This window comes from Corvus kubaryi, unplaced genomic scaffold (assembly GCF_017639235.1).
Source record: "Corvus kubaryi isolate FWS band 111438036 unplaced genomic scaffold, C.kubaryi_AGA036_p1.0 65381, whole genome shotgun sequence".
Classification (NCBI taxonomy): domain Eukaryota; kingdom Metazoa; phylum Chordata; class Aves; order Passeriformes; family Corvidae; genus Corvus; species Corvus kubaryi.
Genome location: NW_024581962.1, coordinates 147,567 through 258,970, shown reverse-complemented (window position 1 = coordinate 258,970; position 111,404 = coordinate 147,567). Strand labels below are relative to the sequence as shown.

Genomic DNA, 111,404 nt, shown 5'->3' with positions numbered 1-111,404 from the left:
AAAATAAAAATAAAAATAAAAATAAAAATAAAAATAAAAATAAAAATAAAATAAATTTTAAAATAAAAATAACAAGAGAAAAATAATAGCAGGAGAAAATTTTATTTAACTACTTTTATAAAAGTTATATAAAATTCTGATTTAAAACAACCACAAATTCTGATTTAAAAAATCCCCCAGGCAATAAATTTTAAATAATATCTATAATTCACAACTGTCCTAAGTCTACTCTAGTTTGTCACAACAGACCTGAACTTTTTGCTTCCCTGTTTTATTTCTTCTCACCAATGATGTCAAATTTTGTGCTAGAATAAGGACAATGGTAGAAGAAATTAACAGAAAAGAACTTCAAATCATGCCTCCCCACAGTCCCACATTTTGATGTAGAATGTTTTAGTAAATTTTCCTGCACTGTAAAGTTAATTAATTAATTTATTAGAGAAAATAACACTTGTAGTCATTACAAGTTGACACACAAAAAAATCACTGAGATAACACTGAGATACATTTAATACTTTTAGATTATGAGACTTTGTTTCCTGTGTGTCATCTCCAGCTGGATTTATTAAAGTGAAAAAGAGTCCAGGGCAATGAAATAGATGTCATGGATGAACAGAACATTTCTTTGAAAATTCATCAAATTCAGACATGCCATTTAGTGACACATTGAAGATCGGGAAGGAAAAATTAAAGGTGATCTGCTCACCAGCCTGTGTATTCAAGATCCACTGAAAGGTTTTCTGTAGCTTTATGATCAGTATTACCTGCATATTTCAGGACTAATACAATCTTGTCCTCTGTAACTTATTTGACTTTTCTTCACACGTGATAATTTTGGCACTTCTCTTTTTAATTTCCAACTATGTACAAATGGAGAAAGGCTCCATTTAAGAAACAGATGATCAAATGTTTAATTTCTTATTTCACTTCTGTGGTATCAGGGAAGATCAAGTCTGGTCAGAAGGACAGAGGTAGAAAGCTAAAAGGGGAGTATGGGATTTTATTTCAGAGGAAAGATACCTGGCTTCCTTATAAATCTCAGACTTATCAGTAGTACCAGGTCAGAGATGAGGTTCTCAAATATTCACAACAAGGTACCTTTTGTAAAGTCTGTACTTGGAAGTGTAACTCCCACAGAAAGTGCAAATTACTGGGAGGTATTGGTGGGAATTTTTGCAAGGGCCTTTGAAATCAGCTGCCAATTATTTATCTCATTCTCAGTGAAGCTCTAAACAGTTTGACACTCTTTGACATGATCAGATCTGTAGCAATAGAAAAAACATTTTTCTCCCAAAGTGTACACCTTCTTAGTTCAGGCAGTTTCAGCCAAAGAAAGGCAAAAATTTCAATTTTTCAATTTCAGTTGTAATTTTTGGGTCTCCTTTTACTTACAACTGCAAGACCTCTCTGGCTCAAAAATTGGTCTGTTGCATTAAAGCTGTTTTCTTTTCATACACCATTTAGGCGTAATAACCATAAAAATGAACAGCTTCTAAGTGAATAATACAAATTTCACATTTGTCTGTGACCTCAGAAATATTTAATGCAGAAAATGAGGAAAGAGGACATATTTGTTCTCAAAGCACAGATCTCACCCAATACACTTCTCTAATTGTCTGTTACAAGAGTCAGAACTTGCCATTTTTTAGTAAATGAAGTTCAAATGTTATAACAAGAAATCTAATGACCCAAAAATATTAATCTACTTTTCCTGGATCTTATGGACTTAATCCTATGCTCCTAGAGCTACATATTTTAAAGAATTTTTTTTTTTCTCCAGTCTCCCCTGTCCTTATACCCAGGAAAATACATATACCATAGAACATTTAATCTGCACTAAGTTTCCACTCTAGCTTACCTCCCAGTAATTTGGATGCCTTCCATGCACTTTGATATTTTTTTCTCCTTCACTTCACTTCTCTGTTTCCTTAATCACTAAAAATCAAGTTTTCATCAAATAAAAAGAAAAATTTTCATTTTATCTTATGCATATAGAATTACTGGTATTTCTGCAAGCTCTGAAAAAGCTGTGGGTGATAATAGTGTTTTTTCCTCAACCTGCCTGCCATTTGCTTATGACGAAGCAAATACTTTGTTTTCTTTTCAGAGATTACAACTCCTGTTTATTAAACAAGCAAAACCAGAATAACTAAAAACACATGTACTTCTCATAGTTACAGGGTTTATTACAAATAAAAATTGAATATCATGAACAGCTAACCATCCAAATGCAGCACCATGTAAGAAAGGGACAAAAAGCATTTTGAAGTCACTCATCATAATTAAGCTTTCAGAGCTATACTAACTTACAGAAAGATTGGGTTTTTGGGTTTTCTTTGACTTATAAGTTGCAGTATTCTTCAACCATTGTTCTTTATCTTTCTATTTGCCAAATTCATTCTTTTGGATACTTGACAGACAGCATTTTATAATGCCAAGTGTATTAAGACTTGGATATTGGTTTTAAAAAGAATTATGTACACATTTTTAGACCCACAGGAGCATACAATATCAAATTTTCATCATTTATATAGTTGCACAAACCTATTGTACAAAAAACTTATTCCAAAGCTGAGGGGAGCAAAGTATAAATGTTATATAAGTTATATATTTTAATATACTTACATTGATCAAATCATATATTAACTACATGGGACCAGAAGGAGAGGGTGAAAAATTGTTATCTTTACCAGAAAATTCTCAGAATTTCTACTGAAAGATTATTGGACTTTATGAAAGTGGAAAGCATTTTTTAGATGCTGACTTTCGCTTTAAGATACTCAGCTCTTTGGAAAACCCCCAAGGCCATGAAAAGAGATGGGCATCCCTAGAGAAAGGTTCAGGAGCTTCTGACTGAGGAGCCCGCCATTTCCTGGAGAACTCACTCTCCATGACAGGAGCTTGAGAAGATTGGCCTCATAAATCTAAAGCAAGGGCTTAACAACACTCCATCAGTATGTTATTCTGCCATAATAAAACGTATCTACTCCAAGTTCCCAAGCACTGAATTCAAACATCTCTAACATTTTAGAGTGTCAAGATTTTGGTAGTTGCTTTTGAAAAGAGTACTTTTTCACTCAAGAAAAACTTGGTTCCAATTTCAACCCATTCTGAAAGTGTAATATAAGATACCCAAACGTATTACCATAACCAAAGTGTACTGCAGCAAAGATTTCAGGCAAAAATTATGGTTTGGTACAAGTTAAACCTGTGGTTCAAAGACTACAGATACTTCTTCAAGAGGCCTATTGTATTTTCCATTGCTGTCTTAAATAATCCTTTCCTGAAGGCATTGATTGTATAAAAAAATCAAGCAAACAATGTTGTTGTTGTTGTTGCACATGAAAATGCATAGAAAATAAAAGAAATATCTTCTTTAATAGTAAAGTGATTTCAAGGAATAAAATTTCCCCCTCTAGGAGGTGACCCCTTTGTGTTATACAGAATTTTGTTAAGCTGTTATGTTCTCTAAAAAGAAATAGTGTTATTTGACATTACTCTATTCATTACTCTTTGTGGTCAGATTAATGATCTAGGACATGAAGTGAAAATGATGAAGCTTTTCTTTGTGTCATTAGTAAGTACTCTTTCTGAAATTTCTCTATTCTCCTGGTTTTTTGAGGAAAAGAGATCTTATTCATAGAGATGAAAACTACAGAGGCACTAGGTAGAGACCAGTCACAGATCATAGACAATTCTGAGTTGGAAGGGACCCACAAGGATCATCAAGTCAAACTCTTAAGCGAAAGGCCCATACGGGGATTGAGCCCGCTACCTAGGTGTTTTTAGCACCATGCTCTAACCAAATGAGGAAATCTCAGGGTCAGTGTCTAGCCTTACTAAGCATTACAGACACACAAATTACAATTTCTACTGAGAGAAATTTGTAACGTAAAACTGTTCCTCCACAGGGTCCACTTGGTTTCACTTCTATCCTACATAAAATATCAACAGATGACATAGTCCAAGTTTCTTTGGATTGGTGCTGTAATACAACAAGAAATATCTTCCAAGTCTGGCTTCTTCTTCAAGCCCTTTATTATTTTGACTGCAGAGGAGTGATTGCAAGTTCAAACATGTTTGCAGCAGCAGAAACAGCAAGCTTTGCTCGTATTTCTGCAGAAGCATTCTGCTTCACAATCACTAAACAGTACTTCTCTGTTATATATTGCTGTGCTAGGTATGACATATCACTACCAGAGATGAATTAACCTGCACTGATGTCTCTTTTGGTGATGCAAATCTCTCATAAAGTTGGTTCAGAGCAGAAATATATTATTTAGGAATCTGGATACTTTTTTTGGCTAATAACAGAAAGCAATATTGATCTGGGAGCACATTTTGCTGGACCATCGGTTTATGTTCACTTGCCTTGGCCTAGATTTTTCTCTTCCATAAGTAAGCCTCAGAACTGAGATCTATTTCAGATTTCTAAAGAATTGTAAGTTGTAGAAAGAATGGTGTATTTGGTGCTGCTGGCAAGGTTTGCAGGGCGGCTGCAGGGGTGGCTTCTGTGAGATGAAACCAGGAATATCCAACGCTGACCCCTGTGTTGGATAAAGTCAGTTCCAGCTGGCTCTAAGACAGACTGACTACTGGCCAAAGCTCAGTCTATCAGTCTCATAGTCCGGGATAACAGCTTTTAAAAAGGTCAAAAAACTCTGCACAGCAACTGTGAGAGAGAAGAGTGAGAAAACATGAAAGAAACTATCCAAATACCAAGTTCAGTAAAGAAGGAGGACCAAAGGGAGAAAGTTGCTTGGTGAGCACCTGATAGCAAACCAAGGCTAACCCACCACAAGCCAAATGCAGAGTAGTCTCCCTGATACTGAATTGTACATTGTAGAGTGTAATCTTCTGCCACAGGACTCAGTGGCAGTGCCCTTTATGTTCCACTGTTCTCAGTCATGCAGATAAAGGTTGTTATGCCAGGCCAATCCCAACCTATTTGTACCAGCCTAGGTATCATACTGTGGGGGTGTAGAGCACCATTGTTTCTTCACTTTAAAACTTCAATTATCCACTCAACATACATTAAAAAAATAAAAGTAATGTTTTCTTTACCTGGGTATTTTAGGAATCACTACTCAGTTACCTCCCTAAAAATTCCTTTCTTACTCAGATATTACTTTTCAATCAAGAGATTCTACAAATGTTCTGCTCTCCATACCCTGCGACTTCAATAATTTCTTTAATATGTCTCATCTCTTAAAATATTTCTAGTCATAGTCTTCCATATTTCATGGAAGACCAAACAGATTTACTGTTATAAAAGATTGACATATATATAATCTATCTCAGCTGTCCTCTTACACAAAAATATCTGGAGCATGCATTTACAACACAGCTTCTCCTCCCGATTAGTATTCAAGTTGAAAATCATACATATGTGCCTAAAAAACAAATAAATCTCTAAAACCTCACTCTGTTATTTATCTGACAATTCCAGTAATTGGGTTCTGTTCACTTACACTGAATTCCATTAAAAAGACATGAAATCTTTCATTTCAGGAAACTAAGGCCACAGCTTCTTTCTTTATTTGAGCATATTGACAAACAATTTTAGTGATAGCTTGTTATGCAGAAGAATTCCCTTGTTTTTTTCTTTTTGAAAAAGATTTTCTCTGAGAACTGTATCAGGCCTCCTATTACACAAATCTGTAGACAGTGCTTTACTTTACTTTCCACCTATTTCTGAAATGGTGCCTTTAGTTCTCTATGTGCTTTATTAATATTCTGAGGTGTATCAGATACTTCTGTATCAGAGCACTCTCGAATTACTAGCGGCCAAATTGGGCACACATCATCCTCCCTAGTCCACTGCTCCAAAGAAAACTTTGCTTGCCACTCCTGTGTTTGAGAGCAATCATCTTTGAGAGCTCCCTCCTGTAGTGACCTGGCTACAGTCTTTGCTGTGCTAACTTTGCCAGGTATATTGTTTCTATTAAATAGATTTTAAAATTTTTAATTCTATAGTCTTTGCCTATGCTCTGAATATTTCTAAGGTTGCTCATTCTTTCTTGTTACACTTTGAACTGTTTTCCCATGGTGTAAAGTACTATCAGATTTAATAGCTGTTGTGACATCAAACTTTCTTACAACACATTTTGGTGACGCACCTCAGGAGTAAAGCATAAACAAACAGTCTGGAAAATAACATCTCTTTTAAGCAAGGGTTGAACAGGAAAAGATGCAAACTTAATTTTTCTGATGATACATACCAAAACTCTCTGAACAAGCAAGTTCAGTGAAAGACTAAATTAAATACCTTTTCCAGCCTTTTTCCAATTGTAAGTGGTGGAAAATTTTCCCTTCCAATACAGTTATTTACTTCTGTCGGGTCTCTCTGTATGCAAAGGGACTAACAAGTGTGCACACTTGCTCTTACCTTCACTGAACCTTGCCAGCGACTCTCCTTAACCTTTGTCTGCAGGTGAACAGAGTGCTTTATTGGTATCACTCATGGACAAGTGGGGTTTTTTAGCTCTGTTCTCTAGTTTATTGAGAATATCCCTATCCTTAGTAAATAACTTCAATTCTTCTTCATGTCTTCTCTTGAAAGTCTGACACCTTTTTAAGCTATTATACATAGCTTCTGAAGAAACATGCTATTTTTGATCAAACTGTTTCAAACAGTTTATTTGCCAGACAGTTATTTGCTTATAGAGTTAATCCCCACACCAAGTCCATTTAGTTCACAATGAAATCCTGGAGTTTACCAAGTGTTTTCTCCTGTCTAAGAGTTAAAGATTTTAGTCTTAAAAAGGTGGGGGGGTTATCACTTGAATTTTGTTTAAAACAGGTACACTTTTTCTGGGGAATGAGAAGCCAACTTGCTTTCTGAGATGACACAAGGGTTCCTGAGCCACAAGTGCATCAACCTGTGGACTGTTTCTGCTGCACCTATAGTTTGCAGGCAGGAAATTAACAGTTTTCACCCCCTCTAGTCATGGTCCAGAGATTCTAAGTGATTTCAGCTTCTTAGATTATGCCTGTATTTCACTTTATTCCAAATTACTTGTACTTTTAAGGTATTGGTCTATTTGTCTATTTCCCAGGTTGACCAATTTGCACTAAGCAGTGGCAGCCTCAGTACCTTACCAAATTCTAATGTCTCATCACATATCTCAGTGCTTCTACTCTCATTTTTTACAAGCTAGTCCAAGGAATGTATTAGTCTTGTAATGTTTCTTAAAGACTTAATTATGCTGATAAATCAATCATAAAATTGTTACAACATCCTTTTTTGTCTATGGTGTTGGATTTTAGAAACTGAGGAATCTTTTCAGCTGATGCCAAAAATTATTGACATAACCAAGCTTGATTTGTCTGGTGTCACTTTGAAAATTGTCTGGTTATCCATATAAAATATTCTTCTGATATTCCAACAAAAATACAGTGTGTATCAGTACTTATGATCCATAATAAAATTCATAAAATTTTCACTTCAAAATTTTGAAATGAATACAGCAAAGTTTCTTATTGTGCTAGAGAAATCCACAGCTCAATTCCATGCTTAGGGTAACTCTTTTCGCATACCATATATAAAAAAACCTCAGTATATCAGCTCTATTGTCTTAATTTTGTATTTAAATTCTAAACTTAAGTTATCCATATTGAGGCCAAATATTTTTTTCTTGAATTGTTTTATTTCTGCATTTCCTAAACACAACATTAAGCTAAGAATAATTTTTCAAATATCAGAATCACAGGATGGATGATGCTGGAAGGAAACTCTCAAGATCATCAAATCCAACCCCCCTGCTTAAGCAAGATACTCTAGAGCAGTTTTCCCAGGACCGTGTCCACACAGGTTTGCAGTATCTCCAAGAATGGAAACTCTGCAATATCTCTGGGAAACCTTTTAGCCACGTTCAGCCAACCTCATAGTAAAAGAAGTCTTTCTTTATGGTCCAGAATATTTTTGTGTGTTTCAATGTTGTGCCTATTGCCTTCTGTACTTGGGCCCACTGGGAAGAGTCTGACTCAGTCTTCTTCACCCTCTCTGGCAGGTATTTATGTACACTGATGAGATTCCTCCAAGCCTTCTCCTCTCCAGGCGGAACACTCCCAGCCTTCTTCTTCTTCTTCCTAGAAGAGATCACAGGATCACAGTATCACAGAATGCCAGTGGGGTTGGAAGGGACCTCTGGAAATCATCTAGTCCAACTCCCCTGCTAAAGCAGCTTTACCTAGAGCAGGTTGCACAGAGCCACATCTGGGTGGGTTTTGAGTATCATCAGAGTGGGAAGCTCCACAGGCTCCCAGAGCAGCCTGTTCCAGTGCTCTGTCACCCTGACAGTATGTTTTCCATAGTTCAGTGTTGAAGTTTTCCCATTGCCTCTTGTCCTGTCACTGGGCACCACTGGAAAGAGTCTGGCCCCCTCCTCTCGACACCCTCCCTTCAGATACTGACAGACATTGATAAAGGTCTCTCGGTTGTCTCTTCCAGAGGCTAAACAGGCCCAGCTCCCTCACCCTTTCCTCATAACAGACATGCTCCTCTCTCCTGATCACCTTCATAGCCCTTTGCTGGATCGTCTCCAGCGGCTCCTTGTCTCTTGTACTGGGAAGGCCAGAATTGGACACAGCACTCCACTTGAGGCCTCACCACTGGTGAATAGAGGCAGAAGATCACCTCCCTCAATCTGCTGGCAATGCTCTGGTTAAGGCAGGTCAGAACACTGTTGTCTGAAGGGCATGTTGCTGGCTCATGCTCAACCTGTTGTCCACCAAAGACCCCAAGTTCTTCTCTGCAGAACTTCTTTCCAGACTATCACTTCCCAGTTCATACTGGTACATGGGGCTGGTAATGCCTTCCAAGAGGAACGACTCTTTATTTTCTATAGTTGGACTCCATGAGGTTCCTTTGATCCAATTTTCCAGCCTGTAAAGATGCATCTGAAAGGCCTAACAACCCTCTGATATATCACCCACCTCTCCCAGCTTTGTATCAACTGCAAGCACAAAGAAAGAATTAGCCTGACTAAGGTAGATCAAATAGGACCAACAGGAGTTTGAGAAAGTGAATACAAAGTACTTCAGCAATAAGGCAAGGGAGACTCTCCCTTGAATAGCTGTCTGCCACAGAATGGAGAGATATGTTGTACCTCTTACAGACTTTAGCTTGTCCAGGGCAAATGAAAAGGTTGCTCTGGGACAAAATAGTCCCCCTCATAAAGCCTCATTATCCCAGTAGTCTCAGCCCAGCCTCCCCACATTCCTACTTCATTTTGAAACATAAGGATGTCATTGTTCTCTTGCAAATGTACTCAAGGTCCTCTATGAGTCTATTTCTTTCTCTTACACTTTGCTCAGCTGCTTTCATTAAAGATCCCTTTAACGATCCTTAAAAAATATCAGAGTTCTACATCACGCTCAGTTGATTTTCTTCCTTTTGAGCATGGTGTCTTCCTTGAAATCTTTGTCAAAGAATAAAATTGAAACATCTTCCTGCCAGGTGGAACAGCATGTGTGCATCATAATAGGTTAATGATTTCTTTATAGCTAGATGAGCAACAGGTCAGTTGTTAAGAGATTCTGTTTTTCTCATAGAGGATAATTTGACACACAGATAGAGATGAGGATAGGATGTGTATGTCAGTGCTTTGTTTCCCAGTTCATCTGATTCTAAAATGTCTGCAATAATACTGTCTATATTTAGCGCTTTTCTGTTTCCTCCTTTGTTTTTTGTCACAGGATGTTTTGTGTTAAGGATAACTACACAGTAAGTGTACCCAAAGCCTTAGGACCTGCAACACAGATGCTCAGCATCTTCTTATAATTCTCAAGCGCAGCAAAATGAATACCCAATAAAATCTGAGAGGCACCACAGGAACTTGTGGGATTGGACATTTCTGTGAAAGAAACATTTATTTAGTAAGCAATGCTAGCTGAGAAAGTTCTTTAACATGTGTGCTGCCAGCCAGCAGAAACACAACAAATTCTGAGGGTCTGGCTGACTTTGTAGCCTGTGCAGAGAACAGTTGCACTAAATTTTTTTCATAGCATCTGTCATACAGTGAAACAACTATCTGCTAAGGAAACATAGTAATATTCTATTGATAGCGCTGGACAGTTTCCTTAAGGAAGGAATTTGACCTATCATGTTTTCTAACATTGCCTCTAGGCTGACATTTTCAGTCCCTGTTACAGGATGTGAATGCTAGGTCTCCTTGCATCTCCAAAGCCCATGGAACAGCCTTAAAAACATCTCATTTTGAATGTCAGAAAAGTTACATATCCCCATATTTTAAAATGTGATTTTCCATAGGAATATGTTCAATTTTTATATTGTTTTTAAAAACAAAATGCTTGAAGAATAATAATCACAAGCGGGATCCAAAATAATATGCTATGCAATAATGGCATTTTATAGTTGTAGTTTTATAATACTATCACTGTTAAATCTTTTTTTACAGGTTTTGAATATCAACCATTTGTGAATTTGGGATATTAGCTACCACATTCTTTACTCACCTTAGTTAAAAGTGAGAAGTAATTTGCATTATTGATGGAACCTCCAAAAACCCCTTTCCCTTTTTTAGGAAGTACAGTTCCTTCAACAAGTATCCTGAAGTCAGTGAGATCTGACTGCTCAGGGTTTGAGGGAGGGACAGGTATCAAACCAATTCTTTTATTGCTTTGTTCCTCTTTCAAGAAAATCTCAGACTCTTCCATTGTCCAATACCAAGAGCCTTCACAGTAATACTGCTCTTGCCTGTGCTGAGAAGAATGCCTCACCAAGCATTATACCATTTTAATCACAGAATCTTTACCACGTTTCTTAACACCACATGTAAAATCTGCCAGAAGCACGGGCAGTAGATGAAAATCAAGCCTATGGAAAGAGCTAAACTGAAGCTTACACAACATGCAAATTCCATCTAAACTGCAGCACAGTACAAAAATTATGTATGGGTGGATGGGATTACTCTACACACTGCTCTATTCAATTCAGTTTCTCTTTCTTCTGTTACTTGTGGAAAACATTGAACCACAACATTTTTTTCCCAGATTTATTAGGAGGTAACAAATTCTCTTGAATCTTTTAAACACAAATAGATTCACCATGTCGCTGATATTTTCTTCTAGCAATGTTAGCCTCCTTCCACCAGCACTTCCTAATAAATTTTACCTAAGACACTTCCCTAAACCCAGTCACTTATCTTCCTCCCTCAGAACAGCAAGGCCTGCTTCTTATTTTGTGTCTTTTCCTCATAAGTCATGAGAGCTCTCAACATTCACTGTAAGGAGCTGTGATACTTTCTGGCCACAAAAGTTAGCATTTTAGTAACAGTGCAGAAATGATGTCTTAGCAAGTTGTCACACCATCTTTATTGCCTTCATCTTCTAAAAGTAAGGTAAGAAGTTTTGAAACCTGTCCCTTGGAAATGAACATATAGATTCATTCCTGCTTCATCACAGTGGCTGTTAAAGGCTGTCACCAATTTGCAGTGATTAATTGGGAAATTATTGTAGACTCAGAACACTGAGGTTAAAGAATTTGAAGATGACATATGAAAGTGCAGCTAAGTAATTAGGCCCACAAATTTGGTGTTTAATATGAAAGGCACACATGACAGCTTCTGATTCATGCAGTTATGAGATTAAGAAAGGACCGCTTGCTCTTACCTGACCCTTTTCAGTGTCTTTTAGTCCCAGACTTTCTGCTGTTGGATTACAAGTGTCTGTTTGTTCCTTCCACAAAACAAACTTTACCCATTTGTATCCTTTATTTCAGATTGCTTTTCCCTGATAATTTATTCCATATGTTTATTGCTAAGTACACACAAAAGTCCGTATTGTAATCCCCTCTATAGAGCATGTAACTCCAGTAAGTATTGAATGCAGTGAATTACATAACTGAATTCCCCCATGAAAAATTAGCATGCCAAGATGATGCATGTTAGACAATGCAGTTAACCCTCCTGAAGTGGTACAGTAAGTAATAGTTTCAAATAAAGAGTGTCATTTTCTTTTCCCTTTAGGATAAGGCTATTTTTCAGATCTCGCAGACTCTTCTTAATAACTATAATAAAAAGCATTCAATATGCTAGGGTTCAAATGTATTGCATATAGATGTTTTTATAGCTGGATTTGATTGCCTGTTTATGCTTCTCTGCAGCCTGCATTCAAAGTTCAGATACTCTGTTTCACTTTGTGTGCTTCCTATAGGGAAGGACATTGCAAACAGGGGTAGCTGTAATCTTCACAGACAGTGCTAATATCTGCTTTAGGGGAGAGAACAGTTCCTCAGACATCCTGTCAGCACAACTGGTTTCACCCCTCCCAACTTCCCTTTCTTTCCATTGTGTGTTACTGGATGCATTTAATCCCCTTTTTCCTCTAAGAATGTACTTCAACCCATAACTAATCATAAGGGCTTTTCAGAGTACAATTTATTTATGCCAAACATAAGGGAAATTGAACCAAAACCAGTCATTAAAAAAAAAAAAAAAAAGACATGCTAAAAATAGAAGCTAAAATTATAGACACTATTTTAAATGTAAGACCTTTATATGGTTTAAGAAAAAGCATTTGAAGGAACTTACAAAGAAAGAGAAAAAGAGAGAATAAGGTCTGGAAAATGACGTTTTGAAAGCCAGAAGAGAAGGAGGAAGAAGTGAAGAAGTTGATGACTACTAAGGAAAGGGAAAGAGGAAGACAGTGTGCACAAAAAGGAAGGACAATAAAGGGAAAGGTGAAAGAAGGAAACAAAAAAAAGGTGTAAGAGTATGGCAAGAAAAGGATAAATTACTGTCCTAATGGCAATTCATTTCATACTTATAGGTCCTGTAGGAGGGCTTTAGGAGCAATGACTTGGTGACTTGCTGCTCTTGCCCCAGCCAGAAGGAGAGCAGGCCCAGGCTTGGTGTTGCACAGACGGCCATAGGCTGAGGAGCCACCCCTTTGCCCCATCATTTTCTATGTCGCCCATCACAAGAAAACTGATGGATATGGATATTCACTGCTGCTGTGAGGGTCCCTGAAGAGAGCCATTATCATGGCTTTTCTGTAGAAAACACCACCCAGCACAGGAAAAAGTTTCACTGTACCTCTACACTGCTCTGGCCTGTCTATCCACTGTAATGTAAAGCAAGGAGAGAAATGCAACCCTTGTGGAAATTTATCCCTGGGAAAAAGCCAGAGCCATGTAGTACTTATGTACTAATTGAAGATATACAGGGTCCCTAGGTCTGCTGCTGACCCCCATATGTTTAGGTTAATTTAATTCATACCAAATATATAAGCAAATCTTTAATCTCACTTAATTCTGCAGTGAGGAGACTGAATCCAAGTTCAGACCCTGTGGATCAGCAAGCAGATGGACTTACTTATTTTACGATTGCAGTTATTTTAAATATCCATATTTTCTGAGGTCTCTCATTTCACTAAAATATTCAGATTTTATTTAGAAGCAATTGGAAGAGTCCTTCCTTATTAGAAAATCTCATTTTCTTCCCCCTAGATGGAAGCAGTTGTTTCCTTAGTCAGACAATAAAAATTCAATTTTTGCTTTAACAGCATAAGCACTCTATATAAACTTCAGCTTTTTCACAACTCTATTAGTGAAACTAAAACATCTTGCAGAAGGAAAGGGAAAACTTACTAGGCATTCATTTTCCCTCCAGAGAAAAAGGTGCTTCATTCTATAGGATTTGCATCTTTCTGAATGTTAAACATTTTAACAATGCAAACAACACTATCACCATCTTCACTAAGCAGTCTGATGATGCTGGAGTTTTATCAATAGCCCACCAGGAAAATCACCTTTTCTTTTGTGTCAACATTAACAGAAATTTTAAAAAAATCAAAACCAAAACCAAAAAATATTTTCTGTATACTTTTTATTCTGAAAATGTTCCAAAAGATAAGTTCACACCGAAGAAGGTCACCATTTGTGCACTTTTTGGTAATTTAGAAAACCATAAAATGATTTGGCTTCCTTAGATGGTGATTTTGACATTATGCAAGGAAGGAATATTCTCATGCTAATTGATAAACCTAAGCTATTCACAAAAGAAAGCTCCCTGAATAGTGCAAAAGTTGAGTTGCTAGTGGATTGAAGCGGGGGAGGGACAAAAGCTAGTTTAAAACTAGTTTTGCTATTCCAAGGTTTTATGAGTCTTTGTCTTGATTTTTACCTTCTTTATAAGTAAAAATATTTATTTTAGACTAAAACATGCTAAATGTCAGATTACGCAAGAAGGCACCTTGTGGTAAGCATAACAATCAAGTATAAATATTTGGAGAAATAATAATTAGTTGAGTCATGGGACAGCTTGAAACCAACTTTCATTGTGTAGAGGTCTCATTTAATATGACAGCTGTTTTTTAAGTGCATTTGTGAGTTATGTTTTGCCTTCATAGAGAAGAAGGCATTTTTTATTGAGGGGGTTAGAAATAGTTATAATGTCTTATAACAGTAAATCAGAAAACTAAAGAAATATTTTTGAGGTACAAGTTTGGTTTAATATAAGAATCCACTACCACATGCTGTTCATTATCATAATAATTTTTGCTATTAGGATTACAGTACAGAAGTTCCAGCATATGAAAGGTAAAATGCATTTATCTTGATACAGTGGAGGAAAAGTATTCTATTTTTTAATTAATAAAATGATAATGCTATCAAGTTGTAGACAAACTATGGGAAGATAGGGCAAATTAGATAAAAGGTCATCCTCACAATCATTCAGTCTACATGCTGGTGCAACAAAAGGCCTCTGCAGCATTTTCTTCCCATTTAAGATCTAATCTGATGGCTTTAATCATTATTTGTCTTTTGTAGACACTGTTGCCCCTCTGTACATGGTAAATTTCAAACCTTGGTAATAATTGGGGAAATAAAGGATTGCTAATGCAATCAACTTTATATTCATAATGCATGAAAAAATTCCAACAGACTTGAATAAGCCCTGGATCAGGTCTATATTAAGGAACTCAGTATGATCAGGCCCCAGTCTTACTCACTGACTTCACTGCAGTCATTCATGATCCATGGAGTAATTTTTCAAAGTGCGAATAACTGCACTTAAATATAAGACAAAATATTACATTTTATTTTAGTACTTTCCCCTTACCTTCTCCCACATAGAATCATTGAATCATTAAGGTTGGAGAAGACCTCCAAGATCATCGAATTCAACACCACTATGTCAACTAAACCATGGCACTAAGTGCCATGTCCCGTTGCTTCTTGAACACCTCCATGGATAGTGACTCCACCACTTCCCTGGGCAGCCCATTCCAGTGCTTGACCACCAGTGACAAAATTCTTCCTGATGTCCAGCTGTAACCTCCCCTGGAGCAGCTTGAGGCAGTTTCCTCTTGTCCTGTTGCTGGTTGCTTGGGGGGAAACACCAACCCCCACCTGCCTACAACCTCCTTTCTGGTGTTTGTAGAAAGTGATAAGGTCTCCTCTGAGCCTCCTTTTCTCCAGGCTAAACAACCCCAGCTCCCTCAGCCACTCTGCTATATTTTTTATCTGAAATAAATGTGATTTCTCATTTGCAGCTGTGACTGATACACATTCAGTGGCCATTAGGTCCAGCAAGAGTGACTTCACAATCAAGTCATGAAATTATAATACTTCTCCCATTGAAATAAATGACAAGACTATATGTTAAATAAATGAAAGCAGGTTCTCAACCTGTATCTTTCACAAAGGAAGTATCTTTAAAAGTAACAGACACACGTGTACCTTAGCTTTTAAAACACAGTTTATGGTTACTTTTCATTATGCACAATTTTTGAAGTTAGAAAGCTGACAATAGCAACTGCTATACAGATGGCACATCTGATTCCTGGTATAACTGATTTTCAAACAAAAAGAGACGCTTTCAAAAAATAATACAGAGGATAAGAGATGATACCTATATATCGTATACAATACCTAGTGCATACATACACAATCAAATCCAGCTCACCCACTACTTCAGTAGTGGCGCTGAAGTTAATAGCATTAATCATGTAAAGAAGAGAGCAAATTCATGCTATACATAAACAGGCATAAAAGTTTATAACTGATTTGACATTTATCCTTGGCAGGGAGGATGAGGGAAGGAAGGATACCTCTTATCAGAACAGGCCAAGCTTTAATTCCTGAAGAGAAACACTATGGAATCCATCAAAAACTTAATTTTTCTGGGCCTAATTATCACTGGAGTTTCTGTAATTCATAATCAGTAACATTGGAAAACCCTGAATTCAATAAACTCCATGTTTCTCTACAGTACTTCAATCAATTTATGGCCAAAGCCAAAAAGATCCAAGACCACAACAGGTGCCATGAATGCTAACTCTACCTGATCCCACTCAAAAATCTTTGGATCCAATGCATTGTAAAATAATGACAATTCTTGAACATACCTATCCAAGTTATTAAAAGTAACATTAAGAAACTCTCAAACACTTGAAAACAGAGCTACAGGACACATTTTCTCCTTGTCCTGAGAAGAAAATTACTTGACTGGAATAGTGCATGTCTAGTATGTATCTCGGAGTATTTTGTATGTGAAAGAATTGGGCATGTTGGTTTTGTGCAAAGAAGATCTAAGCTTACATAGACTCCATATTGTAATTTATTTTCTGCATCAACATGCAGGAATTCTGTGCTACTATTTTATGGGGAAATTACTAAAACAGGAAATTATTTTTTTACATAGGATTTATAATCTGTTTGAATATTTAGTGGGTAGCTCAGAGAATATTTATATGTATATATATATATATATATAAATACATGTATGCACACACATACCAAGGCTTTTAGGTCAGGTTGAAGCAATGCATAAATGAGAAACCTCTAAGTGAAACATCTAGTTCGTGGTTTCTCATACTGCAGTATACATGAACTTTGGGTGAACAGTTATATGCCCTCAACTGCTCTTGTACATAGATGTGAGGAACTGCTGCTGCTGTTGCCACTTTTTCACCACGGAGTCAACAGAGTCCTGACCCAAATTTTGCACCATATTTAATTCATGCCAGCCCAGACATTTTCCTTAACCGGTCCAGTGTTTTTGGCATTGCTATGTTTATGCCAGCCCAAACATCTTCAGTAGACTTTTAAAAAACAAATAAGAAAATAAAACCTGAAGCAGGTTTGCATAGTTTTCTGGGGAGTGAGGGTGAAATCTTGGCCGTATTCTGCTAACAACAAAACTCACAGAGGTTGTTAATGATGCCAGAACACAACCATATAAGGCGTATTCTGATTGGTACAGAGGGGTAGTGTTCAAAGGAAAGCCTGAGTAGCTGAGTGCCAAAATAAGACTTAGAAGTTGAAAGATATTTTTGCTCACAGGCTCAAAACCCCAGTACAGTCAGCTAAAGGAAAGAACAAACAGGCTATCCATGGGCAAAATTAACCGAGACCTGTGACATTTTATTCTAGATGAGAGCTAAAACTTACTCTGCACTTTCCATTAATAACCTCTGCCTCTTTGAGCTTACAGAAAAAGAAAACCAGACAGCATACACTGGTGAGACAAAAAATTATTTACTGTTATAAACAGACGTTACTGCCAGTATAACGTTTCCCATTGAAGAAAAGATTCTCTTTTTCTCACTAATTTTTGCAATACTGGGCAAATATTTAACGTCAATACCTAGGTAGGTATCCACTGTTTCTTTTCTAAGTACCATGGAAGAAGAGAATATCACAATTTAGCATCCAAACCCGGAGCTCTGTCACTGGGGAAGAGGCCTGAAAATTGATAGAAAGCTGGCACCAGCACAGAAAGCTGGTCACGGGAAATCTCTACGTAGTCACTTGCGCACTATTTCTGCCCATGGGTCCAAATCCAGCAGAAAGAACACCAGCTCCAGACTCAGAGCTCTTTGGGCAACCGGATCCCCAATTTTAATGTAAGTCCTGATTTATTACCTTAATTCTACCTGAGCTTCTTACATAACTACATGGCTTCAGGATGCAAACTGGCTCATCCCTTTCTGGTTTACCAGAAACAACAGATGAAAGTAGAGCGTAGCTGAATACATAAATATGCCCAGAGTGCATCTTCAGGATCCTTTCTATGGCATTTTTTTCATGGAAAATGAGCATTCTTTTGAAGAAGTGCTGAACTAGCAAAGATAATAGCTGCAGGCTGGAAAGCCACAGAGGCCAACAGCAGCACAACCGCCCAACCAGTTAAACTATTCTCCTATAACAAGAGCACAGTATAGATTTGATGGAATGGGGTAAATGCATGACTAGGAATAAGAAGTTTCTTGGCTATTATGGATCTCTTCAGATAAGAAAGTATGTATTGACTGTTTGACTGGGGAAGCTTCATGGGACACTTTTTTCTCAAAGACACCAATTGCCATTTTTGCTGTTCGAATTGTTATGATTTAGTAGAAACTGTCAAACAGCTCAGCAAGACACAAAACCCAGACAGAACATGCACTTTGCCCTAAAAACCTTGAAATCTAAATGAGACAAGCAATGCTGTCCAGACCTATAATGTACTAGATCCCCCACCAAAAGACATTAAGGTCAAACATTACAGTGCTTTTTGTTTGTTTGTTTCTAAAACAGCATTTAGGTGGTTGATTAGCATTGTAGAGCAGTTACTCCATCACTTATGTCATTTGTACTTCACATACTCAGTATACAATGAAGGTATAAACTGCTTTAGAAAGAAAAGTATGTGTAGCAAGCAACAAAATACCTCCTTCATTTTAATTGTATGACCACAGCAAGGTTTCATTTCCTAACATTCAGCCTTCACATCTATACTGGTTTTAAGCTATGTTTTAGAAATACAGAAAGCACAAACACTAGTCAGAAAAATAAAATCTGAACAAGTGTACACAAAAAGAATGATTTTTATTGGGATCTTCTTTTTTTTAATATTCCCCCACACACACTATTTTTGAAATTAATTTGGTTTGGGGTTTGTTTTGGATAATTTTAGACCAAAATAAATATTTATACATTTTTAATCATTTCTGCATACATTTCACAGTAAATCCAGAAAATATGCCATTTTAATGGACACACTGAACAGCTAACTACCAGGAGAAATCAAGCCTGTCCAACCTATACACGTGCAATTTCTTAATGCAAACATAGCAAGAGCTATAGGCTAAGCGTGTGCAACAGTAACAGCAAAGTTAAGGACACTAAACTCCCTTACATGATAAGGCAAGCTTGAGGTTTGCTTTGATCCATAAGAGATGAGTTGTAAAAAGCACTTCTGTTCACTTCTGTTCCCCTGCTCAGAAATGAAGAATTCCTTTTGCTGCATTATGCATAACATCATTACAGACAAGGTACAAGTCAAGAGCAAGTGGTTCAGATATCCTACCAGCATACTAAAATAGCAGTGGGACTATAAAATTATTTAGGTACTATATTACACAGCTCTTCTTTAAATACCACTTACGCTGCCACATTTGCCAGGAATCTTTCTTTTTAAGTGTTCTAAATGTAAAGTTTCTGGTATCTGTTCCCTGGGGGCAACTTCAACTAGAATAGGCAGGTTGGTACAGCAGATGACTATCTGCTCCATACAAACTAGGTCTGATGTACTCTGTAGTGATAAAAAGCTCCTTATCTGTTTGGATTCCAACCTAAAGGCAATTGCCATCCAAATCTTACAGTGAAAGATAATGTGGTGTAATTAAAACTCACAACCTACAGATACAGCGTGCCAAACATCACTTGCTTTAGTCAGTACTGGACATTTTGGTTGCAAATTTACTGTGAAGATTTTTGTAAAAAAAGAATAAATCCTGTTTAGGCCTTTCCCTTTCCTTTTAACATTCACAGCCTCTCTCTCTCTCCCTCTCTCTCTCTCCCTTTCCCCCCGCCTCCTTTTCTCTTCTCAGATACACTAGCGAGACACATTTAAAACACTTCATGAACATGGTCTATATATAACAGCCGTGGTTTTTGCATCCACTTGCAAACTTTCCCAAATTTATTCTAGGCACTTGAAGAATGACAGTTCAAACATTCAATGGAGATTTACTCAATTTTAGCAATAAAATTTAAAATCCAATTTCCACTTAGCATGCCAAAGCCTCGCACAATTTTTATGTGCTATTGAACTGGGTGAACTGGTAAATTAAACTGTGATTGAGAATGTTCTCAAACAGTGGGACGCAGTTGCCTCTGGGTGTATGTGTGGTAACATTTTAGTTCAGATCAGGATGCGCTACTAAAGCAAATCTCCCAGTAGTTCCCACTTCCTGCACTTTGGTTCACATCATGTTTGGAATGTGCAAAATGAATTCCTTTCAGATAAAAATAAACCTGGAGGAGCAGTCTCAGTCTCAGAGGGTATCTAATGCACTTTGACTGCTAATGGGCCTTCTGTCTGCAGAAGTAAGCTAGAGCTAGGCAACAGTAAAACTGAAATGCAAAGACTGTAAATGCCAGTGTGGATGTGATCCTCAGCAGCAGATGTTTTCTGCCATAGATCTGTTCTTATTGGGCCTTCTCCTAATATAGGCATTTCCTAAATTGTCAAACCATTTCCTGGCACACTTTTGGCACTCCACACACATGCCATCCAGCACTCATACAAAAATTTCCCAAACCAGCTTGGGAGTATAAATATTCCCAGGACCATTTTCAACAGGCACTTTTTCATGCAGTCATCTAATTTCAGAGAACGATGGAATTTATTAGAAGCAACATGGTTTGTTTTCTAGTCCAGCAGCAGAGCCTGGGAACATTTTCAGGCACTTCTAATTCATTGGTATAGTGGTCCCTCACTACCATGCAGTTGTTAGTCTCTCATGCAGAAACCAAAGAGTGGACACTTTGCTCTCCACCTCCTTCCTCAGGTCCTTCAGGCAAAGGTAAGAATGACTGCTGCAATAAAGAAAAAAGGAGCCATGTGTAGAGCACCTCATGTCATATTCAGCTATTTTTTTCAGTGTTTCTATTATTCTTTCTCAAATCAACACTCTCTGACAAACTTATAGCTGTTAAGTCACTCTGTTAGTTGCTGTGAGGGAGGTCAGTTCAGTCCATTCAAATATTTTGACTTCACCGTACAGAATTACAGAATGAAAAACATAACCAACCATACTTAAGAACTCGGGGATTTTCAAATGGGACTTGGAGTTATCTGTGTCCTCAGAGTCCTGTATGGACTAATCATCCTGCTCACGTCAGAAACAATACTGAGTTTTCAGTACACAGGCTTGCAAGACTAGCAAACTTCTACTAATTCTCAGTGGTCCTTCCGTGGTAATCAGGAGCTTCCCATTTGCATAGGCCTTTTTTGAAAGGTCTGAGCCACACAGATGTTAACACCCAATGAAAACCTCCCCAACTGGTAATACTCATTTATATTCACACTTTAAACTGTCTCCACACTGCCAAGGTTTGGTCTCATTATGACTCTCCTGGTGCCATCATGTACCACATCCATCCCACAGTCCTTCATAGTGCCCTATTTAACACTTCCTCAGCCTTTTGCCCAAAAGTGAGAAGCCTGACCCATCTCAGCCTTGCCACAGAGCGCTGTATCCCCCATGACAGCCTGCTGCTACTCACCCTGCAGTCACCATAGTGGGCTCTCCAGGCCCTTGGTTAAGTGCCTCAGATGTGATGCCTTTGAGATGGCACTGCAGACCTCTTCGTTTTGACAGACATTTGAGATGGACAGAAAGAAGAATGGTCTAGAGAGCTGAAACATATACTACATATCACGAGTCCCTGAGATCGTTATTTAGTTTTGTAACTTTGAATAACTAGTAGAGTTCTAGGAAGCATGGGATGGGATTTGGTATGCTTTTTGAATCACATAAATGACATTTGTCAGCTTGACGTAGGGGCGCACTTTCAGCAATGCCTGAGGGACTTGGGAGCACAAGTCCCACTGACTTAATTAACGAAGCACATTAAAAAAAATAATGAAGGTGCTCATTTCCAAATATTTAAACCCAGGTTGAAACATAGGTGGTTTTCATTTAATTATATAGCTGACATTTGTTCATCCTGTGAAAGATAATGTCAGCATTTAACTATCTGTTAGCTGTTTTTATAACTCTCTTAATAAATTATCTTGTTCCAATTTTTTCCTTTATCTGTACTACCACTGTTACTGAGAATTGATTGCCATAGAGGCAGCTTATTTTTTGTATAAAGTACTTGATTTAGTAGCAGTAGTTATTTAACAACTAGTAATTATTTTCATTATGTGCTGGCTGCTTCTCATATTTATATTTTGATGCTGCTGCAGGAAACCCTTTTCTATTTAGACGGGGGAACCTATATATTTATACAGCCAGGAGATTCTGACCCATAAGCAGGTCTTTTCTATTCAGCTCCTAACCATTCATGAAGGAATTCATTAAATTTCAAAAGAGAATAGGAAAACAAACTGGCTTCTCCGGAGTAGCAAACGGTACAATTACAAGAACTCTATTTCAAGACAGACATAAAAAGCAATCATAAAGAATAGTAAAAATCATACTCCAGATGATTGTTTCCCATCCAGATGATGGGAAACAATAGGCTCTGTATTGTGTATATACTCACTTCTTCATCTTGTAGACTGATGACAGTACAGGACGTGAGGCTGGAATTTAATCTGGAAGTTGTCATACATGACTTCAAGGTCATTATTATCTGTTTAATCTACTGAAGTACTAAAACACATTTATGCAAAACTACGTAATTCGTTAAGAAATGCAGGATAGTGAGACCACCCCTCATGTTACTTATATACTTGGGCAGAAACACAGGTATCCCTGGGTTTGCCATATCATTATAGGACATTGCCACATTCCTCCAGAGGACAGTTCAGAGCAGAAGCAAAAAAACCCCTATGTCAACCTGCAAAACATTGGAAGCGTTTTTCAGGAGGCCCAGATGCAATTCCATGTGAGGACAGGAGGGGGCTGGAACAAAAGAGGAAAGAGGAATGCTGTTCTTCCTCCCCTTCCTGTGGAGCACAGCCCAAGTTGCTTTGTACTGCCCCTTTATGAAGGCTCAGCCTTTCTGCTGCCTCTGTATGGGAGAAACTTTACAGAGGCCACAGGAGAGACACAGGTTTATATGAGAGATGCAAGGCTAGCAAAACCAGCACAATGCGGCATCTCTCGGTGCATCTGTGTGGCCACGCAGACACTCTGCCTGCCTCCACGTGCCTTGGCCAAGCCCAAAGCAAGCATGGAGTTACACCAAAACCCAGAGGGGACACAAACTGTCAGCTGACACCAGAGGGCCTGGGCCTGCTGCACATTACAGTTGTAGACCTGTGTTTTGTTTGCTGCAGTAGTCAAGCTTAGACAGGATGTAAGCATGTCCTAGATACGCTGTTTCCATTTTCTGTTTCAAGGATGTACCATGTCCTGAGTTTTCCTACAGAACTGTGCCATGGGAAATTAGGAAGCAACTTAGCTCACTACATGATGTAGAGCATATACAGCTATTTTGCATCTCCTCTTGACAAACTGGATTTGTTTGCTTGTTCTGCCTTTCTCAAAGTTCAATCATTCTGCTCAGCTAAAACTCCCTTAAATACACCTCAGTTTTATTCTCAATGTAGACTGCAAGATTGCAAAAGGGATGAACAGGAGGCTTTGCTGCATCCAGACCTATTTGAAACTCAGCAGTTTCCATCCTCAGATTTTTATCAGTGTCCTCGGGTTTAGTTTCTAGGGGGTTGTCTCTCATGAAACTCAGTTTGAACTCCAGGCTTAAATAAACCAAAATAGCTCCAAGTGTAGCACAGTAAGAAAAAACCCTGAACCTTGGCATGTTAGATATATGTGGCCATAAATCAGTCAATATTCACTCAAAATTAGCCAGAAGTTTATTTGAAAGGTTCACAACTTTAGCTAACCTTTATGACAAAGCTGGCAGAGTTTTCAGAATGTGTGGGTGCAGGTTTTATAATACAAGCTTTCACACCTCAAGTCATCACCTGCACTGTGCACTCTGTACATGCATTATAAAGCAAGCTCTGGTTCTGGGCTCTTTTACTATGAGATAAGACAGATACTCCAGCCCCTTGGAGTTGAGTTACATCTCTGAAAAAACATCCTGCTTAGAGCATTTATATGCTCTTCTTAAAAGAATGACTTGAATTTGCAATGAAATTCAAGCCTATTCAGTGGATCATAATTCTCAGAACTTCAGACTTGCTTGTTAGACCATAATTCTCAGGAGCAGAGTGTGTATTTGGACTGGCTTTTTTATATAAATATGCCAACTCCAGGAAAAGGAAATAGAAAGTTTTAAAACTAAAACCAACATCACAGATTTAATTTGACTGCAAATACTCTTAGATATAAAGAATATTCTCTAAAAGCATGATGATTTCAGTTAAGTCCTTACTTTAACTTTCACGTTCATTTTTCTAGAGAAAATTGTTTCATTTTCAGAATGAACTTGCCTTTGCAGCTGCTTTTATGCCTGCAGCTTTGTGTAATCTGGAGTTCCACTTATTGAAGGCGGATGTTCTCTTGAGATTGGTCTCTCTCAGTTCCACACAACACCCACTTGACATTTGCTGAGGACAAGAAATAAGGCAAAGGATATAATATGGTTAAAAGTCAAAAGCTATAAATACTTTCAGCCTTTGAAACATTCAGCATCTTAATATGGTTACATACAAAGTTCAAGTAAAAAGCACTCAAGGTTCATTTTTCATGTGCTTAGTTTGTGCTCTGAACTAAAATAATATTCAGAGTTTGATTTGCTGATCATTTAATATATTTATGAATAGATATCAACACTGAAATGTGAAATCAGATTAATGTCTCTGCATTAATGTTAGGATTTTCACTGCTCTTGTAGCAGTTTCTCACATTGGCCAAAAACTACTCTAATAAATCTTTTATTTTTTCACAAACTGAGATGGCTGTTAACCATTCACCAACACTCAGATCTACAAATAGTCAAATATCCATCTTTTATTCCTCTTAAAATCAAAATAATTTAGGCATCTTTAAATTTAAGTCCCTTAATATCTTTCTGGATGCAAACTCTCAGTTCCTGAATAAAGGTAAGGAGAAAAATAGTGAGGTTGGTAGAGTCAAGCACAGAGAGGGAACCAAGGCTAAGTGCAAGAAAGTTGTGGAGCACTGACGAATGGATTACATTATCACTGTTTGCATAACATGAACATTCCCCTTGCACACATGCACAATATGCAAAAAAGAATGTGAAAGATGGTCAGCGGTGCCTATTTAACCTTGGTCCCAATTTGATACCAATTTACCCTGCACCCACAGTGAAAGGGTCTTAGAGAAAGTGGCTAGACCGCAGATGTTTAAAGGCAGAGCTACACAAGGCAAATAGCCAGGGAAATTCTCTTGGGCCCTAAGGGGAAAAAAAGACAGCACTCATCTAAATTAGGTGGAGGTGTAAGTCATCCAGCAGGTGGGTGTGAGGAGGGAGTGGCTCATGCCTAAGTCTCTCCCTAAGAACCCAGCTGTCTACTGCCAGCACACTGCAAAGGTATTTAGGTGTCTACCACCCCTTCCAAGAAATTCAATTTAGGGTCTATAATGCATCTAAGGTACCTACCTGAACTTTCGGTGTCATGGCCATCTTTCAAAATATTCTGGGAAAAAGAAATATCTTTTGTCCCTACATATTGTCAGAATCAATTCTTGAATTCTGGTACAATGTGGGAAATGATGGGCATTGTTTGAAGGGTAAATAGAAGCATTATATTCTTTGTGGTGTTAAGTAAGTTGTGCAACTTTGCTGGACTTGTGCCAGAGCTGAGCTCCAGTAGTTTATGGAGGAGCTCTTTTAGTTCTTGTAATGATAAAGCAGGCTAAATGAAGGAAGCATTCCTGTTTCTGGCAGGTACATTCCAAAACTGGCTGCATGAAATCCACTTCTGTGCAGATTCACCCTTGATAATATCTGAAAAAATATTTTTTTGTCAGCTACTGTATGTGTCTTTTCACTGGGTGAGGGTCTCTCAAAGATTCCTGGAATGTCTGGTCATGAAGTGACAGACCAAAGCTATTTGATCCCTCCATTCTCCTGTTTAAGATTGTACGTGCCATATTTAATACCAGTGATAAGATCGTACTTTCAGTTAAGCCGTGGCCATTGTACTTGAGAGTTAAGCATTTAACCACATAGTTTGTCTGGAGTGTTTGACAGCAACACTGCTCTTGGAAAGAGATTTCTGACAGAGATATCTTAGCCATCATTTTTATTATGAAACCAGGCTAGTGTCTCTCACTGAAAGCCATGCTAGGAAAAAAAAAAAAAATTATAATGAAGACGGTGAAAGGAAGTACACATCCAGTAGATGGCTGAGCAGCAAAAACCCACAAAGCTGAATCCCTGAGCAGCTGTTTTAGGAAGAAAATTCCTGGGTTTACTAATAGTGACTCAGTTCCAGTTCCTGTAAACGTGGAGAGCCCTACTTCAGTTAGTCTGTCAGTGTTGTAAATTCAATAGCATGCTCACAGCAGGTCAAATTGACATAATGTTAAAACACGGGTCACTCTACTATGCTAAGACTCCCAGTGCTACTGACACTAGCTGAGATGACCTGGTACTTGCATACCAGCAAGTGACACATTTTTAGAATAAGTCTCCAATATAAAGGGCTTTTGTGAGGGGAAAAAAAAGCTAATTAGTTACCTCAGCAGAGCAGTAGGAGGAATAGAATTCATTGTTTCTGTGAGACCACAAAAGTGCCTGTAAGGCTTTTTTTTTGTTTGTTTTTAATATATCTATATTGAAGCAATTTTTTCCTCAGTCTGGGTATGTGCAGTCTAAATCATTTTCTCCATATAGTAATTTTACTCTGCTGAGAGGCAGCATCACCTGGGGAGGGCTAAAGAACTGTATAAAAGCGAAGTCATTTTCTATGTCCAGTTTTCTTAAAAGCTTGATAGTGCCCCTTTTTATCAGACTTTGTTTATTTGTTTGCTTTTGATTTCAAAGACTTTTTAACATATTTGGACAGAAAAATGAAAACAGCAAGGGTTTGATAATTGCAATCTTTTGCAATCAAATTTATGACATTTATAAATATAGATGCATGGATTAAAATTCCTAGACAATGGAATATTGTTATTGGCCAACATCCTAGGCTGCATACCTGGTATGCTGAGGTATAATCAAGCATTGGGTAGGGTTTTATGTGTGAAAGCAATGCTTGACTGGATTTAAATGGTTTTGATTGGAGCCGATATGATGCATAGTTGGACATAATGTTCATAATTGCCTATTTTTCTTGGCAAACAACAAGGTGCTTGATGATTGCTCTCTGAAATGTTCACATCTATTTCTTTGTGAAGTGTACCACAATTTAACAGGAATTCTAAACAAGTGTGTGTTGTAGTCCTCTGACTTTGAGAGAATGCACTCCTTATTGACTTAATGTCCTCATAACAGCAGAAGTGAATGTCTCCTACGTCAAAGTTGAATCTTGATCTGGTTTGAATGGCAATTTCCACAAATACCTTTGCTCTTTGTATTGTACTCATCTTTTTTCTACACACGCCCTAATAACCATCACCAAAATTCAGTCAAAACTGCAAGCACTCTCACGTGTGTTTCTCAGGCAGACTATTTTATCTTTTTTCATTGGTGTTTGACACAATCCAGAGGAGGTGTTTAGAGATAGGCATCACAGAACTATAATGACTCCAGCCAATTTTACACAAATGTGCACATACACACACATTTTTGCTCCCCAAGACACAGCTCTGCTTCAGAAAGGCTAATGTACGCTACCTTCCTTGCAAAACGTCTTTCCAGGTTTAATGCAGAAACATTTTCCAGACAGGAATTAAGAGAAAGACAACTGTAGTCCTCTTCAAGCAAGGCTCCTACCATTGCAGCGACCCTGTAGAAGTACTTACAGGCCCTCTACAAATGTTGAGGATTCAGGAAGTCTTGCCTGTTCTGTTTTATTTTAGGTTTCTTTCAGAATGATCTGAGGTCTCTATTGTGTTTATTCACATTTGCCTCCTTGGATGTACCTCACAATGCTGTGATAAGAGGATTCCTCATTCACATAAATCTGCCACCTGTAAGATAGTGAAATGACTGCAATCAGGATACATGATCATTTTTTCCCCCCAATCCTCTCTGATAGCAGCTCTCAGTACTATTTGTTTCATCTCTCTTTTACATGCCCTTTATTTCACTTACATTGATGTCCTTAGTCCATGCCAGCCTGCTTTCTTGATCCCCTGCTCCAGCTTCTTCTCCCAGAACTGAAAAAACAGCTTACCAACTGTCCTACCCAGTTTAGTACAATTCACACATTTTTCCCTGAGTTTGGACAAATCGCAGGTGTTTCCAGAGAGACAATATTTCACAGACCTTTGAGTTGGCTTGTGCACGTAGTCGTATCAGTCAATCTTTGATATAAATGCGAGAGCCCCAGTAGACACAGATGTCAGAAAGGATTCAACACCATAAGAGATTGCTCATGTGCAAAGTTGCTTGAGGAGAAAAGTTCCACTCAGGATTTGGTGGGACCTTGGCACTGAATAATCAGATATTACACATCTATTATGCTTCTCATAATATGTAGGCAGAAACTCAGCATCTCTCCCCTACCTTCATAACTTAGAAGTTGCCACTTCCAGGGCAATGTGTCACAGGGTTTTGATAATTTTCTCATTTTTCATACAAGAGAGGCTATGGGGAGAGCTGACATGTAAAACTGCCCCTTGAGCAGAAGAGAAAAACCTGCCCGGCTGGAAAACCAGATCTCCTATTCTTATGAGAGAGCATAAGACATCACACAGTCCATCTCTTAATGAGACAATCAGTCTGAGCATCAGAGAAAGCCAAACATTCCTCAAAAAAAAGTCATTAAATTTCTACTGCTCTAATGCAAGGACTTCCTGAAGACTCTACCCTAATGAAGAGAAAGCAAGCAGACTGTGAATTTTACAGCATAAAAAGCATCGGTCTAAAATGATGGAGGAGACACCATTAGGCTCCTGAAAAGATGGCAGTCAAAAGCAGTATTTCTGGACCATTGCCGGTTCACGAAGAACTGGGAGGCATTGCTGGCTGGGGTGCAAGAGCCATAGACTGAATGTCCCTCTGTGTTTCCCAACAAACAAACTTGCTTCCACACAACCCAAAATGATGAGCTGACAGAGGGAAATGTCTTTTTTGTCTCCATAATATTCCTGTTTTTAGGCCACCTGTAGGGAAAGACGAAAGTCCCTGTTGTGTGGGGAGGAATTATTTCTTCAGCTAGCAGTGTGCTGGTGCCCCCACACCATTTAGAGTATTTAGAGTGTGCATTTAGCTTTGCTAGAGTTGCTGCATTTATGGTACATTCCTCAGTAGAGCTGGGGAGAAGGAACGAGTTCCTAAAACCATCTAGTAATATAATTTCTAATCATATAGCCAGAGAAACTTCATGAAATTTACTTATGGTAAAGCTGAAATTCAAACTATAATCTAAAATTCAGCAAATTTACCCTTTAAAAGACATGGACTTCACAGCCTTTCCATACTGGGATTTGGGTGATCTGAGATAGCTCTGTTCCAGTAGACCCTAAAAGCAATCAAATATTCCCCCACTCATTTGTCATATTTTTAGTGTGTGATAAATTAACACACTGAGAAAATTGAGCAAACCACGTTTGCTAGTGGTTTTAGACCTGCTTTCTTAAAGAGGAGTAAGAAGCTGTGCAAATACACTTGCTCCAGTGTGGTAAAGATGGTTGCAAATCAGATGGTTCAAAGCTAAGAGTGTCTACATGAGTTTACCACTGATTTAAGTTAATTAGTTTAATGAAAAGGTACAGATTTGCATAAAGATGAGCTTTCACCTTTCCTGCTCCCAAACAGCTGTGCTTAGTTCTGTGTTATGGATAAAAGGCAAAGGAGGAGAAGGAGAGAAGTGTCTTTGAGATAATCTTATTGGAAAGAAAGAAAACAAATGTATGCTGTGCTTACTCCAGCTAGTCTCCACCCCAGGAGTAATAGTTTGAAGTGAGCTTTTATATAAACAATAAACAAGTTATTCCTGGAGCATTTGCTTTGAGCTAAGACTGTGTGTAAGGGATTGGCTTTGAAATTGCTGTCAAAGTATCTACCTTTCAAAATTAGACTTTGCATCTCAGGTTCATTAAGATAGCCTTGAGCAAGAGTCTTTTATTCAACCTTTCTTTAAAGGTATGAAGCGTGAATTTGATAAGCAAAAATAACTTGAGTGCAGAATGTCTAAAAATGGAGGAATTAACCACAGTGATGTTTATGCAGCCTAGGAATGGATTTCAACACATCTCTTTAACACCTATCTTCTTGCGGTAATCTCTCCTTCCTGTTTGTATACTCTGTTCAAAAGATTAAAATTAAGGCTTCAAAATGGGGAAAAGATAAAATGGGATCTCTAGTACTGGTGCACATCTCTTGTGAATCATTTGCCAATTTTTCTCCACAGAGAAGACAAACCTACCATCTTGTCCAAAGTTCGAGATATGTACTTGATAAGATTTTATTTTCTCCTCCGTTCTTCAAGTCAGCTTGAAATCAATCACTTGGACAAGATGCAAATTATTAATCTTGGATAAGGCTTGTCATGAGTACATGGAGCAGATATATATGTGCAGTAACAGCAAATCACACTGTTCCTGAGAGCATTTGATAATATTATAAACCAGGGCTTTCCATGGATAGTTATGAACAAGTACTGTCTGTGTACAATTCGACAGAAACCCCAGAGGAAAAACTGTAAAGAACATAAGCATTAAAACAACAAAAGCAGAATAAATAACTGAGTGAATTTCTTGAAGCATTAGTAACTTGATGGCATCTACTTATTCACAACAAAGCCAGGACAAGTTCAGTGTTTTCTGCTGCTGCACTAAATAAAAAGTTGATGCTAAGTCTCAATACTTAAGAACAAATGACAAACCTTTAGAAAGTGCTCTAGTTCTAAAATGTCAAAAAAAAAAAAAGAAAGTGATTTTCAAATCACATAGTGTAGTGTTTTCTTTTAAGGGAACGTGATCTCTGGTACATTTAATAAAAAGCTGCATAACAATTCTTCTTTAATTCCCTGTGATTTCACCTTAGAAATGACTGCTCTACTTCATTCACCTGCCATTACTTCTAATCACAAACATATTAAGTTATAAAAAGGAGACAAATCAAGTTGACAAATAATTTTTAAACATTTCTGGAAGGTGAGAAAAAATGAGTGAAGAGATAAATTTTCAGCTTTGAAGTATCTATCTCATAATTTTTATATTTTAATTTTAAAGGCTATAAAACAATACCACTTTTCACAAAATGGCCCTCACTCTGTGAGTGACCTTAAGGTAAACAACCAAGCTACTAGTATAAGAACAGTTGTTCAAAATGACAGAATCAGGCTCCAACATTTCTCCAGCTGCCTTTAATTTCTCTTTCAGACAATCAAGTATTTCAGATAACTAGCATTTTGATATGTCTTTTGTGTTGTTTGCCTTCTTAATTAAAGAGAAAAATATATTGGCATTCTAGAGTCAAAGAAACACTTCTTAAATGAATCACTCTATTTAATAAAATGTCCCCTTGCAAACACTGTTTTTCTTGATAAGTGCATGCACAAATAAAAGGATGGAAAAGAGTAATTGTTTGGTGGAGATGTAAGGGCACACAAAGTGGTTAGCTCTAAATAACCTGGTCATCAGTCCAACTAATCTGCTGTGGTTTGTTTTCACAGCTTTGCTCTGAACATCAGTGCTGATGGTCTGACACTCCCTGCAGAGCCTGAGAGCGAATGGTAAGTCAAGATACCAGCTGCACAATGCTTTACCTGCGATGCCAGAGATTTGGAGGAGGGAGAATAATAATTTGTAAAAACACTCGTAAACTTCACTGGATCTTTCTTTCTTTCTTTCTTTCTTTCTTTCTTTCTTTCTTTCTTCCTTTTTTTTTTTTTCATCCTGCAAACTTCTTGTCAAAGTTGCCAAATATATTACAAGGTCATTTAATGAAGTGGAACTCTTTTTTTCTTTCTTTCTAATTTTAAATCAAGCCTGAGGATTTTTTATTTATTATTATTTTAATTTCAAATCTGCAATGTTAATATGACAGATGAAGAGAATCCAATTGCTCTCAAAGGGGCTACACACCGCAGAAGATCCCTAAAGGGTCTGTGTTACCTATTCCAAAACCTGCTCATGCAACACTTCCAGTCCAGGACAATCAGCCTGATCACAAATCAGCCTCGACTCCAGCGAGACCAAGCTCATTTTCTGAGCCACACGATGCAAGAATTAACTCTGCAGAACCCTACCGCAGAGCTGATCCTGCCTTTGTCCTTGCTTTGCTGCTTGGTGAGATAAAAGCAGCCAAATTGCCTGAGTGAGATTTTGCAATCTATTCAAAGCAAAAGATTATCTGATAAGAGCTTCCTACCTAATTATGCTTTGAGGCCTGACCCTGTTTGGTGCTGAGTGTTTCCTGCTTAAGGTCCATCATCTTCCAGAGAAAGCACCACTGCTCACTCAAACACTGTGCTACTGCTGAGGTCAAATGGGACTATTACTGCTGTGACAGGCCTGTTCTCAGGGTGTATATGGCTGGTTTAGATGGCTTCCTACTCAGCATGTTACCTGTTATCAGTTATACTGACAGATCTAATTGTGCCCATTCATTGCCTATAATATCCTAAAAACAGCTGTAAAGGGGCAGGCAAAAAAACCCCACCTATCATATTCAACTGTAGCCAACAGCAAGTGCCTAGAGAACAGGACTAGAATACAGTTATAGTCCCCTTATTGACTTTCTCTTCCTCCATAAACTTGTGAAAGACAGCTTTCCTAAGCCACTCCATAACTTCACGTTGAATACTATAGGTATTTTTTTCCACATGTCTAATCACTTTTCTGAAACCAGGTAATCTTTCAATCCACAATAATTTAAGGTGCCGAGTTGCACATCTTGTCTACCATGGAGACAATCTCTCTTTTTTGTTCATTTTCAGCCTAACCCCTGCCAGTTTTATTTGTTTTCCCCTAGTTCTTGCATTAGGAGAAACATCAAATAAATTCTAACACAAGTTTTCTGGGCCATCCATTTTTTCCAGAAATGATTCATATCCACTTAAACAATTTCTCATACTGAAGAATCCTAGTCTATTTAGTTATGTGTTGTATTGAAGTCATTCCACGCCTCATCATTGCTGTCATCCTTTCCTATACCATTTTGAACTTTACTGCACTGGTTTTGACTTGCTATTCAATTGCCCATTCAGTGTATTCAGTGAGATACTTCTACACAGAGAGAAAATTTATTTTTCTTGTTTTGTTTAATAATTTAGGATCCATTTTTCTGTTAGTTGTTCTCTGTCCAGATAATTATGGCTATGTTGAAAGATACATGATCTAGGAGAGACCCCTAAGGGTTTTCACTTGATACATACTCCTAAGGAGAAAACGGACATTAATTCTCTACTCTTTACTTCTCACTTTTTAAAGTGGAACTTAGATATTCACCTCATGGTTCCAAATGGCATCTGATGTCCTTTTAGGTGCCAATAAGGTGTCCACTACAATGCTCATCTGTGCAGTATCTAACACCAGTTTGGATCTAATCCAAACTGCAACTGTAAATTCTAGGAGACACATGACCGTCCGAGTAATAGGTGTTGCAATGGCTTTTGCTGCCATAGCTTTAAATCTTGAACACAGTGAAAAAATTCATTTTATGACTAAACACAGGTCAACATGCTGCAACAGTGGGCTACTCATGACTCTGCCACAGATTTGTGATGTGCAGCAAGTATTCTTGATACCTTTCTTGTCTTCACATCCCAATCATCTCCTCAGTATTTGTCATGCCTTATAAATCTAAGGTCTTCAGGGTATAAACTTTTTTGTGTTATGGCTGTCTGTGACAACCCATACAGTGATTCTCGAGCTGTTGGCAAATCCTGGATGGAGCTTCAAGGTACTATTGCAATAACAAACATAAATAATAATGTGTATGAAAAATGTAAGACTGTGAACGACTTAGCATTGTTCACTGCTCTCTTTCATGATGCTTTCTATTAGCAGGAAGGAGCTTGATTTCTCTCACGTATAGAGAGACCCAGATAGATACTAGACTAGGCTTTTCTGCTATCTCAGTTAGAAAGGAGTCCTATCATGGCAGTCAGGCAAACTTATCAATCTAAGCATAGATTGGGTACTCACTTCACTGGGAAATACATGAGGATGGGACATTTAAGTTCCCAGGTTTTTTCCCTTGAAGCATTATTTAACACAGAAGGCAAGCCAGAATGATTAGATAGGAGAATACAGACACTGCTGCATTTACTTAACTGTGTGCGCATGCAAAGGAGGTGTATCTCTTTCTATAGCTATCACCTTGTGCCAGCCTCATCCTACCAGGACCCTCAGTTCAAGGATCTATATGTAAAATGAAGATCCAGAAAAAACAAAGAGAAGACTTTAATTTATTTATGTATTTACGTCATCAACAACATTGATGTATTCATTTACTTATTTAATGGCAGTAGAATGAGACCTGAATCAAAGTAAGCATCTAACTACTTGAGACCCAAGCCTGATCTCATCAACTACACTTTCCAAAAGACTCATCCAGTGTGCTTGGTGTCACCTGACTCCTGGAATGAGGTGCCTGATCATTTCATAGGAATGAGATTCTACTTCACTTTCTGGGAGTCAGTGGCTGCATTTTGTAAAGCTATGAATGAAAAAGGAAAGCAAAAGCAAACCAGAGATGTTTGAAGTTACATTTTCTAAGTTAGGATTTTTGTGTCAAAAAAGCAGGAGGCTTTTTGGCAATATGATCATATCTCATTCTATCAGATATAAAATCAGATTTTTAAATATATTAAATGTATAGTACATTACTTTTTTAACATTCATGGGTTTGATTAATGAAAAGTTTTTAATTCTACAAAGCTGAAAAGAAATAGTGTTTACAAGGAATTGTGATTTGTAGGTCAGTGGAAGATGAACACTTTCATTTTTTTATTGAGAGAGTTTCTATATGATCTCCTAAATTTCCTAGTACACTGCAGTGTAATATCTGGTTCTCAGATATGTTTTGTGACAGTTTAATAAGAGAGTGGAAGAAGCCATTTCTTGCTACAGTATTTTAGGAATAAGTTCACTCGTGCGCTGCCTAGAGCAGGGACGAAAAAAGGGATAATCTGTGTAAAAGAAGATCAGACACCCAGTGCTCATCCTGAAACTATTCCCTTTGTATTGAAGGCGTGTAAGTGCTGCTTTAATGAGCTCTGGGTAGAGGTATTAGTTTGAACAAAGTGTTACTGAACAGAGGCTGCAAATAATGTGCCATTAGCTGCACTTCCATGAGAGAAGCTGTTTGAAAAGTAAATAAAAAAAAAAATTATTCTAATGTGAGAGATTCAGCCTATGTGATCAAAAGATGCAAGTTTGACACTACATACTGAAAGTGAGACTCTGGCAGTAAGAATATTCAATAAGTCAGGAATTCTAGTGGGTTCTCTCTCTATATTGTATGGAAACAATTATGAAATTCAAATATTTGTAAATGACACCAAACTGCAGTCTTCAGTGTAATTTTTAGAGAAAATGAACTATCTTAATACTAAAAGTGCTCCTACCCTGCTGTTCAGAGAAAATGGGATAAGAAGTTCCTACAGTGTCAGCTGATTCCTGCTTTGTTGAACAATATTGAAATCAGCTTGATTTTCCATTGATGTTTTGTTTTTCTAATTCCACTTAAAAGAGTAAGTGCTGACAATGCAAATGCCAAGCTTATGGATAGAAGGGCTGAATTTACTGAATTGCAAAAAACCCTTGGCTTCATACAGAGAGTGGTTTGTTTGGGTTTCCTCTATTTTTTGGGTGGGTTTTTTTCTGAATTTTGACTGGAAAATAAGATTATGGATTGGAGATATTTGGGTCCCATGAGTGTAATTCTGGCAGCCAGTAACTGGACTTAAATAAACAGGAATGCAGCCTATAAAGCTCAGCCATGATATATGTCACTATTCAAACAATTTAGATGTTGTTTGGATCTACTTTGCTGTTTTTGCCATGTTTTATGGAAGAAATTAGGGAACACAGAGCCTCTCCATTTCAAAGTCTTCTGGTTTAATGTAGCTTTTCAGAAAAACAAGCTTCTCTTTTCAAACAAGTTGCGGCGAGCAAGGAGGGAGACAAATAAAATTGGATCTTAATTGGGTTTTGTTTCTCTGAGAAAGGAAGGGTGGCAGTGACAAAAGACTTAGAGCTGATCTAGGATTTCTGATCAGAATATTTATTTACCATTAATCTGCCATCGTTTTTGAAAGCAAAATAAAAATTCTCAGCACATAAGCAAAACATTTCAATATTAAGGAAATTTAATAGCTCACTCGACCTAAGGAAATATACACACACACAGACAATTCTTGAGAGTGAGGCCATCTCAAGCATAAATGAGAAATATTATTAGCTATCTGAATCTTTAAGAGGGTTAGGTTAAGGGAGAAGTTCCCTTTCCAACACTAAAAGTTAACGTGGTGTAAGAACAATTTCCCTCTGCCAAAGGAAAAATCATTGGTTTCATACTTGAAAGTTACAACATTAAATTACACTCACTGACTACAGTAGCCTAAGATCAGTCCCTAAGTGTCAACCATTGTGTAGTCTGTCGGTGTAAAGTAATTTTTCAATCTTTCAATTAAGTGCACTGTATAATTTTATGGCTTCAGTCTGAACGCATGGTTCATGCACAACTGTGTTAAACAATGACAGGAGCAGCCTGGAATGAGGAAGAGACTACAGGGAGGATCCAGTCTGACAATGAAGCTGACATAGCAAAGGTAAAAGAGGCTTAATGTCTGACAGACACCCATGATTTTTAATTATCCTTTCCCGCTGCTGATTGTTGCAATCCATCTCGCCCCCACATCTCTCCCTATCTCTACCCTCCTCTTTGTCGCATGCCTGCTCCCTCCTCTCTTCTCCACATCCTGAAATGCCCTTGCCTCTCTTTCCCTGCCTTTTCTTTGTCCTGTTTAACTGATCTCCACCTACCCATACCCCTATCAAACAAAATAAAAATGTTTGGAACTCACAGGGTGTTTCCTGACAGGCTGTTGCTCATTCCTTCCCTGTGACTCAACCCTTCTCATCCCCACTCTCCTCCTGTGTGGTGAGCCCTTCATTTCTGTGTTTACACCCTCTCCCTACACAGCTTTTGTATTTTCAGGTGGTAAACTCCTCAAGGCGAAGACCATCTGTTCCTTTACTATGCAATCAGACCTTTCCATGCATTAGCGTGTATTCAATACCAATTTAAATTACATGCATTTTCAAAATTAATGAGTATAGTTAGCCATTGTAGTACATAATGAACTTTATGGTATTTTTAACAAACCTTCTTAAATGGAGGTACATAGCCATAATGAGCAGCAGAGGATCACAATGTTCTCACATCATTCATGTACAGTAATAACTCTGGAAAATGAACATATCAAAGCTTTAGCAGATATTTCCTAACTTTACTGACTTACAGGAATTCTGGTATTCCAAACAGTCATAAAATTGGAAATATGACAGGAGACAGAAAGAAGAATTTAAAAAAAAAAAAACAAAAAAAAACCCCAAGCTGTTCTGTGGGTGGCCATGGGTGAAATTTACAAAAGTAATAGACAGACTCTTAGATGTCTATCCCACATTTTTTCCAACAGTTCAGCCTGTTTCTGATGTATTCAGCTTGTTGAGAAATGGGAAAGAAAAAAAAATGAAGAGTGAGAGAATGAACTCTCTAAAATATTTTGGGGACAGCCACAGTGATGGAGTGGGTGTATGGGCAGGGTGAAAAATACTATGGAAGTATTGTTGTACACACTCTGCTACAACTAACTGAGTATTAGGCACAATGAATACACTGTCAAGTATAATGACATCTTCCTCCTAACTGACACAGAAAAGCAGAGTCTTTCAGAACACATTATTACACTCTAAATCAGTCTCCTTTATGATAGTCATTACCTAAATATTTCACACAAGAGATTTATTCTATTAAGAAACACCGAAACTTATATAAAATTAATTATATTTTATTTAAGTTTTTTTATTAGTTCTGATTAATTAAAGTATTCTTGGACTTCAGTAACTTCAGGCTGTTTAATTATTCAAACGCAGGCTTTTGATTATTCCATTTCTTTGTCTATTCCATATATGTGGCTTCCCCTTTTTTACATGTATAGATTGTGCAAATATGAATAAGGAATAAGGTACCAGCTATGGCACATCTAACTAATAGTTGTACACCATAAAATTTAATCATATATGGAAATATTTCAGATGCTGCATATAATGTTTTAAGATCCTCCTAGGTGATAGTCACTACCTGACACAATGTTCTCATCTTACTGGTGCTTTTCTCTCTCTCCTTTTAGGCTCTGCAAACTTTCTCACATGCTGAAAGCTAAATTCACACATAGAGGCATTCTTTCCGCATCAAGTACTAAGATTTAATTGCTCAAAGAAATGCATATGAGTTGGGTATCTTTGGTCTATTCAAGGCACCTAACTTCGCAGACATGTACAGTGTGGCATTTTAGTTTATGAGCATGATTAGGGATTCAGCTCCCCCACCCTCTCATTGTCCAGATTGCTGAGAACCTGCCTCCCTAATATATCAATTGGAAAAAGGTAGTCACAGGATTTAGTCTAAATATTGTATATGGACACCATATCCAAAGGGGAATATAACAAGTTAACTTGATTCTCCTTTGGCATGTTTATAAGAAGATGCAGTATGTTCTGTAATTAACAACAAACAGCAGTTATTAAAATCCACATGTTGAGGGGGAAAAGAATCCCAGACATCTTCCACTGTTTTAACCAAAACATTTCCACTTTGATTTTTTATATCAATCTCTTCTGCATCTATGAAATTTTTGATAGTTCCATTCTTGAAACGTCTAGCTAGGAAATAGGGCTTCCTGGGAATATTGCACAAAGCCCTGACATAATTTTAAAGAAAAATAATCTGGTCTTGTATATTGCACTGCACAGAAGTATTGTAAACTATCACATAATCGAAAACCAAGGTTTTCTGCTTTTTTGCTTTAAAGGAAACAACTGATACAAGTCTTGAACTTTACCATGTCAGAGAGACCAGATTCCTTACTGTTGTGAAGACTGGCTGTTCTAAGGAGGCTGAACAAATCGATGATTTCTATGAAAATAATTTCTAGTGAAGAGATTTCCTCACTTGGATTTTCTCACTAGAGGAGAGAACTGTAAATTTAAAAGCAAAGATAAAAACCACTAAGGAAAAGAAGCAGAAGCATCACTGAAGAAAATCAAAACAAAAAAAGAAAAGCCTCAAAAAACACAGCACAGAAACAAATGCAGATCACTTCAGGGATATGCAATTACCAATGAAAAGCACTGTATTTTTTTTCTACAGTTATTTGTTTAGGGAAATAGCAGTAAGCCACTGTATTTTTAGGGAAGAACAAAGAGCTGCAACTAATGGTCCCCATGGAAGACTCCTGTAGACTGTAAAAGTCTGGGAATAGCTGAGTTCTTGACCATATGTGCAATTTTGTTGGATTAAACTTCGCAGCTATGAGAAGAAATGATCCCATAGGAATTACCTATATATACTGTCAATAAAGACTAAAAGGCTACTTCTATAAGACAGTCATTTGCATGTAGTTCAAAATGGCTTTTTATGAGAAGAACCTCACAAGAAAAAGCCACATTAGAACTCATGTTCCTGACACTGGTGAACTGAGATACTGGGACTTAGCAGTAAAATACTTGTTGTTTAGCAGTGACTACACAAGCTGAATGTCTGTTTTAAATGAGGTATAGATCTTATCAGTCAACTGTGTTGCTACTGTTGCTGCATTTGGGAAAATTACTTGGAATGAATTAAAAAAGAATGGTGTTTTGAATAGCTGTGACAAAGAAATCGATTAAACTTTGCACAACTTTTATTATAATTGATGCAAAATTAAATAAAAAATGTGGCCTCTGACACAGAAAGTCCTTAGCCACACAGCACTGGAAACTAAGGAGATACATAAAGCATCACTCTACGAACAGTAGGTAAAGATAAGTCTCTGGCTTGAACCAGCAGTTTTTCCTATAAAGCACATCTTTTAACAATGACAAGAGGGAAGTAACACTAGTCAGTGAAGCCTTGTATCCAGTAAAACTGATTTTTTACTTACTGCATCCAACTGTGCATGTCAGACTCTAAATGTATTTCATTTGGCAAAGCACTGGAGCTGTTATACTCTCTCTGAGCCAAATTCTGCCCTTGGCTTCAGGCACACAACTCCCATTGACTCCAGTGGAAGCTGTACAGAAGGAGATAGATTGTGTAAATTAGGCATGCTCTTGAGACGGTGGAGGGAGATTCACAGCTGAATCCCAGGATAGGAGTTCACCAAGGGCCAGCAGAGTCAATCTCACCAGTCAGTCCTTCCCAACTCATCAGAGCAATGGCTTGAAAGATCTATAAAATAAATAGCTCATACACACTGCTTGAAAAATAAAAGGACTTTCTCAGCTTTTGATGCAGGCCTTCCCTTCACTCATTACTTCAGAAGCAGTCCATCCTCAAAGAGTTTTGTTTCTGTACTGTAATTGGTGAGAGGTACTGCTATTTCCTCAAAATTGTTCCACCCACATCTGTCCAAGACCTTTCTTACCTATACAGCCATAACTCACATCATCCTGCCACCAGCTATATCCCTGCTTTTTTCCCTGTCCTAGTGCTGGTTATTCCCCTTGACTTTTGATGCTTGTTTGATGACTTCTGATTTCTTTTTCTTCCAGAATCAGAAGATTTAATTTTTTTATTTTCTCACAAGTTTAGAGTAACACATTTTGTGTCGTGAAAAGTTTAACAGATGGATGCTTTAACTTGGACCTCTCAGTTTAACCTGAGTGACAGGGAAAAGGCCTCTAAGCATAATGGAAACAAGCCCAGCTCACTGCAGTTCTCCCACACCCATTTCTTTCAGCAAAAAACATGCATCTGTTCTAAAAATCCCCAAAAGTCATGAAGAGTGCAGTAGACTTACAAAGAAACAAGTACCAGAACCAAATCAATAGCACCAATTCCAGTTTACATTTTTATGCACTTTCAGTGCAGAGATAAAAATTCTCCTTTAGGTCATACACACAGATCCATTAAAGGTCAGATTCTGCTTTGATATTCACATACCAGATTCTGCTTGTCTTGTAGATGAAACACATTTGTTTAACAAGCAGATGAGAAGGCTGCAGCCTAAATTTTATGGGTCTATTTAGTGTGTTCTTCTAAGGAAAAATATTTTTCTTTGTTATTTTTTATTTATAAATATTGTCCCACCAGAAGGACAAGATGTACTGGGCAGGTATTTGCAGAAAAAGAATTACCTTGTTAAACTAGCACAATGTAAATATGTTACAGACTTAGACCCGGAATGGCTTGTGAGAAAGATAAAGCATAATAAAAGGGAGATAAGAGTGTGATGGAAGAAGTGAGTGACTAAATGACTGATGTGTGTTGGGTTTCTAAGATACCAGATAGAACTGTATTTCTTGCGGTGATTTCTACAAGTTAGCAGCAGTTTGTTTGGGCGTTCCTGCCTCCAACTATCAGACCCTGCTCCATTTTCTAGCAGGGAAAGGGAGTGAGAGAGGGGAAGATCAATTTTCAGTTCTCCCACAATGACTGTTTTGGTCTCCAGAAAAACCCGTCCACCTCTTGCTGCTGACAGGAACCACTGTACATGTATGCTTGGTGACTCCATAACATTAGTGCCTGGCCTGTTATATAAAGTGTTTTAAATATAAAACAGTAGAAAATATAAAACTTTCTGTAAGCAAAGAGAGAGGTCAGCCATCTCCTGTTTCTTTGTTTGACAAAAGCAGCCTTCAGTGAAATATCCCAGGATCCAGTTGTTTTCTTCATCTAAGAAATGTCTAAGAAAGAACTTGAAACATCTGAATGTTCTGTAAAGCCACAATCTGTCCTGCTGGTGAACCATGGACACACCGTCCTTTTCTCTATTTCTACTAGGATTGCTACTAATGGGATCTTTCAAAATATTAATCACTAATTACAAAGTTCCTATGACTAGTCTGCTGGTTTCACACATACACATGAAATCTACTACTGACAGAGTTTTCTGAGTGATTCCAGAGATTTTTTTTTCAATGGATTTGTTAATAAAATTGCTGAAAGGCAGATTTTTTTGACATTGATATTAGTCCTTTGTTCAAATGAAGACATAGCCACTTTCTGTTGTGTTCCGTATACTGAAAACCCCCTACTTATAAACCAGATACATGAAAAACAAATTTTCTTACAAATAACATATTTTAAAACCTCCTTATCAACTCTGAAGGTTCAAAGGAGTGAAGAGATGCCTGCCAGCTCTGTTTTGATGAAGCATTTTCTTGAACTATCAGCTATCAAGGATCATCTCAGTACTCCAAACCCTGCTGACTCGCTCGTCATCTTTCAAAAACTTTCAATCCGTCTCTCAAAAAACAAACAAACAAAATTCTTCCTTGTTCCTTGCAAATAACCAAGGTAGTTTGGTGGAAGATTTTTACAGTTTTTTAACTCATTTAGCTACTCCTAGACACCATAAGAAGCCAGTAAGTCTCTTCAACACATAGAGCTCAGCAGAAAGAGGTAGAGACTCCTTAAATTCAAGCCATTATAACCCCCTGCATTTCTCAATTTACATTTTATACAGAGAACGAAAATCTGACCTGAGAAATCACTTTGTCTTCCAATTCTCTTTCCCCTTTCCACTTCTCTTTAATCATAAGTCATTCTTAAGCAAAAAAATTAAAAATATGTTCAAAGGTAAATATTTTTATCTCACTTGTTTGATCAATCTCTACACAATTTAAAGATGATAGAGATAATAAATGATAGAATAACAAGTTCCTTACTTGTTTTACTTATTTCTGCTTATTATTATAAATGTATGAAAACTACGTAAGTAAGTGAAATTTTGTATGAAATAAGAGGGCAGAACTAACATTTTATAGATGTCATGGGTAAGGAACCACCCTTCTTTATCTGGAGTTTGTTAAGAAAAGTGCAAGAGGTATTTTACATCAGGAAACTTCCCAGATAAAAAAAGTATCTGCAGATTAGTTATACCAAACCTTAAATATCTGACTAGGTAAATGGAACAATTAATCCCAGCAGCTGCTTTTCACAAGTAAAGCTTCTTTTATCAATTTTACAACCCAGACTTGCTTAGACTAATTCAAAACAGAATCAAACACAGACTAAATCTAGTAAAAAAAGACATTTTCTATTAAATGTCTTCAGTCATAGAAGTAAAGAGTTAACAGATATTTTCCCCTTATGAATATTTATGAATACCCTTATTCTTCTAAGGGTTGTTTTGGATACTTTAGTGCTTTCCCTCAAAGCATTCTCCTTTCCTTGCTAATGTGGCCGGAAAAATCACTAGCAATTTTAGTCACCTTTTGTGCTCATAAGTGCTAGAACCCTGTTGAAGTTCACCTGGTTCATTGTGGCTTAATTCCTCACTGGTAATGATTGCTGTAGGAGCCATTCTCTGGTGGGTTAGAGCCAAAGAGATCCAGGGAGGAAACGTTAGTGGCAGCCACGTTAATAAGGGGAGTTTATACTGAAGTTTTAGAGGGAATGTTGGTTGTTTGGGGTTTTTTCTTTTTTTTCATAGCAGTAAAGGCCGGCACTTAGAAGGCTAATTTGGACAGCACTGTGAACACCAACCTGTTCGTAGAAATTTACTTCTCTAAGGTCTTTTCCATCTCACTGTTACTGATTTTTTTTTTTGCTTCCATTGTGCATACCATATGATTTGTAACATGCAGTCACAGCTGAAGTCAAACCCTGAGAGCTGCAATTGAGTTGAAATAACTGGATTTTGCAGCCACTCAGTAATAATCTTGGAGCCTTCTGTGGCTTAGAGAAACTTGGTTTCTCTAAAAGAAAGAGAATTCTTAGAGCTCCACTTACAGCAGAAGCATTTAACATTTAACACTGCAGATCTTAACAGAAATTCTATAAGGTTCTTTCCCTCAAAAATGAAAGAAACATAAAGGCTAAGTTCGATTTTTCTTTACCAGTTTATGCAATTTTCAGAAAAGATAAACTTATTATTAATTTCTCAGTAAAGTAAGAATAACATTGTGATGGAAATGCATTGATCTATTTAATGAAGGATTGTAAAATCAGCATCATTGGAGAAACAAGGATTATTGATTCTTTTAAGTAAGATTTGAAGGATTGTATTTTTTGCCTTAGAATTAAAGGGTGTCCTATACAAAAAAAAGGGACCTAGCAAAAAAGTTTGTAAAAACATTTGAATACTTAGAGACAGCCATCTGTACAAAGAGAAATGACTGTATATTGCAGCCTAATATAAGATATATCTCACCCTAATAAAGAAAATAAAACACTTGCATAAAAATTAACAAGAGCAGCACATTCAGTGTACACATTTTCTTCCATGATTCATAAAGGAAATAGACACATATGCCTACCATATTTACAGCATATGCTGGAAATCAGACAAAAGCATAAGGATGGAAACAATCTTGCAACACACCAGCTTTCTCCTTCTAGTAGTAGGAAGTCTAGGATTTGCAAGGCCTGAACAATTAATAGGTTCTGTTCATTTTTGACTAGTGAACAATCAGTAGACACCACCTGGCTTCTGCTATAAAAGGCAGTGCTCTTGAAAAGATGTGGAAAACAGGAAATAATTAAAAACAGACAAACAAACAAAAAAAACCACACAAAAATCCAACCACTGATAAAATGTATTGAAGTCTTAAGGGATTAAACCTAGAAGACAGCGTTCCTGCCAAAGAACTGCAGCAGTAGAAAAGATTGCTTGTAAGCAGGAGGTGTTTATTTTAGGACATATATTTTGAATACTTCCCCAGAGAATTATATTAGCTGTAGTAGCCTCCTCAGGAGTCACATTCCCTAAGCATAGCATCCTTCAAGTTTTACCTAGGTTGCAATATGTCAGAAAAGCTTTCATAAAACAGAAACTTTGTATTCACTTTTAGGGCAAGTGCTTCTATTTGCAGAAAAAAAAAAGGCAGATACAAGCAATTTTGGAGATGCAGAATACATTAGGTATTACAGCACCTCCATCAAATTTTAAAAGGCCAAGTATCTGCACCAGCTGGGGTGCAATGCCAACAAATTCCTTCACCAGCTGACATGCCCGACATGCTGTCTGAGCATTGGCACCTTCCTCTCTTGTGAATCACTATGCCAAGTCACAACGAACCCTGTGCTTTCTAGGATCTTGGAGTTGCTATTATTTTCTTGGCTAGAGCAGCAGGACCTGGATTTGCTCCATGAAGTCCCCTAGAAGGAAGGACTCAGACCCGAATATCAGCTGTTCACCATAGACACGTCCAAGCAACCCAGACTGTTTGAGGGAACACTATCCTGTCATAAGTCTCATTTTCCCTTTTATTTGAGGCTTTCTTCGCTCCCCTGAGAGTTTTTTACTACTTCTAGCATCCTCCTCTTTATTCTGAATTCATTGTTCCAGCAGAAGTCAGGTACTTTACAGCTAGAGTGCAAGGTACAGGTTCAGTGCGGACATTAATCATGTAGTCCTCATTGGCCTGGGGCCACCTGGCCCTACAACAACAATCTGCCCCTTTCTAATCTGTCTTCCCTAGAAGACTCATATCACTATCACCAAAGGGTTTCTGGTTAGCATGTATCAACATGTACACTATTTTCAGAAAATATCACATTAACTTTTCTTTCTGTCCCAGGTAAAATTAGGCCCCCATGGCCTTTAGGCTTTGTATAGCTGAAATTCTGGCAACATTGTCCAGACTGGCCCTTCTGTCTATCTCCTGTGCTCATTAACAGTATTTGAGAATATTATCTGATTATATTAATTTCTGTAATATTAAAGATAACAGAAGAATCTAGAGAGAGAATGACTGATACAATTTATGGTATGGGTTTGTACTCATTTTACTTTGCTATCTAAGTTCTTTCCCACTTTTCTCTTCCAAATAATGCAGTTGTGTGGCAGAAGGTAAGACATTTCCACCACCTACATTTTGTGACAAATTCTAAGTTCAGGTGTAGTCTCAGAGGAGACAGGTGGAAAAAGGAAGGTGAGAAAGCTTTTTAAAAAATATTTCTTGGGGGGAACAATTAATCATCTTTTACAGGTGCTCAAAGAAGAGAAGCAGCCTTACAGATCATCATTCTTTATTAAATCTCCACTGTGAACTCAGCTGCAATCTCTACAAGGAAAACTAACATTGCTTTTACCTACAGGCAGAGCTACTGTGAGCCTTCATTCAGGAACTTGAGTGGTACATAGAAACCAGTAGAGAGAACTGTGTGATGCAAACTCTTGTGGGAACGGGGGTTAGCTTTTCACTGTGCACTTCCAGAGGCTCTGGGTAAGACCACAGACTGGATTCCTCCTTGGATTCTTCCAGCAGGGCAACTTCTATTTAAATCTCCTGTCAAGCTGACCAGTCAAAGCAAGATCAGAAAATCAGACCTAATCTGACATAAGTCACACCAGTCTAGTGATTCCAATACAGTAAAGGAAAGAGGCTCCATGGACATAAGACAACTATTTACCAGAATCACCAGTTACAACTGGATCCTGGAAAAATTACTTTAGTAGGGAATGACAACACTGACCCAAATGATTAAGCCATTTCATACGCTGTATTCCAGGCCAATCTTTACTTTGTTGTTTGGGTTTTTTTATGAAAACCAGCCTTTTCAACTGAGGTTTTTTGAGAGTCCATTTATATTGTAAATGTTTGGTCCCCAACACATTCTAGTGGAAGAAAAAATCTAAACACTTTTAAATGAATGTATAGAAAGGTGAACCCTCCATTTCAACATCATCCTGCCAACAAATATGGAGTATCATATTTTGTTACATTAATCCCAGACTCACAAAAGCTACACATAAATGTTTCCATATGGTTTCCAAATAAATCTCCCATATCCCATATTCTGTAAATTGTTCCCTCAAGAGGTATAAGCTATGGAAGGTCAGTCATCTATTCCAGCTCTCATGGAAGCACCCACCAGACCTGATTTTCTACAAGCACTGTGCACAGAAACTCCACTGAAGTCAGCATGTCCCAGAAAATAACAGTCACCGAGCTGGTGTGAGCACAAAAAATCAAAGCTACCATCTTTCACCCCCAGACTGAAGTTGTATCCAGGTTTTTCTCCCCCTGACATGTTAAAATTAAAGGCATCAGATGAGTATGCTCTGGCAATAGCCAGCCAGTTTACAGACACTGACTCGTGCACCCCAACATGATCTCCCAGGGCAGCAGCTCTGACAAGATCCCTCTTAACCTATATCTGCACTATTGGCTAGTGATAAACCCCTACTCTGGCTGCAATTTCAGTCTTCCCTTATGTATGCTGTGGGACCATTTGTAATGTTTATTTATAAATGATGAATATTTCACCACAGTTTGTTAATGCATTAGCATGGAAGTAATGTGTGTGAAAAAGAAATTTTTAACAAGCCTTTGGCTTGTGCAGCATAAAACATTGTCTCATACCCGGTCTCCCCATAGACGTCAGTTTCTGTTTTAAATGGTCTAACTACAACTCCCTGTGTATAACATAAAAGGCACAACCCTTACAAATGCAGTGAGTGCTCAGCCCACAGGATGGCTGGAGTAGCTGAGTAAAGTGGCAGTTCTTTACAGTCATACTCTCTGATATAACTCATTATAGTAATGAGTCACTTTAAACATATATTCCTATAATTCAGGGAAAAGTTTTCCAGTAGAACTAAAATTCCCTTTGTGAATCTAATGTATACGAGATAAGGTTCAGAAACTTTACTTGCAATCTCATTATTTTTCTCAACAAAAAATGAGCATCTGTATAGGTCTGCACATAGATTAATGTTTTCCTGACTTTCAGCATTTTTTTAGTATGGAAGCACAATAAATACTTCAGGAAGGGGAAACTAATTTGGCTTTATTTCAAACTGGAAGGGTTTTTTCCTCCCAGAACAAGATTTAAAATAAGTGCTGGGGAAATGGTTCTCTGCAAACCTGAGCATGAATACGAACTGTGGCTTTGTATTTCCTGATCAGGATGGAAACAGAAACATGGACCATTCAGACCTAAACCCTAAAATTAACTCAGAGAGCACCATTTAAAAACACTTCCTTGAATCAGCAGGGGAGAGGGCAATGAAAGTCTTGATGAGAGTTCAGTGAATAAGGAGGAAATAAGGGAGGAATGAGGGAAATGACAGTGAACCCTCCACCTCATACAAACTCTTTTAATTCTCCTTCGTACGCATGCATTATAGTTACTAGTACAACCAATTTGCAAGGAAGGATTTAGTTACCCCAAACAGGCACATGCCTTTTGCACAACACTTTAGCCTCCTAGGCTCCTGCACTGGAATAAGCACCATAACCATGCTCAGGCTTTTAAGTGGAATTTGCTTGGAAAGGCAAGAATGATAACAACATTACCTTAGTCAGATTTATGAAAGACACCTATCTCCACAGGACACTATTTGTGATATTATTATACTTAACACAGGAGAGTGTCTATAATTGCAAATTCTTTATCAATATTTTTGTTATTTAAGGTGTCTTGGATTAGGCCTGCTGTGAATAAATTATAAGGTTAAAGGGGAAGTTGTTTATATCAGTGACTAGACCAGATTATTACACTGAGAAATGGTCAGCACATCCTGTTATTGCTACTACCAGAAAAAACATTGCACGAAAAGAACTAGACAGACCAGTTGCTTGAGTTCTCAAAAGGTTTTATTTTTAGCCTAATGACAAAAATGTCTGTGTTTGCACAGGAAACAAGAATGATTGATACAAGGGAGTGGAAATAAAATTCTTCATCTAATTTTCAGTGCTACATTAAAGACTCGACTCCTGTTGTGTCAGAGGAGCTCTCAGTGACCCTTAGAATGACGATTTTTCCACCAGACCCCCCCAGTCCCCCACTTTTCTGCTCTTGAAAGCTCCTACCTAGACATCAATTCCTTGTGCAAGTTAGAGCATTTTCAGAACTACTCTTAGTTGTGCCAGTGAATAATGATGCTACGGAGAACAGCTGGCATAGCTGGAATAGCTTGTCCTTCCCTCAAGGCATTTCAAGTTGGCCCTGTGGGAATGGAGGCAGAAAGCAGTTAGATGTCATGCTGTTCCCCAGTGGAGTCTTTTGCTGTTGCTGTAAATTACTTTAAGCACTTGTTGTTACAGTTGTGCAAAAGGTACTCATTCAGGGTTAAGGGCATAGATAAAAAGGTAATCAACCTGGACCTAGCCATCAATACCCACTTTCCAAGGACCTCAGTAACCACATATTAGGGTTACCTTCCAGGTATTAACGACAGCTCTAACTTCTAGATTATTTTTGCCCAAGCTAAACTAACATTTGAAAACATGCTCTATTAGAAATATGGGTAAAGTCCTGCCTACATTTACATGAAGATGAACATAGTGCCAGCACAGCTAGTGCTTCATTGAGCACAATAGAAATAAAATATCTCATTTCTTTTATTGAAATTAGCATTATGCTTCCATTCTGAATTTTCAGAGAATGTTCATTGTTGTTAATTAAGCTACTTCGTAGTGTTTTGGAAATGTCCTAAGGTTTGAGTCAGGAGCAGTGCCCAGTTCTGCTGTAAGTGAACTGAAATTAAGTGAAAAGAGCTGTTTCAAAAGAAATACTAGGATTTGCTCTTATATACCTGTTGTGGTTTAATCCAGCAGGCAGCTAAACACTACAGAGCTGTTCACTCATTAATCCCAGTGGGATGGGGAAGAGAATCAGGAAAGGTAAAACTCATGGGTTGAGATAAAGAGAGCTTAATGGGACAGAAAAGGAAGGGAAATAATAATAATGATAAAAGAAGCAAAACAAGTGATGCGTAATCCAGTTGCTCACCATGCCCTGACCAATGCCCTGCCACTACCCAGGCACTGGGCCACCACCTCTCAGTCAGTCCCACCTGGTTTTATTGTTCACCATGAAGCCACAAGGTATGGGATATCCCTGTGATCAGCTGGGGTCAGCTGTCCCTGCTTTGTCTCTTTCCAGCTCCTTGTGCACCCCAGCCTTTTTACTGATGATGGAGGGAGAGGCAGAAAAGGCCTTGACTCTGTGCAAGCACTGCTCAACAGCAGCTAAAACATCCCGGTGTTATCAACATTATTCTCATCCTAAATCCAAAACATAGATCTGTACCAGCTATTAAGAGGATAATCATCTCTATCCCAGCCAAAACCAGGACAACTCTCAATATCCATAAGATTAAAAAACAGAGAGCTGGGAGCTCATCATTTTGGGGTTATTTCCAGTGAAGGAACTGAAACATCCAGGTTCGTATAAACAGAACTAGTGGTTGGGGATTTCTTAACTCCTTTAATGTCCTCCATAAGCTGATAGTTGCTTGATTTAAAGCTGACATGGAGATTTCAATTAAGCTAGCATTTGGGGAGTTTCTGTTGTTGCTATCTTGACCATATTTTTAAAAAGCAAAATAGTACGACTTCCTAATTCATTACAGCTATGATTCTGTTTCTTGTGCATCTTCATTCTCTTTAGAAGGGGAATGTAATTCACCCTCAGCCAAAAACCTCCATTTGCTTTACAAGAGCCACTTTATTGTGGGAGTGCTGATGCTGATGGCGGAAATATTTCTCTCAGCCTGAAATATTGGGACTTTGGGTGTGCAAAAGAGACAGGCACAGATCTGTGCTGTAGCTGGCAAAAGCACAGACAGGATAGAAAGAGGCTGGAAGTTGAGGAAGGGCATCTTAGAATCCTTCTCCTTAGCTGGTAAAGGAGTTTTACAGTGACAACACACAGCCTTGTCCATTCAACAGCTGAAATAGCTTACACAGAAATTTACATTAACACTTACAGAAAAGAGAGGGGAACAGTCTTAGCAAGGCAACCCCATCCTGCTTTTTTGCCCTGCAGTTCCAGGGCTTCACAGAAGGCAGGTATAAATGACATGTACAAATGTCTTCCAATATGCTGGGACAGACTTTCAAAAGAAGACATGCTAATTTTTCCAAAACTTCCAGAAGACCTTGGAGATGAAGGAGACAGAAGTATAAACAATTTGCTCTTAAATACAATGTTTGGGCTGGCTAAAGTCCTCAAGCAAAGTTATTCTAACCAATGGTGAGAAAGAGATTTTAAGCCATTCTTCAAAGTTAAAGAAGTGATGGAGACCAAGCTTTTTCTTTTTGTCTGCTTGTGACTTTAAAGGTCTGAAGAGAAATTGGCCAACACTCCCATCTTGATCCCACTTCAGTTCAGAGGGATGGGATCATCCAACAACAGGAACCTCTCGCGTGTTTTGAGAAATCAAATTGAATTAATAAAGCTAGAAGAGCACAGCAGCTCTGTGCACTATTTTCTTTAACAACTGAATGACTCTTTGTGGTTAGTTTATAAATCTTAAAACCCTCACTTCATTTAAAAAGATTGAAAAATACAGGGACACTATGAAAAGCTAGATATATAAGTACTTCATACACTGCATTATTTATCATTAAAGTTTATTGACTAAAGCCATTTGAAAGGCATTTTTTGGTGCTAAAGACAAGAGTGAACTGAAAATTATGCAGGTACATTATTTCAGCCGAGAACCTGAAACTAGGCAAACAAAGAAGGAATTCTGGAATACAAGCAAACACCGCAAGTAATTTAAAACCAATATACTGTGCTTACAAGCTCTGTCTAGTTTAAAAAAAAAAAGAAAAAAGGGAGAAGATAAGAGAACACAAGGAAGAGGAAATAAGATGAGATTATTTGCTTCCTAGTAGTAATACTTTTCTGTTTGTCCTAAAAAGGGTATTCAAGCTTAACTTCCAAGTTATGTCATGTGACTGCAAGCAATCAGGGATGCTTCAGGACACTGAGTCATCATATCATGGGCTGGGGAAGAAAGCAAGTCAGAATGGCCTTCTGGGAATATTATAGATTCCAGCAGCACAACACCCTGAAAAGGATATATGGAACCTCCATTTTTTTTTTTTTCTCCTCTGTTAAACAACTTCAGAGATACTTTTTCTCTGTTTCTCTGAGCAATGTCGTGTCTGCCTTACAGCTAGTCCTCAGTCATCTGAAGATTTTGGTAGGTAGCTTGTAAAGTCAGTAACATTTTCTAGCACAGTCATTGAAATTTTCACCATGTTAAGACAGTACATTTTGTCATTAAAGTAAGATAATATAGATCAAGTTTCTCTGATTTAAATCCAGAACAAATACTGGTCAAAGATAGAAGTCAATGCCAAAAAATAAAAAGTTCAAATTTCAGAGACAAAGTATAATCCTATCTTGAATGAGACTTATGTGCTGTATTTCAATAGCTAACATGGAGGTCTTGTTTTACCAGTGCTTGAATGCAGTGCCTATATACATTCTCATGCCAACATCATCTCCTGGAATGCAACTGATTTATATTTGCTTTTCTCCTAGGCCCACGGAACAGTGTGGAAATGTCATAGTTTCAGCTGCAGCAACAATGTATGAAGAGGAAACACTATAAAGAGGAACAAAGAAGTGGGTGATGAAAGATGAGGTGCTCAGGCAGAGCTGCAAAGAGCCCTGAAAATGCATCTGCTGAGTAGATGTAAGAAGCCACATGATAAGATAAAGTGAACAGTGTGGGGTAAAGAAGTAACAGTTATTAAAGAAGCTGAGATAAAAAGAGCATAATTTAGAAAATTAATTAAATATCCTAGGGGTTAGACTGAGACTGGAGGAGGGGGAAAAAAAGAAACCCGTAGAGTCAAAAAAAAAAGGAGGTGGAGGTAAATAGCAGCTGTGGGAAGGGTTGGGAGTACTGATGATTACTAGGTAGGCTTTTAAATTTTGTGCCAGGCTCTGTAAATCTTCCCTTTTACCCTGAACCCAGAGGTGTGGAAACTTGAGTATAAATTCAGAAGTTTGGATACTTTTCCAGATCTTACCTAAATCATATAAACCTCCTTATATGTAGCATAACTTAGCCAGAAATAACTTAAGAACTCATTTTTTTTTCTGATGCTACTTAGCACAGCTGGATGGATTATTCGTCCTCAGTAATACTCATGGCAAATACAACCTTTTTTCTGTTTGAGAATCATTTGTGAATAGGCTTTAAGTCTGATCTCCAAAACGTGAAATGCCTCTTGATCTCATTGATTCCTCTGAGCCTTTTTTTTTTGTTGTTATGTACCTACTGTCTGAAATTAGCATTTGCACAAGTTAGGTGAGTGGACTCTAACCTTTGTCAGCATCATTAAAGGTGGTTTACATTTGACTACAATCAAACATGAGGAAATATGTAGATGACCAGTCTCAGTCCTTCAGATTTCTTTCACAGGCTGTGCTGTAAATGTTACTTGGGTGTAACTGATACCTGCCGGAGTCTGCAAAAAGCCTGAGGCTGTAGAAGTGTGATGGCACTCTGCTTCAAGAGGAGTTAACTAATTTGGTTTAATGCATCAACATTAAGTTTCTTTCTACACTGTTCAAAGCGTGTTTTGGAAGGAGGGAGAGCATCTGAACACCCAGATCCATACAGACTTCTCTGAGCCTCTGTTCTCTTCGGTATGCTTTTAATAACACCACGGAAGGGGTGAAGAGTGCAATTGTTCTTATTTTCCTGAAGAGAGGGTTCAACTTTCAAAGGTTTGGGAAATGCCAACATGGGGGTTCAGACACTGCACAGTTTAAGTATTCACTGCCTCCTAGTTGGAGCATGTTATTGGTTAGCTAAGTCACGGGATATTCTTCCAGCTCACTAATTGGGTTAGTGTATCCTTTTAAACAGAGGAATAATGAACGCTCTTGTTTGTAAAGGAGTAGCCTCGTTCGCATGCAAGTACGGGTATTCACACAAATCAGCCATTCCTCAAACCTCCTCAGGAACAAAAATCTTTCTGTCTGAAACCGCAGGAGCAGCCGATAACAAGGGGCCTTGATATGGAGAGATCAAACAGCCATTTCAAATTCCTGTGAATGTTCATGAATACTGTTGTTCAATATTCACCCAGATCTGGCTTTTTCTGCATTATGGAAAAGAAAACAAAAATTAAAACAGGATGTAAAGGAATGAAGAATATGAAATGATAGTGTTTTCAGAACCAATTCACATATTCTGGTGTAGCTGCATTCAGGTTGTTGCCTTATTTTTGAAAGACAAATTACTATTTAAGAAATAATGTAAAAACACTTTTTGGGATTGATTGTTTGTTCCAAATGGACATAGCTCAAGCCCAAAGAACAGATCCAATAAACATGAGGTAATCCATAATTTCAGATGCCTGAAATTTCAAGATATACAGTATCTAAGCAGATGAGAAATAACACTTGCCATCTGAAATTTTACCAGAAATTCTTCGCCAATTCTCCAAGACGACTCAAAGGATGAGTTATGTCCTCATCTGGCCACAAAAATAGCTGTTTAGCCATAAAGTATTATACAAAAGTAAGTGAAAAGAAAAGAGCCTTGCAAAGAGTGACAGCTCCAAGGGTAACTTGGCACCCTTTCCTCACTCTGTTTTTATAGCTGTAGGAATTCCTTATTACTTTTTCTCAAGCTGTCATCAGAGCAACAGAACCCGCTGTTATTTGGGTTTCTCTTCTCTTCAGATCGCAAGAAAGGGATGTAATAAAGGCAGGTCATGAGCAATAGGTTGTAATCTATCCACAAAATGGCCCCACCTTGCTATTTGTTCCCTTGTATTGTGTTCGAACAGACTCCCAGTAAATATGTCTGCTTCACATTGATCATCACTGATAGTAACATCCCTAATAGTGGCTCCATCTTGACAGAAAAATGGCAAGTACCATTGTGCTCCAATGGTTTTGTCTCTTTCTACAGCCACTGCAAAACAAAGCTGTTAATTTATCTGATGAAAGACATAATGGTGAATGTTATGTAAAACCCAGATGTTTCCCAACTGATTTCTTAAATAGGAGCACATAATTGTGATGATTGGAAGGCCATTAATCCAATCTACTTGGAAGCAAAAGAGAAAGAAGACCTCAGCTTACGCTTTCACTGTGACTAGCTTCTATGCCTAAAATGTCTGTTGTTCAGCTCACTGTTTTACAAACCTAACCAGTCAAATAATTCCCCCAGTTCTTCTCCATCTGTTTTCTCACAACAGTGCTAACGTTCACTTAAATAAGCATAGCAGCATTAACCTTTTGAACTCTTTGTCTCTCAACTCTGCTCAGATCAGATTTGCGGTCTAGAAAGTTGACTCTTCCCTCAAGTTTGACAGATTTTCTTATTATCCCCTGCTGACCTGTAGAGAATTGCACAGGCTCAATTCCTGAGGCACCTACAAGTTTCAGATGGACTCAGCCTCTCTGTCTGATTGCCTGTCATGAGAAGCATCAGTGGTATGCTTCTTATTTCAGTTTATTACTTTCCTCTCAACAAATATAATGAATTCTTTTGAACCCTTGTACTCTTCTTTTTAGTAGGCCTTGCGTATCAAATTTTCATCCTCAATGCAAAGACTCCTTCAGAAAACCTCTTCAAGAAAAGATTTTGACAATACACATAACAGCAAGCGCATTAATATGCACTTTACACAGATGTGATTTTACTGATTCTGCCGACAGTAAACTGCATATAAATCACATAAGCCATTACCTATTTGATTCAATCTTCCTATTTGCATAAGTACTACTAGTACTGTATCTAAGGCAGATAGGTTAGGCTTAGATAGAGCAAAATGTTGATGAAGATGTCTACTCTTCATGCATGAAAACTGTGGAAGGAATTATGACCCTTATCTAGAGTATAGCTGAAGCTTTGGATAGTGCCATTTAACGCACAGGCTGATAAGTAGCTAAAAGCATAAGCATATTAAAAACTAGTTTGGATTTTAAAAATTACATGTAATACCCCAGGTATGTATTTTTAACCCCTAATGCAAATATGACTTAGGTCAGCCGCTTTTCACTGCCATAGGTTGATTTCTCCTCTTTCACTGGCAGCTCTGCTAATATGAATTACATCACACTAGCCATGTGAGTTACCACAAATCAGCTGGCCTCTAGTAAATTGGGGTGAACTTTAGACCAAGAAAGAGTGTTTTAGATAGGATTGGTGATGCTGTTTGAATTATGCTCAGACAGAGCCAGAAGTATAAGCACTCAGAAAGCTATGGGCAAACAGTGTAGGTATGACCTTGGAAGAGTGTTTGAGGGAGGAATATAATTGGAAAGAATGTTTAGAATATGGAGCAAGAAAGCTGCTAGCTGCTCATTTCAACCCAGTTTGGAAAACACACCTCTGGTATACTTCTATAAATTAACAGAAACAAGAATTTTTCTTTGTCATCTGAGGACAACTGTCAAAATAAGGGCTAACACTAAAAAGAGAGATCCCAATAATGCAGTATAATGCATAAACAGTGTAGAAGAAGGAAAAAAAAATATTAGGAATGTCATTCATCTGGCTACAAATTTTAGTGTAATTATTCCATTGTAGCAATCTCTATTTTCTCTGATGTAGGGCTTGTGCTCTAGTTTCTCTGTAGCGTCCACAGAAAACTTCCCCCTGCCCCCTGGCTTGTTCTGATGAGAAAAAGCTGTGAGAATGACTGTACAGAGATAAGAAAGGCCAAAATTACAGACAAGGTTGAGCTTGCTTAGGTGGTGTCATCTATAACTCAAGGATTTAAGTGTGAAAACACAAATATAGACAGGAATATGATTAGTGTGGTGAGGTACCAGAAAGGAGTCCCAGGCTGAGTGTATCATGCGTGTCATTGCTGAAGACAGTGACGCCTCTCTGGTGCTTTGGGGCCTGGCAAACACTGGTCCAGACAGTAGCAACTCTATGGTTAACTCATTCACCAGGGCGATGAGCACATAAGTGCTTAGCCTAGCACTTAGCGATTCCTAGCTATCTTTTGTGCGTCTCATTCTGTGAGCAACTGCTTTAACTGCAATGAACTGCTTTGTTCATGGCATAAATTATCCCTGTAGAAAATCTTTGCATTTCTCTAAGATGCCTGAAAAAACCAACAAAATAGGAACCATAAGAAAGACAAAGAACAGAGAAAGAGCAGTGTAATGACTTCACTGTTAGCCTGGTGTCCGCGGTGTTTCACGCAATAGGGCTGACACACTGCAGGAGCACCTGCTGCAACTGCAATACTTACCAGCACTAGTACCTCATGTGGCCCAAGAGGGCCTGTCGTAGACCACAGTGGCTCAATACCACTTGCACAGACAAGGGGCACAAATGCCAGAGTTTAGCCCCGCAAATGCAGACTACAATCCTCCCCTATTATGCAGAGCTGCTATGATGTGAGTTAGAAAGTGATTCCTCAAGGCACAGTGAGACAGCTTGCCGGCTGCCATACGACTCTCTGTTGGAGCAACTGACAGGGAAAATCAGACACGAGTTAACTGAGGCACTGATCCAAAGCCCCTTGAAACACCTCGCTGACTCTCCTGGAAATAAGATGTAGGAGCTTTTCAAAAGATTACCCTTAATCTGTCACAGCATGCAAAACAACTTAATACATTTATCATTTTTTTTCAGCTAGTGAATTCAAATCCCTCTGCAACAATTTTACTAGCAAGTCAAACTTCTACATAGCAAATGTCTGTCCTAATTTGCAAAAGGTGGGTCCTTTTGTTACTGACTTGTCCTGCAAACACCAGTCCTTCTGTCAGCGGGAGTTTTGCCACTGAATCCAACAGCAGTAGCTCTGAGGGACCACAGGTCTCTATGTTTCTTTGAAATCTTAGTTTATACTACCATGTTTGATCTAGTCGCCTCTCAAGCACCGGCTGAGTCACCCTCAAGCACCAGTTCGGGTCAACAGACACAAGCTTGCTTCTTAACCTGGACCCAATGCACCATGGACTTCTTTTAATCATTTAGCATCTTTTCTTCTTGTGTTATGTTGAATGCTAGTCTTCTGAGCAAAGTAAATGAACTGTCTTTTGTGCTTTTTGTGATGATTTTCCGTTTGTGCTTTAAACAGCAAATCAGTCCTGTCAGGCTTGTGAAAATACTTGACACACAGTACAAGGGAAATCTATTTTGTCTTTCATTTTCTATCCTGTTTCCCAGAAAGTATCAATATTTGCTTTTCAGCCATACTGTTTGGGTATTAAGGTATTTCCTTCACCATCCTCAAAAGCTGATTATTCTAATACAGCTCAGGAAAAGTCTAGTAGTTGACTTCTTTCAAGTCAGAAATACACAGTTTTATTTTTAAAAATTCTGTTAGATCATTTGGCTTTAGATATATTCAAATCAAAGTCACCTTAATACTAAAAATCAAATTGTCAGAATTAAAAACACTGGCTAGCAATTATTAAAGAGCAGTAGTTGCTTTGGAGTAAGTGCACATTTCTCAGTGGCCAGGAATAATTTTGAAGTGCTTATTATCCATCTGAGCATGGAATTTTTAAATATCTTGTTCTTATATCCATTCTATTACATCCATTCTTTCAGCAATTTCCTTTTAAAATTAGATTTGTGCTAGGTTTCTCTCCGTTAAAGCAGTGAACCAGAGAACTGCAGTAATATCTATTGCCTCTCACACTGTATTTAACCTTATATGTGTATTAGATATAGATTAACATCTTGTTTTGAAAAAGCTTTTGTTTTGTAGAATTTGGCAGTTTCATTTTAGAAAAACTAAATCAATATACCCTTCATGCTTTAGGAAAAAGAGGAGGATGTTTTCAGTCTTCTCCCTCACAGGCATCATTCTCAAGTTTTGCCAGTGTGACTGGGCTAATGGCACCATTGTGATCAGTGTTTTTACAGTATAATGAAACCTCGTTGAACAAAATGGCTTTTTTTCAGTCACATAAATCATTATTTGCAACATGCTAAAATGTGACAATATGAACCCTTTTCCAGTCTAACAGACCTCTGCAGATTTAAAAATTTCATTTTGAACTCAAGAACACAATCTCCAGGAGGGTATTCTATTCTGGAAAATTTGTATAAGCCAGGAGGCACACCACTTAGTCCCCTATCAAAAAGAGGAAGTGGGGAGGCCATACAAAGGCAATGTGATTTCTTCAGGCACTTTCCTGGGCTGCTTGGTGGCTGCCACACAGTGGTGGTGGCTAAACTGGGCAGATGTCCTGTGCTCCGGCACAGGTGGACACAGCATCCTCTCATCAAGTCATGGTAATTAAACCAAGCCCTTATTTTCAGGCCCATTTTAAGTGCAGTGAGAACATAAGGTGAATTCTGAAAATGCTGATAAGGATATGCTGACACCAGTTAGAGAAGGAATTGCTTGGTGGGCCAGCTGAGACAAGGAAAGTGGGGGCTGAGTGGCACTGGAGAAGGGGTCAGCTCCCCTTTGCAGGGACTGGGGCCAGAAGAGCACCCCTGCTCCTCTGGCTGCAGCCCTCTCCTCTGCTTGGCTCAGCTTCTCTCACTTCTTGGCAGCCACTGCTGCCCCATATGTAAGTTTTCTGTGCTACAGTGCAAGCAGGAAGGGAGGAGGGCACTGAGGAGAGAGGAGTGTCATGGCAGGACCACCCAGGTACTTTTCCAGGTGAAGAATCAGGGGGAGAAGAATCTATTTGCCCCGGGACCCAAAACAGCTCTTGGTGTGGGTTCTAATAACACTGCTGGAACAACTAAACCTGCAAAGCATTCGTAAACACAAAGGCTTATTTATTTATTTTTTCCTTTTTACTGGCTTTGTCTTTCTTTCCTTCGTTTTTTCCTTCTTCCTTTCTTTCCTTCCTCTTTTGCTTTCTTCCTCTTCATCTCTTTATTTTTTCCTTCTTTCTCTTTTTTCTTTTGTTCCTTTTTTCTTATCTTCTCACTGTCTTTCTCTTTCTTATTTTTTCTCTATTTTTCTGTTTCTCTCTCTCTTACACACACAAAAAACATACACACAGACACAGGCCACTTCTCCAGAAAACACTACTCTATACTTTGATGGCAAAAAGCACCGAGGACTCTCAATAGCATCAAAAATGGTGCTATTGCTCCACCAGTTTAATTCAGAGATGTTCTCTATAGATAAACTGCTATTTTTAAAGCATGGTTACATAAAGAGTTCATTGCAAAACAATCCAGAGTGTGAGTTTATAATATCAGTTTTGGGGCAGAAATTGTCTTAAAACAGCCTCTTTAAACCTTCATAGGCCATGATTAATAAAAGTTGCTGTTGATGATTGTAGTAAAACACCTTTCCTTTTGCTTAGAGGAATCATGGATGAAAAGGCAGTTTCTTCAGAGTAACTTGATGTAAATTCAAATCCTCGATTATCTCACAGAAATCCTCAATTATCTCAGAGAAATCCTCGATTTTCTCACAGAAATCCTCATAAAGTAAAATATGTAGTACTCAACTCCTAGCAGATCCTGGAGGCAACATTACCCTTCTTTTCGGATAAGTTTAAAAGATGTTATTTTCATGATCTTCAATCATTGTGGTGGTACCATCTAGTCACTAACTTTGGAAATCATAACAAAATATTTACAACAGCATAAATTATTGCAGAAACAGATAAAAAAGAGAAGTTGAAAAAAGAACATAATTTTAATAAAAATCTTTGGAGATTTTACTCTCTATTTAGTAGGAATTCCCATTTCAATTTTTTTCTAGTATCAAAATATTTGGCCAAAATATTTCATAAAGTTAAAAAAAACAATAATAGGCCCATTATTGGGGGGAGGGATTAAAAAAACACACCAAAATTACATACTTTGAAATATTTTTAATGAAATTATGAAAAAATCAGAAGTGCAAGCCCAAGGTTAATTTTTACTATAGTAATGTAGCTTCCTCAGAGGTGTAACTTGCTCTCAAAGTTAAATAAAGGGTTTTTTTTGACCGAAGAACAAAACACCAGCAAAAGGATTTTATAATAATGTTCAAATTCAACACTAAGAATGAATCAATCTAGAATTGCAAATAACACACTGCTCTGAATCACTTCTGAAGCAGCAGACGTATTTGAATCTTCTTCAGTTTAAAGGGCTGGAGCAAAAGGTACTTTGAGGTCCTTTCCATCACTGCATTTTCATGATGCTGTGATCAGAAACATCCATAAAAGCACTGCTCCATGTGACAGTGTATTGTCTTCTTTCTTGGAAGACAAATAATGCAATCCTAGTGCCAAGTAATACAATATCTCGGTATCGTCTCATGCTGTCTCTTTTTTCATTTATTGAGCTGGAAGACACTTTTTTAGTACATCCTACAGTAGCAGGGCATGATCTACACAATGGGTGTATATTGTCCTAAACCTTATATAGCAGAGTCCACAGTCCCTCTAGGAAGCCTATTCGAGCCTCTTTTGGTTCTTATAGCCATTCTATTTCCTCAGAAATTGTGAAGGAATATATTTCACATCTTTCCATCATTGGGTGATTTTAAACAATTAATTGCCACCATCTTTGTAACATCTTTTGCACGTTAGAAGATAATGTAATCATGTCCCTCTTTAGTCTTTCCTATTTTAGACTAAGCGAACTCCATTCCCATCATCACAGGATAGCTATCTAACCTCTTTTTCTTCTTGATACTGTTTTATAGATTCTTGACAGTTTTTCCTGAAGTGTGACAGCTGCCTAGGAAGATGAGACTTGGGCTGATGAAACTTAAATACCAATGGGAAGTAAATAATTACCTGCCCTTTCATGGGCACAATACTCCAATCAGTATATTCCTGAACAGAATTCCTTTTTTCTTTTGCTGTAGTTGCACAATGGATGCTGCAAAGTTTTGTATTTGATGAGTGCTTGCTGTGGGATATTGCAGTGTCCTACCGTCACCATTCTTCAAAGAGCAGTGTGGCACAGACACAGTGTCTATTTATGGAGACAGGACTCCTGCTATGTAGAAGCTTGTGTGCGTGTGGGTCCCATCCAAATGTGGATTTGCCAGAGTCATGCACATACACCAGAATCCATGGAATTTCTCCTGACTGCATAATATTGACATAAATGTTACTAAGTCTTATTAAGGTACAATATATATGATACAAGATAGCCTTCTGCCTTCTATTTTGTGGATTAATTTCCAGCTATTTAATCCCTTTTTCATATTTGGTGGGTTTTTTATTTCATTTTTTCCTTCTTCCTAGGCATAACACTTTATTTATATTGGCTTTAGTTTGAAAATTGCTTTTCACAGTTTATCATGACCATCTTGAACACTACTACTGTCCTCCGAAGAGTTTGCACATTTTTTAGTTTATGACACTACTAAATTTCCTCTTAAATCTGAGTTCTTAATTAAACCATGAAGCTGAGCAAGGTCCAGGACAGAAAGTCACTACTGTTTACTTGGATAACAAGTATTATTTGCAGATAACAACGTAGATAAAAGTATGTCAGTTTGGGGCACTGAAGAAGAGGTAATGTTCATTGACCATAGATGTTTGGAGGAATCATGTTTATGCCAATTAAAGAGTCAACAGCCACCAAGCAAGGAAAAGCATGAGGAAAGATGAAAAAAACTACAAGAAACAGAACTTCACACCTTGGTAAGAAACTAGAAGACCTGAACAGGAGGAAAATCTAGTGAAATCAAATAATAGCAAGAAATAATAGTAAGAAAGCAGCAAAGGGAATTAGAGAAAGGCATCCTTTACTGCTGTGCCTCACATGTTTCAAGTTGTTTCTGTAGTCACAGAATAAGAAGGTCAAATCAGATCAAATAAAGCAGGGCACAACTGAACAGCACAATTAGGCCATAGTGAAAAAGTAATTACTTTTCCATCCAGTAGACATTGCATGTTATTTCTTGGAGCTTTATATTATTATCTAAATAATAGACACTAGCCAGAGAAGCAACTGACAATGAATTGGGGAAAACCAGCTAAAAAGCCACAGTCGGACACTGGTGAGTCTTACCATATTTATGTTAACTGACCAAGAAACTGGAAAAATAAAGAATGCAACACAATACTAAAACAGAGTAGTACGGAAAAAAGTATTAAGCTACCAAGACAGGTAAAGTAGCATTCCCTTTGCTTTATCCTCTTAGCATTCTAATCTTTTGACATAATAATTATGATTATGGTATATATCCTGTACTATTGATAGTGTTGGTACATCAGATAACACTAACTCTTTATGGAGTCTTATTTTGACTTCACGACCCTTCTTCCCAGTCATACATTTTTCTCCAGTTTCTTCATAGGACATGATATATAATTCACAATTACATTCACAAGGCATGTGGTCTTCCCATGGATTTGTTGGTCATATATCTTTCTAAAGTGGTTCTCTAAATAAGCCAACTGTTTTGCAGTGCTGAAACAAATCCTTGGTAAACTAAATGACATGGCTCTCTGGAAGTTTGTGGACCTTCTTAAGCTATCCTGCATGACAATATAACTCATTGTTTGAAAAAGTGTGCTGGTTTTGGCTGAGGTAGAATTAATTTTCTTCAGAGTAACAGGTATGGGGCTATGTTTAGAGTTGTACTAAAACCAGTGTTGATTTTATGTAGATGCCTTGTGCTATTGCTGAGCAGCACTTGCACGTGTCAAAGCCTTTTCTGCTTCTCACCCTCCTCACCCACTTTCCTGGACATGGCTGAACACCTGCTCGCCCATGGGAGGCAGTGAATTAATTCCTTGTTTTGCTTTGTGTGCATGCACGGCTGTCCCTATTAAACTGGCTTTATCTCAATCCATGAGTCTTCTCACTTTTTCAATTCTCTCCCCCATCCCACCAGGGGCAGTGAGTGAGCAGCTGAGTGGGGCTGAGCTGCCAGCTGGGGTTATACCATGACAAAAGGTACACCTGTCATTATGGATTCTTTTGGATATGTTATCCTTAATAACATATCTTCATTCAGCATGGCAAGAATTGGTATACAGCACCTGAAAACCAGTAGCACCACTCCACTGCTGATGGAAGTAAAGACCAAAGTAGTGTGAGTCAGCCTCCCCAACGAACAATTGTCTTTCTTCAGAAGCCCAAATTATTTTGTGTTATTTACAGCACAAGAATGGCTACCGAATTCAAAGAAAGTTTAGCAAATCATTCCCACATCAGAGAGAAACCATGCTGTGGTTATACTACATGAATTATTGTTACCCCAAGCCAGCCTTGTGTCTGCACTGCACTATCACTCAAAAGAATCACTTCTAAACAAAAGCAATTCCTTCAGCTCCATCTGCCAGCCCTGGAATCAAGAGGGTTAAAAAAGCTATAATCTATTTCTACCAAGTGAATAGAAAATTAGGATCATTCACTTTTTTTCTCCCTCATGCATCCCTAAGAAAAAAATTATTTCCCTGGAAATTATGATTTCATCAGCTGAACTGAAAATCAAGAAATAGACCACTTTAAATATTCACACCACCTTGATTAAAGCAGGTGTCTCCAAGCTCTATTATTGCAAAGTGATTGTCAGAATTTCCATTGTAAATCTCTTCTCTCCTTTTCACTGGTTTTATACTTATGCCTTGGCTACAAGAGCACATTCCAAGCTGGAATTTAGGCTGGCTGATTATTAAAAAGAAGAGAATTTTCCTTTACAAATTCTATTAAAAGAATTATAGGATTAATAAAATGTTGACTTTTCAGTATGGGGGAAAGACAGGGTTTGTTTTTTTTTTTTACACATACTGGTCCAAAACAGTAACCACGATCCGGTAGAGAAAGCAGAGCTGAAAAATTGACACATTTCCCCAGATGGCAAAGGAATTCTCTGAGCTAGCAACCCGTTATCCTACTTTAATCTGCTTCATTCCTTTCAACTTCTGGAATGGAACAAACAGTATGGGACAGGAAGGGATGTAGTTATTCTGATTACAGAAATCAGAGGCCTCACGATCATACCATTCCTAGTCTTTTATTATGTTTATTCTCCTGCTAGCCTGTGAAGTACAGAAATGTTTTTGTTCATTTCATAGATAAGAAACAAACATAAGAGATTTTCACCTAATAAACTGAAGGTTAAACATCAAGACAGCACCCACTTCTTGTGCTCAGTGTTTAGGTTATGTTCCAGCTAATAAAATCAATTGTCCCAAGACACATACCCAGAGACATATCTAGGCACTGAATATAGACTGTAAATGCTGTTAAGTGAGTACCAGCATCACAGCACCCAGTGACACGTTTTTGGCCTGTGCCTGGGCATGGCTCAGGAGTTAGCATTGGCCAGAGACAATTCCTAGCAGGAGAGAAAGAAGAGTTTAATAGCACTGGCATTAGCTGTTCCCTGTCAGCTGGCCAGAGAACAGTCCCAGACATGTTTCATTTACTACTGCAGAAGAAGCCAAAATGGTCAGCACCAGCTACTACAGTGCATGGGAGCCATGGCTTTGTGCTGAATTACGTCTGTGTTAGCAGCAGCCTTTCTCAGATTTCTCAGAACCCCTCTCAACCCATCATATTCCTCAGCGTTTCACTGTGGCTGAGAGTGTGGTCTTTACTCCTTTTCCATCTATGTTAAGGCTCTATTGATTCTACTGATCACCAGTGTAGCAGCAATTTTTAGTGAAACTATGATAAGTGAAAATTCACGTGTATTGATACATGGGAGGAGGAATGTAACCGCTCAAAGGAATTGGCAAATAAGACCCAGACTGCTTTTTCTGTGCACTCTCTGTAACAACCTTTCATAAGTATTTTATTCTCTTTTAGTAAAGATTCAGTGTTACAGGTCCATAAAATGAAAACATGTGTTCTCTTTAATATGCATTCAGAGTGAAAATCGCTTCACTCACATAAAATCTGATAATTGGACGTTATATAGGGAAAGTCTGAAAAAAGAAATGAAGTATCCTGTGAAGTGGCACTAAAGATGTTTCGCAATCCTAACAGCAGCCACAAAAATGTCTAAGCCATCATCCCCCGCTGGCTTGAGTAAGCACTACGTTTTCCTTACATCTGCATGTAAAAAAACCTTTTAGGACACAAACCTACAGCTGACTGAAATAAGAAAGAAAAAAAAGTAGTGTAAGAGTCTATCATTAATAAAATCCACTGCTCATTCTTTAGTTTGAAAATTATATTCAAAGGGTGATTTTAATTATTAAGCTTGCATGTGATTAAGTGGCGTTGGTGACATTGATTTAAATATAGTTTGCTGTTCAATCCTTTTTAAAGATCTGCTTTCACACAGGAGGGAGATGAACTTCAGCTTCCTAAAATACTAGATGCACACAGAAGGCTTTCCTTCCTCCCACAATCTCCACAAGAGCTGGATTATTTAACACTGGCCCCAACTGCAGGCATCAGAAAGGGATTTTTTTGGTTTTATTCTGAATTCTGTGTACACTTGGTAATATACATTTCATTTAAGCTTTAGCATCCCAACCTACAGACCAGTCAACACTGATGGGAGGCTTTTATCATTCTAAAGAGGTTGAGCTAACACTGCCTCAAAGACAGCTTTCAAAAGGAACAGAATGAAAGTGATGTCAAATTCAAGCCCACAATTGGCTCCAGAAGACCGCTGAGTTTTTTTCTTCTGCCCTCTAAGGTATATAACAAGTAGTATGAAAGTGCCTTAATGTTTAAAACACTAATTTGTTTCAAACTACAGCTTTGAAAGTACAGGGCTGCAGTTTCTATAATGTCATTGAATTCTCTTTATGATACCATTGTGGAAATATTGATGCAGCAATAACTCTCACTAGGATTACATTCTGGCGAGAAGCAAAGCAAAATGCCTGAAGTGATCCCACTGTGTGTTAATCACATAGTTAATTTGTTAAATTTGCATTTCATTTGTTTCTGTAGCTTGGCAGAAATTTTATTGATAAGAAATTTTCTTATTGTTTTGTTTTGGGTTTATGTGTTGGTTTTTTCTCCTTTGTCTTCCAAGAGATTCTGCAGTGATCAATCTATTTTCTGTTCATGACTGTCATAATTACTGGCTGAGAATGTAGCTGAGTAAGAAGAGTTAATGATAGGGCATAGTCTTTTGTGTAGTCTCTTGTGTAATTGTTGCTTTTCTGAGTTCGTAGGTTGCATGCAATTTGCTTTGGTTTTGATCTTATTTTCTTGTGAAATTGCTTTAAGATAAGCCTTTCAATGGTTGGGGGGGGGGGGGAAGTCTTTCTTCTTTGTTTGATTAATTTTCATCCTCTTGATTTCCTTATGTTCCTTTAGAGCAAATGATTGGGGTGAGAATTCTAATATGGGGCCAGGTAGAGAATCCGGCTCTCCTGCTCCCCCCAGCTGTTGAAGAAAAATTGCAGTAGTAATTCAACGGCATCAACTCTGAAACGTACCTGGCACTTCTCTGGCCAGACACCTCACTGAATTAAAACCCATCTCTTTTGAAAAAGAAAAATATTTGCATCAGGACTTAGACACACAGAAACGACAAAAAATCCTGGGTAGCAACAGCTTCAACCCCATGTCTAACCCAGAATAATACATCACTCCATAGGAGAAACTAAAGTTACACCAAACATTTCTCACACAGCTTGCAGCTCACTGGAGCCACGCATGAGCATATCCTTGGCTGGATCACAGTCCATATAAAACACGGGGTGTTGCAAAATGCCTTAGAGTAACAGAAGAGAAGAACTCATGCATGAAATAGCATTGACACTAACTGATTAGATTTCATAGAAAGTATCACTAAATGTCCTACAGAACAGAAAGTCCTTGCTTACGCATATGGGATTCCTATGGAAATATGTATTGCTTATTACCCTTCACTTCACCTAAAGGATCCATACTGCATTTTGTTTTGCCTTAAAGCTGCAACTGTTTTTCAGAGACAACTCCAAAAGACGGCACTATATAATGAATCACCCCTCAGGTATGGAGTTTTGATTGGAGTAAGATCTTGGGACAAGCATTTATCAGAGCAGGAAAGGGAAAATAAGTTGCAACAACAGACCCAGTGTCACCGGGTCTCATAGAGACTTCTGATTTTTCTCTTTTTTTTTTCTCTACAGGAGCAGTCACATACCCATGAACGTTTTTCCAGACAAACTGAGATAGCAATTGCCTCCCTGTTTCATGTTGACTACAGGAATCTTCTTTGGATAAACACAGGGTTTCATCTTTCACTTGTTCCAGACTTCTCTTGCAATTATTTTCACTACTTCAGTCACTGATATTCCTTCTGACACTGACTAATGGATCAGCAAGCTCAGTTTCCATAAGCACAACTGTATTCCCAAGCAAAACTCTGTTCCACTAAGGAAGCCTGGAGATAATTTTACCACTCACTACTGTGTCTGGGAAGGTAGAAACTGTCAAACTCAAGTCAATATTCAATGCTGTGGCATCTCTCCCACAAGAGTATTGAAAATGAGGAAAACTATAGAGAAAAGAGGAAGAAAAGAAGTCCATCTATGTGTCTATGGCATTCCTTTATTCACAGGTATGACACATGCCTGCAGGAGATACTAGATGCTAAGAGAAATCCATTAAGACCTTTCAGCAATTGGAAAGGAGATTTAGGTGCACAGCAAAAGTGTGCCAGAGGCCCATGGGAGGGGATAGTGGAATAATAAAGCGGTATTCTGGGTTCAGCAGTAGCTGGGGTTCAGTCTAGCTGTTAGCATCAATGCTGATTGGTATCAATACAACTTTCAAAGTCTGATGCCACATTTTACTGCAATACAGATATAGTGATTGTAGTATCACTGGTGTGTAATCCCTTTTGTCCACATCCAGATTCAAACCAGGAATAAAGTTCTCTCTAACCTGGGCTGTGACATAGATCCCTGTCCAAAGTCACAGAAACAAGTTCTGAAGCTAAGATGCCAAATTCAGAACTGCAGTCTGGCTAGAACTTAAGTTGATGGAATAATTCAGACAGAACACATCTAATCAATCAAATGATTAAAGAAAGGTCAATCCAAAACACAAACAAAAGACACTACCTATCAGTCCAGTCACAGACAATTGTATGAAAGGGTCCAAAAAGGTTCAGTATTCTTGATTTTTGAATGCAAAATATAAAAAGATTAAAAAAAAAAAAAATTCCACATTTTGTTGTATTGCCCCAAATGCAACAAAGCGTGATTATTTTAATCTTTTGTTATTATCAGAACTACCCAAAAGAATAAAACAAGAGAAGAAACTCTTTGTCCATGTTCATAGAAAATATGATTAAAGAAGGATTTTTAAAATAAATCATTAGAAAGATGTCACATTTTAGTCTACACTGGAAAATGTCCTACAATATCAATAGTAACCCTATTATTACGATCACTCTGTAATGAAGGATGTGCTAAACCAGTATATTGGGAGAAAAAGTGTCCACTACTTGTAAACTCATATCTGTTGTACATAGAAGAAAATGCCCTAAAGAAAACTCCTAAAACATAGTTAATTAACATATAAACCACAAATGTCAGAGTGTCATAAATATTCAAGTAGTGATGGATAGTGGGATAAACCCTGAGTGCATGCCATAAGTTTTTTATCTCCATAGCTATCTTGAGTTGGATATTTACAGTAAATTACAGCTGCACATGCTTTACTCCAGAGCCATATGTTTTATTATTCAACCAGATGTAAGCCATAAAACTGTTTTATCTATTTTGCGGTTCAGCGTAGTACTAATAAAATAAACTACAAATACCTGACTTATAGCTTTGCTGGCATTTTTGCACTCCAGTGAAGTGCAGTGCCAATGCCTCATGCAGTGAAAGTGATCTAAGAAAATCATATGTTCTTCCCATTTCTTATACTTGCATAAGGACCTTAAATATTTGAATGAACAGTGTTGAGCTATAACTTGTTCTTTTATTGTTTTTTATCACATGGGCTATCACCATCACTGATAATTCATTTTTGTTTCCTGCAGATTGGACAGAACTTTCTAAGGCGCCTGCACTCTGTCTTGGCATCTACATCATTGATTTTCCTTAAGCACTTCAGTGTCACATCAAATTACTAGAATAGACATACATCCTAGGAAGGACAAACTTATACATAAAAAAGATAATGTTGTAATTAACAAGACATTCCTCTGTCATTCTTTTTTTTTTTTTTTTTTTCATCTATCATATTAAACCTTGGACACAAGAATCAGAAAGTATGAATTTATCTTGCCACTATTTTAAGCACCTTTAAGCACCTGTGAAAGCTGCCTTAAGTGCAAATAAAAATGTTCTCCATTTATGTCAAGTGTGTTGGAAGACAAATTCAGCTTTCATATAATCATTTTTGCCAAAAAGAAGCAGTCTCAGAGGTTTTAGAATCCTATTTTTGGTGTGGAATGTGACCATAAGCAACACAGTATATAACCCCAGTTAGAAAAGACATAAAGAATGTTGTGAAAAGATTGCAAAATGCAGCCAATTTTCTGAAAGTTTTTAGATACACTGCTGGTCTTGGACTAATATGCTGTCTCAAGATTGTCATGGACATCTGTTAATAAGTCTCTCTAGCCCAACAACATTCATTTGACCCTCAAAATGCATAACCTTAGCAGACTAATGAGGAACTGAATGCTGAATGTTTATCAAAGGGGACTCTCTTCCATTCCATCCACCTCTTGCATACTTTCAAAGAATTAATCTATTTTAACAAGGGACCCTCTCCCTATTCTATGGCCCCAATTCAATCTCTAAAACAGGGGATTAAATCCAACATTCTGCAAGTCGAAATTAAAGTGGTCTTGGTTGTTGTTTTTCAAGCTACTCTGAGTGTTAATTGGGATAAAATCTGCAGTTTCTGGATTACTATTCACATTTCGATTAACAGAGGAGGAAAACTTTGTCAGAAGTACCACAAGGACTAAGGAAAATTAAATCTTTTAACCCTTTTTCAACACAGTGAGCAGGTATCACTAAGAGGAACACAGACAATTTAAAATGCTTTGATTTCTGTGTACAGAATAATAAAGCTGAAGAAAAAACAAAGGACTGTGTCATATTTACTCCTCAAAATCCTCCAGATTTCATTATGATTGATTAAAAATAATTGAGCAGATGTTACAGGCAGTAGTGCTTTTAAACCCTTTGTGCTTAGATTTAAATCTGATATAATGCAGATAAAGAAAGTATGAAAAATTTCATATCGTGGTCTACAAGTATGTATAAAATGTAGGAGCTGTTTAGATACTTTCTTAGGTCCAATGCTTTATCATTTTTATGTTGCTGCTGAAAGGATAAGGTCTCAACTGTGAGTTCCTATGATAAACACATTTTCTTTTGGCTCGTGAGTCATAGACAATGTAAAAAGACATTTTGCTCTCAAAAAACCAATATTGTGAACATCTGGTTCATACCCTTCTTAACAAAATTTGTTCCACTGCTCTATTACATATAAACATCTGTCATTTATATCAAGCAGTTGACAAATGCTCTATCTTGAATTCAAAGAACTGTAGTGCTATATCGTTAAGTATCTTTTTTATACAAAATGAAAACTGTTTGTTTGTGTTGAAGACTGAATTCTACTCAACAGAGCTGACTTTTTTATCAAATGAGAAAATGGGTTAAATTCATATCAGGAGTCTTAAATTTTCTTTCTCCTGACAACTGTATGTAATTACTGTAAATCACTCTTCACATAAAAGACAATGACATGCTACTGGCTGACACTATGTGGATACTGTTTAGTGAATGGCTTTATCTACCTAAAAGACTGAAAATTTTGAGAAGTTCCAGAGTTTTCCAGATATTTACTGTTTGTGAATTAATTTCTTTTTAAAAGGCAGTTTTCTGCTGTTTTTCAGCACTATGAGGTTGCTTTGTTCCTTTGTTTTGTTTGAAAGGGATGACCACATCCATGAGCATGAGTCATACATTCTAGGAAACATTTTTCCTCCAGAGGTGTGGAATTGTTTCTGCTTCTCCTTTTTGGAATTTGGAGGCCCACAAAATCAAAACTGGGGGCAGCTATCACTCATTTTTGAAGCGTCCCAATGAGAGCAATACAAACACAATGAGATCACTTGATTTTCCTTGAGGCCAGACGGCTGTTGTGTGGTCCCCCCTGCACTCTTGGAAAAAGCAACCTCTTCTACAAGGATAGGAAAAACTCTCAGGAGGCTTCAGCCAGGGTCACTACAAGATCCTGTCTCCTTGTGTATTTGAAGTCAGAACTGGGACCCAAATAGGAAAGGCTTTCTGCAATATTGTGATTCATGACTACAGGAAAAGAATCCAAAATCTAAGTGTGACCTCCAAAACCAGCTGGTTTGAGTAGAGTCCACTATTAAGAACAAGTCAAGATGTGTAAATGAGGTGTCTCTTTCTCTCCATTGACTGTACAGACTAAACAGAATGTCACCTGGCAACAATTAATAGAAAAATGGATTGCATTTCCTAAATGAGGTGCATAAAGCGGGCAGTCTGCACCTGGCTGTATGAGCTTTAAATTTGCCATCTTTATTCACGATGTATGAAGTATTTTTCATAGCTTTGCAGGACAGGCATTGCACAAGACGTTTGTAACTAGCTGAAAACAAAGAAACCCTGTGATTCACTGAGAAAAAGGATATTTAGTTAGATGCATGACAGACCCAGAGGCAACTTCAGAGCTGCAAATGCAATTACTGCTGGCCAGAGGCATTTGCTTTTTACTTAAAAAAATAAAAAAAAAGGTCTGTTCTGATTTGTCTGATTTCTGTCCAGAGGAGAACAACATAAAACATGTTCAGTCTTAGGAGATCTGTAAGATCCTCCCTAAAAAGAGAACAGATTTGGAAAGGATCCTTTTACCTACATATGCAGCCTAAAAAGATAATTTAGTCATCCTCCTGCCCTTATTATAACAGAATGAATATTGCTTTTTCATTGCAAGATGGGCAAAAAATATGAAACAATTTGATATGCAGCCTGTACTAACATTGGGAAGGCCAAATCTAGTGTCCTAATGAAATCTATTGAAATATAAAAATGGTGTGTTTATTAATAAGGCAGAACATTATTAGATTTTCTTATTGAGCTAGAGCATTTCAAGGCCATTTGGGGCAGGGAAAGCGAGCAATGCCTTTACAGTACATTCTTTGTTTCCTTAACACTGATCACCTGTCATACTTGATTCCCACAGTGGACCTTTTATAGCAATTTGCTATTCTGACCTTTGCATACATTTTTTGCAAGCTTTACTCTGGGACCGTTTAAGCTGGGATGGGTGGGCATATGCTGAGTAGGGTAGCAATGAGTAAGGAAGGATTACATTTCAGTTGTGAACTGGCTGCATCTCTTGAACCATTCATTACCAGACTCCCTAACATTTGGGTTTTCAAAAGGTGATGATTTTTTGTGTGGAAAAGGGTATTTTGTTGGCTGGACTCCACTGAAGCATACTTTCAACATTAACTCCCTATTGGCAGCAGTTTCTGCTTATGATTTGCTTTAATGAACACCAGTTTAAACTGGGTTAATAATAAAGTCTGCTGGAGAAAGTTTAAACCCCAGCACACTTTATACAAGCCTGACCCAACCAGAGCTCATGTACTATGAGCAACTATGCAAAAGGACTTTTCTGGGTGTGGGAGTTGGATATGGTGGATATGGTAAGAATACATGAGCAAAATTAACTTTTTTTTCATTTCTTTTTTCTTCCTGTTACCTCAGTTCTCCATCTCCCTAATCACTGCATGCAGCCACACCTTCTGTCTCTCTGACTCTGTGGATGTCTCCCATTTGCTGTGACCTCTTCTACATCCTCCACTGATCTCAGTTCCCTCATGCTCCATTTACCTCCACTCAACATCCTGATCGCAAAGCTCTTCATTGTCCACCAGACATGTCTTTTCATCTTCCTCACATATTTCTGTGGTTTCCTAAATCCTCCCTCTCACATCTTAGGCCAAACAGCTGGAACAAAAAAAAAGGAGCAGCTTCTAATTGAAAGCCTCCAATTGTAAATATCATATATTTAAAAACAACTTGTTAAATGTTCCTAATTAAATGCCCTCATAATACTGAAAAGTCATCCTTACCAAAACCTACAGAAAAAAGTCAAAGCTAAATTGTTATGATTATTACTGATGTCATTAACTGAAAATACATTTTTCATTAAAACTAAACCACAAGCAAGTATTATAGGACCAATAGCTTTATTCTGAATTTTACCTAGCTACACAGAACTAAATTTAGAATAAAGAATTCTTTTCATATTCTGGAAAAAAGAAAGTAGTTGTGATGAAGTTTGTGAATCAGCAGGCAATCAGCTTTACAACAGGACACCAGCTAAACCCCTATTGATAGAGTGCCCATATCATTCTGCATCTGGTTTGTATCAGTGTTGCATTTCTAATTAGACCTTGCCAATCCATTTGTCAGTACTGCTCTAAAAGTGACACGGTTGAAATTTTTTTTCTATAGAGATATCTGCCAGGATTTCATGCATTTTGATTTAAAATAGGTTAAAGCAATCATGGGTTGTGGAATTCTCTTTGGGAATAGTAACCATTAAAAACTGAAGACAAAATTGAATAGGTTAAGCATTAAATATGAAGGGACAGATTTCCAGATAACAAAAATTGTTACTATTATTCCACTGATACCATTAAGGCTGTATTGATCCAACTCTGATGAGAATTTCCTGAAAAGTAGTACCACATCCTGCAGCCACAAGGAACACTGGAAAAAACAGACCTGTCCCTTACCAGAATCCACTTTGCTTACGAAAGGAAGTTATTTCTTTGTAGCTTTATATTAAATTTTATTCTTGTGAATATTTCTCTCTGAGTTACCTTCAACTCCCTTGGAGCCTTTTCCCTTTGAAATGCAAGGATCTCAGTGTTTCATTATTGCAAGGAACAATTCTTTTATGCAATTTAAATGTATAACTAAGCACTTGGATCTCAAACCTTGGGAGTGCGGTATTGAAACAGTGAAAGTTCTTTCTTGAATACATAACCCATTTCAATTATACATATAGTGACTCCATTTAGTTAAGAAAATAAAGCAACACATTTTATTTGCTAGTGTGCTATTTATTCTTTCTTTTCCTTCTTTCTACTGCAAACATCTCTCTCTATGTACTGCCTTGTTTAGTAACATTAACAGATAAGCCTGTGTAGTCTGGAAATCCTGCCTCCAGGATAAGGGGAGAAAAAAGGCTGCAAAGGGCTCAAAAGAAGCTGCAAATATGGAGACCAGTCGTGATATTTCTAATGCATCAGCCATGTAATTGCATTAATTCAATACAATGATTAAAGAGCTTTGGAGCAATGCTACTGCCTCATCCAGACTGACTCTGATTAAGCCACAGAGTAGTGATAAAGTGTTATGGATCAAAGATGATAAGATACAGGTCAGGGAAGAAAATAGGTTCAAAAGATTTAGAAACATATTTAGATGCTCTGAGGAAAAAGCAAATGTGTTATATATGTTATAGAACAGATTGTTATGTGGCATTACAAATCTGTCATTAAATGCATACTTTAAGGGACACTGATAATGGATAATTTAAAGATTTTATTTAAAATTATTTTAAGGAAGAAAAAATAGTTTGATTGGAATTTAAACATCAGTCTCTTACACATACAACTTAAATGACTAAATTTAAACTGGTTAACTAGCTCAACTTCTGAATGATCTAAAATCATTGGTGGATTTAAGGAGGCATCACAGAGTCTGTAGCACATTCCCCTATTAATACCAAAACTCTGCTGTTGACTTTGGGCAGCCAAATCACCCCAACTTGATTTTTCAGGGCTGCACAGGATTAATGATAATTGTATTCCTTCCTGACTACAAACATCTTGCTCAAAATCATAAAAATTAAGGCAGTACATTAAGCTCAAAAACTTAGCAGAATCACAAGTCCTGAAAATCAACAGACAAGACCAGGAACGTTATTTCAGATTCCCTTTATTTGCTGCCTGAGTTCAGAATAGTGCCTTCTTTTGAGAGGAAGTAGTCCAGAAATAGAGTGAGGAAAGGTGGGCACCTTGAGGAGCCAAGATATGGCTGGTGACTGTAGTTTCCTGTATGCATGAAATGGCCATGAAATGAGATGGGTCTCTGGAGAAGTCAACACGTAACTGGCATGCTGGCAAATACACTTTTTATTTCCTGTTTTTTTGTGGATAGAAGTTCTCTGGACTGTATATTAATATGGAGAGTTCCTAATATTTCCCAGTAAATTGCTTACCTCCGTATTTTTAAAAAGGATTCAGTGGGAAAGGACTACTGCATAAAGGAGAGAGTAGGCTAAATCATGATGAGGGTTTATGAGCAGCCACTGACATAACAAAATTTATGTACTAGCAGCTGCTATAGGTGAGAATTTATATTCCAGAAACAGTAGTTCTACATCATAAGCTTGCTCAAGGGTTTTCCAATGGAAGCTTCTTGGTTATACAGTTTTTCTTGTGATATATGGCTGCAAAAAAAATTACCAGAATCATCTTTCTTCTATTATTTACTTTACAAATTTCCAGTTGCTTCAGATCTTTTCAGGATACACTCTTCTAACAAATGAAGTGAACCTAAATAGTGGGGTTTTGTTTTTTGAGAGTTATCCATCAGTTGCTATTGTTGCATCCTCAGTTGATGCTAAATTCTGCACCCTTCCCACAGGAAGGGAAATAAAGCGAAAAACACCATGACATAAAATTAGAATAATACTACACAGAAGGCCCAAAAATGAGCCATGTTTGAAACTGTTCAGGGAAGCCTGTGCCCATTTTAAAACCCACTGTTCAGCCAAGTACAGCTGTGATGTCTTTCTCAGCATACTTCAGCAATCCGAATTACATGTTCTAACTTTGACCAAGCTATACTCCAGGGAAACCTGGGGTCGAGCCAGTGAGGAAACCTGGTGTGACTGAGTGAGTGTGGGGTGTGTAGCTGGGAAGGGGCCTCAGTCCCAGCTCAGGTGGTTGAGTGTGACTGCCAGAGGGGCTCCTGGATGAGGAAGTTTCCCTAACACAGGCTATGGCTCACTGAAATTACACTAGTGCTTGTTACACTATAAGCAGTTTCTAGCCTATTTTAACATCTCTTCTAAGTAGCAGTCATGCTCCTTTAGATGTAGGACCTAAACCATGCTTTTTTTCTGACAACTGAAGGAGTATAGCACAACATAGTGTGGCTGCAGTCTTAGTCACTGCATAGGTGGGGTTTGGAATTTTTAACATTAGGTTTATCCCCTGAAATTGCTCCTATTTGGAGCTTTCTTATGCTTAGAAGAGCTAATCCCACTGCTTAAAAGGCTGTATAGAGGAATACATGCTTTGTATATAATTATTCTCTTCAGCAAGTTGCCTGGTGAAAGTTATGATGTTGAGACCTCAAGGCACTGCACAGCAGTTTTATTAATATCTGGGTGAGTACCTCCAGAAGCAGAGTAAAATGTCTCTTCCTAGTGTTCTCTTGCATGTCTCTCTGGTGAGTGAAGAGCTAATTTCAATCACCTGTAATTTTTCATTTTCCCACTGCATGTCAAATACATCTCTCATTACTTTTTTTTTTCTTTTCTTTTTTTTTTTTTTCTTTTTTACTTTTGTTCCAGGCAGAGATGTTGGTATTGAGAAGATCAGCAGCACATGACAGAATCCCTGTTACAAGGAGGAAGAAAAAGTGAATTATGTAGTTAGCTATACTGGTCTGTAGGTTTCCATTAAACAGATGTCTCTGGCTTGCTATTATTCACTATAATTGCAGTGTCTGGAAAGTTGCCTTTCCCTTGAGACTAATCTATTTTAAGTTCAATGGATCAGGGGAAGCTTTTGAAAGATTTGTAAAATTCTTTACACTTGACTTCTTAAGTCCAAGGAAAGACAATACTATGTACTGTGCATACTTCTTAGTGAAGAATTTATTAGAATATTTGTTTGAGTCAAATTCTTGTGTGAATTTCCACAGACAATGGATCACCACACACACAATTATATAGGCAGTAATTGTTTTCGGAGATGGCATTTAGAAAAAATTAGCTAATTTTAGTTACAGTGGTAATCATAATCTTTCTGTTTTTCTATATTACCCATGTTTTCCCACCAGCTATGGCAGAACTATCAGGGCAGTCAAAGGCTGCTGCAAAGTTTCAGGCTTGCTCTGAAGGAAAGAATGTTATACTTTAGGGCATTTTCAGCATTTTGTCCAAATACGTAAGATATAAATAGGCTAAAGAACTATTCCTTTAGCTCTTATTTAGGCTCATTTCTTCACAGAAATAGCTTAGAGACTATTAGAAGCTCTAAACTAATTTAAAACAGAAAATTTAAAAAACCTTTGGAAGAGGATACCCATCATGCCCTGAAATCTCTAGTGGGCAAAATAACATCTTTCTTGCCTACAAATTCAAACTATGGCAACCCCATTAAATACACTAACCAAATGACAACTGGAGAAGTAATCTTCTAAAATCTCATTTCTGTAGCTGTTGTAACATCTGTGACTACTGTAATCTCTGTTCAGGTCTCAAAATCAACCTAAGATTCATACAAAACATCAGTGGCATAACTACACCCTATTTACTCCTCTGAATACCATATATCTTAAGATAATGCATTATCTTCATGGTCAATGCCAGTAGAAGGAAAAAAAAATCAGTGGTTTAAATTTTTTTCATCTAAAGTCAAGAGTGACCAACATTGTAGCTTTCACTGCACAACAAAAAATGACACATAAGAGGAACAATTCTTGGCCCATAGCATTGACTACATTAATTCCTGAGTCAGAGAAAGGAAACAAGTAAAAACTATTATACATGTTGCTTAATCATGACTGGAAGGTGCATATCTGCCCTGTAAAAAGAACCATGTAAAAAAACCTAAGAATATTTCCTTTCAGTCTTTATAATGGAGACTTTTCAGACTCCATCTCGCTTTCCTTTTTGGGGTTGCCTAGGAAGACCATACAATAAGAAGCCTAAGGGATATTTAGAAAGCCTGGTGTTAAATATGTCCATAAATAGGCAGTGAAGTACATCACCTGCATTCCAGGTGATAAGCCTTGAAATGCACCCAGCCTTCTTCTAAACAGCTGTGCTCAAAAATAGGAGCACTGGGGAATACTCCGTATCTGGGGTCCTTTCTCTAGCACCTTAGCTTAAGCACAGCACTTATACCTCTTTTTGAAAGAAGAAAATTACTACACTGAAAGACCGATATTAAATCTGAACCTCTGAACCCTGATTTAACAAAAAACTACACCTTTCCTTCTCTTAGAAAGCACCACTGTACACCTCTTCTTGAAAGGGCACCGAGACTTTCGCCCTGAGGTGATGCAAAGGCAAACTACAACCTTCCACCAGTGATCTCACAAAAAAAATCTATATTCAACTGCTTTACACTCAGGCTGGAAAAGGCTGCATGAGCATGCCCAGTCTTGCCTGAGCATGCTGGTTACAGTCTGTTCTGTGGTGCCTTTGGCTGCTCCAGAGGCTTGCAAAAGGCACAGTATCTGAGTCAAATACTGAGATCACTGTAGAGGCATTTTCTATGGCCAGTGTCCTCTGTGTAGACTTTCCCAGCTTTCACACAGCTTATGACAGACTATGGTAGGAATGAGAAGGGTGCCTACCACATCACCCCTGAGCAGTGGTAGCAGTCACAGCTGAACATCAGACCCATCACATTCAGGGATTACCACCATCAAACCCATAGAAATATGGTACTTGAATTTTTGGGTTTTCACAGGAAAGCAAGGTTCCTTCATTCCCCTGTTTGGGTAGATGCACACTGAACACATTTGCTCAACCTGTTCCTGCATTCCCGCCAGCAGTGCCTCACACAGCGCTTGTGCCGACAATGCTTTTAAAGGCATTCTTCCATTCCGTAAGCATCAAACTTCTTTGCAGACCATTCCTCCTCCTTTTCTTTTACGGGCGTATCCTCCGTTAGCTCAACAGGTTTCTCCATATCTGCCTGTGTGAGCAAGCCAGACTTTGAGGACTTTGCTGTTTCAAGAGACCAGGATGATTGACTGCAACAGCAGTACAGTAATGGAAGGAATCACTAGGGGGATGTTGGAGCAGACAGCTGTTATATTATTTTGAACAGGCAGTTTTCCTTATAAATATTTACTGCATTGAAAAACAGACAGCTATTGTAGCAGCGATCTGGAAAAAATTTTGAAAAATGACTGGGATTTTCCCTGTGAGACCAACATCAAAAGCTGTAACTAAATATGCTTATGGTCCAATATTGTATAAAATTTGGGCTCAACCTGTATTTAGGAAAAACTTCAGTGAAACACTGTGTTTTTTATGTGAGGAGGTCAATGCAACTTTTGTTTGAACAAGTATTTCAGTACTCCTACCTATTGTTCACAAATTTTACTCAACCTGAGACACATGCCCAACAAAATTGGCCAAATGCCCCTTTGAAAAAAGGCAGCTTCACAGCCCTCATGGAAGCTGGCTTGGTTTACATCAGTGGAAGATTTGATCCAGAAGCAGAGATCAGTAAATTTATTAAGAAATCATTTAAATACTTTTTCTGAAACGTTGCTGCTGCTACTTTTATCATCGACTCCTGAACATCTTAAGTAGAATAAACCATTTCTAATGGACACACCAAACAAAGATTTTTTGAAAAAAAATCACACTATTAAATTTCAAGAACTAAATATTTGAGAGAGCCATAATTGAGTTGCTGTTGCTGATGTTTTAAAATTGGCTCCTCCGTTATGTAAAATGCTGTACCTATGAGATAATTGACTTTTCCTGTAATTAAACCTGCAATTAAAAAAATGTTATCACCACCTAAATAACTGCTAGGGAAACAATTGGATGAAAAGACGAGCTGCAAGCCAACGAATGGTCTTTTCTCAGAGTGTGAATAACAACAAGGTTTCATAGTCTGTCAGTCCCAGTACCAGCAAGCTTGTCTTTGAAAACGCTTCCATTTTTCAAGCTGTTAGAGGGATTGCTATAGATCCTGGGGGCATATGCCTGAAAGAAAGATCATAATTCAGCAATAGGAGGTCTGCTTATCTCACTCAACAGTGAGCTGGCAGAGGACGAGCCCCACGCTTTGTTTACAGGGGGAATAAACAGCATACCTTCCTGGTGCCTGCGTGGGCTGTGAACCTCCTCGGTACAGAGGTAATGGAGGGATGGAAGAGCAAGGCACAGACCACGGGGAAAAAACTGGGCATAAGTATGTAGGTGTGTAATTAGTGGGATTCTTCACACCTTCAAAAAAGAAAAAGAATCTGACTCGTCCTTACAGTATCCCTTGATCTCTTTGTTAGACTGTATTTGTAGGTTTCTATTGAAATGTCATTCAGGAAATACCATTCAGCTTCCCTTGACACACAAAGAGGGAGGACAGTATTAAGTGACCTGTGTGGTGAAAGGAAAGCTGTGACTCAATTTTATATTATTTCTAATTAAATTCAGATAATTACAAAAGAGATAGGAAAATGGGAAGAGAAGGGGAAAGAGAGAAAGAGGAGAAATTAGATCCTATTTATAACACACTTTTCATAAATTCTGCTATGCCTACTTATTTTGAAGTGAATTGGTCTACTTGTAAAATATTCCTCTACAGAAACCACAAAGGTGCAGGAGAGGTTAAACTGATTATAACAACACTATAATGATTTAGCTAGTAAGAACCGGTCATTTCACCCTTTTAGCAGAAATATATTTAAAATCTAATTACAATGGTGTATTTTAATTTGGAGTTACAGGTGACGTTCACCAGATAGAAAGATCAGTAATTACCCTAGCTGACTGCTACAAAACCAAGACAACCAAACCAAAGAAGTGTTCGCTGAAAAAGAAACAGAGAATTTAGACGTGACAACACTATTGTATAAAATAGTGATACACTGTGCCTTGACTTCTGATTTTCTCCATACATTTCTAAATAGTTTCCTGTTTGGATATTACAGGAAAATAGATTGAAATAAAAAGTATTATATTTAAATGCATCACCTTCTACAAACTGAAGATAAAAGCTATTGTTTATATTCTGCTACCTATGGTCCAAAAGATAATCTGACTTGAACACGCATGTAAAGGTCTTTAAGAATTTGACAAAGTAAATATTTCTATTTTCCTTCACTTTTTTTACCCCATCAAAGCTAAATGAATGTAAAGCAGTTTTAACTGTTTTAAATAATCAGCTTGCCTGTCTCAGTTCTTCATGAAAGATAATGAGGTGTATTTGATCAAAAGGTTCATTAAAAATGATTGCATAAAAAAAAGGAAAGTCATTCCAAACAGTGTTGCTAATTGGAAAAGATGAGTTGACGTATGACTAAAGTTTGGATCCAAGTTCAGAGTCAAAGAAAATATGTAACAATTTGTTTTCCCATGTGTAATAGTTTGTGTGATGTTATGACATTAACGAGTCCCTCAGTTATAACAACTTTCATTTTACTGTGTGATGTTGGAATAATTTACATTTTTCAAAATTACATTTGAGTTTCTGAGTATGAATTACCCAAGAAAATAATTTACTGTTTAGAAGTCGGTGTTTCTAATAACAAAACAAGTGTTGAATCACTTCATTTTTCAGCATCAGTCATATTCTTCATATGATTTCTGAATTGAGCATGTCATATCACTGATACCCCTTTTGAATTGAATTAGAGGGAAAACGGTAGCTGGAGAAAGTAATTACTTTTCATGTTTCATCTGCATAGCTAATGTCAACAGAGTAACAAAATACTATGCTTTCTTTAACTCATGATAGGCAAATATTGTTTGAATAGCCCTCCAAACCTCACAGAAGCCACACCTCTGATTAAGATTCGCAGAATTGACTATCATGTACCATCCTTACCTTTTCAGAGGAAAGCAAGCCTTGTCTTTTCAGCCATAATGAAAAGGTATTGCTGTAATAAGAACACTCACAGGTTAACATTTAAGATACCCAAAATAATCAGGTAAGGTAGATGGGAGGGTAAAAGGAGAACACAGAGTCAAAAGGAGATCTCCTCTGAAACCTACAGCTGGATTTCAGCCTATAGAGACAGTATTACAGAAGGAACATATGCTGACTAAAATTTACTTCCTCTGCAAATTACATAGTGCTTTCGAGTACAGGTGGGCAATAGGGCTGTGAGTTCCCCTCCAAAATCTATCCATCCTAAACACCTTGTCGGGACAGAATGAATGGCATATCTCACTCCATTACTCTACAGGAATTTTAGATAGCAAACTTAAACCAGACTCCTCACTTCTGCACAGCTGATGGGTGAGATGAATCCCGAGTCCTCTGAGCTCTTTTTGGGGGGTTTTGCAACAAGTCACCAATGTTCAGTTAGCTGCTCAGGATCTATGGAATAGATAAGAGAATGGGTTGGTTTTTAATGATCGGCTTAGGTGGGGCTTGGGGAAAACAGTCAAAGCTTCAGCTTGATCAAACAAAGTTGTGAAGGTACTATTTATCTTGTGCAGACAATGTGTTTGACTACTAGAAAAGGAAATTATGCTTTTTTAAAAATTGCATCTCTGATATGCATCAGCTACCTTCTCTGTTAAATGTGTGCACCTTGAGGTTCTGCTGGATTGTTCAAGACTAACTTTAGAAGTTTGTAAAGTAGTCAGTTACTTTAGAAAGAAATGTTATTAACTGCTGTGTCTTTAAGAGATGGGAGTGTATTCTCTATCAAAGACTCTAATCAAGAAACAACAAAGAAAAATACTGGGAAGACAACATTTGTTCTGCCTTTTTCAAGTAGTTGTTGTATCATGTAGTAACAACTGATACTGTGAAGAAAGTAGGAAATTAGGTCACATACTATTTTTCAAGTTAAATTCCACAGGAAATAAAGTCAATTCTAATGGGTTTTAGCACCCAGAACCTGGCTGTTCATTACCTTGCCCTTGAGTGACGGTACTGTTTTGAATGCAGTTTGTACAAGGTAATGACGATACAAGACAAAAGAGTGTAGAGTTCAGTTATTGCATCCTAAAATTTTGAATCTGAAAAAGTCTCTGTATATACAATTCTTTCTCCCAGAATATTCAGAGAGGGCATAAATATTATCAAACAAGCATTAGACAGAATAACCTACAGGTAGAAATGGTACTGCTGATTCTTCTTTGAGGAAAGAAAAAAATATTGATGGAATGTATCAGTTGGTGTCAGTTGCACCACGAAATTCCAGAGTATATGTTTACAACTGAAATTGCTAAGAAATTTGTTGGGATCCAGGGAATCATTAAATATCCCAGGACCCTGTTTTGTGAAGAACTGCTTCGTATTACCCTTGCCCAAAAATTGTTTCTGCAGAGAAACATCTAGACAGTGCACCATTGTAGGCTGCAGATCCTCTGAAGGGGCATGGTGCACTGAATATTAACACCATTTCACACATTCCCAAGATGTATGCAATTACCTCAGGGAGAAGAGCTGGGAATGTGAGGTCTCAAGGGCTTAGATAATGACATAAAATAAATTGCAACGATTACCCATGTATTTTTCCAAGAGACATATTATTTAAAACCTGTCTTGGCTTTCGAGAATGAAAGACAGAGGAATGTCCACTTTATGAAATTGCTATTAATGTGTGACCTAGAGTTGAAGACAAGGTTAATTATGGGTTTTTAACAGAAGTATCATTCTGGTTTAATATCACTACCCAGGCCTTAAATATTGAAGTAAGTCACATTTTTCAGGGACAATTGCCTTTGAATGAAGAATGGCGGGGCTCTGATCTTTGCTGACCCTACTGACTCCCATTGTGTAATCCATAGCAACAGCGTTGCTACAGCAACCCGGGAACACATCGTAAAATAGGATAAGACTCTGAAATCCGATGTCATACTTCCATGAGGTGCAAAATTGCAAATAACTTCCTAAATCAGATTTATTAAATGATTGATATATTGCATAGGAATTATACTGGGTCAATCCTAAATGAACAGAGTGCAACAGAATGAATGGACAGAAAAATAGAAGGCAAGCCAATCTTACAGGACACTTCAGTGTCCTGGTGAAATGTTTGGAGCTTAAGACAATTATCCTCCAATCATGTGCATCTTTACCAATGTTTTTGCTCTCTCGAGCTTTTTTCTTCTCATCTGGATCTAGTAGGCAATCAGGTACACTTGATCTAATCCCATACAGTTATGCCTAAATGAAATGGAGAAGACGATAAAAGTGTAACCAGTACTGTGTGAATGTGATGGAATTATTCAGGATCTTGTATACAGAGTTTCAGTTTGCTTTGTCTACAAGCTGATTTGTCCTTGGCATAGTGTACACCCATCCAGCCAGCATGTAATTTACATGAATGTTCACATATACAGCAGACAAACTGGAAATATTAAATTATACTTGCTGACAAAGAAAAATTATTTTTGACCCCAATATGCTGCATAACAAAAAACATAATAGAATGTTATAAATTTTAACCATAAATATATATATTTTAAAACTATAAAATATAACACCATTGAATCTGAATTATCAGCATTTTTTAAAAGACTGTTTTATCAAGAGCACAACAAAACAATCTGAGAACAAAAGTCCTATTCACTAGGAAAAAAGTTCTTGCTTCTCAACCCTCACAACATTTGTTAATTAATATAACTTTGCAGTAAGCTTAAGTACATCTCACTGAATGGATGGATTGTGCTATACATATTATAATAGGCTCAGTAGCTACATAGCACAATGAAGGATTTTTTTTTTTAAAGGATCAGAATTCCTTACACTAATCAATTTCAAACAGTTTTTTCCTCTGTTTTACAATAGTCAAAGCTGGATATTTAAGAAGAAGCTGTAAACTCCTTTCACTGTATGCAGCCATAGATTTCTGTATGATAAAGCTAAATTTCTGCCAAAGAACAGATAGTGATCTACCTATTTCCCCAAGTACAGGGTTTGATGGCTCCTGTAATTTGATTCTCTTTTGTTAGTACAGCTAGTCAACGAGGAGAGCCTTTCTCTGAAAGTTCTGCCTGTATATTAATCGTCTGTGATGCTCTACTGCACATAATATGCTGCAGATATTCTGCCTCTATAGGAGATTGTAAAAGTATGTTGGTCAAATATATTAACCTTGCTAACATCTGCATCTTTAAATATGACTTATTGATAGAGAAAGTTCAAAGAGAGGATCATACAAATCACAAATTCAAACAACAATGGTCCTATTATCAGATAAAATGGTATGAGTTGATAGATGCTCTTTAAGTACTCATATAGAAGAACATTGCAAAACAAAAAAAGTTATTTTTCAATTCCTTTTGTGGCTGTTTTCTTCTTTTCTTTGGGCTGTTATGTTACCCACAAAAAAAAAAAAAATCTGTGAAATTGCTCACTTTTTCACTAAACACATGAAAATTGGCCAAGCACTTAGAGAAGGAGTTTTGCTTTTTATAGACTAACATTCATATTTATAACTTCTGAAAACAAAGCAATATAGTACTTTGGGTTTCAACTAAAAACTAAAAACCACAGTACTTTATTAAAAAAAAAAAAAATCAATACTTCTCAACCAGCTCTATCTTTCCAACAGTTATCTCCCACAGAAGTTTTATTGGACACACAGATAATCTTTGTAAACTAATTGAAACAAGTCAGCAAAATAATTTGATTTTATAGCTGAAATTCTAATGCTGACATAAGATTTAAAGTGCTTGTGAAATCTGACTGCAAACTCAGAGGCATACAATTGAATATACATATATATATACATGTATATATATATGTATGTCTTTTTTTTTAATAACAAAGGCAAGATATTTATAGCTTTGGTATCCCTACTGAGTTACACAATTATGTCCACTAGCTGGTAATGTAGAAACATCTCCTGCGAGATCTCTTTACAGAAAACAAAGAAAAACAAAACCACAAAAAACTCAAACCAAACAAAAAAAAAAAAATTTCCATGTCAGTTAGCTGTAATTACAACAATACTTTTTTAGTGAGATCAATTTCAGAGTTAAAGTAGGAACTCCGTTAGCAACCTCCTTCCTTCACTTTGACGCTACACTTCTATAGGGTCTGGAGCCATTTTAGTCAGGTAAAAGACTGTATTAAACTGAAATTGTGTTGGAAAGTCAGGGTTTCTTTCAGGCTTTGATAGAGGAAGGAGTGTCTAATAGTCATTTTTGAGCATCCCCCCTCTGCAGAAAGGACAGTGAGTGAGTCCTGCATCCCATTTGCAAAGCACCTCGCTGAAGAAAGTGTTAATGTTCCCAGCAGTTGATAAGGGCTGTTCTGGCCTGTGGGGCAGGTGTGATTGGAAGTGTGATCACTAATCTCAGGTGACTACCAACCCCTGACCACGGGACAGTCACTCTCCATGGTACACCCCACAAAGAGCAGCCCCTGACCACCCAAACTGGGGGGACCTGTTGGCATGTGTGTCAGCACCATCCCTGTTCATGTGTCTTGGTTTTCTTCAAAAAGAACACCTCTAACTAAAATATAGATACAAACACTTGCCTAGATCTCTTTTTGTATGGACTTCCAGTTCAAAAAAGCATTCAGCTTTTTTTGTTTCCTAAACTTAAATGATCTGAGACAGTCATGAACAACCTTAATTTCCCTATACAGCATATAAGATTGGGATTTCAGTTTTACAAGCTCAAGCCATCTGCCATTTATTTCAATTATCTCCCCATATTTCATATTTTCCTTCCAATCAGATGGGAATTACTCATCTATTTTACTTCCTCATATCCCTGGATGCACGCACACATACAGGCACACCTGCACTCATGCAGGAGGTCACACAGACTCTCATACTGGAAGTTCAGAGGCAGCAGGAGCACTTAAATTAAGAAGTACAACCCACCTCTGCTCCTTCACAATGCAGGTTGGAGTCTGATCTACTGCTTCTTGCTACTGGTTCATATAGTCTGCCATCAGTAATTAATGAGCTTTATTTTCTTTACCTTAAATAAAATTAGTTACAGAATGTCCCACAAGACTTAAACTATTTTCAGTGGCTGTAGTTTACTTTACGGATGAATTTTTGTCTCTACAAGTTTCTCTATTTTCACAGAGGTCCCCTTCCCTGTTACAAGTCCTATTCTGTGTGAAAAGCAAACAAAACTAATTGTTATGTCTATTCCCCTTATGTTTCCTGCTCCACTGGCATCAGGAGGAACTTTGCCATTAAGCTCAGAGGGTGTTGGATCCAGACCTAAACAGGTTCATGTAAGGCAGTAACATCGTTTCCCCTTGTTTTGAATGGCATTTCTCCTTCTTTCTATTAATGTCCATCCAACACATCAAAGACTGGTTGAGTCAAGGCAGGTTATAGCTATAAAGAACATGATCCCCACCCGCAAAGTTTAAGGTTGAAGCTATGACCTACTTTAGCTAAAAAACAAAATGGGTTTCACAGGTGTCAGAATTCCACTGCAATCAAGCACTAATCTTTGTTTTGCAAGAGTGAAATAACAACAAAAGCAATTTATCTGTAAAATGACAAGTTGACTTTTGCCAGCTTTGTGTTAAAATGAAACTACTGTAGGTATTTTTGAATGTATTTTTAATCATGGAGTTTTAATTCTTCACATATGTGAGGTAGGGAGGGAATATTTATATTACTTGATTGTTTTATCTACTTTCCAGGCTCAATTATTTTATCGGCTGAAAAGTTGGAAAATATTCTTATGACTAAATAACTTCATGTTTACCATTAATTTTATTTTTTTTAGCCAGGCCCCATGACACTGTTCTAATTCTGATAATGTTGATAGAGGGAGGAGGAAACATTTACACTGAGTTATCTAAAATGCTATTCATTCAAAGACATTGTCAAATGTATAAAGCACTTTTCAATAAAGTGGCATAACAAAAATACTTCATATTGCACAGTTCTCTGGCACAAAGAGATAGAAATCTTTTTTTTACATGTACATTTTCATAGGTTTATATGTTATAGCTTAGTTTTGTATGTAAGCATTGTTTCTGGGAAGAACAAATCATAAATAAATCAGATTTCTATTAAACTGTAAAATATTTAGAGCTGATATTCTTGTATTAATCTTTGAGGAGGATTTACAAGAACGCTGGTGCTGGTGCACCAATAATAAGCAATTATCACCTCTAGTTTCCTTGGATTTTTCCTATTTTGTGACCTGTTGCTATCAAATAGGCTTGTAGAATCAGAGTAAGACTTTATCTTGCAGACTACATAGGTAACTTTGATTTTTTGCAGCAATTTTTTGGCAATTAAACTTTGATGGTCTGTCAGACATATGCAGCCAGTAACATAATTGGCTCTAATTTAAAAAAAAATAATTTTTGCTATACAGGTAGCCAAAAAAAACAAAGAAAGGGGACAAAGGGTCAAAATCTGAGCCAACTGCCTTTCCTCAGGAAAAGTCTGTAGTTGAGACAAGGGGAAATCATATATGAGAATCATTTTCTCACTCTATATATAAATAAAGAGAAATTTTACTGTGAAAATATTAGCCAGGAGGTTGTTTCTGACAGATATCTTTACATCTTGGTTTAGTCGCAGTCCAGTGTAATTTTTTTGAACTCTACCTCGTTTCAAAATATATTTACTCAGATAGAGGGGAGAATGACTGCAAAATGCAATATTCAGAGGTTTTAGTATAATTTTGGAGTATGGAATATGCAGATAGCCATCATTCAAATCATTACTGCATAGTGCTGGGCAAGTAGCAATCACAAGATTTAATATGTGCACAAATGTTTCACATTAAAATCTGATGCACTTTGTAGTACCTGCACCAAAAAAGAAAAGGAGATGAAAATAATAATAAAAACTATGTGGAGGAAGCAGTAAATTGTTACACTTCTGTGTCCTCTTGCTGGCCCTTTTATATCCATAAGTACTCTGCCCCTCTTCAAGAGGCTGCTGGTTTTCATGACCGTGCAGGGCAAAAGAGGATGGTCACTGCTCCCACTCGAGGTAACTGGATTTTTGTTCTTCCAGCTTTCTTTGTTCTGCATTTATATGGTCTCACTTTTAAGTGTAGCACCCTGAAACAGGAGTAAGGAAGCACTTCACAATATATACACACACAGTGTACCCTTTACTCAACTCTGTGCTGGTTTCAGGTGGAAAAAACACAGTAAATTTTATTTATTCCTGTGGGAGTTTGCAGTGGAAAGGATGGGCTGCAGTTAACACAGATCTGCATGACTTCTGCAGCATTTTGTCACGTCTCATTTCAAAACATGAGTTCTTCATGCCTCCCTATCGCGTGTGGCTCTCAGAGCAAGAGCTGGTGTGTGCCTCATGCACCTGAAGGACATCACTACTCAGGTGACCATCCCCAGCTGTGACCTGAGGGTGGTTCAACAGGAGCTCAGGCTGCTGATCTTTCTTATCTCTGCAACACTTTGGAGCGGAGATTTGGTCATCTACAGATACTGCAAGAAAAGACTTTCTGATATTTCCCACTGAAGTCTTACCTTCACCAAAAAGAAACCTCTTCACCTCACTGGAGAGGGTCTTGCATTTACCTTTTCCTCATCAGGCTCCACAGGGCTGATGACTGTGCTCCCCATCTTCTCATCTCTGGTGTTCAATTAATGGCAGGATACACATGAAAACCCTCAAATATACAAGGGATACACATGAAAACCTTTCAAATCAGTCTGGGTAGATCTTCCCCACAGCTTTTTTAAAAATTATTTTTGTTTACTTTAAATTAAGGCTAAAATACAACCATAAAAGTGATGTTTAAGGAGAAAAATACTTCGGGGACCCAGGGGGGGGAATTCATAAAAGTATCTTATTTTTTGTTCCAGAAAGATTTCATGGAGATGACTGACTTTGCCTAATATTGGCAGAGTCAACTCGATTTTTTTATGAGAAAAGTAAGAAGCAAATCTGGTTTAGAGTCAGCTCCATATGCTGTTTATGAAAATCATGTTTCACTCACCAGAAACGCATTGTTCAATAGTTGTGTAACAGCATTTAAAGGTAAACATCATTGTTTAATATGGTACAGACTGATACACCAATCATTTACTTTAAGCATTCACTGATCATTGTTTCAAATATTCAATAGGGATCTGGATGATACAAAATTAAGAGGCACTGAAGATCTAGATTTATTATTATTATTATTAGGGATTTCTTGGACACCCCACTAGGCTTTCTGAGATGAAAAGAAGGGAAAAATAAAAGCTTCCCACCCTCTGAAACACTATAGAAAAGAATTTCACTACCAGAAGTTGAAAATGGAGACTCTATTAAGGTTTGGCCACCCAAGGGATTTGCAAGACATCCAAGACAGAAATGGTTTTGTCATCCTCACAACGAAGGAACTCAGAAAAGCCATAGTTAATCAGGAGGTAATGTAATTCCACACATGCCCTTTAGAATACTCATAGTACCACTGTGTTTAACAGTGTTGTATGACTTTGATTGCCCTGACTCCATGTAACCATCTTGGCTTTAAAGGGCTTGATTTTTAGAGGATGAAGCTGAGGCATGTGAAATCACTAATTCAAAAATCTCATTTTTCAGGCATATATAGCAATACCTTTAAAATGTGAAGCTCTGCCATCAGTTATCTGAAACTGCTTCCTAATTATCTCACTATTCCTAGGATATGCCTGCTCAGAAGTGAGCTCCCTGAAGCACAGAGCTATCTGGACTATCTTAACGTAGTTAGCTCAGACATCATTATCACTGCAGTGGAAGCAGTCCGAGTTAATTTCTTCTCCTCAACAGAGCAAATTACTCTAACTTTGGAGGAGATAGTCGCAGAATAAGAAATTGCCAGTTTCCATAGACATGGTGTACAACCTCTTCTTGAAGTCAGCTTTTAAGGTGGACACAGTAAATCATCATGAACATTTGGGTAATCTACTGTGGATTTTTCAAATGGTGTCAGTTTTTCAGGTATGCAATAAAACTTTTTTTTTCCCCCCCACGAAGGAATGAAATGGTGAAGCAAGACTGAACATTTAAAAATGTTATCATTTGTGGTACTGAAATATCAAGTAGTAGAACTAAAGAGACAAGCAGATGCACTTAGGGAAAAATCAATGCATATGAAATATTTCTTTGATGACACATGCCTAGTTTTAGACTCCAGAGAGGTGACAGGAGAGGGAGACCAGCTGCAGGGATGGAAAAGATGAGTGAAACAGAGATAAGGCACAAGAGAAACAGGATAATAATAAAGATAATGATTGAGTAATTGTGAAGACAGATATTAAGAGAGGAAGGAAGCATGGCAAAAACAGTGAATGCAGTAACAGGGTCTACTGTATCAACTATTGGATATTATAGATAGTGAATCAGAAGTTTTAATACATGTGAAAATAAATAAGAAAAGAACTGACAGAATATAACACAGGTTAAAATATTTTTCACTAGAGGAAAAATGAAATTATAGAAGGGAACATTGAGAAAGAGAGAGGCATTTCAAAGGAGAAAAAAATATTCAAGCAAAATGATTGTGATTTTTTTCCCTTTAATTCAAGTTCATTTTTACTCTTTTGTCTCAGTCAGCAATAGCTGCTGCTCATTTCTGAATTTTGTTTATATATATATTTTTTTTTGGTGGAGGGAGGGGGATATTATTATTACTACTCCAAAGCTGTGTTTAGTTAATAGCTGCCTTTGTTTCATAGGCACATTGCTGCTGGGAAGCATTTCATGAAGACTACCTCTGTGTAGCAGGTATCCTCAGCGTCAAATTTACCCCTCAGGTATTATCCTCCTGTTCGTGGATAGAACTGCACAACCTCTGCGAAGGACAAGTCCAAGTAAGCCAGGTAAACACTCCAGTGTGTGACAAACAGTGCCAATCAACATACCAGGACATGTGGCACACCTTCGTGGCAGATTTGTGCCACCAAAAGTGAAAAGAGAGGTACCCAAGAGGAATGAGCAAAAGACATATCACGGAGGAGGGAGGGCCTGTTTCAAAAAGCCATAGCCAGGGAGTGAGTATTCTAGTGGGAGTCTTTTTCACATGAAGCCTTGTGAGAAGATACACTCCATTTGTATTTGCAAGATACAAGTTTGCTCAAAACATGAGAAGTGAAATCTGCACCAAGGCTTTTTCTTTTCTTTTTTTTTTTTTTTTAATTATCCCTCTTAATTAACTTCCAAAACTAAAACCCAGTATGGTATTTTAAATGTGATAGGCTTTGCATTGCAGGGCAAAGACAGTAGTCCACAAGACAAGTTCTATATCCAGCTTAAGGTCTCCAGCACAGATCCTGACTTAATCATCATGCAGAGAACTGTAATTAAATGTATCAGAAACCATGGCCCTCTATATTGAATTAAATCAAGTTCATCATATTGCCCATGAATTAATCTTCTTGGAATTTTTGACTGAGATATAGAACAGAGGATATACTATGAGAATGCTTGGTTTTCCAACAGAGAAGTTGTTTGTTGGTTGAAAGTAATAATAAAAAAATGTTAGACTTATGTAAGTTTTTCTTTTTTTCTTTTCTCTCTAGAGTAAAAAAAAGTATTTTCTTGATCTTCCTTAAACCAAATCTAGTATGAGTTATTAATTTACAAAAATGAGTCAAGCACTGAAATTATCTCATTATTTTTGTTATCATTATTACAATCACTATCTTGTTAGCTGCTTCTCCCAGTTAATTCAGCTGTAGATAATACCAAGCATGCAGGTGTCAGTTGATTTTTCTGAAATTTTTAAATATTTTCATTTAATTGCTCCTACTGAAGCTACCAGATAATTTGGTCCTCCACACCATTCTGAAACTCTGTAACAGCCATTGTTTGCCTTCCATACAAATGAGGCTAAAGCATCACATTACCACAGGCTTCACTCACTGCAAACTGCATCTATAGTCAACGAGACTGAAAGTTTAAATGGTTTGAAAGTACACAAAAAGCTGCAAGTTTTCCAGCTGAGAAGAACTTTATCTTAATAGTTGAAACTCACACCTGTTCAGAGGACCACACCAAGTCCTTAAAAGCTAATTTATGCCCTCATAATATTGCTATAAATTTAAGCAATAACTTATCACATGATCCTTGAATTGACTCTAGACCCAGGAATGAATTTCACCTGTGGTGAGTGTTGTGTGAAGGGTAAAAAATGTATGAGAAAGATTCCATAGAACTAAGCAAGCTGATAAGTTAAACAAGAGGATTGGAAGAGAGCCTGCTATGATTGGTCATATTGGATAAACAATGTGAGAAAAATAATCCGAGATATTTTAAAAGCCATTCTAAATCCTTACCTAGAAACAAAGGAGAGATATACTACACTTTCTTTGTGTTAGCCAAGAAGGAGTGAGAATATCATGCTTCCATTCATGCCTTTGTTGAGACTCAGATTTTTCACACACTGAATTAAAGCCAGAAGAAAATCAGAGCTCTAGAGATATGAAACAAACCAGTGATAAAGCAAAAGACTGTATAATAGGATAACTATTAAATACTATTTTCCACCAATTAATATCATAACAGATGCAGCTCTAATAGGATTAGAAAACTATAGTTTGACATGGAATCTCTGTGATATTGAGCACAAAACCCCCAAGGCTTACAGATGAAGAAACTAAAAATGTTGAGTTGTACAAACTGAATATTAATAACTATCAAAAAACCAAATATTTAATACAAACAGAAAAAATCTAGTAGCAGAAACCTTAAACTAGCTTTAAAATAGTTCATTGACCTAGTATTTGAGCTGCAAGGCTGCTATTTCACACCTTGTCTGTGCTGCCAACTTCTGCTTGCACTACACCCATGCTTCATGTCTTTATGCTCCTGACCACTCAAACTACACATCCAAGTGCAGCTTGTACATTCATCTTCAAGCTTTTAGATGTGATTGATGCCTGTAACAAATAAGTGGATTTGAAGTAAAGGTTAAATGAATTATCATATTTATCTGGGCCTATGAGCTGTTATCAAGCTTTCCACAGGCTAGCATTGCACTTAGAAATGAGTATTTAAAAGTAAAAGGTTAAGGGTTCTATATGGAGAGAAAAATAATCAAGTAATTTACCAATTCATTTGCTAAGTCAGGTGATAAAGACACTATCCATAAGTGTCAGGACAGATGTAACGTCGCTCACAAAATCCTTTATGAAACTAAGAAACACTGAGCATTTTCTTTAAAACTTCATCTTTCAGTGGGAAATGAAATTCAACTTAACAAGGTAATAGATATACTTTTGAATTACCTTCCTTTTCTTTCACAGTGACATCAAATATTCTGACATAAGACTAGAACCAAGTACAATAGAAAGCACACAAGGATTCTTGGTAGAAAATCAGCAAATTTTGAAACTTATGTTCACATTTGCAAGTACTCAAGTACGAATTTCACTTCAGGAAATACAGCATACAATTACAATATAACTGTCCAAACATTACTCTTGTATTCCAACCGTATTTCATTCCCCCATTATGCATGACTTCTGAAACAAGTTTGAAAGCTGTATTCTAGAAATGGCTTCATTCCAAGTCATTCTGTAGAGGATATTACTGAATATAATAAAGCCCAGTTATTGCTGAAAATAAAAAGGCTATTATTCATGTATTTGCTGTGTTAGTGACAAGCTTACCCTAAATTTGTGGTTAAACAAACCAAAACTTGGTGTGTGATGCAAGAAAAAACTGAGCTAGTTAGTTATCTAAAGCTTATATGCAATCAGTAGTGATAATAAAATGCCTTTATTCACACTTACAGAGGCTCTCTCTTACTGCTTAAATTTAAAGCAGTATTTTGAGGGGATAATTGTAGCAGTGCTCATTAGATAGAAGCAGAGTCATCCTTCATCCTGCTCCACCTGAGTAAAGCTTCTAAAAATGAACTGTAACTAGAGAAAAAAAAAATGTTGCAACCAAAGTCTAGGTGTACAGACCTTCTCACAGAGTGTGAATGCATAATATGAAAAATATCTAATAGGCTACCTGGTTTTACTTGTTTTAACTATTCTGCATGCTTTCTATAAGTGGATATTGTTCTGAAAAAGAGCAGTTGTTACATATTGTCCACCTTTTTTTTTTTTTCCCACTTATTAATTTAATAAGTATTAATTAAATATAAGCATTTGAAGGAGCATGGACATGAAAGCACATACTGTGGCACATACATGTGTACAGACTACTTTTAGGAGAGGCTGCAAGTGAAAGATAAGGTCTAAATTGAGGGTTCTAATTTCCACCTAATTTGAGGCTAAACCAATAAATAAATGAAACATATGTTGGGGTAAAATTATGTACACACTTTCTGGACCAGGCTGTGTTTTCCTCTCCGGCAATCCACAGTGTTTCAGAGGGACAACAGGAGTTAACTATGTCAGCCATGTGTAATGGATGAAAATGGCTGAATCACTATTTCTCAGTGTTAGTGATTCTTTATTTCACCATGTGCTACAGGAGCTTATTTGAGTTAATTACCATTTTGCATCAAAAAATTAACAATTTTAAGTCTTCCAAGTAAAACTTTCCAGAGTTCTCCTACAGGAATCCCATTATTATTGGGGTTTTTTGACAGGCTCATTGTGTGAAACAGACTTATCATTTCATTACTCCAGGACATTAAATTGCTCAGTGGAGTGAGCACATTGCCCTCTCGGTGTGTTGAATCATGCAGGGTTTGCAAAATTCCTTTATCTCCAGTAACCTTTGTAACCCACCCCAGTGACTGACTGGCACCCTCACTGTGTGGGGTTAGGATACCTCCAGGCTTTCACTCAGGAACTTTTGTAAACTGTTCTTTTAAAAGCTGACCAAGGCCTTCACAGTTATGAATCTAGGAACTTCTTCTGCCTAAATTCTTGCACAAGAGCTTAGTGTCAGTGAAGCCTAAATGAGTGCCTAAATAAGCTCTACTACAAAAAGATATAAACATTGAAATTGTGTGTTTAAACTGACCTGTGATTACCTGAATTGAATCTGACACAGATATGGTCCATGCTAAAAGTTCCATTTTCCACTAGCAGATTACTTAAACCCTGGCAATGCAACAAACATTTTCATTTTAACTGTATCAAAATGATGACTCAGTTCAAATCTTCCCATTTTCATCATCTGGATTGGAAGCATTGGCTGATAATGCTGTCAGTAAAATCAGCCGTCCAAGCCAGAAAGCGGATAGCCCTGAGCAATGGTGCCTTCTCTCAATTAGCACTTTGCAAGCAATGTTGGCCCGTGAGTAAATTGGCATGAAAGATCATTGAGCTAAATCAGATGAGACTGACCAGTCAAACACGTAAGAAAAGATGGTATTTATCCTGACCAATCTTCCAAAAAATAAACTGAAAAAAGTTGCAATTTTTTATTTTTTGTCCTTTTTTTTTGTCCACTAATCAGTAGTACAACAATCTGCCTAATAATTTTGCCTCAGGGAAAAGGTATATGCACAAAGGTGCAGCTTGATTAGTTTGAACTTGATTTTTTGACACAAATGTTCAAATACAAATCTAAAGAGGAAAGGAAAATATATACCACTATCTAATCTTTGGATATGCATGAAAGATACAAGTTTAAAATGAGACATAGATGAAATTACTTATTTTTCAATTAATTCTTTCATTTATATCCTTCTGAAATTACAGAGTATTTTATATTATGAGCACACCTAAAGAATGAAGAGACAAAAGGATGATAGTGATTCCATGCCTATCCACAGAAGTTTTCTTTTGTCTTAAGTAAAGTAAGAGATGTTGCAAAAAAAAAATAACCCAGCAGCCACAATCCTCCTGCAAGACGCAATGCAAGCCTACAGCCACAAAGCACTGAAGGGCTTTTGAATCACGTGATTATTCTTGTGGCAATATAAATATGTTTCCTTGAAACATAAGGTGGCACTAATATAGACTACTGTGACATTTTTAGTAAAAAAAAAAAAAAAGTTACGGAAAATACATTAAAAAAATTGATAGAATAACAACAAAAAAAGAGTTGATCTGTTCTATACCAGGTGTATATACTGCTACAAAATTAGTAAGGAATCAAACATAGCCAAAAGAACAGGACTGCTTTCCACCTTTCCAGCACCCTGGATCTTAGTGGTTCGAATCTGCAGGATATTTCTGATTAGCTGAGACTCGTTTTTAATATCTTTGTACCACACTCTGTGAGTAGCCACGCTGATTTCAAGCTGCCTGTACAGGGAATAGGGAACTAAGTGGACATGGTGTGGATTTCTGCAGAGCATTGCTCCCTGCCTACCAGCATTCCCTTCTGCATTTTTCTTGCTGGATCTGTACATTATTGCCCTCACTTTCTCAGTCCACCCCAACCTTGCTTCCTGTCCTTCTTGAGGAATACCTCCCCTCTGCACTAGCAGCTCTTCAAACTCCTGATCTCCTGATGAAACTGTTCCTCGCCACCGCACTGTGCTGTGAAAGCTGCTGATGAGATAGGTGTCAGGCGGGACTGTTTTCCTGGATTCTGTTTCCTTTCCTGAGGCCAGAATGGGTGGAAAAATCAAACTGGTTGTCATGGACTCTATTATCCCTATAAATACAAATTTCAGGTCTACGATTAACAAAGCTTAATTTATATTTGATGTCTCTACAAAAGACGATTTTTATGTTTGGTGATTTTTTTGTTTATTTTTTCAAATGGCCAACAAAGGACATTTTGCATAGACTTAGCTACTCAGTAGCATTTTGGGTTGGTATTTCCAAGACACATTTACACTTAAAATGGCACAGTATTTTTCCTTATTTTATTAGTCATTATACTCCTCTCATTTTCCTTCTGAACTTTTTTTCTAGAAGCTTCCTCAAAGGCAGCCAAGTATGCAAGTTGTCTTTTATTCCTTAATTCCAAAAGGGAATATGGTAAGTGCCTGCTCTGCTCTTTATTAATGCATTGTTTACAGTGGAGATAATCCACATGATCCAAGGAACAAAAGCACCCACTTCATGCAGGTGTGTGGGCATGGCTGAGTTTCACTGTGCTGCCATAAATTTAACACAGGTCTTGAGATTATTCACACCAGATAAATATGCAACCCTTCAAAAGATTTTGCATCCAGTATATCACTAATTTATAAACTTAAATAAATAAACAAAAAGCTGGTTCTTGCCCCTTGGTAGAATTTTTGAAAAGCCTTGGTACTTTCATTATTTATTTTGCTTAACAAGGGGAAAATAATGCCTAGTATGCAGTTGTTAACACTTCCTATAAACCTCTAAAACAATTTCTTTTTCTCAGTGACAAGAAATCTTCACAGGTTTTTATAAAAAATCCCTAAGCAGCTATCCAAGATCTTCAGGTTTTTTCCTCCAGCATTCTCTCTCCTCCTGTTTGCTATTCTACTTGGCTCTACTCTTATGTGTTAGTAAGAGGTGCCATTCTAAACCAAAAAGTTTAATCAAAAGCATATAAATTTGCTGATGTGATGGTATATCAAACACAACAGCTGCTAGGGTAGGCTTTAACGAAAACCCACAACATTTTGTAACACACTGCACTGGATGATGCACATGCTTCATTATGGCATCTCAAGAAACAAATTCTCCATAACTTGACATAATGACAAATTTAAAAATGGGGAAATAATAAACAAAACAAACATGAGTGATAAAGGCTTGTTTCCTGATTTGACCTTCGTGGTGCTGTGCTGTCTCTGCACCTGCTCCTGGTTACCTGCTGCTCTGGTGGTTTGTTCAGGTGGAGCAGTGTGTGGGCACAGGGAGACAACTCAGGCCACTGGCTACTTGTGCCTTTTTTTCCACCTGGATCTGCGCCCTACCTAGCGAGCCCTCTCATAGCCAGAATATTAACCTTGGGTAAAGGCTGTTCAAATGTGACTTTACTGTTTCTGGACAATGACTCCAAGCATTCAGGCCACACAGTACCTGATCTATTAAGTATGGCTAGAGCTATGCTTCTTTTGTGGAGTCATACCTGGCTTTACATCATGGCTGTACTCATGTTTGAGTATATAATCTTTAAGAAACAAGGATTTCTCTCCCCTCATTAGACCTGACCGTGTGTGTACACTGCACACAGAAAGAAGGAGAGACTGGTGCTTGTCAGTAGCCAGTACTCCTTATCGCCTGATTTACAAAGCAGCACGGTATTCTTTGACTCTGCTCTTTCTCACCTTCAAATGAAAGTGCTGGAAAGACAACTTCTACGCTTTCATTTTAATACATTTTAATCTTGTACTTTGCCACACTTATTTAGGCTTACTCCACGAGTCCTCCCATTGATGATATTAAAATGTCAGCATACAGTGATCGGGCTACTTTGAAGATCCTTCCTGAAAAAAATGGAGCAATTTTATCTCTATACATTTTATCATCTCATGCAGATTAAAAAAGCCTCTTCAAACAAATGCCCAATAGAACAGGATTGTAAGAATTTATGTGGGCAGATAATTATGTTAATTTGTTGTCATTTTTATTATTGCCTTTTATTATTACTAAACTGTTGCCTATTGAAAAAGACAAGTAATTTTCCCTTCACAAAAATGAAATAATCTTCATGTTAATACTGTTCTAAAATAAAGGTACTCATGATACAAGCAATGTTGCAAGCAATGCCTGATTGTGTTTTGGCTCACAACAGAGACGAGTATATGGAAGTCACAAGGAGTGCCTGCAAAGCAGCAGGCCTTGGTAGGGTGCAGAACAATGTATGGGAGCACATTGGACAAGTGGGAAAGGTTTTTTTGCATAAGATATATGTGTAGCAGTATACAGGTTCATGATGATTTTTGTAACACTCCTCCATCTCCTATTGTTTACAGTTCTCCATTGTTACATCACATTTCTCATGAGAGTGCATTGCTTTTGAGTCTGGGCTTGTGCCTAGTTGATACATCTCAAAGGCATCTATGATACTACAGGGGTGTCATAAGTACATATTTTTTAATCCTTTCTTCTTTCTAGTCATACTCCCATTTCTGTTTATTAACTGCCACTCTTTAGAAATCCTGGTCTTGAAGATTTGCCACCTCCCTGTTTCTCTCTGGTCTTGTATGCTGCCTTCAATTCAAGCAACTAAATTAAGTCAGTGGCACCCAGATTCTCTCTCAGGGTTTTCACCTGCTGCTTCTAGGCAGAAAAAAGAGCCGTTCTCCTCAGTCTGCAGCTGTAGGCTAATTATCTCTGGTCTGTCAGCATAAAATTTAAAGAAATACACACTTTTACTAGTTTTGGTTTGGTTTTTTTTTCTTTCAAGTAAACCACGGGCCAAGTGTTCTCCATGTAATTTTCAATTTAACACTACTGGCTTCAGAGCCTGTACATAATAGATGAATTTAGTTGGGTAGGTTATGATTCACCTAACTCTTCTCCCCAGGCATCAGATGGAGAATTCATGCACCATTTGGGTCTTGGATTCCACAACAGAAGTCAGACACCTAAAATTTAGGTTTGAGCATTGCAATGCACAGAAGTCTTTCTGCATCTGGGGCACAGAGATGTAACTCAGCTCCACCTGAGGCTGATTCCCCTTCCCCCACACCTTCAGACTGAGGTTTTCTGCCCCACCTTAGCAAATAGATGAATGAAGCGCATTAAAAACACTGAGTCAGGTTGTCTCTTTCCCACATTCAGATTATAAATGTTTAAGATTATGCCTCTGATTTTAGAGGAAATTCAACCTCATTTTAGGGGAAATTCAGCCTCATTTCTGAGGATACAGAGTTTTTCCAAAAGCAAGACAAATTTGATAAGAACAATAGATGTATTAATAAGATAAGAAGCTTATTATTCCTCTTCACAGGAAGGAATTAAAAAAGCAATTAGTTCAATAGATGACAGTTTCCTTTAATGACCCACTTAAATATGAAATAAATAAGGTCACCCAAAGTTTACACCTGTGCTATTTGAACACCACTAAAAGAAGCATATGGAGCAATGCTGACTTCTCAGTTGACCTAGCAGTAATTTTATTCATGTTGCCAGTGGGATGCTTATTAACTAGTTTACTCATCCTTAATATTTTTTTGCATTAGTTTATAAATAGACATTTCTAGATTAAATCAATCATTTGTCAAAGATCTGATGGGTCAGCCATGTCCATGTCAGAGAAACTGGTTAACACTGCATTTAGCAGCTAAAAATTGTCTCTGCTAATGGAACAGAAATAGAAATCCATCCAAATCTCACGAAACTAATCCTAAAATAAGAAGACAAACCACCGAGGCTTTCTTTTCCACCTTGTAGCAGAGAACTGAAAGCAGCTGTAGACACCTAAGAAACTGAAGCCCATGGAAAAGACATATGGCATAGGAACCATCACGTGACTGCCTGGATGGAAAAAAACCTAAGACATCTGAAAATGTCATCTGTGAATCTTGACTGTTGGTGGGAACATCCCTCACCCAGAGTTAAGCTTTTTGAAGTACAAGGCCTCAGCTGTTTCCTTGGCACTTCCTGCTGACACCCTTGCCTTTGATGCCAGCACCAGCTTTGCCTCTTTTAGCATAAAGTACTTGTCTTTAACATGAAGATGGATTTTTACCTAAATCTTAAATGATTTTTAGCTCTTGCTCTGTTTTCCCCACAGCTTGTAATGTCATTTGGCTTAATAAATTTGGAGCTGTGACTGTTAAAGTGTCCCAAATGTTCCAGTGGGATGGTATTTTCTGCAGTTATTGTACCCCTTGCAAAAATTGTCCCTGCTGCCTGACTATTTGGCATAAGCCAGCTTGTTCTGGCTCTTAGTGGTAGAAAATGCACAAGTAAGTTGATTTCATAGAGATGTTTACAGCATTGTTCCTTTTGGCCTTTACTCTTTTGAGAAAAAAAAAGAAGGCCATTAATTTCTCACTTATTTTCCACTGTTCTGATTTTAAGCCCTTTCCAGTTATATGAACATCAGGGGCATCTAAAAACAGTGCTGAAAGAGTTAAGCAGGTTTTAAGCAGAGAAAATATGTGTCCAGACTTGCTGAAGCTTTTAAAATGCCATCTAAAAATCAGTGTAGAGGAGTTAGCACCGGCTCTGCCACTGAACATAGAAAGCAGCACTTTGCAAAGAGCACTTCCTTGTTGAAGTACTCTAAAAGTGTATTTTTAAACATCTGGAGCTGTGAAAGCTGTTCGTCTGAGACTGTTTGTTACAGGAGGAGGCAGGGGATGGCAAGCAGCCATGGGATCAACAACATAACACCTGGTTTCTGACCTAAAGTGGCTAAGAAACTGAAGATCTCATCATTGGCAGCCACAGCTTCCCTGCAACATGATCTCTTCTCTGATATATTTGTGTAGTGCTCTTTTTAGGCCTCCTGTAGGCTTTCACTCCAGAAAAAAAACAAAAAACCTCTGAATTCTTTCTTTCCTTGTAGAAACTGGCAGAGAGACAAAAAGCAGAGTATGAAAGACAGTAAATGGATCTCAGCAGGAGGAGCCCTGTTCCCCTTATAATGACCAGCCAGCATGTCTGTTGCTCCAGTGCAGAAATTCAAGTTTTGTCTTTAAAATCACCAGGCAGCTTCTAGACCTCATGGATTCCCTAATTTTTCCTCCAGTTCCATATTACAGCATTCATGCTTCCTGCTACAGGGGTCTAACCATATCAAATGTTTCTCAGTCTGCCAGAAGGATTCCTTACAAGCACAGTGTATTTGTTTCGGTCCTACGCATTTCCACACATTTTTTGGTATAGACGTGTACAAAGTCAGTGGGAATTATGCCCGCGTAGGACAGAGCTGAATGCAGCCCCAGATTTACTGTGTCATCCAGTATTTGTAACACAATAGCGTTTGTCAAAGTGCCAGTGTGAAGTGCACGTGGATCTCAAACAGCTGTAGTGCTTCCATACGCTGCCCTTTGGTTAAGCCATGACTTAAAGTTCAGCTTCCCATTTAGAGCAAAAATTGACAGATTCATCTTTTTTGGGTCTTCAGAAGCAGTCAGGCTCTTTGCTGTGTGTTTTCTCCTCTAAATCTGTCTGATTGGCACCGCTGACACCTCTCTCTGACACTGGACCCAGAGGGTGCCTTGATTTCTGAAAAAAGAAATCTCCTCACAGAGTCCACTGCCCATCATTAGGGAAGTGTTTGGGATCTCAGCCCAAGCCAAAAGCTCAAAAGAGGAGAGTGCATTGCCAGTAAGATCCAATCTCCCACTTTAGGATGCGGTGAATCAGGACAGTGTGAGGGTCAGAGACCTCTAACAAGATGTAAGCTGTGCAAATGGGCCTGCAGTCTCTTCTGAGACATGGCCGTGCCCTCCATATTAAAGGGGAACTCCCTAAATGTCATGTTTTGGGATAATCTTGATCCACCTCTCTTATTGAACAACAACAGGATAATGCCTCTGCCCGTGACTGGTGAGCAGTGTTGCAGCCTCACTCCCTAGACTGCTGGTTCATGAATTTTAGAGGCTTTTCTGAGCAATAACTGTTCATCTACCAAAAGTGATAAAACTCCAACAGAAAATACCTGACAGGGCACTAACCTGAAATCATATATCCATACCTCTGTTCTGAGTCACGCTAACAGCGTATTTCAACCCAAGACTCCCACATCCCTGGTGAATGACCTAAACTGCCTGTTTTCAGAGGTCATGGAGATGGTGACAGTCTGGCTGCTAGCAGGGACTTTTAGTACATGAGAAAGCACACAGACTTAGCTGAGGGTGCGGTCTGTCTAAAAAAGATGGATTGAGAAATGAGGCAAATTGTTAGTACATGGGTGATTCATGTGGTTTGTGAGGAAAAAAAATGGATTAAGAGGCCTATTTGCAAAAGGAGCTTTATGCATCTGGTTGGAAAATACAACAGAGTATTCAGAGAAATATTTCCTGTTGATGTACTATAAAGGAAATATCCCGATTTTGCTATACAGAAACATAGGTAGAAACCTCTTAAGCTTTGTAACTGCAGCCAAAAATACAATCCTCTCTTTCTGGATAGGATACCTAAGAGGTGCTGAGCAGTTTCAAATCCTACTACTATTAATGCGAGCTTAAGGTGCTTTATCACCATTTATGATGTTTTACAGGAGCAGTTTCCTAAAATGCTGTGGACACAATAACTGGCCAGGATGGCATCCACACTGTTTCTCATGCAGTTCCTCTTCAGCCTTTCTGAGGTTATACTATAGGAAAAAGCCATGCAAGCTTGACTAGTAAACTGTATATTCCCTCTCTTTCTAAGGGACAAAGCAGAACTAAGGGAGATTTCAAAGTACAGAAAAAAAGTGTTTGGGGCATGGAAAACTCACGAAATGGAAATAGACAGGGAAGCATGGGTACCGTAAGAAAGAGAATGAGATGAATGAATTTTAACTTTTCTTTAAGGTAGAAATATGCTAACAAGTGATAGAACTTAGGAGTTGATTTCTCTGTCTCAGAAGAAAGGAATAGAGAGATTCAAAGGTGGAAAGCTAAAAATTGATCAAAGAAAACACTCTTTCATATGATGTGTGACTGAACTATAAAACTCACCTCCACAGGAAGCCACATAGGCCTGGACTTTAGGGAGATTAAAAAAAATCAGAATTTCAACACCCATTAAGAGTGCTCAGAGTTCTGATTTTCACTGCCCTTAAAGAAAAATAATTTAGTATACTTAATGTTTATGTTTATCTTAGAATAGCTGGCAACGGATAGGATATTTCCAAGAACCAATATTTCTAAGGGACTTGGAAATGTTACTAAATGGGTCTTGTATTTTACAAGCATTTAATTGCCACCTGATTCATGTCTGTCAGCTGGTTGGTAATCAGGGGCCAGATTCTTCAGGGCACTGAGATCAGTCAGCTACATCAACGAGAAGCTTCACTTCATGCTTAAGAAATCATGAAGTGGGTCAGCCGCTGCTCCAGGAGCCGGCAGTAATGTTAAGTGAGGCCGCCAAAAAGTGAGTAGGGAGTGTAAACCTTTGCAGATCTCCCTCTGCGACCCAGAAACAGCCTCTCCAGAGACGCTGGTGACGACCTCCGGGTCTGCAGAAGATACTGCCGTGACAGTCGCAGCTGGTTATCCCTGCATCCGTGATTCTCACCACCCGTGAAGCTTCCAAGGGTTTAATTAAGGCGGATCCTCCTCATTGTCCCTTGCAAAGCACGTCTGGCAGAGCGGTGCAGCAGATGAGCTAAGGCATGCCAAAGGCCCGAGATCAGCTCCCACGTGCCTCCTTTAGAGGTTCAGCCCACTTCCAAGAAATCTTTTGAATTCCAGGCGCTTGCTCTCACAGCCGTGCACAGAAAGCTGAATGACTGTGCCTCATCACTCGCAGCTTCGGTCCTGCGTCTGCCACGCTCAGTGCCACGGCGAGAGCTGTGTGAAACTCCTGCCTTGTGCAACATGGAGCAGCCCTTCCCTTTGAGAAGGATTTATCAAAGTGCTGGGGAGTGAGACTTCGCCTCCTCCTCTCCACCTCCCTGTGAAAGCCTGAACAGCAAAGTAGTCCCTCTCTGATGGTAACTGAAAGAGAAAATAAAACCAGCCTGTCTAACTTTCGTCAGCAGTGAAGGGGCCTTTCTGGAGCAAAATGTCTTGGTTTTTCAATCCATCAGTAGCATAACACAGATCAAATGCCGTGGTAAGATATCTCGCAAAGAACTGGTGCAAAAATGAGTCTCCCAAGTCTCATCTGGATGCTTGTAGGCACCAGTCTGTTAATGGTGTCTTGTGTAAAGAGGATACTGAGGAAACATTGCAAGCAGCCAGTTACACAAGGAGACAAAAGTGTTGTATAATTTGATAAATATAGTTCTGATTCTATCTTTGAAATATTTAGGCTGAGTAAAAAATCCAAAGCAAAAATGTCTGCTGTTTTAAAATGCAGCAGTAGAAGGCAGTGGAGGGGAGCTGGCAGAAGGGATTTATGTCTCTTCTGCAGGAACAATGTCTTAGTATAAATCCCTTGTATTGTGTGTAATCACATAGGATACACCTTTTGGTGGCCAAAGCATCCAGACTTCAGTTTTATCACTGTTTGTCATAAGAGACTGAAAGGACAAAGCTAACCAAAGAAGCTCCAAGCTGGCTGCCACCAGACTGGGTGCACTGACAGTAAAACCAACAGCACTTTCTGCTCCCCAGTTTTGAGCTGGCCTAAGGAAACAAAACAGAACCAAATATCTGTTATTGCCAAAGTCATTCTGTCTTTCAAATATGCTCACTCAATTTCGAGCTGCACACCAATAACTGCTTCTTAATTCTGCTCAAATGATGCTTTCTAAAGTGAACAGGTTACACTTTTCTGAGAAGAAATTTTAACAGATTCGATAATTTTTCTTAAATTACAAGAAGCAAAACAAAGCAATCTGAGATATTTTTAGCTTAATGTATTGATGAATGGAAATGTAAAACTAAGCAGATTGAAATGAGCTATATTTAAATTGTATTTAGGAACTTTACTGCGTGCTATTTTCCTTCAGATGCAACTGAATAAATACAAAAGGAAGAGACAAAGCCATATAAAAATTCAAACTAAAGCTGATTGGAAAATAAGGGGCTTATAAGAAAGCACACTCTTGGTACAGGGATGGTTCCTGTGCTCCATCAGAACCTTATTTTTTTTCAGGAAATGTCATCACCAGCTGAAATCCAGAGACAGGCATGTAAAAGGAGGAAAGCCTAGGGCAACATTTGAAAAGCAACTTTCAGGGTGAGTAACGAAAGCTCTGTCCAGAAATTAAACCTTATTTGGGAAGATATGAAGCCCCAGTGAGGGCTGGTGTCATGGGCAGGGCTGCTGTGATGAGCAGGTGATCAGGGCATGGCATCTGGGTGTGCAATAAATAGGCTGAAGAAAAGCAGCCAGCACTTACTCACCAGTGGAAATTCGAGAAAAGACCTACAGACCCAGCCATATGAATCCCTACAGCTTGGGCACTGTTTTGAGGCCTGGAAAATTTGTATGTGCTTTGTTGGTTATGTATGAAAACGTAATACATAATGAAGGAAAAAGTGTGAAGCAAAGGCAGCACATGCATTATTTTAAACTCTCGCATTACCATTTGGATTTCCCCAAATCCTGAGATCTTTTAGAGTGACAAGCAAAGGTGTCTTTTGGCCTCCTGGCCTCATATCCTCCCATACTCCTCATGGCAATGAAAGCTGAAGTGCTATTGATTCTGAATAATTACTAAATTATTCATGTGGTCATATGCTTCCAACAGCTGAGTTTAAAGGTAGTCAAAATTAGGTATGTTGAACGAATTAAGAGATTTGGAAAGACTAGAAACATAGCATGTGGGCATGAACAGATAATGTAATAACGTTGCACAGCTGACCTGCCTGTTATGCATAGGGAATAGAACTGAATGCAGGAGTAGGAAGGAACAAGTTTAAATATTAAAGAGAGGACAAAAAGACTCATTAAAAAGTAAACAATTTTTATTATACATTTGCTAGTAATCCAACCTACTTTTAATGAACAGATACAGCAAATTGCTGACAATGTTCAATAAAATACAAAATACAATTTTTATGGCATTTGATAGCAGTCTTTTATAAAAGCAAGTCACTGTTGGTATGTTTTTGAGTACAATCTTCATAATATTCAGAACAACACTCTTATAAAGCATTTTCTCATAGCTAAGAGCTATAATAAAATCTGTATGAGTATTGCTTATGCGTGTGCAATTCTGAACTGTGATAAGTAGGATCAGGTATCAAACTGAACTATGCTAATTTATATCCACTGAAGGTCTGATCTAGAAGCAACTATCCTCCCACCCTCAATGAATTCCCCATATTATTAATTTAATAATTGCACTTCTTCAGCAGTCTAAGCACATGAGGGTCTGTCAATGCACTTATGAAAACACAAGTCCTATTCCAGGGGCTATGACAGCTGTGCACAAGGTTTTCTCCTTTTTGGAGTTTCAACAGTCCTACAGCTATTCAATTCTTGCGGATCTTTGATGTCTTTTTCACAGGATCCCCGGTTGCAGAAAGCACTGAGTTCTGGCCTGGGTTCTCCACCCCACTTAGGCTCAGTCTCCTCTCTGTGTCTAGCAGAACAACCTGGCCTAATCTCCACACCTACCTGAAACACCAACCAGTTCTACACTTACTTGCCTTTCATCTGTCAATACTTTTGTTCTGCTTGCTGTTATGTGTTTTCCACCAAAGCCTTTCCCAGAGCTGTGAAGACCCTGTTTCTCTACCTCCACAGCTGCCACCTTGCTCTGACTTCTCCCTGGATTTCGTCATTGCAGATCTCCCTGAGCCTCCTCCTCAGAAAGTCACTGCCCTCTCACACACTTTCCCTCTCTTGCCTCCTCCCTCTGTTCCACAGGCCTTCCTCCAGAAGCAGCCACCAGCAGCGCCACCTCCTCATCCTCACTGTGTATTGGCAGGCTCTTGCCCTTCCTTCTCAAGAGGGTTTCCTATGGATTGAATTATGCCTTAATTACACATCAAAGTATTTGCATGAATCATGTGAAAGACGGGTATTATTTTGTTTCATAGATGATAGTTCAGTCAGCTGAATCCAGCACCATTTGGTTTATGAATAGCACAATCATTAATACACTGTGGTATATGCTCCAACATTCATCTTTTTCCAAAATAAATATTACTTGATTTCTGGTCTGATGCTTCCTATAATAATATACCAATTGTATAAGGAGCTTGTTTAGTGTTTTTAAACCCTGGGCATTTTCCCCACCAAAATTTGTATTGTGGCTGTGAAGATGGAGAGTGGCAGTTAGCAAGACTGAATTTTCATTGTCCTTTATTTTGCTAACCACTACAAAATTTTAAGCTTTTCTGCAAAAAGAAAATTTATGGTGCCCATAGAATCAAAATGAGTGTGCTACTGACTGAGTGAGCATTTGATCGATGCATCACAGCAAAGCTAAAGAGACAGGCTGAAGAAGAGGTACAACGTTTTAAACCCAGGCAGTAACATTGTTATGCTTACTTTGTGAGGCACTATTTTATATAACAGATCCTAATTCCACTCTAGATGGATAACTACTGTGAATTATAATTTTATTTTCCACTTAGTAGAGCCTATTGACTTGGACTAGCTCTTGCCAGAGAACCGGTTTTGTAATAAAGGCAGTAAATTCTGATTTTGTGCTTGTTTGATAATTAATAGTGAGGTGTCAGCAGCAGGACAAAATAAAAGTATTTTTTTTCCTCTGCAAGTTATAAAAGATGGGTTATAAGTCAATGACTTTATGCTGAGTGTCTAAGGCACATATCTTTTACTAAAATAAGTTCAGCAGCTCAGTGGAGGTTCTGTTCTGTTTGGGAAGGTATGTGTGCAAGGCACTCCTGTTAACCTTGGCCCCAGGCATAAATACACAGATAGTTATTACACTGGCAACGATTTTTCCCTCCCAGTGGAGACACAGTTTATAGCAACACTGATTTTCCCTTATTGCTAAGACAGTGGCAAAAATAGGTGCCCATGGGTGTCAGTATACATGCTAGTTATAAATATATATAATAATACATGTTTATTATACTTGAATAAAGAGGCACAGTAATGAAAATGCCATGTAAACTTGACACTACTGAAATATTTGTTTGTCAACATCTTCCAGTATTTACCAAGGATTAAAATAAAAACAATAGCCTTGGCCTTAACTAAGCTAGAGCCACAGCTCTAACAGATGGCTGTGCCAGAAAGGCACAGACCAGACCTGAGCATCTCACAGAAGATAACGACGTGGGAGCCCCCACGAAAACCCACCGAGATCAGATCACCAAAATTCCCTGTGTGCAAGCAGGAAGCAGGGAGTGAAAACACAATCCAGCCGAGTACCTGTGGGCTCAGAGAACACAAGGCCATCTCCTTTGAAGTGACTTACAGACATAAATAGAGGATTAGGCCCAAGATTTACTGAGATGCCAGAGGATGCTCACATGCTCCACTCTTGTGCCTTCTGCTGGACCAAGACAGTTTCCCAAGGTCCTCTGCACTAGAACCAGGAGAAGAACCTAAGTGCCACTGTGTGACTTTCCCTTTAAGGTCAACTTCCAGCACAGATTCTGTAAACTAGATCTCTAAAATGAGCTCCATCTGCAAGAAGTCATACTAGTCCAACCATCTCCCAGTCCAGGGGTTTCTGTACATCCCATTTCAGAGTACTTGTGCCATTGCAACATGCTAAGTGCCTTCACCATACAGTCATTTTTCCCTGATTATTCAGAAAATAATAAATAATTTGACAAATGGCAATTGCATGACCCATACCACGAATAGCTAACTGCCTTTCTTCAGTGAAATTTCTCTGGCTAACTGGCATCTGTTGTTAAAGTGACAAATGCATATTTGCCCTCTGTAGACCTTCCCACCTGTTGCTCCGTGGATGATCATACCATATATGTGCTGCTAACAAACTGAAAAGTGCTTCACTTTCAGGGAGGGTGATTGGGCTTTGTCAGAAAATTAAGGTATAATTTATTATTTGTATTTGTTACCCTAGTGAAAATCAGGGCAGCAGAACCACAGATCTTGTATTAAGGCTTGTGCTACCTGCACATGTTGGCCCTCATCTCCCTTAAGATGCAGTAAAGCAGGGACAGGACAATGCAGGGCCCCACTAAAAGAAACATGAAGAGATGTCTTGGCTTTGCAGCACTTGCAATCCTTCATCATCCTCCCAATGTATTCCATTTCCTGTCCCTTCTTGCTCAACCCTGTCATCCCAGGCTCACCACTTCCCCTCCTCAGGAGAAGCAGCGACAACAACAGTGCCCAGAAGACTTCAGATAATTTTTTTCTCTGATTCTGCTCACAGAGTAAGTCCACCCCATAATGTCTGGGAATTATTTTTGTGGTTATACTCTCAACTCCAAGATAATCCAAGAAACCTGGCTACTGCATCTGATTGCAGTTCACTGACTTCC

The 111,404-nt window shown here is 37.9% G+C and overlaps 1 long non-coding RNA gene across 1 annotated transcript; it reads left to right on the top strand.

Moving 5' to 3' along the window:
- The first annotated feature begins 36,677 nt into the window (after positions 1-36,677).
- On the top strand, positions 36,678-68,823 carry LOC121673403. Its single transcript, XR_006019203.1, has 3 exons — positions 36,678-36,746; positions 52,415-52,498; positions 67,829-68,823. It is a non-coding gene; the product is annotated as an uncharacterized LOC121673403 (long non-coding RNA).
- Positions 68,824-111,404: the final 42,581 nt, after the last annotated feature.